The 143657-nt window shown below is 43.0% G+C and overlaps 1 protein-coding gene across 1 annotated transcript; it reads right to left on the bottom strand.

Moving 5' to 3' along the window:
* Nucleotides 1–27344: 27344 nt before the first annotated feature.
* On the bottom strand, nucleotides 27345–119791 carry LOC117354916 (alkylglycerol monooxygenase-like). The gene is made up of 11 exons (XM_033932869.1): nucleotides 119641–119791; nucleotides 107172–107275; nucleotides 102923–103018; nucleotides 93368–93434; nucleotides 92185–92250; nucleotides 92014–92093; nucleotides 79319–79453; nucleotides 69858–69974; nucleotides 56317–56396; nucleotides 48388–48493; nucleotides 27345–28082 (listed from the first exon to the last, which is right to left on the bottom strand). Exons 1-11 carry the CDS (start codon nucleotides 119789–119791, stop codon nucleotides 28002–28004), a joined length of 1083 nt encoding a protein of 360 aa, XP_033788760.1. The 3' UTR covers nucleotides 27345–28001.
* Between the last annotated feature and the right edge of the window lie 23866 nt (nucleotides 119792–143657).

Raw genomic sequence — 143657 nt, forward strand, 5'->3', positions numbered from 1 at the left:
TTGTAGTGGGACCAGAATTCTTCTGGGTTTAGTTGGCCTCTAGTCCATATTGTTCTTTCTTTGGGGATGGTTCTTGGTTGCTTTTTGGTTTGTTTTTTAAGCCAGTGTAATTTGAAATTGCATCGGAGGTGGTCCGACCAAGGGGTGGTGGTCCAGTTTTCTTCTTTAAAGCTTATGCTGGGGATAGTGGAATTGGGGAGGAAAGAGATCAGGTCTAAGTGATGACCTTTAGCATGGGTTTTAGTAGGGGGTGGTTTAGAGAAGCCTAGGGATGTTAGAAAGGAGAGGAAATCTGCTACATTGGAATTCTCTTCCTGTTCAAGGTGTAGATTAACGTCTCCTGCGAGAAGATTGTGAGTGCCCGCAACGGAATTTGTGAGGAGGAATTTGTAGAGATCTTCTTTGACTTGGTTCCATTTGTTTGGGGGGTATAGAATAATGTAATGGTAAGATTATCTTTACAGTCAGCGATGGAGATTTTACAGGAGAGGATTTCTAGGTCATTGGTCAGTTTGGAATCTAGAGTTTGGAACTGGAAGTAATCACGGAGGATTATGGCTAGGCCACCTCCTCTCCTAGAGTTTCTAAATAATGGAATGATTTTGTAGTTAGGAGGAAGTAGGTCTCCAATGATGGTGTCCTGATCAGAAATTAGCCATGTTTCGGTTAGGAGTAGGATGTCGAGGTGGGTTTCTTCAAGCAAGTCCTTGAGCAGTTGGGCTTTGTTTCTAGCTGAACGAATGTTCAGGTAGGCACCCGAAATAGTGAGGTGTGCTGGGAGAGTGATGGGATCTGAACTAGGTAGGTATTTTAGGAGTCTGTTACTTTTTTGCATTGGTCTGGAGAAGTGTCAGATGGCATTGCCCACGGTGATTGGGAATGGACCAGTTTCCTTATAGTTGTGGAGGATACGGGAGAGGAAAGGTGGTTTTCCTGATTTGATGATTCTGTTCCAAGTGAGGTAGGTGGGGATGGGTTCAGATGCTAAGGCTCTGGTGGTCAGGTTTCTCATGCTGAGTAGGTTTCCTGTGAAATTAGGCATATTGGGCCTTACTGTGCTGGAAAAAGAGAGGCGGGCAATTGTGTTAGGGCTGGAAGGGGAATTGGTGAAGTTGGTAGAATATTGAGGAAGATATGAGAAGTTGAGGGAGATTGGTTCTGCAGGCTCCGATGAGAGAGAAACAGTGGTTGATAGGTCTAGCACACACTCCCGGCTCAGCAGTAAGAAGGCAGTCGGAAGAAGCAAAGGTGTCGGTGAAAAACACACTCACTGGAGCAGGCAGGCAATCTCGGCGGGTGCGAGGCAGGGCAGCAGCGGTTACAAGATGGCTCCCTGCAGCGTTCAGTTGAAGCGATTTCAAATCTCCCGGCAAGGGACTAGGGGGCAGAGCAAGCTCACACGCCCGGCCCAGCAGTAAGAAGGTGAAGGTGTCAGTGAAAAACTCACTTACTGGAGTAGGCAGGCAGTCTCAGCGAGTACGAAGCAGGACAGCAGCAGTTACAAGATGGTTTCCTGCAGCGTTCAATAGAAGCGATTTCAGATCTCCTGGCAGGGAGTGGGGGGTGGATCAAGCTCACACGCCTGACCCAGCAGTAAGATGGCAGTCGGGAGAGGCAAAGGTGTCGGTGAAAAAAGCTCACTCACTGGAGCAGTCAGGCAGTCTCGGTGGGTGCTAGGCAGGGCAGTAGCGGTTACCTGTTCAGTTTGAGAAGTCTGAATCGGGCGATACACGCCTCCGGCACTGTTAGAAATTTAAATGCCAGGATCCCCGCTGCCTCTTCACTATCAGACTCCAAAGTGGGTTGGTTCAGCTGTTCAGTATAAGGATTCTGAGCTGAGCGTCATGCAACCCCGACACTGTTTAAATTTAAATGCCAGGTTCCCCGCTGGTCGGAAAAAGGGACAGAGCAGAGCTTCCACACTGCCTCTTCACTGGCAGACTCTAGAGTGAGTTGGTTCAGCTATACAGTTTGAAGAGTCTGTTTAAATTTAAATGCCGGGACCCCCATTGATCGGGAAGAGGGCGGAGCAGAGCCGACTACTTCTTAAAATTAACTCACAGTCCAGCCACCACAGTCAGCACTAAGCCTCTTCTGAATCATCTGATATTAGCCTGCTGCTTCTTCAAGATAATTCACAGTCCAACTGCCACTGTCAGCACTAAGCCTCTTCTGATCTGTCTTTACTATTCAATTTAACAAGCAAAGTCACACCCTCAGATGATCACTGGAAGTATTCACATCGAGTTCTCATTCAGAGAGCTTGGCACTGGAAGAAATACCGCCGAAGATGTAATGGACTGTCTTAAAAAAGAACTTTTTTATGTTAGTCATACACAGAGCTTAAGCTGATGCTGCCATCTTGCAGAGTTCTGGTATATGTGATCGATGAGCTGTCCTAAAATGCAATATTGTGTTATAGAAACAGTAAAATACCAATACTTCACAGGAGCATTATTGACTAAAATGATATAATGTATTTTTCGCTCCATAAGACGCACCCTAGATTTAGAGGAGGAAAAAACAAGAAAAAAATATTCTGAACCAAATTGTGCCTCTGAACCCAGCCCCCTAGAAAAATAGACAAATATATTACAGCAGACAGATTTTGATCACTTAATTGAAATCCTACTTTTGTTGTCTGGTGATTTTTGGTTGCACTAGATAGTTCTTTCTTTCTTTTTCTTTCCTTCCTTCCTTCCTTCCTCAGGCCCAACAATTGTCTCTTTCTATTCCCTCCCTCCCTCCTTCCTTCCTATGTCCCGAGTTCTTTCCCCCTCCCCCTCACTGCCTTCCAGCATTTGTCCTTCCTCCCTCCCGCACAAAAGCCTGACAGCCTTCCTCCCTCCCACACCAAAGCCTGCATGACTTCCTCCCTGCCACTCCGATTCCTCCTCCCTGGTTTGCCGCTCACCCACTGCTGCTGCAACTCCACGAAGCCTGCCTTCCTCCCTGCCACGCTGATTCTTCCTCCATGGTCTGCCAACAGACACTACTACCATTGCAAAATGACCCATCCGAGCTCCCCTGGAACCAGACTTTTTAGCAGGTGCCATAAGGAGCACAAAAACCCCTTCCCCAAATCCTGGTAAACCCCAACCTACAAATCTACCAACCCCAACTACCCCAAATAACCAGAGGCTCACCTCTCAGGCCATACTCCAGTGCCACTAGCATACCCGCATCAAGCTACACCCCCCTGAACTCACACACATCCCTGAACTTGCCACAGGAACGATCCTCAAGGCCCCACCCCAGGAACTGCAGCACTGCCCACATCTCAGGAGCCCGAAGATCCCTCCACAGATCAAAAGCCGACTCCTCTGATCAAAACGAGACTCCTGGACCGCAGCGCACTCAAAACGAGGCTCCTGCACTCCTGGACTGCAACGCACATCCGATGCCACTGCTGATACGGCAATGGATGACTCTTGCTGCTGACAGGGCAAAGCGGCTGCCAACTCCTGCGTGCAACTCCATGAAGGGCCAGCGACGTGCAATTGGGCCCACAAGCCTTCCCCCGACATCAATTCTGACGTTGGAGATAAGGTCTGGGCCAGCGATTGGCTGGCCCGGACCTTCTCTCCGACGTTGGGAATTGGCATTAGGGCAAGACTTGTGGGCCAGATTGCACAACGCCAGCCCATCTCTACCTTTCCTGCAGCGGTGAGCAGGTAAGAGGGTGGCGATGAGCAGCAAAAGAATGCCGGGGACAGGGCCACGAGCAGCAGTAGAATGGGGGGGGGGGGCACGGAGGTGTATTTGCTCTAAGACGTACCCCCTTTTCCACCCCCTCATTGTCCGGGGCTGTGGGGGTGGAGTTCGAACGTCGGGGCTGAGAGTTGTGTCTGGCCCTTGGAAGGCTACAGCGGTCTTGCCTGCCGACGCTGCTGGTGCATTTTGCATTTGCTGCAGGATGTCTTCAATTGTGCCTGTCGGGACACCTCCGGTGCGATGCGAGGCAGCAGGGGCGCTTCGGCCGCGTCTCTTTGGCATGTCAAGTAGGAAACAAACTTCCCTCACTCCCATGAAAAGGTTCTTTTGAATTTTTAGCTGGCTCCCTGGGCATGTTACTCAGCTAAAGCAGGTAGCAGCCATCTTGGATCTCTTTTACTTCCATTTTCAATGGAAGTAAAGCCTGGATGTCTCAATCTGTCCTCCTTTTTATAGAGTGATATGGTAACTCTACCCACAATGAATAACTGCCTTCTCAATAATCCCTCAAACAAAATGAGTATGTTACCTGTTTATTTTCAAGGGCTCTTTTTTAAAAAATTAAATGGTATTCTCACAAAATGTATTTGGCTGGGTAAAAAAGCTAGAATTGCATTAGTATCTTTACAAAAACCAATTGCGGTGGGTGAGATAAATTTTCCAAATTTCTATAGATACTATCAAGCTTTTATTATGCGGTAGGGTATGTATTGGATCATGTTCTGGACTGGTTAATATTAGAATGTTAACTCCTGTCCCCATTGCGATTGTGTCATGTTTTAAGTATCAAGTTACCTAGGATTTATAAGGACAATAGAATTTTATTTTCCTCATGGCAAACATTACAATTTTTTAATAACCTAATACCTATTCCGATTCATCAATCCACGTGTCAGTCCTTATGGTTAAACTCTAAGATTCAAATTGGTGAATCTAAGATCCTCTGGAAGCATTGGCTGCAGGCAGGCATACGCACGCTGATGATGTGTTATCAAATGGGAAAATGCATGATTTTTCACGACTCAACAATCATTCGATATTTCAAAGTCTCAAGCATTTAAATGGTTGCAATTGAAGCAGGCCATTTAGAAGGTGATTCCCTGAATGGCAAAATTTAAAAAATCAGTATAGCTTGCCGGGCCTATGCTTCCAGATAGATTTGCTAGGGTATCAGGCAACCAAGTGGTATAAATTAATATCTGAGAATCTGAATAAAAAAACCAAAAACTAGCCTAAAAGACATTTGGAGCATTGAGATAAAGCAGCCAATTTCTGCTACTCAATGGCCACGGATTTGGACTTGGAGGATGAGACGTACAGCTTCAGCATCTATGAGACAAACTTGTTTTTCTCTGTTACATAGAGTTTTTTGGACCCCTGTTCGTTTCCAAAAGTTAGATAGTTCTAAGTCTAATAGATGTTGGCACTGTAATCTTGATATAGGGACCACTGGATCATCTACTGTTCTATTGTCCCTTGATACTTAAATTTTGGAGATCTATATGGGGTCAAATCACTATGATATTGGAAGTTCCATTGTCATTGTTGTACAATGTGGTGTTGTTTGGAACATTAGTAATGCCCAAGAGTCCAGTCAAAGCAAATAAGAATAAATTGCTTCTCATCATAATTGATAAACTGGAAAAATTGGGATAGGTTAAATTACAACTTTTGGTGGGAAACCCTATGTCAAATTTATAAGTTTGAACATATGAATTCGATACAATTGGGACACTATAATAAATTCAAGGAGGTTTGGGATCCATTAACAAAATTTTGTAAGAGTTGATCATTAGTATTTCCCTTTGATTTCTGAATGAATGTTATACACATCCAGGAAGGGTGGGTGGGAGGGTACGGGAGGGGGGTGTTACGTACTTATTATATCATTTCATTGTAATGAATGCTGTTTATTGTATTGTTTGTTAACCTGTGGCACTTTATGTTGGCTTTTAAAAATGAATAAAGATTTATTTTTAAAAAAATAATCCCTCTTTTTGCTGTCCCAAAGTTTTCTCCTAGTGTTCAGATCTTATAATTCTGATACAGGATTCTCAACACTATCACTTATCTTGAAGCCCATTTTCCTAAAGTTCAGAATCTCTATCTCAGCATGGCACAGTTCAAGTTTAAGACAGAAATAGTTTAAGATAGAAAAAGGGTACAAAAAACCTCCAATTTATCTCTCACCATGAGATCAATCTGCATTTGTTAGTAAACAGATTGGTCAAGATTATACTCGTATTCTTTGAAAGGGTTAGAAAGGCCAGTTTTTAAAATGTTTAGGTGTCTTTGGGAGTTGGGCTCCATATTTTCCCCTTTGATAAATGACTATAACTGAGTGCTTAAGTTTAAGTTTAGGTCTTGACCTGCCCCTTTAATCACCCTAAAATGTGAGTGGTTAGAGTGGTGGGGCAAGACAAGTAAAGCAATTTAGGTTTTCGGAATTGATTCTTGGTTCTTAACTTACGCACCTACATTTAGTAGAATTGACAAGCAGGCCTACAATTATGATGACTATTATAGGCACCAAAGTTTGGGGACAAATTCTGTAAATGGTGTCTAAAAAGGCCCCTATAATGTAGATGTTTATCGTGTCAATCACACTTAGGCACCTTTTACAAAATTGCAGCTTTTGACGCCTAAATTACAGCTTAGGTGCCACCAATGTAGATCTTTAAAACCCTGGCCTACATAACAGGTGCCTAAGTCCTTTAGACAAGCTCGCCTAGTGGCACCTACGTACTTTCTACCATTAAACATTCCTACTTTAGTGTTAGGTGCTGCTAGGTACCATGCAATAGGCGCCTATATTTTATAAACTCGTACATAAGAAGATAGGAGCCTATTGCCCAATTATTTTTCTTTCAATTATGGGCTTGTTAAAGCTCATAATTGAAGCCAATTTACTAATTAATATACTGTATTTTTTTGCTCTATAAGATGTAATTTTTTCCCCCAAAGAAGTGGGTGGAAATAAGGGTGCGTCTAATGGAGCGAATACTAGTCCCTCCCCTACCTTAATTCCTCCAGTGGTCCAGCACTGTAGGGCAGAAGCTTTCAGCCTCCTGCCTTTCCCTCCGGCTTTCTCCCCAGCAGCAGAGGCAGAGTCAGAGCGGCCAGAAGGCAGGTGCGAGTTTTTTGCTTCCTGCCTTGTCCTGCACCACTCTGTGAATGGCTGCCCCTGTTCTTGCGAGAACTGGGGCAGCCATTCACAGAGCGACGAGGGACAAGGCAGGAAGCAAAAAAACTTGCACCTGCCTTCTTGCTGCTCTGACTCTGCCACTGCCGCTCGGGAGAAAGCAGGAGGGAAGGACAGGAGGATGAAAACTCCTGCCTTACAGCGCTGGACCGCCATTCACTGAGTGGTGCGGGACAAGGCAGGAAGCAAAAAACTTGCGCCTGCCTTCTGGACGCTCCAACTCTACTGCTGGGGAGAAAGCCGGAGGGAAGGTCAGGAGGCTGAAAGCTTCTGCCCTATAGCGCTGGACCGCTGGCGGAGTTAAGGTAGGGGGGGGGGGGGCGCTGCCTGCCTGCTTGCCTCTGGGTGTGGGGCCCTGCTGGGGCAGGGGGCCCGCCTTGCCTGCCTGCCTCTAGGCCTGCCTATCTGTCACTAGGCCGCTAGGTCTGCCTGTCACTAGGCACTAGGCCTGCCTGTCACTAGGCCTGCCTATCTGTCACTAGGCCGTTAGGCCTGCCTGTCACTAGGCCACTAGGCCTGCCTGCCCTGTCCTGGTCTGCCCTGTGCCCTATCCCGATCTACCACTAGACCACCAGAGGGGGACTGGTACAGAGCCTGGCAGGGAGGGGGAACAGGATGAAGAGCCTGGCAAGGAGTGTGGGGTTGGGTGCAGAGCCTGGCAGGGAGAATTTGGTTCAGAATAGGTTTTTTTCTTGTTTTCCTCCTCTAAATCTAGGGTGCGTCTTATGGTCAAGTACATCTTATGGAGTGAAAATTAAGGTAGGTGCCTAGCTTTAGGCACCTCTTAGAGAATTTGCCCCTTTCTTCTGAAATATAGGCTCCTACATTTCACCAAATTCTAGCAGCCTAAAATGGCAGTGCTTATGTCAGGCACTTGGCCTTTCAATGTCAGTCTCTTGATTTCAGAAGAGATTCATGGGAAATACATCACATGCACACATCACATGCACAGATTAAGCAAGTGCTGTACTGTATGAACTAATCATTTCTCTGTGAAAACTTGTGGATCCAGCATTGCTTAGAAAATCTCTCATTACCCATTCTGAGATTATATTTGAATTTGATATCGGGAGCTTTTGGAAACATATTTTATAGTGGGCAAAAGAACTACATTTTAATTTTCAGATTTATACTTCTAACTTCTATGCTGATCTATCAGCCTATTTTACTTGCACGTCACTTGCTCAGATACTAGTCACACACCATTTCTACATACTAATGAAATATAAGAAATATGAATTGACCAATAAATCACAAGTGGCAGAAAGGGATGGTATAAGTATTGCTGACAAGACTTAGAAATATAAATAGACTCTAGTTATAGTTAAGGTGACCATACATCTCGTTTTCAACGGGACCGTCCCGTTATTGGATCGACCATCCCGTTGTCCCGAGCCACCGCTTCGGTACACCGAAATGTCCCGTTTTCAGGGACAGAGTCCTGAGGCTGTGCACGGGGACAAGGAGACGGTCCCTCCAGCGCCGATTTAAACCCCTGTAATGTTCTCTGTGCCCGGCTAATCCTGCTGCTGCTGCTGCTGATGCCCCTTCCTGGGCTGACTCCAGCATTTAAATTGAACCCACGCTCTGAGAGGGGGCATAAATGGGAAGTTCTTGGACTGGGAAAATGTGACTAGTGGTGTGCCCCAGGGCTCGGTACTTGGGCCCATCTTATTTAATATCTTCATCAATGACCTAGAGGATGGAACATCCAGTGAGATCATCAAGTTTGCAGATGACACAAAGCTAAGCCAGGCCATCAAATCGCAGAAGGACAGTGAAGAACTCCAGAGTGACTTGAGCTGATTGGAGAATTGGGCAGATAAATGGCAGATGAAGTTTAATGTGGAAAAATGCAAAGTGATGCACTTAGGCAGAAAAATAAGGAACACAAGTATAGTATGTCAGTTGCAACTCTGGGAAAATCTGAACAGGAAAAGGACCTGGGAGTATTAATCGATAGGACACTGAAGCCGTCGGTGCAATGTGCGGCGGCAGCGAAGAACGCAAATAGAATGCTAGGCATGATAAAGAAGGGAATCACGAGTAGATCGGAGAAAGTCATAATGCCGCTTTATAGAGCGATGGTCAGACCACACTTGGAATACTGCGTCCAGCATTGGTCTCCATACCTAAAGAAGGATATCATACTGCTAGAGAGGGTGCAGAGACGAGCAACAAAGCCAGTAAAAGGTATGGAGAACCTGGATTACGAGGAAAGACTTAAGAGACTGTGGTTGTTCTCCCTTGAGAAAAGGAGACTACGAGGGGATATGATCGAGACATTCAAAATACTGAAAGGAATCGACAAAATAGAGCAGGAAAAAATGTTATTTACAATGTCCAATGTGGCACGGACTAGAGGACATGGACTGAAGCTAAGGGGGGACAAGTTCAAGATAAATATCAGGAAGTTCTGCTTCACGCAACGAGTGGTGGATACCTGGAATGCTTTCCCAGAGGAGGTAATTGCGGAATCCACCATTCTAGGATTTAAGGGTAAGTTAGATGTACATCTCCTTATGAGTGGCATGAAGTGACATGGGTAGGGGTAAGCTAGATGCACTTCTCTTTACGAGAAGCTTGGAGCGATATGGGGACCAAAACTATGCCAGGGTACACCTGGCGGGGCCTCCGCGTGTGCGGTTCGCCGGACTTGATGGACCTAGGGTCTGTTCCGGAGATGGCGCTTCTTATGTTCTGGGGCTCTAACTTGTGCGTGCTGGCTTCCCTTCTCTTCCCTCCAAAATCGGAATTTACGTCCAGGGGGGAGGAGAAGAGAAGGGAAGTAGGCACGCACACCTTAAAGCCCCTAAGCATGAGTTCGCTACAGATAGTGACGGAGGAAAGCTAAGGGAGACACAGAGGAAAGCTTACAACTTGCTTCAGGCCTTCCTCGCTACCAGGTCTGACTCCTGCCTCCTTTCTGTTTCCGCGAAGGCAGGACCCGGCAATGAGAAAGGCCCGAAGCAAGATGTAAGCTTCCCTCCGTCGCTGACTTATGGAAGAAGATAGGTCAGTGATGGAGGGAAGCTTGCGACTCTGCCGATGAGAGGGATGGGAAGAGAAATGCTGCTGCACCCAAGGGGGGAGGGGCGAAAAGAAAATCTGCTGCTGCTGCACCCAAGGGGGGAGGGGAAAAGAAAAACTGCTGCTGCTGCACCCAAGGGGGGAAGGGTGAATAGAAAAGCTGCTGCTGCTGCACCCAAGGGGGGAGGGGGAAGAGAAAATCTGCTGCACCCAAGGGGGGAGGGGGAAGAGAAAAGCTGCTGCTGCTGAATCCAAGGGAGAGGGGGAAGAGAAAATCTGCTGCTGAACCCAAGGGGGGAGGGGGAAGAAAAAAGCTGCTGCTGCACCCAAGGGGGAAGAAAAAAGCCGTTGCTACACCCAAGGGGGGAAGAGGGGAAGAGAAAAGCTGCTGCTGCACCCAATGGGGGAAGAGGGGAAGAGAAAAGCTGCTGCTGCACCCAAGGGGGAAGAGGGGAAGAGAAAAGCTGCTGCTGCACCCAATTGGGGAGGGAGAGGGGATAAGGAAGACCAGGGAAAGGAGAGGAGAGGAAAGAGATGCCAAGACTATGGGAGGGAGGGAAAGGAAAGGAGCTACCAGACATGGGGGGGGGAGATGTCAGGGTATATGGGGGAAGGGGGAGGAGACAGATGCCAGAGCAGGAGGAAGGAAGGAGAGAAAGGAAGAAGAGATGCCAGATAATGGAGTGGGAGGGGGAGATGGAAGGAGAGGAGAGAGATTGGACAGAGATAGAGATGGAATGGGAAGGAAGGAAGGAAAGGAGAAGAGACAAATGCCAGAGCATAGGGGAGGGGGTGGAGACAAAGGCTGGGAGGCAGTGAGGGGGGGACAGAGAAAAGAGGCTCCAAGGACATAGGAAGGGGCACTAAGGACATAGGAAGGAGGCACTGGGGGCACTAAGGACACAGGAAGGGGCATTAAGGACAGGAAGGAGGCACTGAGTGCACTGAGGTCATAGGAAGGAAGGCGGGAGGGAATAGAAAGGGACAATTGTTGGGCCTGAGTGCAGAACGAAATGAAAGAAAGGATGCACAGTCAGAAGGAAATGCAACCAGAGACTAATGAATTTACCAGACAGCAAAGGTAGGAAAAATGATTTTATTTTTAATTTAGTGATCAAAATGTGTCAGTTTTGAGAATTTATATTTGCTATCTATATTTTGCACTATATCTGTTTATTTTTCTATAGTTACTGAGGTGACATTGCATATTTTAAAGTCATTTGCCTTGACATCTTTGAAACCCCCCCAAATATAAATGATAATTAACATTTTCTCTGCGTATAGAGTGCTTTGTGGTTTTTTAAAAATTTTATGGTTACCATTATGAATTAATAAGATATTATGTGTACATGAAAAATGAATGGAAGAAATTGGGGCGGAGCTGGGGTGGGGCTAGGGTGGGATTGGCGGTGTGGCAAGGGCGGGGTTGGGGCAGGACTGAATATTAATAGATGTCCCGTTTTGATGAAAAAAATAAATGGTCACATTAATTATAGTTCATTTGGGATGTGAAAGAGTAGGGATGTGTGAATCTTGTTATAAGAGGTTCACAACTTTGCTGAGTCAGTTTGCCATTTTTTGGCAAACCCTAATGTGAATACTAAGAAATTTAAACAGACATGAGAAAATCCACTGTTGATATCCTTGAACGGGAAGGTCTGCTGAGGAGTTTACAGATCTCCTTTGGATTCTTCAGAGATTCACAAAGAAAAGGCTTGTATATTTTTCTCATGGATATCTGGAAAAATCTACAGTTCCTATCAAAGTAACCAGAATTATTTGCACATCACTTGAACCGCAAAATTCCTGAGGAAAGATGCTTTGATATAATATGGTATACTAATTTAAAATACATAAGAGTATCAACAAGATTGCTTCTTTATTTTATAAGTTGTTCAAAGTTGTTAAATTGCAAGAGGATTGTGAAAAATTGCAAGAGGACCTTGTGAGACTGGGCATCAAAATGGCAGATGACGTTTAATGTGAGAAAGTGCAAAATGATGCCTGTGGGAAAGAGGAACCCGAACTATAGCTACATGATGATGGGTTCTATGTTAGAAGTCACTGCCCAGGAAAAGGATCTGGGTTGAAACCCTCAGCTCAATGTGCAGTAGCAGCTAAGAAAGCAAATAGAATGTTAGGAATTATCAGGAAAGAAATGGAAAACAAAGATGAAAATGTTATAATGCTGTTGTATCACTCTATGGTATAGCCGCACCTCAAATTTTGTGCACAATTCTGGTTACCTTATCTCAAAGAAGATATAGCAGAATTAGAAAAGGTACAGAGAAGGGTGACAAAAATGATAAAAAGGATGGGACAACTTCCCTATGAGGAAAGGCTAAAGCAGCTAGGGCTTTGCAGCTTGGAGAAGAGACGGCTCGGGGTGATATGATAGAGGATGAAAACTGGAACAAGCACAAACAACATCAACACAGGTGCCACAAGGCGGTAAAAGGGGCCAAAAGAGACTACGAAGAAAATATAGCCAAGGAGGTGAAGGACTTCAAGCCGTTCTTTCAATATATTAATGGGAAACAACCCGTGAAGGAAGCGGTGGGACCATTGGATGACCATCGAATAAAGGGAGTGCTAAAGGAGGACAAAGCAATCGACGACAAACTGAACACATTTTTTGCGTCTGTATTTACCGAAGAAGATGTGCACATCATACCGGAATCCATCAGGCTATATGCTGGAAATGAAGACGAAAAGCTGACAGGATTGACGGTCAGTCTAGAGGAGGTGTGTAGGCAGATTGATAGGCTTAAGAGCGATAAATCCCAACGACTGGATGGCATTCATCTGAGGGTCATCAAGGAAATGAAAGGGACCATAGCTGAACTGCTTAAACTAATAGCCAATCTGTTGATCAAATCGGGAAAGATTCCAGAACACTGGAAGGTGGCGAATGTTACGCCGATCTTCAAGGAAGGTTCGAGGGGAGATCCGGGAAACTACAGACTGGTGAGTCTGACCTCGGTACCGGGAAAGATGGTAGAGTTGCTGATACAGGAACGTATCATTGATCACCTTGATGAACACGACTTGATGAGGACCAGTCAGCACAGTTTTAGCAAAGGCAGATCATGTTTTACGAACTTGCTGCACTTCTTTGAGGGAGTAAACAGACAGATAGACAAGGGCGACCCGGTCGACATTGTATATCTGGATTTTCAGAAGGCGTTTGACATTCAGAAGGTTCCACATGAACGGCTACTTCGGAAAATACTCACATGGATTAAAAACTGGCTGGAGCATAGGAAACAGAGAGTGGGAGTAAATGGACAATACTAGGAAGAGCGTCACCAGTGGGGTGCCGCAGGGCTCGGTGCTTGGACCCATGCTCTTCAACATCTTTATAAATGATCTAGACATTGGTACGACGAGTGTGGTGATTAAATCTGCGGACAATACAAAGTTATTCAGAGTTGTGAAGACACAGAGGGATTGCAAAGATCTGCAACGTGACATAATCAGGCTTGAGGAATGGGCATCAACATGGCAGATGAGGTTTAACGTGGATAAGTGTAAAGTGATGTATGTAGGTAACAAAAATCTCATGCACAAATGCAGGATGTCCGGGGCGGTACTTGGAGAGATCTCCCAGGAAAGAGACTTGGGAGTTATGATCGACAAGTTGATGAAGCCATCCATGCAATGTGCGGCGGCGGAAAAAAGGGCGAACAGAATGCTAGGAATGATAAAGAAGGGGATCACGAACAGATCGTAGAGTGTTATCATGCCGCTGTGCCGGGCCATGGTGCGCCCTCACTTGGAGTACTTCGTCCAGCACTGGTCGCTGTACATGAAGAAGGAAATGATGCTACTTGAAAGGGTCCATAGAAGGGCAACTAAGATGGTTAAGGGGCTGGAGGAGTTGCCATATAGTGAAAGATTAGAGAAACTGGGCCTTTTCTCCCTAGAACAGAGGAGATTGAGAGGGGACATGATCGTAACATTCAAGGTACTGAAGGGAATAGACTCAGTAAACATAGAAACATAGAAAGATGACGGCAGAAAAGGGCTACAGCCCATCAAGTCTGCCCACTCTATTGACCCACCCCATTAAGTCTGAATGCTAATGACCTAGTTCCTTAACTCGACCCTCGTAGGGATCCCACGTGGATGTCCCATTTAGTCTTAAAGTCGAGCACGCTGGTGGCCTTTATCACCTGCACCGGAAGTCTGTTCCAGTGATCTACCACCCTTTCTGTGAAGAAATACTTCCTGGTGTCACCACTAAATTTCCCTCCTCTGAGTTTGAGCGGGTGCCCTCTTGTGACCGAGGGTCCCCTGGGAAAGAATATATCGTTTTCCACCTCGACACGACCCGTGACGCACTTAAATGTCTCAATCATGTCACCCCTTTCCCTGTGCTCCTCTAGGGTATAGAGCTGCAGTTTGCCCAGTCTTTCTTCGTATGAGAGACCTTTGAGCCCCGCGACCATCCTAGTGGACATCCGCTGGACCGACTCAGCTCGAAGCACATCTTTCCGGTAATGTGGCCTCCAGAATTGCACACAGTATTCCAGATGGGGGTCTCACCATGGTTCTGTAGACACCATGGCATTATGACTTCAGGTTTACGGCTGACGAAGCTTCTATTGATACATCCCATCATTTGCCTTGCCTTTGATGAGGCCTTCTCTACTTGTTTGGCAGCCTTCATGTCTGCACTGATGATTACCCCCAAGTCCCGTTCCTCTGAAATCCTAGCTAGCGTTTCTCCATTCAAGGAGTATGTTCTGCATGGATTTCCGCTGCCGAGATGCATGACCTTACATTTTTTAGCGTTGAAGCCTAGCTGCCATGTCGAGGACCAGTTTTCCAACGTGATCAGATCTTGTGTCATATTATCCTGGAGGTTGCTTTCACTTACTATGTTACACAGTTTGGCATCGTCGGCGAACAGTGCTACTTTACCCTGAAGCCCCCGGGTCAAGTCCCCTATGAATATGTTGAAAAGGGATGGTCCCAGGACTGAGCCCTGCGGCACTCCGCTAGTCACCTCCGATGTCTCAGAGAGGGTGCCGTTGACCACCACCCTCTGAAGTCTTCCACTCAGCCAATTACTGACCCATGCAGTTAGTTTCTCACCCAAACCCAGCGATTTCATCTTGTTTAATAGTCTACGGTGTGGGGCACTGTCGAAAGCTTTACTGAAATCCAAGTACACTATGTCCAGAGACTCTCCCGAGTCTAGCTTTCCTGTCACCCAATCGAAGAAGCTTATAAGATTGGATTGGCATGACCTGCCTCTGGTGAATCCATGTTGACAGGGATCCCTTAGATTCCCTTCATCCATTATCGCGTCTAATTTACCTTTAAGTAGAGTTTCCATGAGTTTACACACTATTGATGTGAGACTCACTGGTCTATAATTTGCAGCCTCTGCTCTGCAACCCTTTTTGTGCAGAGGAACGACGTTGGCTGTTTTCCAGTCCAGGGGGACTCTCCCCGTACTTAGGGAGAGATTGAAGAGCATGGCTAACGGTTCCGCCAGAACATCGCACAGCTCTCTGAGCACTCTTGGGTACAAATTGTCCGGTCCCATGGCTTTGTTCACCTTGAGTCTTGAAAGTTCTCTGTAAACATCAGCTGGTGTGAACTCAAAATTCAGAAAGTAGATAAGGTCAGGTTGGTCACCCTCTTCAAGGTAGGGAGAACGAGAGGGCACTCTCTAAAATTGAAAGGGGATAGATAAGAAAGTTCTTCACTCTGAGAGTGGTAGAAAACTGGAATGCTCTTCCGGAGTCTGTCATAGGGGAAAAAACCCTCCAGGGATTCAAGACAAAATTAGACAAGTTCCTTCTAAACCAGAACGTACGCAGGTAGGGCTAGTCTCAGTTAGGGTGCTGGTCTTTGACCAAGGGCTGCAATGTGAGTTGACTGCTGGGCACGATGGACCACTGGTCTGACCCAACAGTAGCAAATCTTATGTTCTTAGGTCTATAAAATACTGAGTGCAGTGGAAAAGGTAGGTGTGAATCACTTGTTCACTCTTTCCAAAAATACTAGGACTAGGGAGCATGAGATGAAACTACTAAGTAGTAGATTCAAAAAAACAAGAGAAAATATTTCTTCATACAATATGTAATTAAACTCTGGAATAGAGAATGACATGGGGACAAGTTTTTCCCCTTCCCTACAGGAACTCAATTTTCCTGTCCCATCTCCACGAGTTTTTGTCTCTCTCCCTGCCCCATTCCTGTAAGCTCTGCTTTAACTGCACAAACCTCAAACACTTATGATTTTAAAGTGTTTGAGGCTTGTGCAGATGAGGACAGAGCTTGCAGAAATGGGGCAGGGACAGGAAAAGAACTTGCTGGGACAGGATGGGAAAATGAGTTCCCGCTGAGACGGGGAAAAATTTGTCCCTGTGTCATTCTCTACTCTGGAATTCGTTGCCAGAAGAATGTGGTGAAATCAGTTAGCTAAACGGGATTTAAAAAAGGCCCCAATGACAAAATAACGAGAACATCACTTAAAATAAACGACCACGAATATCCGATTTCCAAAACCATAATAATTCTAGGTATCACACTAGACACGCACTTGACCATGGCTGACCACACAAACTTAACAGTGAGGAAATGTTTTTATACACTATGGAAGCTAAAGACTATTAAAAAATACTTTGACATATCATCCTTCAGGTTACTGGTTCAATCGCTGATCCTATCCACCCTAGACTACTACAACTACTACAACTGACGCTGACCCATTCTGCTTCTATTCCTTTCTCTCCTCTCTTCTACCTTCCAAAGTATTTAGATCAATGCTGTCTTGTTAAAATGTTTATTTTATTTTTATTTTTCCTCTAACTCTACTTTTCACTTCTCTATTACCCTCCAGGTACTTTAGTTAGATTGTGAGCCTTCGGGACAGTAAGGGAATTTTCCAAGTACCTTTCTTATTTCTAATCTTAATGTATATTTTCTGTAAACCGCTTAGAACCTAACGGATGTAGCGGTATATAAGAAATAAATTACATTACATTACATTACAACATCGTCTACCTGGGTATCCCACAAAAAACAATAAAGAAACTGAGATTAGTGCAAAACACTGCAGTTCGTTTAATCTTCGGACTGAGAAAAAAAGACCACATTAGCCCATACTACAAAAAACTGCACTGGCTACCAATAGAAGCACAAATACAGTTCAAATTTGCATGCATCTGCTTCAAACAAATCTGAGGCCTAGTACCTTCCTACCTGCAAACACACTTCACTCTACACAACCCCACAGAACAACCAGAAACAAAACCATCTTCACCTATCCTAAAATCACTGGCTGCAAATACAAATCCTTCCTTGACAGAACTTTCATGTTCCAAGCTAACAACAACAATCCTGGCTGGGAAACTACATAAATAAAACCAGACAGACCTACAACGCATTCCGAAAATCAATCAAAACCACTCTGTTTGACAAATTCATCACCTAAACAGACCAACCTTCACTCACCATGCTTTTCCCCATATAAACCCGAAGCAATCTCTCAGGCAACCCCTCTCACTTCCCTCCCCTTACAACCCCTCTTAGTTTTCCTCCCCTTACTACCCTTTTCTTCTGTAACATTCCCCCTCATGCATTTGTAATTCGCTGAATGTCCAGCCTTCTTTTGATGTGAACCGCCTAGAAGTCATCTGACTATGGCGGTATAGAAAAATAAAGTTATTATTATTATTATAGACTATTATTGAGATGGCTTGGGCAAATCCCCTGCTTTATTTATGGATAAGCAGCATAAAATAATTTTTAGTACTTGGGATCTAGCTAGGTACTTGGGATATGGGTTGACCACTGTTGGAAACAGGATACTGGGTTTGATGGACCTTTGGGCTGTCCCAGTTTGACAATTCTTATATTCTTAATTTTTTGGTATGCATGGATGAATAGTATAAAATAATACACAAACAACAGTAAACTATCATTCTGCATAATTGTTTTATTAGCTTAGAAAATTATATTGGCATAAGAATATTTATATGAGAATTTTTATTTTTACCAAATCCAAATTAAAATTTGTATGTTAAATATATTGTCTTATTTTGTATGTAGTTGTGTAACTCACCCTGGATAAGGGTGGGAGATCAATAAACAAACAAAATGACCATTCATGATTAAAACACAACCTGATGATTTAGTTTAAAATGAATAAAACAAGATAACTAGACTTCAGTGGAAGTACTGACGATGGCTTTGCACAGATCAATGCACTTTGAGGGCAATTCTATGAATTGCATCTACTGTAGATTTAGGTCAAATTATGTTGTCTGACCTCCCAATTCCAACCCAGCAAGGGGAGAAAGAAAGCCTCAGATTACTGTAGCAGTATAGGACCAAAAGGTACAGAGAAATAAACTGCTTTCAGTACTTTCACCAGCAAAAAAACTTCCCATACAACAGCTCAGGTTAGGAACAGGACCAGGCCAACCAGAAGCACATTCAAGGACTTATCTGAAAGAGATGACTTGAGCTCCAATGCTGTCAGATCATTATGTGTTATTAATATATGAAAAATGAATGGAAAAAATGGTGTTACAATTAGTACTATTATGGGGGCGGGGTCTGGCAGTCCACAAAATAATTATTTTATTTCAACCGGTCCATAGGTTTCAAAAGGTTGAAGAACATTGCTTTAGAGTACCTAGCTGCCTACTTTGAAGAAATTGACCAAGATCAGGAGCCCTGGCCACCTTTGCTAGCCTGCCAGGACAATAAACCCATTGTTAAACAGAAACCTATACCTTACATGAATGTATTTTTAATGGGTATAACTAATGGACAGATTGAATAGACCACTCAGGTCTTTATCTGCCGTTATTTACCGAAAACCTCTACCTTTCCCATGCAGATTTGGGCGAGGCCCTGACAAACATAAGCAGGGAACACACACTGAAGAGCAAGTAAAGGAGGAGGCCTCACTCTGGAGAGCTCTCAATGCAAGAAGTAATGGAGTATTTTTGTCTACTGTTTCTTGTCTTTTTTGTCAATTGTTATTTGTTTGTTTGTTTTTTTGGGGGGGTTATATTGGATTTATGTAAGATATGTTACCCGATTTTATCTTTATAAACCGCCTTGTATTCTGATTTGGTGGTATATCAAATTTTAATAAAACTTTGATGATGGACTGGGAGGAACCTGAGCAGCCAAGCCAGGTAGAACCTTGGTGTCAAGAGGAACCAATGGAGATGATAGAACCTATTGACAAAGTCTGGGCTTATTGAACTAATGGACATGAGTTAAGCACTGGTTTGAAACTGACTTTTGACTTCTTGTTTTTTCTTCTATTTGGGAAAAGAACTGCTGGGATGTTAAAACCCTGCAAATTTGAAACTATATTATTCAAATGCAAAACACTCTTAGAAATGTTCTGGTCTAAAGACAAAAGGGATAGATTTTGAATTTTTTTAAGGAAAAGAAAAGGAAATTTGCAGAGCCTGTTTGTAGGTGGTGATGAGTGACTGCAGAGGAATGCTCAGAAGACATAGCTTGCCCTATTTTCTGGGAGTGTTTGGTTTTTCTTTTTGTGTTTGCTCAATAAGAGCCACAGTGGGAGTTATATGAAGGGATGCCATTCTGAATCAGGGTGAGGTCAGCACACTGATTTCTAAGCCCCTGTGAAAGAATGCTGAATCATTCCTTCTCTCCCCCTTACCTGTCACAAATTAACCCTTATCTTATTTAATTAGTCCTTATTTGGGAAAGGACATCAGCTGACAGGCATTGAATACGTGCAAAGACACAGGTATACTGTCTAAGTGCAGAGTTGAGGGTGACATGATGTAAATGCATGTGACTTTGTATCCACCAATCATTAGACATGTAATCGAGGGAGTTACTATGATGTCATTAGCATAGAAGCATAATAAAAGGGATTCGGAGCTTGCCACAGCAACGCCTCCGCCTGACTCTTATCCTGTGTGTGTGTGTGTTTTCTATGTTCCATCCCTACAAGTGGCAACCGGAACAGGGACCCTTCGCCCTGCTAGCTCCGTCTGATGATAAGACTTGGTGCACCTCATCCTCTGGGATCCTATCAAGTAAGTATGGGAAATTCCCTGTCAGATTTACAGCATGCTCATATGAAAGAATTGAAGTATATTCTGAGACATACAGATAGAAAGGTATCTGATTCGCAGTTAAAATGTTTAGTACAGGAAATAGGAGAGCATTGCCCTTGGTATCCAGAAGAGGGATCTCTAAAATTAGAAGATTGGATAAGAGTCAGGAAAATTTTGTATGCTGAGCCTAGAGCATCGGCAACCATATTAATGGTATGGCAGAAGTGTAAATGTGCCTTGGAAAAGGTAGGGACTGAGGCTTCCTCCAAGCTGTCAACGGTCTTATTAACCATTCCCCCCCTGACTATTCCAGTCATAACATATATCCAAAAATCATACCTCCCGTACAGTTACCTCCAGTTCCTTTAAGTGCAAAAAAGGAAGAAACATTAGCATACCCTTTAAGTGCATTTCAAGCAATGATAAAAAAAAGGCCAGAGAGGAAGGGTAATTGGAAGCAGAGGATATGAAAGATTTAATTCAATCCTACCCAGTTACATATGCCCGAGATCCTAATGGGCCAGGACAGATAGCTCAGTATCAACCATTATCCTTCACAATGTTGCAATAAATTCATAAATCTATTTCAGAGACAGGTTTACAAAGTAATTTCACAACCGGGTTATTTATACTTTAATACCATAAGATTGGAAAGACATTATGCGCATGGTATTAACTATGGGTCAATATGTTATGTGGGATAGTGAATATCAAAGGGAAGCTCAACGGAGAGCTTTACAGTCTGGAGGGCTTTATATACTAGACTAGTCTTATAGCCCATTACATTAACGGGTGCTAGAATATATGTGTGTGTGTCTGTCTTTAATTCTTTCTCTCTCTCTGTCTCTCCTTTGCGTTTTCTGTCTTTCTTTTTCCTTGACTGTCCACCACCACCCCTTGCCTGCTCCCCCTGTCCATTCTCCCTTCCTTTTACCTACCCTGTCCTGCAGTAGGATGTCTGTCTGGGTATTTTTTTTCTTTGTCTCTCTCTCCTTGCATGCTGCCTGTCTGTCAATTTTTCTGTCTGTGAATCTTCCTGTACCTCCTTCCTATGTCCTTAGTGCCCCTTCCTATGTCCATAGTGCCCCCAGTGCCCCTTCCTATGTCCTTAGTACCCTCAGTGCCTCCTTCCTCCCCCTCTGATGCCAGCCTGCTTTCCATTGAAACCCCCTCTCCATTGCCTCCCAGCCTGCCTGCCTCCCTCCCATCCCCCTGAGCAGCATATTTCCATGGAAACCCCCTCCCCCATGGCATCCTGCGTGCCTGGCTTCCATTGAACCCCCCACCCCCCTCTAATGCCAGCCTGCCTCCCTCCCATCCCCCTGAGCAGCATGTTTCCATGGAACCCCCTCCAGGCCATCCTGCCTGTCTGCCTTCCATTGAACCCCCCACTGATGCCAGCCTGCCTGCCTCCCATTCTAACATGCCGCGATTTCCCCCTGACCCTACCCGGCACAACAGAAACCCCCGTTGACCCTCCCACCGCTACACGTCTGACAAACCCGGCAGGAGCAGCAGCATCCCAGGCACACTAAACGCTGCTTCGGGTCTTCTACTGGCCTAATTTCCTCTGCCGCGTCCCTGATGATGTCATCGGGGATGCGGCAGAGGAAATTAAGCCAGTAGAAGACCCGAAGCAGCGTTTAGTGTGGCTGGGACGCTGCTGCTCCTACAGGGTTTGTCAGCCTTGTAGCGATGGGAGGGTCAACGGGGATTTCAGTGTGCAGATCCAGCATCTCTCTCTATCTCCTTCTCAGAGTCCGGGCAGCTTTTCCGATTGGGGAGAGCTCTTCTTTGGCGGCTCCGGAACGAAGGCGAGTCGCGAGTGTGGGGCCGTTACTGCAGCGGCACGAAGTGGAGAGCAGGGAGGCTGTGGTGACGTACTAAGCGCGCATGCGCACTCTCATGTCTGCGACGGATCAGGGAACACGACTTTAGAGTGCGCATGCGCAGCCTAGCATTTTATTATATTAGATCAGTTATGTGGAACAGGAAATTTCTCCACTATTCCCCAACAAAGTGTACTTCCAACAGAAACACTGATGATAGGAAGTCAGTATGTATTCAGAGCATATCATAAAAGTACCAGCATCAGGAAAACCAGTTAAAAGTTATGCGAGCATCAAACAGGGAGCCACCGAGCCTTATATAGATTTCATAAACAGGTTGCAGGAAGCAATACAAAGACAAGTAGATAATACTGAGGCTCAAAGTGATTTAATGATGAAATTAGCCAAAGACAATACTAATTTAGATTGCCGTAAAGCATTACAAGGCTTAGGCAACAGGGCAGATATTACCTTAGCCGATATGCTACGAACCTGTGCTGATATGGCACTCAAACATATCAAATGGGCCTTCTAGCAGCTGCAGTACAAAAAAGTTCCACCCCAAAAGGCAGTTGTTATAAATGTGGGAAACCAGGACATTTCAAATGAAACTGCCCATATTGAACAGAGGGTGACCCCCTAGTATTTGTCCAGAATGCAAGAAGAGATATCACTGGGCTAACCAATATCGCTCAGAAACAGCGAGACACAACCCTTCGGGAAACTTCCCATTGTGCAGGTCTATGGCCCCGGTACAAACAGAGACTACAATAACATGCCCCTTGAAATTTCAAGCGCAAAGCCAACTGTGTTAAATTCAAAATCTGAAACAACTCAAAGTGTGGGCATAGACATATACTCAAGCAGAACAGGAATTGAAAATAGCAGGAGATGAGGTTAAGGTTTATAGGTGCAGGAATTAGCTTAATAGAACAGAGGATTTAGAGACTGCTTCTGTGTGTGAGAAAGATAGGATTGTCTACCTGCATGAATGTGTGTTTTTCTTGGTTCAGAAAATAACAACAATAAATTATATTTTTGTAAAGTGGTTTTGTAAAGTGATTTTGTAAAGTGGTGACTAAGATGTGGGGTGTGAATTGTCCCTCATAAATTGGAGTCACTGTTAAATTTCTAGATTCACTCTGATACTGTAGCTGGGGTCATTTTCTTCCCTAACTACCTGACCTTAGCACATCTTATCAAGTCTGTTGACAGGCTTAAGAACATAAGAACGTAAGCCATGCCTCTGCTGGGTCAGACCAGAGGTCCATCATGCCCAGCAGTCCGCTCATGCGGCAGTCCATCAGGTCCAGGACCTGTATAGTAGTAGCCCTCTATCTATACCCTTCTATCTTCTTTTCCTTCAGAAAATTGTCCAATTCTTTCTTGAACTCCAATACCGTACTCTGCCCTATCACGCCCTCTGGAAGCGCGTTCCAGGTGTCCACCACCCGTTGGGTGAAGAAGAACTTCCTAACATTGGTTCTGAATCTGTCCCCTTTTAATTTTTCCAAATGCCCTCTCATTCTTGTAGTTGTTGAAAGTTTGAAGAATCTGTCCCTCTCCACTTTCTCTATGCCCTTTGTGATCTTGTAAGTCTCTATCATATCCCCTCTAAGTCTCCGCTTCTCCAGCAAAAAAAGCCCCAGTCTCTCTTATCTTTCAGCGTATGAAAGGCTTTCCACACCTTTTATCAAATGTGTTGCTCTCTTCTGAACCCTCTCGCCATATCCTTCTTTAGGTACGGTGAACAATATTGGACTTCTGCACAGGTCTTTTGTTTGCTACTCTTAAATACTGATAACTTTGATGTAATCTAGGTTTGTCCAAGATCAGATACGGTGGATGTAACCTTCCATAACTTTTGCTCACTCTGGTTAAGCCAACACCATGATAGTAGTTTATTCATGTAAATGGAAAGTTTACTTTTCTCCTTTAGATATTAATGAATTTGTAATTTAATAGTTGTGGTATTTCACATCTTTTATTTGTGAAAAGAAAATTTTTTACAGAAAAAAAGTGGGTAAGTGATTACAATGTCACTGAATGAATTGTCCCCAGATATGGAATGCCTTCCAAGATAATTACAATTAAGGTAAGCTATTTCTGAATCATGTTATTACAAGAATTAATAGACTCCGCATTGGTTGGGCTCAAATTAAAATTTGTATATTAATTGTATTTTGATAACTGAAGAAACTCCAGAGCGACTTGAATAAATTGGAGAAGTGGGCAGATAAATGGCAGATGAATTTTAATGTGGAAAAATGCAAAGTGATGCATTTAGGCAGAAAAAACAAAGATCACAAATATGTCAGGTGTAACTCTGGGAAAGACTGAACAGGAAAAGGACCCGAGTGTACTGATAGATAGGACCTTGAAACCGTCAGCACAATGTGCGGCGGCGGCGAAGAAAGCAAACAGAATGCTAGGCATGATAAAGAAGGGAATTAGATCAGAGAAAGAACAGAGAAAGTAGATCAGAGAAAGTTATAATACAGCTCTACAGAGCCATGGTCATACCGCACCTAGAATACTGCGTCCAGCATTGGTCTCCATACCTAAAGAAGGATATAAAACTGCTAGAAAGGGTGCAGAGACGAGCAATGAAGCTAGTGAAAGGTATGGAGAACCTGAACTACGAGGAATGACTTAGGAGACTGGGGTTGTTCTCCCTTGAGAAGAGGAGACTGCGAGGGGATCTGATCGAGACTTTCAAAATACTGAAAGGATTCAACAAAATGGAGCAGGGAAAGCAGTTATTTACAATGTCCAATGTGACACGGACAAGAGGACATAGACTGAAGCTGAGGGGGGACAGGTCCAGGACGAATATCAGGAAGTTCTGTTTCACGCAGCGAGTGGTGGACACCTGGAATGCTCTCCCAGAGGAAGTAATTGCAGAATCCACCATTCTAGGATTTAAGGGTAAACTAGATGCACATCTCCTCAAGAGTGGCATAGAGTGATACGGGTAAGGGTAAATTAGATGCACATCTCCCTTGAGAAGCATACAGTGATATGGGGACTAAAACTATGCCAGGGTATGCAGTGTGTGCACTAAAACTATGCCGTGTGTGCAGATCATCAGACTTGATGGACCCAGGGTCTGATCCGGAGATGGCAATTCTTATGTATTTATGAAACAACTAATCAAGTAATTAATCATATGTTACAATGTATTGCTGTTATGGGAAAGCCAAAAACTTTAAAAACAGATAATGGTGCTGCATATTCTTCCAATGCTTTTTCTGTGTTTTGCTTACAATGGGATATCCAATTGATTCACGGTTTGCCTTATAATTCTACAGGACAAGCCATTGTAGAACATACAAATCGTACATGAAAATCTTATTTATTAAAACAGAAACCAGTGAAATATGCCGTTCCTAATTTGAGATAGGTTCAAATGTCTTTATCAATTGTTTTATTCACTATTAACCATTTGAACTATTTTTCAGAGTACTCTGCCCATGATAAACACCATAAAAGGGCAGTTCCATTACCACAACCTCTGGTTAAATATAAACTGTCTCCTAATCCTGTCTGGCATGGCCCTGCTCCCTTAATAACCTGGGGAAGGGGTTATGCCGCTGTTTTAACTCCTACAGGTCCTATCTGGGTGCCTAGCACGTGCAGCCGCTGGCCCGCCTCCTGTTCCTATCTCAGAAACTACAGAAGAAGCTGCTGACACGCCTGTTCCTATCTCAGAAACTACAGAAGAAGAAGGGAATGTCCTGGCACCAGCATTTGCAGAACCCCATTCCTGAATTTGATTTCATCTTACGGCGACCACAACAAGTTCCCATACCACAACAAGATGACCAGAAAAGAAAGCATTATTCTAAGACTGATCCTGTGACTTGAGGACACTTTAAAAACTTAAGTGATCAAGCCGTTCTCACACTGAGACAAAATAAAAAGAACATGACTCCTGAAAACTTTACTGCTGCTATTTTTGCACAATTAACTTATAATTCTTTAATGATTGTTATTTGCGTGTTAACTTTTCTTAGTCTTCCTCTTCCTTCTGCTGGAGAATCATAAAACTTTAGCTTGATTAGCTTCTGCATTAGCTAAAAACATTAATCATACCTCACATGCCCTTAGCTTGTTAAATCAGGAACAAAATGAAATACGGACAGTTGTGTTAGACAACAGAGCGGCCTTGATTATCTCTTATTATTACATCATCACGGCTGCGAAACCATTAAAAATATGTGCTGTTTTAATCTAACCGATAATAACAACAGGATAGAAGAACAAATTCAACAACTACATGAATTGGCCTCTAATATTCGTCAAGATATCTTACCAGAGTGGTGGAAAGCATTATGGGTTTAGTTGCCAGCTGGCCAGTGGCTCCGACTCATTTTGCAGTCTCTTCTCCTTGGAATTGGTCTTTTCATTACTCTGTTATTTTATTCAATGCCTGCCTTCTTTGTTTAACTTTTGCATAAGTCCATGTTATGGTCGATATCACAAATTATCCCGATCAGATTTGCCTTACCTCTATAAGGCTCTTAAAAATAGTAAAGTAAGGGGAAATGAAGGGACGCCATTCTGAATCAGGGTGAGGTCAGCACAATGATTTCTAAGCCCCTGTGAAAGAATGCTGAATCATTCCTTCTCTCCCCCTTACCTGTCACAAATTAACCCTTATCTTATTTAATTAGTCCTTATTTGGGAAAGGACATCAGCTGACAGGCATTGATTACGTGCAAAGACACAAGTATATTGCCTAAGTGCAGAGTTGAGGGTGACACGATGTAAACGTGACTTTGTATCCACCAATCATTAGACATGTAATCGAAGGAGTTACTATGATGTCATTAGCATAGAAGCATAATAAAAAGGGTTCAGAGCTTGCCAAGACAACGCCTCCGCCTGACTCTTATTCTGCGTGTGTGTGTTTTCTGTGTTTCATCCCTACAGTTATAAATATTTGGAGAATCCGCCAAATATCTTGCAATGGGTTTTACAGGTGCTTGTTTAAAGCAAATCTCTTTTGTGCAGGTTCAGCAATTCTCCTCCCCAACTCACTGGAGTTGGAAACTGCCTGTTTATAGCAAGGCAGGTAAAGTGGACTCTTTATGAACTGAGTTTTGAACACTGTGAGTTTTTCTATTGGGAAGAGGGGGGCCTGTTGAAGAAACATGGGACTGATTCTGTTCTAAGCCCAGGTGCCTTAGCAGGATGTGGTAGCAGACCCCCACCCATGGAACTGTACAAAACTACTGAGAAGGGTGTTATAGGCCTGTGATAAACTGTTGTGAATCATTTTTGCTGATGAAAGTTTTGTCACATTTTTGGAGCCTGATTACTTTTCCCTTTCTTTTTTAACTAAACTCTTAAGGCTGTTTGGCCTCTGGCATAGTGCCAACAGCACTGTAGGACTTTCCTCTTACTAGGAAGCAGCTTTGTAAAAGGAGCCTTATATGCCATCACATTTAGACATCTGTTTATAGGATAGTATGTAGCCAATTATTAGTACTATTGTATTATTGTGTATTATTATTATTATACAATTTATGTTTGTTATATAACTTATTATACAGCTCAGATAAAACAATAAATCATATGTGCGTACATGCTTGAATTCTGATCATTTATGTGCATTCTTGACACTAAACTGTTAGCATTATCTTTACTGAGTTACCCATTTTGGGCCAGATTCTATAAATGGTGCCTAAATCGGCAGTCACCTACAAAAATGGCACCAGTTGCTATCAAACAGGTGCCATTTAAAGAATCGCGGCTAATGGCGCCTGCCACAAAACCTATGTATCTGCAATGCAGGCGAGGGTTTTACTGGCCTATATTGCAGATACCCATGTTCTTTTAAGAATCGCATCTAATGGCACCATAAGGTCGTCTCTGCTCCTAACCATGCCTACTTTGAGCTTAGGCGCTGTTAGGCGGCTTCGTATGGACGCGATTACAATGCCTTCTCTAGTAGACATCTCCTGCCTCCTACTTTTTTTTTAGCAAGTTTTTATTGTTTTTTAGTGGTGCGATCAATTACCGCACTGATTAAAGCCAATTAAAACAAGTTAGGCAGCTTTTGGATGTCTAACAACGCCTAACTTACACACCATTTACTAAATCAGGCCCTATGTGTGTAAAATCTAAATGAGAGATATATATTCCATCAATGTTGTTTGACTTTGTCTCGAACCACTTGCTTGATGCTTTGTGCTCCCCAAAATGCAATGCAGATCCAAAATAGAATCTAAAAAGAAAAATATGGGCAGAATGAAGCATTTTATACAAATATTAGTCATCAGTTGCACATGTTGAATATTTTATTCTAGCAAGCTGGCATTATGGGCTTGAGAATCATATCCCAGTAGTCCCGGTGTGTTCCTACAAGTTCAGTTTTATTTACCCCAGCTTGAGGATAGCATTACAATACAGCCAAGAGTCCGAGATTCAGGCTCCATCTGGGCAGACCACGAAAGTAGAAGAACGATTACAACTACTTCTATAAATTATCTTAACAAATCTGTTTATTTCAGTCATGAGCCTTAGGCCTGATTTCTGAAACTCACTTTGATACTATAACTAGGCATGAAGAAATCAAGAACAGGTGAATATATTCAGATATATAATATAGAGAAGAAAAGGATGTGAACAGCAGAAACAATTTCTCCCAAACTGTTGTGCCTTCACTTGATCACCTTGTTGCATAACATCTGTACCAGTTTTAGCAAGGTGAACCCCCTACAATGGATGTATGGTAGGAAGGATAAAGAAGCAGCAAAACCCCCCAAAAGATTTTGGTACAGAAGATTGGTTGTACCAGTTTGTAAGCGTCCATATAACTTAAAAACAATCCACAAGTGACCCGCAATATAAAACCCAAGAATGTATAAAATATAAATGACCTAACAGAGGCCATGTTTTGGCAAAATAAAAATGCCTTCTTCAGGGCTCTTATAGGGTCCTTGGCTGTCTTAAATATAAAAAACATACAAGTCATTAAAAATCCAATTAGTTAAGAGGCTACAAACAAACAGCACATATGTACAGACATGACAGAAGATTTTTTTTTCTGGTGAAGTAAGCCATAAGCAGCTTCTTCATGGCCCACTACAGCAGAAGATAAATTATAAGACTGAATGAAAAGGCTGAGAATGATTAAATGGACTCCTAAAGATTGAAAGGAAATCTAGAGGGTATGCTAAGAATGTGCCAAACACGGGAAGAGCAACATATAAAAGGGAGAACTGCAAAAAGCCAGCTGATACAGATTTAAGATTTCTGATTGCACAAAGCATAGAAGTGCCCAACTGATGACACCATAAAATAGTGGAGATATGTTGCCGAAAGAGAAATATATAGAGAAAAATGAGATCTGGAGAGGTGCCAGGACAGCAAAGAAGCATGAGAAAATATCAGAGAGCACTAGCATAAAGGAGTCAAAACAGCCAGAGCAATTATAATGAACTAGTGTTTAAGCCCGTTACATTAACGGGTGCTAGAGTACATGTCTGTCTCGTATTTTTTTTTATTTGTCTCTCTCCTTGGATGCTGTCTGTCATTCTGTCTGTCTGTCTCTCCCTGGCCCCCCTGTCTATCTTTATTTCTAACTGCATCCTCTTCCCTCAATCCTTTTATCTTTCTCCTCCCATTTCCTTCCAACATCTGCTCCCCCTGTCCCTCAGACTTCCATTCAATGTCTATCTCCCTCTCTCTACCCCTTCTATCTACTGTTCACCCTCTGTCTTGCCCCTTCCATTCACTGCCCTCTCTTCTCTTTCCATCCAGTGTCCGCCCTCTCTCTCTCTGTTCCATATGGCATCTCCTCCTTCCTTTCCCCCTTCCTTTTCCCTTGGTCTGGCATACATTCCTCCTTCCCTCCATACCCTGCCATTTCTTCTTCCCTCCAAGCCATTTTCTCCCCCTCTGCTCCCTTTCCTCCTTGAACTTCATCGGGCAACAGCAGCAGCATTCACAATTCATTGCTGTTGCCGGCTTCAGGTCTTCCTCTCTGTCAGGTTGTCTTCCTGAAACAGAAAGTAGGCAGAACCTGCCAGAGAGGAAGGCCTAAAGCCGGCAACAGCAGCGAATTGTAAACGCTGCTGCTGCCCGAAGAAGCCAGGCCTTGAAAAACCCGAGGCAGACCACTTCTCTTCCCTCCCAGCCCAACCCCCGCTGACTTGGCTCCCTTATCCTTTCCGATCCCCGCATGCGTCGCGGAAGCGTGAAGACTGAACGCTGGCAATCGGAGTGGCGAGGACGCGGCTCAGGAGACTGTGAAGGTGTTGGCGTGTGGCGGCGCTCCACGAAGTCCTCCCAGCTGCCGCCGCCAGTACCAATCGGGGCGGCGAGGACGCAGGCAGGGAGAGAGCTTGCCTGCACTTCCTCCAGCGGTTGGTGAGTGAGGGCGGGAGGAGGGGAGTGGCTAGAGTGATCCCTGCCTCCGCATTCTAAACTGGAACGCGGCCACGGATCAGAAATCACAGCGGCAGAAATCACAAAGTTTCAAGAGCGCATGCGCGCTCTAGGGTTTTATTATATAGGATACAATACCCATGATATATTAGTGTGTGTCAATTTTGGAGAAGTCATAATTTTTTAAAATACTGGTGAAAAAATAGTATAACTAGCTTTCAAGTTTATGCATCTACCTGGAATTTTTAGGAAATTATGCAAAAATATAAAAATTACTGAAATATGTTTAAGTGCTCTGATAATAGATTTTACGCATATGTGTTTGCATTGCATATTCATGCCTTATGTTCCTCAATTATCAATTTATCTCACTTATTTACCGTATTTTCACGCATATAACGCGTGCGTTATACACAATTTTTACAAACCGTGCATAACCTTGCGCGTTATACGCGTGAGCGCGTTTTACAATGTTTTTTTTACATAGTTCCCCCCCCCGACGTCCGATTCACCCCGCACGACCGCTCGCACCATCCCCCCTGACGTCTGATTCACCCCCCCACCCCGCAGGACCGATCGCACCCCCACTCCGAAGGACCGCTCGCACCCCCACAGCCTCCCCACCCACCCCCATCATGGAGAAGCTCCTACCGTTCTCCTGCTGCTTCCTCTGCCAGCGGTCCTGGCCCTTTTATGAGCCCTGTGTCTGCGCTGCTTCCTCTTCCGGCGGTCCCGCCCTTTCTCTGACGCAGGGCTCACAGAAGGGCCGGGACCATCGGAAGAGGAAGCATTTCAGAGCAGGGCTCACAGAAGGGCCGGGACCGCCAGAAGAGGATGCATTTTAGAGCAGGGCTCACAGAAGGGCCGGGACTGCCGGAAGAGGATGCATTTTAGAGCAGGGCTCACAGAAGGGCCGGGACCGCCGGCAGAGGAAGCAGCAGGAGAACAGTATGAGCTTCTCCATGATGGAGGGGGGGTGGGGAGGCTGTGGGGGTGCGAGCGGTCCTTCGGGGTGGGGGTGCAATCGGTCCTGCGGGGGGGGGGGGGTGAATCGGACATCAGGGGGGTGGTGCGAGCGGTCCTGCGGGGTGAATCGGACGTCGGGGGGGGCATCAAGTTTTCATGGTGGGGACAGGACTTCAAGGGGGAGAGGAGAGTCGGGGCGGGCCAGAGGAGAGTCGGGGTGGCCAGAGGAGAGTCGGGGCGGGCGAAAGGAGAGTCGGGCGGCGACAGAAGAGTCGGGGCGGCATGCGCGGTTACTCCCACATCCATCAGTTCTGGAAACGCACACATTTCCTCAGCAGGCAGCCGTCCATGTAATTCCATGGGAGTTTCTTCATCCGCTACTGGTAATTCTAGAGGTGTCCTAGCTTCCTCCACCTCCATGGGCACACCGCTATTACCCCTGCTTGTGCTGGGAAGCTCTTCTTTAGGGAGAGACCTGAGCTTCCTCCCTACCCTGCCTAGTAGCTTGATAACATCTACTGGCTTTTCAAGAGGGAAGCCCCACCCTGCTCTAGCTGAGCCTGCTCTCACCTGGGCTTCTCTCTGGCTCCCCTGGTAACTACTAGGGAAATAGCTTTCCTCACTGTTATGCCTAGGGCCAGGGGGTAAATGAACTCAGCATACTACGTGACATGTCTCCTCAAGTCTGCTTATCTGACCTCTTTGACCTGAGTGTTGCCCAAACAACATCAAAGGGACTGGCCAGGGGGGTAACTGAAACTCAGCATACTACTGACATGAATCCACAAGTCTGTTTATCTGACATTCTGACCTCCTTGACCTGAGTGTTGCCCACATCACATCAAAGGGAGAGTGAAACCAGATGAGAAGCCGGTTTTCTGCAACACCTCCTTCTGACATCCTGAACTGGGTGTTGTCAAAACACAGAACAAAAGACCAGCACCTGCGGTTTCAACAAGTATCTGCTATCTTGACCTCCTTGACCTGGGTGTTGCCAAAACAAGGAACAAAAGACCAGCACCTGCTGTTTATGCTTTTGAACTCAGCAGATTTCACCCTTTATAAGGACGGGACGCTGCTCCTAACATGAGAATCCATGACATCTGGAGGGAGAATCCAAGATGTCTAAAGGGACAGTCCTTTGGTCCACCCACCTATCAATTGCCAGGATTCCCAATTGTGAAGATGGTCATTGTATGGGGTCAAGGTGATGCTATTTTTATTCTTATATAATAAAGGGTTATTGTTTATGCTTTTATATTGTCTGTGTGCTTTTCTGAGTGTCACTGATCATCCCATTTGTCAGAAATTAGTGGCGGAACACTCACTATTCCTGGAAGAAGGTTTAAAACCTATGTCCCTAGCCCTGCTGTGTGAATGGTAGTGATTGTGCTGTGCTTCCTCTTCTCCCCATTCTAGGTCGGTGGCATCCTCATGTGGGACAGATTGGTACTGGGAGCTGGTCTTTGCAATCCCCTTTCTGGACTTCTTGCCACCCTTCCTTCTAGCTTTCACCGGGACCTTGGCAGGCTCAGAGCTTGCAGGACTGGTTACAACATGCATCACTTTACACTTATCCACGTTGAACTTCATTTGCCATGTCGATGCCCATTTCTCAAGCTTGATTACGTCACATTGCAGATCTTCACAATCCCCTGTGTCTTCACTAATCTGAATCACTTCGTATCGTCCGCAAATTTAATCACCTCACTCGTCGTACCAATGTCCAGATCGTGACGGCAGTGTTTCATGTTGTGAGTGCGATCTGGGCTGATTCTGCTCCGCAGAGATACATTAATCAGCCCTAACATAACATAATATAACATAACATAACTTTTATTCTTGTATACCGCCCATCCAAAGAGGATCCGGGCAGTTCACAAAGAAGAAGAACTGGACAATCAGTGATGTTTCCATAAAATAAGATTATACATTAGCATAAAACAATGTTACAAAATAGCATTAAAAAGGTAGTACGGTTAAATTAATAAAAATGATTATGTAATAAATTTATCAAACAATTGTGTTTTTAAAACATTTCTAAAAGCAATACTGTATACAAATGATTTTGAAAAATGAAAATCTCGACCAGGAATTCTGTTTGCCTAATTGAAAGGCTATGAAATCTCTTAAAACAACATGACTTAATAGTAGGATACATAAACATGAATTAATTACGAGTGTTCTTTACTGAGCTATAAAACTTGAAATGAGAGAATATTTGGGGGCCAAACCAAAGAGTCTTAAAACAAAATCACCCGAATTTAAAAAGGACCCATGCCTCCAAAGGCAACCAATGTAGTTGTTGGTAAAAATAACTAATATGATCATATTTCTTTAGACCAAAAATTAGGCATACACCCACATTTTATATTAAATGAATACGCTTTACATTTTTTTTGCAAGATGCCAGGTATCCACAGTTTTTGTTTTTGTTTTCATAGGTAAATAATATTGCAATAATCAAGAATTGACAGAATTAAAGACTGTACTAAAAGTCTAAAAGAATCAAAATCAAAATATTTTTTTAATAGCTCGTAATTTCCAAAGCGTCCAAAAACATTACTTAATCATAAGGTCTGTATGTTCTTCAAATGCTAAATGTCTATCTAATATAACTCCCAAAATCCTAATAGAGGAGACAAGTTCAAAAGATTGATGATTATTAATTAAAATTTGCCTATCTGAAATAGTTTCATTTGGACTAGCCAAGAAAAACTTTGTTTTTTCAGCATTTAGTTTAAGTTTAAATCTAGACATCCAGCTTTGTATTAGAGAATGACACGGTGACAAAATTCATCACCGTTCCCGTCCCATCTTCATGTCATTCTTTAAAGAGAGAGGGAAGAATCAGAGTATGAATGGCCACAACCACTGACCCACAAGCTTTGCTTTGAAGAATGCTGGTGTAGAAGGACTGAGGTTGAAATAGACACTAGAAAATGACATGGGATTATTTCCCGCGGTTATCCGTGGGGACGGGAATAGTGATGAATTTTGTGACCGTGTCATTCTCTACTTTGTATATCCGTCAAAATTACAGTAACCTGAGCTATTATCTCTGCTATAAAAGAGGTCAAAGGTAACAAAATAGTGTTGGTTTCTGTGTCTCCTAACAGCACAAGGCTGGTACGGGAGTTGGGCTTGTGACAACATCAAGACCATTTTTTTGTTCCAATCCTTCTGTGGGAAATCTTTCAACAATCGTTGACTGCGGTAACCTTTTAGCAGTACCAAGTTCTTTATCAGAATTTGGTCTTCTGCAGTGAAAACCATTTTGAGACAGAGACTGTTTAGAAACTATTGTCTGCTTCTGCGTGTGTCCCATAGCAACAAATCATTTTCACAAGGTAGTGTTGTGGTGCTGTGGGAAATATTTATAACATTTTACATCAACTTCATTCAGGGCACGAAACACTAAATTTCATAAGAATTGGCCAAGTTATGTGGAAGATATGACCTGAGATACTAAGAATCTGAATTGGGATTCATTTTTATGTTTCTTTTGGAGTGGTATCAAAACAGTTGATCGCAGAGGGAGGTTGATCACTTGCCTTTGAGCTTGGCTATGCAAAATAAAAGCTCAAGGGTAATACAAGTTCTGGGTTTTTATGCATTGCAGAGCTTAAAGAATGGCATAGGATTGATCAGCCTGCTAATTGTCATTTCTTAATGGAGTTTACTGGTCTGGACTAGTTAGAATTGCACCAGACTAACACCTGCCAAAGGGTAGGAACAGTGGAGAGAAAAGAAATGTGGGGGTTTTGTTTGGGGTTTTTTTTCAATTCAAATGTGTTTGATTTGAAAATTGAACTGCTGTCTAGTGTGCCTGTGGACCATATACTAGAAGGTCCTATAATTTTTGGTTCCTGTAAAGCCATTTTGGACAGTTTGAAAATATAGTGTATGCTTCAATAAAAGCACTGGTTCTGGTAGTGATTTTGGAACAGTGGAATTTTTAAAAGGAAAATATCTTGGTGCAGTATCCAAATTTCTAACAACGCTAAAATCTGCTTGGTCAGATCAGTGTGCTCAACACACTCAGGCACGTCCATGCCCGGCCACAATATTCATAAATACCGTATCTATGAATGTATAGCTTAATCCTCCAGTATCTTTGTTTATGGGACCCATATAGTAGTGTCTTATCCATAAAAATTTTAAAAATTGAGGATTAGGGGTGTTCCACTTTTCTTTAATTTGAGTGAATGTTAGGAAATCTTCCTTTCCCAACTTAGAAAACTGATCAACCTCCCAACATTTTTTCTCTGCCCAGCTATCAAACCATGTTCTCCATATCCTGGAATAAAGTCAGGATTTGTTTACTATCTGCAAAAAGGGTGATCATAATGTGACCATACGTCGCGTTTTGAACAGGACTGTCCCATTTTTAGATCCCCTGTCCCGTTGTCCCCACACACAGCTTTGGGACGCCAAAATGTCCCGTTTTCAGAGACAGCATCCCGAAGCTGTGTGTGGGGACAATGGGACAGATGATCGTGGAGCCTGAGCTCTGAGAGGGAAAAACACCCTTAGGAGTCCCTCAGGAGGGGCATTGTGCTGCTGAATCAAACCTACCATAAGGTGTATGAACTGTGCAAAAAGTGCATATTTTCCAGTCAGCACAAATAATATTTTTGCAAGAGGACTTCATTTTTGCCCTAGAAGCTGACAAACAGCTGCTGTCTGTGACAAATTGTGGATGTTCTATTCTGGGACATTCCAAGAAATGCTTGGGTCACAAGAAGAAACAAAACCACATAACTACAGGTCAGGATGACATGACCAAAAGTGATATTAACCACAGGTGAAAATAGCTGACAAATTTACAATCATGCCTAGGAAGGAGGGGGCCCCACTCTCAGGAATTATTGATCTTAGTAGTCAAGGGAAATAGAGACATCATATTTGACACCAAGTGACATCATGCTTCATTATGACTCAATTGCCATATGTAGACCATCCAATCAACAAAAATGACAAGTGACAATCCAATAGAAATTAAGTACGTAATTAGTAACCAGGTAGCACTCGTAACCCTAGGCTACTAAACTAGGGCATACCTGCTGACTTAAGCTTTAGAACAGACTGGATGGCATATGACTTACTGGTACTCTGTACTTTTCTTCTGTTAGCCTAACTGCTGTTTGCTATATCCTATTTAGATGCTGACTTGTTTATTACTATTAAACATATATTATATACAGCAATTGGGTTGTCAGTGTGAGGTCATTTAAAATACACTGGAGGGGCTAGCAGCGGCCTCTCCAGCTCTCTCCCTACTTCCCCACTGCCGACACAGCAACAAGGCCAGGCCAGGAGAGTGCAGCAACTGCACAACAGCCAGCCCACAAGCCTTCCCCTGATGCCAATTCTGACATCAGAGAGGAAGTTCTGGGCCAGCTAGGCAGCGATTAGTTAGCTTGGAACTTCCTCCCTGATGTCAGAGGGAAAGCTTGTGGACCAGGCGTTGCGCAGTTGCTGAACTTGCCTGGCCTGGCACTGTTGCTGCATTGGCAGTGGGGAAGCAGGGAAAAATCGGCAGTGGCATGGGGGAGGCAGGGAGAGAGAAAGAAAGAAATAAAAAGTTAGGGGAGTGTGGTGGCGGTGGCTTGGGGGGATAGGGAGATGGCGGTGGCTTGGCGGGTGACAAGGAGAGAGAAAGAAACAGAAAGAAAGAAGGGTGACAGGGAGAGAGAAAGCTTTCTGGAAACAATATATGACTGAGGCTAGAGAATGACAATAAGATAAGAAAATAACAACCCACTGCATTTTCATTAAAACCACAATGACAGAACCTCTCTGATGTCAGAATTGGTGTCGAGGGAAAGCTTGTGGGCCAGGTTTCGGACGGTGCAGGAGGTAGTAGGCACTGGCGAAGAAAACAGGAGGAGGCAGAGGAAGAGAGGGGAAGCAGAGAAGAAATGGACAGCGTGGGGTAGCGGCGAGAGGAAGCTCTGCCCACCCCCAATGTGTCATCAGCAGCGCGCCCGGACTCCCCCTTAAAAGGAGGAGCCGCGGCACAAGGGCAGCAACTTCGGCCGGTGCAGGAGGTAGTAGGCACCGGCGAAGAAAACAGGACGAAGCAGAGGAAGAGAGGGGAAGCAAAGAAGTGGACAGCGTGGGGTAATGGCAAGAGGAAGCTCCGCCCAGCCCCCAACGCATCATCAGCAGCGGACCCGGACTCCCCCTTAAAAGGGGGGGAGCCAACGGCGCACAGCCGTTTGGCGCACAGCAAAGGCGAGCGGCAAAGGTGCTTGCCTTAGCGAGAGCGCCTTTGCGAAGGAGCCGTAGGAAGGAGCCAGGAAGTTAGGCTGACTCACAGAGAGCCCCAAAAACATAAGTTACAATCTTTTTTTTTTTGGTCTTTACCTAGCCAAACAACACACATCTAGAACAAGCACCGCAGAAAATTCAGCAGCACCAGAACAATTCACAACTAACAGAAGGACAGCGAACAGGAGTCAGGACACACACAGCCGCCCGGGGCAGAAGGTTCACATAAAGCTCAGACAATTCAGAAGAGGAACAGGAGATGATCGTCTACGGAAGCCAGAAGATGAGCTTTCCAGTCTTTCTGCACCGGCTGCAATATGTATGACTATCTCTCCTCGGGGACTAGGGCATAAGTTTGCAGTTGATGCAAGGAGCTGGAAAGCCTGAAACAGCAAGTCCGGCTGCTGGAAGGAACTGTGATGGAACTAGAACTACTCCTCGCCATGAAAGAAGATAACCTCAAGCAGGAGAAGTTGCTAGGAGAGTCCAGTACCAGCGAAGTGATCGAGGAATTGGAGAGATTCATCGAGGAAGCCCACCAGCAACATGTGGAGGTCCCAGGGTTGGAGATAAGGGCCCAACCAACAACCAAGGAAAAGGGCCCGGGTGATATGGAAGGAGGCTTCACTACAATGGACGAGGAGACCAAAGCGGAGGTAGAGGACGACCACACACTTGGCGGAAATGGGAGCCCGTCTGAAGAAGCACCGCAGAAGGAGGAAGTCAGGTCCTACACCAGGGATATGGACCTACGACCCCCAAATAGAGAAGATAGGGATCATCGTTGGAGATTCCATCATACGCAATGTGGACAGTCACATTGCAGGAGGAAGAGAAGATAGACTGGTCACCTGCCTGCCTGGTGCAAGAGTGAAGGATGTGGCCAGCAGGATCACCAGGATCATTGATAACGCAGGAGGAGAGGACACTGCTGTGCTTATCCACGTGGGAACAAACGATGTGAGCGGACGGAAGTATGACAGGGAAGAACCGAAGGATCAACTCCGCTCACTCAGAAGAAAACTGAAGGTCAGGGAGGTGAAAGTGGCCTTCTCTGAGATCCTCCCAGTACTGAGAGCGGATGGAAAGAGACAGGATGAACTGCGAGCAATCAATGCCTGGATGAGACGATGGTGCAATGAGGAGGGGTTCGACTTTGTGCGCAATTGGATGGCATTCTGGGGAAATGGCAGATACTATAGAAGGGACGGCCTACACCTCACCAAGCGAGGAGCAAGAGTCTTGGCTGAAAACATGAAGAAGACCATTGAGAGGGCTTTAAACTAAGGACCAGGGGAGAGCCGACAGTCGACAACCAGTCAATGGCCCGGGCATCAGTAGATCCCAAAGAAGGAACTACAAGCAACTGCTCAGATAAAGGGGAAGAGCATGCTGAAATCAAAAGTAACAGAAAAAAGCGCAAATAGATACAAGAAGGGACGTGAAGACTAAAAAGTTCAGGAAGGTACCACCAAAGGAACTCAATTGTATGCACACGAATGCGCAAAGGGAGCTCAAATGTATGTACACGAATGCCAGAAGCTTGAGAAACAAAATGGGGGAACTGGAGGCACTAGCAAAACGAGAAGAACTGGATATCATCGGAATAACAGAAACATGGTGGAACAAGGAAAACGAATGGGACACAATACTACAGGGATACAAACTATATAGAAGAGATAGAATAGGGCAAAAAGGGGGAAGTATTGCCCTGTATGTCCAAGAAGGAATAGAGTCTATCAGAGAAGAAAAGACGAAAGGAAAAGAAAAACTGGAATCCCTCTGGATAAAGATTCCTAGGCAAAATGAAGCAGACATAAAAATAGGCCTCTACTATCGACCCCCAGGACAGACGGAAGAAACAGACATAGAAATGATAGAGGAAATCAACTATGGCTGTAGAACAGGTAATGTAACGATCATGGGAGACATCAACTTTCCGGGGATAAACTGGAACCGAGGAACCTCAAACTGCAGCAGGGAATCAATGTTCCTGGAAATGATAGGGGACTGCTTCCTAGAACAAATGGTGGGAGAACCGACAAGAGGAACCGCAACCTTGGACTTGGTCCTAAATGGCATAACTGGAAGGACAACAGATGTAGAGGTCACAGTCCTGTTGGGGACGAGCGATCACATCGTGATCAATTTTAAAATTGGCATCGGGAAGGGGAAACGAACCAAGACTCAAACCACAACCTTTAACTACAGAAAAGGGAAATACGACAGCATGAGAGTCATTGTTAAAAAACGGCTCAAAAACAGGACAGCCAAAATCAAAACGGTCGATCAAGCATGGTCCCTACTAAAATACCATCACCGAAGCGTAGAATCTCTACATTCCGCAGATATCCAAAGGAAGGAAAAATAAGAACAAAGGAGAACCAGCTTGGCTAACTAAAGAGGTGAAGGATGCAGTAAGGGAAAAGAAGAACTCGTTTAAAAAATGTAAACGTGAACACACAACGGAGGCCTGGAACAGTCACAAGGTTGACCAGAAGAAGTGTCACAAGGCAGTAAGAGACGCCAAAAAGGCCTATGAGGAAAAGAGAGCGCAAGAAGCCAAAAACTTCAAGCCCTTTTTTAGATACATAAAAGAGAAGAAATCAGCAAATGAGGCAGTAGGCCCTCTCGATGGCCACGGAAGAAAAGGGTGCATCAAGGAAGACAAACAGATTGCAGATAGGCTAAACTCATTCTTTGCATCTGTCTTTACCAAGGAGGACACTGCATCAATACCCGAAACAGGGAAAGTATTCAAGGGAGAAATAGAGGAAAGCCTCACCACTGTGAATGTGGATTTGGACATGATATACTATCAGATCGACAAACTAAAAGTGACAAACCCCTGGACCAGATGGAATTCATCCGAGAGTGCTAAAGGAGCTTAAAGTTGAAATCGGAGAACTATTACAATCTCTAGCTAACTTGTCAATCAGAACCGGGCGAATACCAGACGACTGGAAGATAGGGAATGTCATCCCAATCTTCAAAAAAGGATCGAGAGGAGAACCGGGCAACTATAGACCTGTGAGTCTTACGTCGGTTCCAGGGAAGATGGTTGAAGCACTAATAAAGGATAGCATAGTGCAACACCTGGAAAATCACGACCTGATGAGAGCTAGTCAACACGGCTTCAGGAAGGGGAAGTCATGTTTGACGAATTTACTTCAATTTTTTGAGGAGGTGAACAAACAAATCGATAACGATGAACCGGTGGATATAATATACTTGGACTTCCAGAAAGCATTCGACAAGATTCCACATGCAAGGCTTCTGAAGAAACTACAAAGCCATAGAATAGAAGGGGATATACTAAGATGGATAGGCGGATGGCTGGAAAACAGATTGCAGAGGGTGGGCATAAATGGGAAGTTCTCGGATTGGGAAAAAGTGACAAACAGTGTGCCCCAGGGTTCGGTTCTTGGGCCAATCTTGTTCAATATCTTCATAAATGACTGAGAAGAAGAAACAACAAGTAATTTAATCAAGTTTGCGGACGACACAAAACTGTGTAGGGCAGTTGGGTCACAAAAGGACAGAGAAGAACTCCAGAGAGATTTGAACCAGCTAGAGAAATGGGCGGAAAAGTGGCAGATGAAGTTTAATATAGAACAATGCAAAGTGATGCACCTGGGTAAGAAGAACAAGGAACATGAATACAAAATGTTAGGTGCAGCATTGGGAAAGAGCGAGCAAGATAGGGATGTGGGGGTACTGATAGACAAGACCCTGAAGCTGTCGGCTCAATGCGCAGTGGCGGCAAAGAAAGCAAACAGGATGTTGGGCATGATAAAGAAGGGAATCACGAGTAGATCGGCGGACGTTATAATGCCGCTTTACAGAGCAATGGTCAGACCACATTTGGAATACTGTATCCAACATTGGTCTCCCTAGCTGAACAAAGATATAACCCTGTTGGAGAGGGTGCAGAGGTGAGCCACGAAGCTAGTAAAAGGCATCGAGAATTTGAGCTACAATGAACGCCTCGGAAAACTGGGATTGTTCACCCTCGAGAAGAGAAGGCTGCGAGGGGATATGATAGAGACTTTCAAAATACTAAAAGGATTCAACAAAATAGAGCAAAAAACATCGTTATTCACATTGTCAATTGTGACTTGGACAAGGGGTCATGGACTGAAACTGAGGGGCACCAGGCCCAGGACAAATATCAGAAAGTTCTGTTTCTCACAGCGAGTGGTGGATGCTTGGAATGCTCTCCCGGAGGAGGTTGTGTCAGAGACCACCATTCCAGGATTCAAGGGCAAGTTGGATGCACACCTTCTTGCAAAACACATTGAGGGTTACGGGTAAACAAGGTCTTTAGCAGGGAACACCAGTATTGGCCTCCGTGTGTGCGGGTCACCGGACAGGATGGACCTAGGGTCTGATCCGGTGAAGGTATTTCTTATGTTTTTATGTTCTCTTATTAAAATCTAAACACTCAGTCAAGAAGGCATCTTCTTTTTGGTATCAGTCACTACTAAATCTTTGTAAACTTGATTAACACTGGTGCTGTTTGTACAAAGGCACTAGTGGAACTGGTAATACTGGCACTGTTGTTAATACCTAATTTTGAAACACAAAGAATTTTATTCTTTCAAACACCCAGAGGAAAACGAGTAGGATGCTGACATACTGAATCCAGGCAAACTTAATCATCTCCCAGAAACCTGGCTGGTATGAAATAACTTCCACTGCATATCGAATGACAGTATCAATCACAAATGAAAGAGAAAGAAAGTGGGGAGAGGGGGCAGGGAGAGAGAAAGAAAGAAAGGATGCACAGTCAGAAGGAAGTGCAACCAGACTCACCAGACAACAAAGGTAGGAAAAATGATTTTATTTTCAATTTAGTGATCAAAATGTGTCAGTTTTGAGAATTTATATCTTCTGTCTATATTTCACACTATATTTGTCTATTTTTCTATAGGTGTTACTGAGATGACATTGCATATTTTAAAGTCATCTGTCGACCTCTTTGAAAAAAATCTAAATATAAATGATAATTAACATTTTCTCTGCATACAGCGTGCTGTTATTTTTTTTATTTTATGGTTACCAATATGAATTAATAAGATAAGAACATAACATAAGAACATAAGAACTGCCATATCCGGATCAAACCTTCGGTCCATCAAGTCTGGCGATCCGCACACCCGGAGGCCCAACCAGGTGTACACCTGGCGTAATTTTAGTCACCCATATCCCTCTATGCCTCTTGTAAGGAGATGTGCATCTAATTTGCTTTTAAATCCTAGAACGGTGGATTCTGCAACAACCTCCTCTGGGAGAGCATTCCAGGTGTCCACCACTCGTTGCATGAAGCAGAACTTCCTGATATTTGTCCTGGACTTGTCCCCCCTTAGCTTCAGTCCATGTCCTCTTGTCCGTGTCACATTGGACATTGTAAATCATTTTTTTTTCCTGCTCTATTTTGTCGATTCCTTTCAGTATTTTGAAAGTCTCGATCATATCTCCTCGCAGTCTCCTCTTCTCAAGGGAGAACAATCCCAGTCTCTTAAGTCGTTCCTCATATTCCAAGTTCTCCATACCTTTTATTAGCTTCGTTGCTCATCTCTGCACCCTCTCCAGCAGTTTTATATCCTTCTTTAGGTTGGGAGACCAGTGTTGGACACAGTATTCCAAGTGTGGTCTGACCATTGATCTATAAAGCGGCATTATAACTTTCTCTGATCTACTCATGATTCCTTTCTTTATCATGCCTAACATTCTATTTGCTTTCTTTGCCGCTGCCGCGCATTGTGCTGATGGTTTCAGGGTCCTATCTATCAGTACACCCAGGTCCTTTTCTTGTTCGGTCTTACCCAGAGATGCACCTGACATTCTATACTTGTGTTCCTTGTTATTTCTGCCTAAATGCATTACTTTGCACTTTTCCACATTAAATTTCATCTGCCATTTCTTCGCCCATTTCTCTAACTGACACAAGTCACTCTGGAGTTCCTCGCTATCCTTCTGCGATCTGATTGCCCGGCATAGCTTTGTGTCGTCTGCAAACTTGATGATCTCACTGGATGTTCCTTCTTCTAGGTTATTGATGAAAATATTAAATAAGATGGGCCCAAGTACCAAGCCCTGGAGCACACCGCTAGTCACTTTCTCCCAGTCTGAGAACTTTCCATTTATGCTCACTCTCTGCTTTCTGTTCTCCAGCCATTTGCCTATTCATCTTAGTATATCTCCCTCTATTCCATGGCTTTGTAGTTTCCTGAGAAGTCTTTCATGTGGAACCTTGTCGAACACTTTCTGGAAGTCCAAGTATATTATGTCCACCGGTTCTCCACTATCAATTTGTTTGTTCACAGTCTCAAAAAATTGAAGCAAATTCGTCAAACATGATTTCCCTTTCCTGAAGCCATGTTGACTGGCTCTCATCAGGTCGTGTGTATCCAAGTGCTGGACTATGCTATCTTTAATCAGTGCTTCAACCATCTTTCCAGGGACAGATATAAGACTCACAGGTCTGTAGTTGCCCGGTTCTCCTCTTGATCCTTTTTTGAAAATTGGCGTGACATTCGCTATCTTTCAATTGTCCAGTATTTATCCAGTTCTAATTGACAGGTTGGCAAGTTTTTGCATAAGCTCTCCGATTTCAACCTTCAGTTCTTTTAAGACTCTCGGGTGAATTCCATCAGGTCCAGGGGATTTGTCGCTTTTAAGATTGTCAATCTGGTAGTATATCTGGTCCAAGTCCACTTCTACTGTGGTGAGTCTGTCCTCTATTACTCCTTTGAACACTTTCACTGCTTCTGGTATTGTTGCGGTGTCCTCCTTCATAAAGACAGACACAAAGAAGGAATTTAGTTTGTCTGTAATTTGTTTGTCTTCCATGATGTACCCTTTTCTTCCCTGGTCATCCAGCGGTCCCACCGCCTCTTTTACAGGTTTTTTTCCTTCTACGTATCTAAAGAAGGGCTTGAAATTTTTGGCTTCTTGCGCTATTTTCTCCTCATAGTCCTTTTTGCCATCCCTCACCGCCTTGTGACATTTCTTCTTATCTTCTTTGTGTTTGTTCCAAGCTTCAGTTGTTTTCGTGCATTTCCATTTTTTAAAGGAGTCCTTCTTTTCTTTTATGGCTTCCTTCACCTCTCTAGTAAGCCATGCCAGTTCTTTGCCTTTAGTTTTCCTTTCTTTTGAAATCCACGGAATGTAGAGATTTTGTGCTTCCGTGATAGTATTTTTCAGTAGGGACCATGCCTGATCTACCATTTTAACTTTGTCCATCTTTTTCTTGAGCCGTTGTTTCACCATGGCTCCCATGCTATCGTATCTTCCCTTTTTAAAGTTTAAGGTCATGGTTAAGGTTTTGGTACGTTTCCCTTTCCCAATGTCAAGTTTAAAGTTGATCATGTTGTGATCGCTCGTCCCCAGTGGGACCGTGACTTCTACTTCTTTTGTCGGTCCTGTAATGCCATTTAGAACCAGGTTCAAGGTGGCATTTCCTCTCGTCGGCTCTCCCACCATTTGTTCCAGGAAGCAGTCCCCTAGCGCCTCCAGGAACTTGGTCTCCTTGCCGCAGTTCAAGGTTCCCAGGTTCCAGTCTATCCATGGGAAAATGAAGTCTCCCATGATTATTACATTACCTGTCTTACATTCTTGTTTAATTTCCTCTTTCATTTCTGAGTCTGTCTCCTCCGTCTGTCCTGGGGGTCGATAGTAAAGGCCAATTTTGTGTCTGCACCATTGTGTCTAGGAATCTTGATCCAGAGGGACTCCAGCTTCTCTGTCCTTTCTGTCGTAGCCTCTCTAACAGTTTCTACTCCATCCTGAACATATAGGGCAATACCTCCTCCTTTCTGCCCTAATCTATCTCTTCTGTATAGTATGTATCCCTGTAGTACTGTGTCCCATTTGTTTTCATCATTCCATCATGTTTCTGTTATGTCAATGATTTCCAGTTCATCGTGTCTTGCTATTGTCTCTAATTCTCCCATTTTGTTTCTCAGACTTTTAGCATTCGTATACATACATTTGAGTTCCCTTTATGTTACCTTCTTGGACTTTCTAAGCTTAGCAGTCTCTACTGTTTCTTTCACGGTATCCTTTTCTACTCCTGCGTTGTCTCCCTTATTTGCTTTGTGGTCGTCCCCTCCCATGTCTGAGTAGTTGTCCGTAGTTCCTTCTTCGGGGCATCCTGTCGCCCGGGCCATTGACTGGTGGTCGACTGTTGGCTTTCCCTTGTCCTTTAGTTTAAAGTCTTCTCAATGGCCCTCTTCATGTTGCCTGCCAATACTCTTGCTCCTCCCTTGTTGAGGTGTAGTCCGTCCTTTCTGTAGTACTTGCATTTTCCCCAGAAAGCCATCCAGTTGCGCACAAAGTCAAAGCTTTCCTCTTCGCACCATCGTCTCATCCAGGCATTGATCGCTTGCAATTCCCCTTGTCTCTTTCCATTCGCTCTTGAAACCGGGAGGATCTCAGAGAAATCCACCTTCACCTCCCTGATCTTCAGTTTTCTTCCGAGTGAGCGGAGCTGGCCTTCATCTCTTCCCTGTCATACTTCCATCCGCTTACATCGTTGGTTCCCACGTGGATAAGCACAGCAGTGTCCTCTCCCCCTGCACTGTCTATGATCCTGGAGATCCTGTTGGCCACATCCTTCACTCTTGCTCCGGGCAGGCAGGTGAAGATTCTATCCTCTCTCCCTCCTACGGTGTGGCTGTCCACATGACGTTTAATGGAGTCTCCTATGATGATCCCCATCTTCTTTATTCGGAGGTTCCTTGGGGGTTGTAAATCCATGTCCATGGTGTAGGGCCAATCTTCATCCTCCTGCAATACGCTTGAAGTTGTTTTCGGCTCTTTGTGTGGGGAAACGTCTTCATGACGTCTTCTCTTTCTCCTGGTGTGCGGTCATCCCCTATCTCAGCTTCAGTCTCTTCTGAATTTGTAGGGGTGTTTTCTCTCCTCTCATCCAGGCCATCCACCTGGGTTGCTCGGGTACAGTTCTCCAGCCCTGGGATCTCCACATGTTGCTGGTGAGCTTCCTTGATGAATCTTTCTAGCTCCTTGACCTCTTCGTTTGCATTGAACTCCACTAAAAACTTCTCCTGTGCGCGGATTCTATCTTCAAAGGTGAGGAGTTCTTTTAGTTCCATCACTGTCTCCTCTAGTAGCCGGATTTGCCGTTTCAAACTATCCAGCTCCATGCACCAACTGCAAATGTATGCCCAAATCCCCGAAGGGAGGTAGTCATACATATTGCAGCTGGTATAGAAGACTGGAAAGCTCATCTTATGACTTCCTTGGGCTTCCATTTCTTGCTTCCCTTCTGAGTTGTCCGAGTGATTTGTTGTGAACCTTCTGTCTCTGTTGACTGGATGATTTCTGACTTCCTGTCTGCTGTCTTCCTGTTTGTTGTGAGTGTGGTGGTGTTGCTGTGTTGGTACCTGTGCTTGTTTCCCCTCTAGGTGTGTAGTATGTGAGAATGTGTGCCCTTCTGTATAGCTAGCTAAAACTAGGACTTGTAGCTTTTGTTCTAAGTCGCTCTGCTGGGCGACCGAGTTTCCCGGATCTTTCTTAAGGCTCCTTCGCAAAGGCGAGCTTATGTGTGTGTGTGTTCTCTTCTGTGCTTGCTGCTTGCTACTTCCCTATTAGCTGCTTACTACTTCCCTATTAGTAGTTTGACCAGTGTTGAATAATGTTGTCGTATTCTGTGTTGGTTAGTGCTGGTGTCCGCTGTGTCCTCCTTCTGCTCTCCTTTAGTGGCATATGGTTGTGTGTTCTCTGTACCCTCTGTACCTGCTTTGTCATCTGCGCCTGCTGTGGTCTCCTTCTTACACTCCTTTAAAGTGGCTCGTCCCTTCTCAAGGCCCTTCGCAAAGGCGCTCTCGCTAAGGCGAGCGCCTTCGACGCGCGCCGAATGGCTGAGCGCTGTTGGCCCCCTCCCCTTTTAAGGAGGAGCTTCGATGTCTGATGTCAGGGGTGGGTGGAGCTAACTCTCACCGATTCCCCTAGTCTCCTGCCTCTTCTCTTCTCTTCTCTCCCCTTCTCAAGCTCTTAATTGCCTCCCTTTCCTTTTGCCTTCTAATTTCTCCCTCTGTGCTGATCTCTCCTGCTTGCCTTGCCAAGCTTCAATGTGCTCCGGTCATTGGCCCCTCCCCTTTTAAGGGGGAGCTTCAATGTCTGATGTCAGGGGTGGGCGGAGCTTACTCTCGCCGATTCTCCTAGTCTCCTGCCTCTTCTCTTCCCTTCTCAAGCTCTGAATTGCCTCCCTTTCCTTTTGCCTTCTAATTTCTCCCTCTGTGCTGTTCTCTCCTGCTTGCCTTGCTTGTGTGTATATGAAAAATGGATGGAAGAAATTGGGGCGAGGCTAGGGTGGGATTGGGGGCGGGACTGAAAATTAGCAGAAGTCCCATTTTGATGAAAAAAATAAATGGTCACGTTAGTGATACACCTACACCCTTTCCTTCTCTTTTTCATGAGCTTTCCCTGCATGCTTTATTCTGCCCTTGAGTGAAGGGTATTAATAAATGATGCTGGCTGGCTCCTTTCCTGTAATAAACCCTGTGGACTGAATTTGTACTTACCCATATAGACTTCAGGTAGCCATCAAAGTAGAGCTGCCACATTATTCGATCAAAGATCAAAGTAACTGAACTCCTCTCTTTCACAGTCTAGGGTTAATTTCAAATTGCTTATTCTCACACTCCCCTCCCCCAGATAAAACTAATAATAATGTTTTTGTACTTCATCTTTTTTTTTTTTTTTTTTTTGCTTTATCTAAATAAGTACTATCTGGATGGAGATAATGACAATGGAAAATGTTTTCCACTTCTTTGCGACTTGCAATGATGTAGGTTGTTTTATGAACAATTTATATTATTATTCACACTGATACTGATGGCATAACTGTGTAAGCAATAAATACTTCTTACCTCATAAATCAATACCAAATAAGTGAAATTTGTTGGCAGGTATCCATATTGCTGCAAAATCAGAAAGCTGGAACAACGCGCAGTTTCTAGGATAGCCGCTTTAGGCCTATGGAAAGAACAGATCCTTTGTGTTTAAACTTAAATATGCTAGTCATTATTCTTCTCTTTAATATTTGTGGTTTGAATGGTATCGTATTGTAGCCTTATGTATCATACAGGCCAGACTATTAAAAGGGCTTCATTTTCCCAATCTGTACCTCTTAGTTTATACAAAAATATGCTTGCAGAAACGGGAAAGGAGGAGCTTTGCAGTTGGCAGCAGTAATATTAAAAGTCAAAACTGACAAAATCAAGAAACAACTTACTTCAGGAAAGGGAAAACCATCCACATCCCCAACAATGACATAGCTAAGACTGAATAGGCCCTGATGGAATAATTAAGATAGGCTCCTGTAGCCCCATGTTATCCAAGGAAGGGGGCTTGAGGGAAAGGAGTCCTCCCCAGAGTTTCAGACAGGAAGTGGAAAGGAGGTAATACATGGTGTATGGGTGTAAATTGAGGAGTATCTGGGGTTAGGCTTATGTGGGTGTGGGGATATAGTATGTTGGGCAGGTGGTACACATAAGATGTACTCATATAAGGGGTATCTAAAACAGTACTGTGACCAGATGAAGAGGGCAACCTAAATCAGATGGCTTGACACGTTGAAAACAACCATGGAGATGACCCTGGAGGACCTTACCGAACTGGCACAAAACTGATCTCTTTTTAGATCTGTAATTCATCAAGTTGCTAGGATGTGAACATGAGTCAATAGCACCTAACTAGTGCTGTGTGAGGGTGCCCGCTGTACATCTTTATAAACGATCTGGACATTGGTACGATGAGTGAGGTGATTAAATTTTCGGATGATACAAAGTTATTCAGAGTAGTGAAGACGCAGGGAGATTGTGAAGACTTGCAACGTGACATAATCAGCCTCGAGGAATGGGCATCAACATGGCAGATGAGGTTCAATGTGGATAAGGGTAAAGTGATGCATGTAGGTAACAAAAATCTCATGCACGAATACAGGATGTCCAGGGCGGTACTTGGAGAGACCTCCCAGGAAAGAGACTTGGGAGTTATGATTGACAAGTCGATGAAGCCATCCGCGCAATGTGCGGTGGTGGCAAAAAGGGTGAACAGAATGCTAGGAATGATAAAGAAGGGGATCACGAACAGATCGGAGAAGGTTATCATGCCGCTGTACCGGGCCATGGTGCACCCTCACCTGGAGTACTGCGTCCAGCACTGGTCACCGTACATGAAGAAGGACATAGTACTACTCGAAAGGGTCCAGAGAAGAGCGACTAAGATGGTTAAAAGGCTGGAGAAGTTACCGTACAGCGAAAGATTAGAGAAGCTGAGCCTCTTCTCCCTCGAACAGAGGAGATTGAGAGAAGACATGATCGAAACATTCAAGGTACTGAAGGGAATAGACTCAGTTGATATGGACAGGTTGTTCACCCTCTCCAAGGTAGGGAGAACGAGAAGGCACTCTCTAAAGTTAAAAGGGGATAGATTCAGCACGAATATAAGGAAGTTCTTCTTCACCCAGAGAGTGGTAGAAAACTGGAATGCTCTTTCAGAGTCTGTCATAGGGGAAATTACCCTCCAGGGATTCAAGACCAAGTTAGACAAGTTCCTGCTGAACCAGAATGTACTTCGGTAGCGCTGGTCTCGGTCAGGGCGATGGTCTTTGACCAGTGGGCCGCCGAATGAGCGGACTGCTGGGCACGATGGACCACTGGTCTGACCCAGCAATGGCAATTCTTATGTTAGAAACATAGAAACACAGAAACTGACGGCAGAAAAGGGCAACGGCCCATCTAGTCTGCCCATACCAACGTCTCACCCCCTAACTCCCTCCATGAAGAGATCCCACGTGCCAATCCCATTTTTTCTTAAAATCTGGCCCGCTGCTGGCCTCAATTACCTCTAGTGGAAGACTATTCCAGCGATCAACCACTCTTTTGGTGAAGAAATATTTTCTGGTGTCACCATGAAATTTCCCACCCCTGAGTTTCAACGGATGCCCTCTTTTTGCTGTGGGACCTTTAAGAAAAAAAGATATCTTCCTCCACCTCGATATGGCCCGTGACATATTTGAACGTCTCAATCATGTCTCCCCTCTCTCTGCATTCCTCGAGTGAGTAAAGCTGCAACTTATCCAGCCATTCCTCATACGGGAGATCCTTGAGTCCTGAGACCATCCGGGTGGCCATTCTCTGAATCGACTCAACTTTTCGCATATCTTTGTGGTAATGTGGCCTCCAGAATTGTACACAGTATTCCAGATGGGGTCTCACCATGGATCTGTACAATGGCATTATGACCTCGGGCTTACGGCTGACAAAGCTCCTACGGATACAAACTATGATTTGTCTAGCTTTCGATGAAGCTTTCTCCACTTGATTGGTAGACTTCATGTCTTCACTAATGATCACCCCCAAGTCTCGTTCTGCTACAGTCCTTGCTAGGGTCTCACCATTTAGGGTGTAAGACGTGCATGGATTTTGCATTTTTTGGCATTGAAACTTAGTTAAATCAAACACAAACCCTCACATTCAATGGCATCAATCATTTAAATATGATAAACATTGAAAAGCAAAAAAATATAATTGTCTAAAATAGACTTGTAAACAATTCACAGAACTTTATTCATTTCAAAAATATTATAATGTAGAAAATATCACTATCTAGTAAAACTTACTGTAAAATCAGTATAGAAATAGGTAAAACTCAAACCCCACAAACAAAAAATGTAAGCTTCATGATCATGAAAAAAATCATGATGGGATCCCCCTTTTTTCATGATCATTAAGCTTATATTTTTTGTTTGTGGGGTTTGTGTTTTACCTATTTCTATACTGATTTTACAGTAAGTTTTACTAGATAGTGATATTTTCTACATTATAATATTTTTGAAATGAATAAAGTTTTGTGAATTGTTTACAAGTCTATTTTAGACAATTATATTTTTTTGCTTTTCAACGTTTATCATATTTAAATGATTGATGCCATTGAATGTGAGGGGTTTGTGTTTGATTTGATTAGTTTTGCCCCTCTTTTTGCATATTGATTTTTTCTCTCTTTCTCTTGGTTATTGAAACTTAGTTGCCAGGTCCTGGACCAATGCTCCAGTAGGAGTAGGTCATGTGTCATACTGTCGGGTATTGAGCCTTTGTCAGGCACTGTGCTTTTGTCTGTTGTGCTCTTGCCCACTATGTTGCATAGTTTGGCGTCATCGGCGAATAACGTAATTTTACCTCGAAGACCCTTAGCCAAGTCGCTTACGAAGATGTTGAATAGGATCGGGCACAAGACTGAGCCCTGCAGCACTCCGCTGATCACCTCCGTCGTTTCGGAGGGCGTGCTGTTTACCACCACCCTTTGAAGTCTACCACTAAGCCAGTCCTTATGTTCTTTTGTTCTTATAGGGTGCTCACTGGGGCTATGTCCTCGTTAGGATTTCCTATGCTCACATAGTTGGAATAGAGCATAAACCTAGGTCCGCATAGGTATTCAGGTTTGGAAGGTGTGTGTAGGTTTGATGCGAGATGTGAGTCTCCAAGGGACGTACCTGACTGGGATTGGTCAAATGTTATTGCCACAGATAGGTAGAGCATAAGCAAAGAAGGACTAATGTCCACCACTCCATTCTCACTTTAGCAAATACATTCCTTCCCACCATCTTTAAACTTGCAGTCTTCACTTGAAGTCTGATATTTTATTCCAGGAAAATTCTGTATTTTGACTTCATATGCTTGTGTAAAGTCAAAAAGGTAGCCCCCTTGTTCTAGAGCTTCTCTGCATTCATGTTAAGGAGCATAGGCATTGGAACAAAGGGGGGGGGAAGCCACATGGGCCGGGGCCTCCCCCAAAATTGGCACTCCTGCCATGTCCTGGCCATCCTCTGCTGATCTCTGGTGGTCCAGAGGTGCAGCGGGCAAGAGCGACCTTCCCACATTGCACTCCTGCCGCGCTACTAACCTGGTTATCTGTGACTGCTGGAGTTCTCTTCAGCCGCTGAGGGGCACCGAGCAGGAGCACACTTTGGTGCTGCTGCTCAACAGATTCCTGGTTGGCTCCCATGAATTTTCGCAAATCGCAAGAATTTGCGGAAACCAATCAGGAATCCACTCAGTGCCGAGCAGCAGCGCCAAAGCATGCTCCTGCTCGGTGCCACTCTGCCACTCAGCAGCTGAAGAAAAGAGAACACCAGCAGCCATCTGAGCCATAAATACATACAGCTGAGCCATAAATTAAGAGGGTAAAATTAGTGATTAAAAGAGAGAGAGAGAGAGAATTACAACTACCTCCTAGTATATTGATTTAACTAATTTGCAGCTACTCAACTTGTGTTAGATGTTGGAATTGTTCTGGGGGAGGTGCACAGACAGGGCAGGGAGGGGGAACAGGGCGTAGAGTCTGACAGGGCATTCAGGGAGGGAGGGGGGCTGGGGGGAGGCTGGGTGCAGTGCCTGGCAGGGGAGGAAAGGGGGGCTGGGTGCAGTGCCTGACACGGGAGGGAGGGGACTGGGAAAGATGGTTTGAAAACCAAAATCACCAGACAACAAAGGTAAGGGAAATGATTTTATTTTCAGTTTAGTGATTGAATTGTGTCACGTTTTGAGAAATTACATCTGCTGTCTATATTTTGCATTGTTAAGGAAGAAATGCATTTTTTTTCTATTTCTCTGGGGTTGTACTGCATGTAGAGTCTTGAATCTTAGGGTTTCATTTATATTTATTAGTACTTTTAGTTTGTGGTCCCATATTTGCATAGGGGTTATCTATGTTCTGGTAGGAATTAATTTTGAGAAGCATACAGTGTGCTTTGTATAGTTTAATTTTGTGGTTAACCATTATGTGTTGTTAATAAGATTTTATTTTGTGTATATATGAAAAATGAATGGAAAAATGATATTACAATTAGTACTATTATGGGGCGGGGTCTGGGGCGGAACTTGTGGCCCCCCCAAACAAAAAAGTGTTCCGCTGCCTATGCTAAGGAGGTATTTAAATGTCTCTATCATATCTTCACTCTCACCTTCCTTCCAAAGTATATATAAGCTTTTTGACAAAGACCACCAACCATTTAGTAAAGACTCCATTCAGGTACATCTGTTTATATTTCCAGAAATGTACACAACACTCCAAATGAGGCCTGGCTAGAGGCTTAATAACCATAGCTTAGAGGACATGTGCTAAACAGCATCCTTCATTCCAGACTCCCGAGCCAAGTCTCTCTTTCACAGAAAAAGTGCCAGGTGCTGGGAATACTGGATGAAGTTACAATACCTGAGAATCAGCTGTTATCACTTATGAGGAGGGAGAGAAGGGAGGATGCCACATCCTTCATGGGAGAGAAAGTGCCAGGGTATAGCTTACCAGCAGCATTGAGTCATCATCCTGTGGTGATATGATGGCTGGTTGATATGTTTTGTTATGTATTAATTATGATTTTGTAAATTACTGTGTGCAGTTTTTCTTATTTTATTGTCTACATAGAACTGGAAGGTTTTGCGGAATAAAAATAAGTGTTATATTAAAAAATTATACTGAACTGCCTTTGTATAACTCTTCAATAAATTGCAAATGATTTGCACTTGTGCCTCCTGGTGCTCTCGGGCACATTTCTGTTTATGCTGGCTGTAAAAGTTAAGCCTTAAAACAAATAGGGATAGCAAATGGCTCCCTAGGCTATGACTAACTTCCTGATGGTCTGAAAGGAGAGGGTGTTGCATCACTGCAAACATTTTATAAATCTGGCCCAAATGTAATTATGTGTGTTTACAAGAATTCATATATTTAAAGGGAAAGAAAAACTGTAGAATAATTTTATTTGTAAACATTACTATTTATTACAACATTTTGGACACTATGGGCCTGATATCTCCCGCAATTGGCAGCGAACCCAGAAATTAAATACTTAGTCATGTCCATTGACTGGCATTGAATTGGGAGGGGGGGAGGTGTTACAGCTGCTTTAAACAAGCCAGTTAAGCCAAAATTCATCATTGTAATGGCCAAAGATAGACCTGCTATTTATATAGGTCTATCTGGCCAGTAAACCTAGCCAATCAGCCAATGAATATTGGCGCTAACTGGCTGTGTCGCGTGACATAGTCAGTGACTGGGCTTGCCATTAAGCTCTAATATTCAGCACTACTGCTATTTAACTGGCCAATTTTCAATACCGTTCTCCCAGGGGAGCTCAGAACAGTTTACATGAATTTATTCAGGTACTCAAGCATTTGTCTATCGCACTGGCCTCACACTATCTAATATACCAGGGGCATTGGGGTGGGGGGATTAAGTGACTTGCCCAGGGTCAGGAGGAGCAGCATGGGTTTGAACCAACAACTTCAGAGTACTGAGGCTCTAGCTTCAACCACTGCACCACACTGAATAGAACTGAATGACAGGTGGTATAAGAAATGGGAAAAACAAGCATATTAAGTTTTAACAAACTTCTCCTATAAGGATGGACTCCTGCTCACTTAAATTTCTTGTTACCAGCTATCAGCTGATATTTAGTGTTATTAAATTGATCAGTGCCACTGAATACTGGCACTACCTAGTCATTTCTTAGCTATGCAGGTGCCACCACTAAATTTTGGCTAGCACCTGCATAACCTCTGGGTACCCAGTCTACTGGCTCCCCACTTCATCCCTCCCCATGGTTTCTCTCTCTTGTCTAATCATGCCCCCTTTCTGATTCCCCACCATTTGGGTCTCCCTCCACCCTATTAAGGTTCTGATCCCCCTATCTCGATTACCCTCTCCAAACCTAAATTCCCCCCTACATATCTGAACTCCCAATCCTTCACCAAACTGGAAAGCTCACTACAACCCAAAACTCACACCCTCCCGGTGACCCCCAAATTTCTTCATCGCTCTCTCTTTAGCCTAGAAAATTTTTCCATGGAGATCCCTAGTGGTTAATTTGATGGGGTTAGAGCAATTCTTTTTATGCTCCTGACCTGTCGGTTCTGTCTATCGAAATGGTGGTGTTCTTAGTGGTAGGGACCCCTAGTCACAGTACCAGAAGACTACCACAAGGGGCATGGCCATTTTGATAGCAACAGATGACTGGAGTGAAAAGGGTGCTCTAGGTTCATTCCCCTGGCCACTAGGGATCTTCTCAAAGTAAGTTCCCAGATTAAAAGGGTATGAAGGGAAGTCCAAGGAGGAGTGGGTTTTAGGCAAACTTTCATGTTAAGAGTTGGGGATAGGGCTCAAAACACAGGGTAAAAAGGTTCAGGAATTAGGATTGATGGAAAGGGGACTGGGAGAATCAGACTGGCACTTACTGTTATGCAAGTTCTGGTTGATAGCCAGGGCCTGCTGTTTTATATGGGTATTGGCTATATATTGGCCAGGACCCACATAAGCTCTGGAGCAAACCTTTGGCCAGACAGACTAAGATATTCAGTGCCAGTGCCTAGACTGACTGCTGTTAGCTGAATATTGACTATTCATAGCCATATAAGGGGAAAAGTTATCAACAAGGGTTACTGTACAGATGTGTCATTGTACTGTCAAAATCAGATATTAGTAATTAGATCTCACTGCATAACAAGGGACCTGTGCTAAAATAGCACATTTAGTGGTACAATAACATGTCTTAGTTTCCCATGTGGACTACCATTATGTCTGTGAATTACTGAAAGAAAACCAACAATTATATATTTACAGTTTTCCATTTTAAGTAAATGATCTTTTCACATCGGTTGTACTTTCATAGCAAACATAACTCAGAGAATAAAGTAAATTCAAATTAACAGGTATAAATTCACTGCTGTGAAAAGAACAATTTTTGTCAGAAAAAGACAATTATATTTTTTTTTAAAGGAAAGAGAATGAATTCCATGTCTTGCCTTTGTTCCATAAGGAATCCCATGGAGGTCAAAGTCAGGATAATGTAGGCAATCCTCAGGAGGATGGTAATCTGTGATAACTGTTAAACAAACAAACCAACAGATTATTCCATTAGAAAAAGTCTCTAAAGGGAAACTGAATTCCAGAACAGATACGTGTTATGCAGCTTCATATCTCACTAAAGCCAATGCTACTCAATTCAAAGAGAAACCTTGAAAGGAAGATTGTGTTGGAGATAAAAGTACATAGAAAAAAAACTTTAGGTATATTAGAAGCAAGAATCTGGTAAAAGAATTAGTTGAGCAGCTAGAGAACCGAGGGGTAAAAGGAGTACACAGAGAAAATAAGGCTATAGCAGAATTGTTAAATTAATTCTTTGCTTCGGTTTTCACCGAGGGAGATACCGGTGCCAGATATGGTATTCAGTGCTGACGAGTCAGAGAAACAAATATCTCTGTATACCTACATGCAATGGGACAATTTGACAAACTGAAGAGTAGTAAATCACCTGGAGCAGATTATATTCATCCCAGAGTACTGATAGAATAGAAAAAATGAACTTGCAGAGCTATTGTAATTTATCTTTAAAATCCAGCATGGTACCGGAAGATTAGAGGGTGGTCAAAGTAACGACAATTTTTAAAAAGCATTCTAGAGATGATCTGGGAAATTATAAGCCAGGCCCGTGCAGCCACTGCACAAGTGCCGGGCCCACAAGCCTCCCCCCCCCCCCCTCACCCATCAATTCTGACATCAAAGAGGAAGTTCCGGGCCAGACAATCGCTGCCTGAATGGCCCAGAATTTCCTCTCCTACATCAGAATTGCCGTCGGGAGGGAATGCTTGTGGGCCCTGCGCTTGTGCAGTGGCTGCACGGGCCTGGCTTTTGTGGCGTCGGGGAAGCAGGGAGAAAATCAGCGGCAGTCGCTGGGGAGGGCAGGGAGAGAGAAAGACAGACAGACAGTCAGAAAGAAAGAAAGGGGTCAGGGAGAGAGAGCGAAGGAAAGAAAGGGGAGGGGGCAGAGAGATAGGAAGGAAAAGTTGGGAAGGGAATGGAGTGTGTCTGGTGACAGGGAGCAGGCAGGGAGAGAGGAAGAAAAAGTTAGACTCAAGGAGAGACAGAGAGAGATGTTGGTTGGGGAATGGAATGAGGTCTGGAGGAGAGGAAGCATGCAGGAGGAAAAAAGAAGGGAATATTGGATGTATAGTCAGAAGGAAGTGCATCCAGAGACTCATGAAATCACCAGACAACAAAGGTAGGAAAAATTATTTTATTTTCAATTTAGTAATCAAAATGTGTCCTTTTTGAGAATTTATATTTGATGTCTATATTTTGCACTATGGCCCCTTTTTACTAAACTGCAATAGCGATTTTTAGCACAGGGAGCCTATGAGCGTCGGGAGCAGCGCAGGGCATTCAGCACAGCTCTCTGCGCTAAAACTGCTATCACGATTTAGTAAAAGGGGAGGGGTATATTTGTCTATTTTTTTTTACCAAATTTTTATTGAGAATATAAAATCAATACAAAAAACCATAAAATACAATATCAATTCACAATATATCAGTGCTCTTCCCTTCACAGCTCCCAGCTCAATTGTTGTACAGGAACTCTTCAGTACAATGCGAAAGAACACAAAGATTAAAAAAAAAAAAGGAGGGAAAAGCACCCAACCCCACCCCCCACCCCCACCCAAATTACAAAAAAATTTTGCTATACAGAAGAAGAAGTGCAATGGACAACAAAGCAAAACAAAACTAAGGAGGAAGCTGTCTTCAAAGTATATAAGGATCCCAGGTCTTAGTATAAGAGGCCAACGTATTATGACGTAGAACCGTCAACTTAGACATTAGTTGCAAATAATCCAAACAAGAATAAATAGCTTCTAAACCAGGGATTCGGGGAGAACGCCAGCACTGTGCCAACGCCAAGCGAGCAGCCAACTGTAAGCTGCCAACTTCTGCTCATAATGAGTAAACCCCGGGTCCCCAACATTAAGCAAACAATAGTCTATAAGAATACAACAATGTTTTTGTAACATTTTAACTAACAAACAACCCACCCATTGCCAATATAAACACACAGGTGGACACATCCACCAAATGTGTAAAAAAATCTCCCTTCTGTCCACAGCCACGCCAGCAGTGATCAGTACCCTTAGAAAAAATAGAAAATAGCCTAGAGGGGGTGTAATACCATCTATAATACATTTTATAGCCATTTTCTATAAAGTTAAGAGATAAAGTTAATTTGAATAAATTGCGATAGAATACCTCCCCACTAGGCAAGCTACGCCCAACAGGCATATCTTTTTCCCAGGCCAATTTATAAGGATCAAGAGGGGATTCCCGCTTCAATAAAGCCTTATAGAAATGAGAGACTCCCCCCCCCCCCAACCCCAGCCCACATAGCTAATTCAAGCCAAGTATCACTTAAGGAAAGCTCCCAAAACGCCCACTTATACAGGTAAGTCCGCAAGCGAGTATAGAAAAACAAATCTCGAGCCACCAAACCATATTCCTCCTGTAACATTTCAAAGGGACGCATAGAATGACCCTCCCAAAGCTCATCCAAAGTATGAAGGTCCTTGGGAAGCCACACCCAGCGAACCGCGTCCTCCCGACCCGGAGAACCAGCAGGCAAAGCAACTATTGCCATTTGAGAAAAATATTGACGCTCCGGAAACATACGCTTACGAACTGCATACCAACAAGATAAAACAGTCCGTAGGTAACGGTTAGGTGATCTCAAGGCTATGCGCAAACGAACCCTAGGCAACCACTGTAACATCCAGAGAGAAATCGTAGGGAGAAAGCTCTGTTCCATATGAATCCATGGGCGGTCTTCATAAGTAACCCACATCACCATCTCCTGTAGCAAAGCAGCTTGGTAATATAGCCGAAAATCAGGAATCCCCATACCCCCTTCCAATTTAGGTTTATACAAAATACTCTGGCGCACTCGTGGCGGCTTTTTCCGCCAAATATAAGCAAAAACCTTACGCGACAAAGAGCGAAAAAAAACCTCAGGCAATAGTAAGAGCCAAAAAAACATTGAGCAATTTTGGAAGAAGCATCATTTTAATAGCTGACACTGCCAATCCAGCTAAGATTTAAACCTTCCCAACAATCTAATTCCTCAAACAAAGCATGCAAGCGCGCTGGATAATTATAGCGATACAAATGTGTATGATCAGCAGTAAGGTTTACACCTAAATATGTAATAAAATGAGTGGCCCATATAAAAGAGAAAGCAGATTGCAGGCGTCGAATGGCAGGTTCCTGCAAAGTAAGATTTAGAATTTCCGATTTAGTCATATTGACGCGAAAGCCAGAAAAAAGGCCAAAAGTATCTAATTCCTGAACCACCACCGGCAAAGAGCATTCTGGGTCACACAAAAGGAGTAAAATATCATCAGCATATAAGAAGATTTTATATTGCTGGGTACCCAAAACAATCCCCTTAATCCCCTTAATCTCGTCCCTCTCCCGATTTGTCTATTTTTCTATAGTTGTTACTGAGGTGACATTGCATATTTTAAAATAATCTGCCTTGACCTCTTTGAAAAAAAAACCCCGAATATAAATTATAATTAATATTTTCTCTGCGTACAGTGTGCTTTGTGTTTTTAAAAATGTTATTGTTGGTAGATCATTTTGACTTGATCATTGTAAAAGTAGCTTGCAAGACAAAAAGGTGGGGGCACCCCTGCTGTAGAGGTTCTACTTTTTCATGGTTTGAATAGACTAGGTAGTGGGCTTCGATGACAATTCCAGTAGTTAGGATACAAGGACAGTAACAGGTGGATGTCCCAGAATGCCAAAGAAAGACAATTTAATCATGTTTCTGTCATAATTAGATTGTAAGCTCTTCTGAGCAGGGACCATCTCTTGCATATATAGCTCTGCGTGCACCTGGCAGCACTACATAAATAATTAATTGTTGTTTTTGATGACTGGATGGACCTTTATCTGCTGTCATTTACTATGCTACTATGTTAAAACACAGAGGGACATTTTTGATATGACTTCTAAACCTGAAGTTAGCTGTCACCCAGAAGATGCCCAAATCTAACAGCGTTAATCAAAAAATGTCTAAAATGCTTTGGGAAATCGATGTCTACAGTTGGCATCACTATTCACAGAAAAATGTTGCCATGTATAAAAAATACCCCATGAAAAAAACATCTGCTTTATTACTGGGTATGGAAAACATCAGCAATGTCAATACTAAACTAAACTAAACCTTAGGTTTGTATACCGCACCATCTCCACAAGCGTAGAACTCGGCACGGTTTACAGGGTTAGGTTGAAAAGGAGCTACAATAAAGGGTTATAGGAAAGGAGCTAGGAAGATAAAAAAGGTCAGGGTATCAAAGAGCGGGAGGTGTTAGATTTTTGAAAAGAGCCAAGTTTTCAGGTGTTTGCGGAAGGATTGGAGGGAGCTTGAAATTCTGAGCGGAAATGTGAGGTTGTTCCAGAGTTCTGTGGTTCTAAAGGGGAGGGATGTTCCTAGTTTTCCTACGCGAGATATACCTTTTGCAGAGGGGAATGATAGTTTCAGTTTTTGGGAGGATCTAGTGGAATTAGGGTTAGAGGAGTTCCAGAAGAGTGGGATAACGGGAGGGAGGATGCCATGTAGGATCTTGAAAGCTTAACAGGCACATTTAAAGAGGACTCTGGAGTGAACTGGGAGCCAGTGAAGTTTGGACAGGAGTGGGGAGATGTGGTCGAACTTGCCTTTAGTGAAAATAAGCTTGGCCGCGGCGTTCTGGATTAGCTGAAGTCTATGGAGTTTTTTTTTAGTTAGGCTTAAACAGATGGAGTTGCAATAATCCAGTCTAGAGAGGATAGTGGATTGAACAAGGACGACAAAGTGAGAATGATGAAAGTACGATCTCACTTTCCTCAGCATATGAAGACTAAAGAAGCATTTTTTTACCAAGAAGTTGAGGTGGTCATTGAAGGAGAAAGAGGAGTCTATGATGATGCCAAGGACTTTGCTTAAAAACTCAAGCTGAAGAGTGGAGCCGAAAGATAATGGGATGGAGGTGGGTAAATGACCTAATATTGGGCCGAGCCAAAGTAGTTTTGTTTTGGACTCGTTCAATTTCATTTATACAGAATGTGCCCAGGATTGAAGGTTCATTATACATGCGGATATGTTCTCAGCGAGGTTAGTGAGGTTCGAGTCGGTCTCAAGGAGGTTGAGGATATCATCAGCATAGGTGTAGAGAGTTTCCAGGGGGGATAGATGAAGGAGTTTCAAAGAGGACATGTAAATATTGAAAAGAATAGGAGAGAGAGGTGAGCCTTGCGGGACTCCACATATCGGCTTGCAGGGAGGGGATGAGGTACCGTTTATGTTAACGGTGTAGGAGCGTAAGTGTAGGAATTTCGAGGACTGTGGAACTTATGCCTATTTCAGAGAGTTGGAAGATTAGGATATCATGATGGACAACGTCGAAAGCTGCGGAGAGGTCAAATTGTAGAAGTACAGCGAATTTGTTGCGAGAATGAAGTTGTTATACCTTAGAGATTAGTGAGGCTAATAGGGATTCGGTGCTGAAGTTGAATCTGAAGCCGAATTGGTGGGGTAGGAGAATAGAGAATCTTTCTAGGTAGGATGAGAGTTGAGTGGATATGATGGATTCTAACATCTTGGTTAGGAGAGGGATATTTGCTATTGGACAGTAATTGGAGGGAATAGAGGGGTCAAGGTCGGTCTTTTTCAGTAGAGGGGTTAGTGCAATATGTCCCATTTCGGAGGAGAAAAGGCCCGATGTTAGAGCATCGTTTATAAGTTTGGTGAGGGAAGCGATGGCCTGTGTAGAGATATTCTCGAATAGGTAGGAGGGGAAAGGATCCAGGGTACATTTGCAAGTTTTTAGTTTGAGGCAGAGTTTGGAGACTTGCAATTCGGAAACAAGCTCAAAAATGGTCCAGGATCTGTCGGCTGGAATGGGATTGGAGACAGGTAGGGAAGGGTTGAGGTCAGTAGAGATTAGGGAGTTGTAGGAGACTGTAGGCAGGAAGGAGCATCTTAGGGTGGTAACCTTTTCATTGAAGAATTTTGCAAGGGCATCTGCTGATAGAGATGAGGGGAGTAAGGATGGGTCTTTTTTTGTAGTTAAGGAGCGCCAAATGTTAAACAACGCACTGATCTGGTTGTTGGATCTGGAGATTTTATCTCCGAAGAAATTCTTCCTGGCTTTTTTTAGTAATGAATTGTAAAGTTTAATATTGACCCTCCAGGTTTGTCTATCTGAGGGGGATTTAGATTTTTTCCATTTGCGCTCCAAAGTGTGACATTTCTGTTTCAGCTCTCTAAGGAGCGGTAGATACCAAGGGGCCTTTCGGGGGTAGGAGATGGTTTTTGTGGATATTGGAGCGAGGGAGTGATAGATGGATTCGGAGAGGGAGATCCAATTGCACCAGCAGGATTCAGAGTCTGTAGGCTTAGGATTGGAGGAGAGTTGGTTGAGAAATTTGGACCAGAAAAGATTACTCAAAATTTTCTTGCGGAAGGTTATTGAATGGGAGGAATGGGATGGGGATTCAAGGTGTGACATGAAAATGGGGAGGCAAGTAGCCCCTAAGAAGTGGTCAGACCAAGGGACTTGTTCCCAACGGGTGTCATCGGTTGAAGTTTTGAAGGCAGTAAGGTAGAGGAAAGTGGTGAAGTCTAGTGTATGTCCTTTTTCATTGGTTGGAGAAGAGGTAGGTGAGGGAAAACCTAGAGAGGTAAGGAAGTTGTTAAATTCGATCGTGTCCTTGCTGTTGGTGTCATCAAGGTGGAGATTAATATCACCAACAATCAGTAGTCTTTGAAATTTAAGAAAGGCGTTTGTTATAGCCTCAAAGACGAGATTGGAGGAGTTGTTCCAAGGGGTGGGTGGGCGGTATAGTAATAAGATGCCCAATGGGTGAGTGCGGAGTTCATCATTGACAGAGACAAGCATATATTCTAGAGAGGCGTGAGTGCCCTTCTCGAGGAGCTGGACGTCAAAGAAAGATTTGTAGAGCAGTGCCAGTCCGCCTCTTTTTCGGTTGGATCTGGGGGAGAAGAGGCCTTCATAACCATGGGGGAGGAGTTCGTTTTGTGTAAAAAGATCATCTTTGGCGATCCATGATTCCATGATGCACAGGAATCCAGGGTCGAACTCATCTAGAAAGTCCTTCAAGATTTGAGTCTTATTGCATGCTGATCTGGCATTGCAATAAAGAGTCGGGACTGGGGTGAGAGAGTCAGAGATAGTATTGGGAAGATTGGCTGGGGGCAGGGGCTTTAGTGAGTTTAGGTTGACTTTTTGGAGATTTTTCTTGAAAGGGGGAATTCTGGTGCGTATCAGCGTGGGGATTCTGAGGCCAGGGCAAATGTTATTGGTGTTTGGTGGGTCGAGTAGGTTGGGGGAGGGGGGTTTCAGACAGAGGGAAGAGTAGAGAGGTGAGCAGAATAGGAGGAGAAGGAACCAGAAGAAAGGATTCATGGCGGGGTTAGGGCCGGATGATTGGTGTGTGAAAGTCTGCAGCAGGGGGGGATTAGTGTTAGCTAAGGAAGGGGCAGGGGACTTAATTAGGCTGGCTGAGTACATAATCAAGAGTAGGGAAAAAAGGCGAAACCTTTGGCAGTAATACAATTTGGCACTGAACAAAAGCACAGACAGTAATAAACTTGGGAAACTAAAACAAGAGCATGGACAATAACAAAAAATATGGAGCTAAAACAAGAGTATAGACCAGGGGTCTGCAACCTTTAAGACATAAAGAGCCACTTGGACCCGTTTTCGAAAAGAAAAAAAAACTTGGAGCCGCAAAACCATTATAAAACAAATCTAACACTGCATATATTGTTTCTTATCTTAATGCTATATACAGGATCACTAAATTGAAAATAAAATCATTTTTCCTACCTTTGCTATTTGGTGATTTCATGAGTCTCTGGTTGCACTTTCTTCTTCTGACTGCATCCAATCTTTCTTCCTTTCTTTCAGCCTCCTGTATGTTTCCTCTCCTCCAGACCTCATTCTCTCCCCCAACTTTTTCTTTCTGTCTCCCTGTTCCCCCTTCTTTCTGTCACCGTGCCGTCCCCCAAGCCACTCGGTTTGCTGCCACCGCAATCGGGGAACAGCCCCCAAGCCACCGCCGTCCCAAGCTTTCCCTGCAGAAGTGTTGCGCTGACCAGCATTCCGCTCCCTGACGTCAATTCTGATGTAGGAGAGGAAGTTCCGGGCCAACAAGGCATTTCTCCTCATTCCATCCAGCCTGAGCCCCATCTCTCCTTGATCCAGCATTTCCCTTCTGTGTCTGTCAGAATTACCATTCCACCTATTTTCCAGCATCCCCCTTCTTTGTGTCCATCTCACCTATATCCCTATCTCACCACTTTTTCAGAATCTTCATTTGTCTCTGTCCTTGTCTTTACCCCATGTTCACCATTTGCCCTTTCAATGTCTTTATCTCCCCCCACACACTTTTTCAGCATTACTTCTATGTCTCTATTTCACCTCCTCTTCATGTCCCCTCTGTATCTCTATCCTTATTCAGTAGGTCCTGCTTACCCTTTCTCTTCTTTGTGTCACTATCTCCATTTTCAGCTTTCCCCCCTTTTCCTTTGTTACTGCACCCTGTAGCTAGAATCTTTCCACCCTCCCTCCACTCCGGCCCAGCCCAGTATGAAATATTTCCTTTTGTTTCCCTCCCCTCTCTCTTTCTCTCTCTCTTCTCCTCCCTCACCCACGAGTCCTGCATCTGGCCCTCTCCCTTCTACCTGCACCTGGCAACACCCCCCTGCTCCGCGGCTCTCTTCAGCAACTCGTCAGCAGCAGTGATCAAGACAAGCTGCCGACATCGAGGCCTTCCCTCTACGAGTCCCGCCTTTGTGGAAAAAGGAAGTTGAAACAAGCGGGACTCGCAGAGGGTAGGCCCCGACGTCAGAAGCTTGTGTCGATCGCTGCTGCTGAGTTGCCGAAGAGAGCCGCGGAGCAGGGGATGTGGCCGGAAGCAGGTAGAAGGGAGAGGGAGATAGGAAGGCTGTAGATCTCCGGAGCATGACACCGACCCCGGCCAGGATGATTTCTTTTTCAGACGTGCACCTTACAAGTCCGGCGTCGCGGCGGGAAATAGCCATGCTGAGCAGTGAGCTCAGCACTACACAGATGAAAGCCTTGCTTGCTGATTGGTCCGGCGGCGGGGCGGGGCCGCCGGACCAATCAGCAAGCAAGGCTTTCATCTGTGTGTGCTGAGCTCACTGCTCAGCATGGCTATTTCCCGCCGCGACGCCGGACTTGTAAGCTGCATTCCTGCGTGACACACTACCGGAGCCGCAGCAAAGGTGGAAAAGAGCCGCATGCGGCTCTGGAGCCGCGGGTTGCCGACCCCCGGTATAGACAGTAATAAAATTTGGCCCCCAGTGGATCTCGATAAGTAAAGGAGGGGGAGGGCGGTGAGTTAGTCAGAAAGGAGCCCCGTTGGTTTGAGTGTCAGACTGCAGCTCTCAACTGTCGGCTCTCCCCTGCTGGAACGGGGGAGGGGTGTAGATGATGCTAGATGCCCTGCTGGAAAGGGCTCACGATCTGGCCACTACGATATCACAGTAGTGAAACGGCATTCTCGCTTATGACCAGCATGTATATATATATATATATATATAGCGCTAGATGTGGAGAAATGTTTCTTCATGGGACATGAAGATTTACTATGATGATATTTAAGCTGCTGCAGTGACATAAGTCATGTTCGGGCCCATAAATCATGGTAAAATAAATTCAGCTAAAAGATGGAGTTTGAGCCTCAAGGCCACAATCCGATGCTCTTTCTGGCAGAACAGCCACCCCAGCTTAAGCTTCATCCCCCACAAAGCTCAAACCCCCATACTAGTCCCATCTCCTAAAGGATCCTAAACCCCAAAATGGCCTATTATATTAAGCATTGGTGGTCCAGGGGCTCTTTGGATAGAAGTGATAGCCAGTAGCTCCTGCTCAGTCTAGCACTGTCTTCAAAATGGCAGCCCTAGCTATGGTCTTGCATGATTACTACTAGGGGTTATGTTTCCATCTATGACTACCACTGGGGAGACCATCTTGAGGGTGGTGTTGAACTGGGCATATGTTTATTGCTAAGCTCAAAATCCCCTGGACCACCATTGCTTGATATAGTAGACTCTTTGGGGGATGGTTGAGCTCAAACATTGGGGGAAGGGAGGGGGAGTGCGGCTTGAGCCATTGGCAGAGTGGGGGCTTAAGGCAGAGGAGAAGGGCCTGCTCTGCTGGCCCAGGAGCTTTGGGTCATAGCTTTGTGGCCTGATACTCCCAAGCCTCTAAAATAATGCTCACAAGCAGTGTTATTCTTTTAGCACTGGATTTAGCAACCTGTGGGACTGAGATATCACAGGTTTCTGAGAGTATAATCGATACACTAAAAGACTACCTTTTACCACACCTTGACAATTTCCCTCCTTTCAGAGTTTCTTAACCGAGGACTGATCTAATTTATTGAAATAACTTCATTATTATTTTATATTATATTCTTTTAAACTTTGTTAACCGGCTCGAGTCTGTGCTGGAATGATCCGGTATATAAAATAGAAATTAGATTAGAATTAGATTAGATTAGAAAAAGAAATTATGTCCTTACCTTGATAATATCTTTTCCAGTAAATAGGTGAAACGTTCTAGACAAGTGGGTTGTATCCCAATGGCCACTCCGGATTTTTTTCTGTATTTCACTGGGAGCTATAGCATCACCTGTAGTTAGTATCCAAGTACCGAGAGCTCCCACATCAATGTGAAGTAGAGACATGAAAGGGAAAATTCCACAAAACAACTGTTCTGCTCAACGTGTAAACTCAAATTGAAACAGCAAACAAAAGTATCAATGGAGCTCAGGAAACAGACCCCTGTATGCATCGGAAATATATATACAGAATTATTCCCAGCCCAAAGGGCTGACTAGCAATCTAGAATCAACTTGGAGAAGTATAAACAGAACGAGACAGTAAGCAGGTACAGGATACACAGGGTGGGAGTTTAGAATGTCTCACCTATCTATGGAAAATATATTATCAAGGTAAGGACATAATATATTTTTCCAGTGAAATAGGTAAGACATTCTAGATAAGTGGGACGTGCAAAAGCAGCCTCCAAAAATGAGGGCGGGTTGACTGCGCCAACCCTCAAGACTGAGGACACAAAGGCAGAGTCCTGTCTTACTGCCACATCAACTCTAGAATTTGGCAAACATGTGCAGAGTGGACTGGGTAGCCACTCTACAAATCTCCACAGAGGAGATTGCCTTAGCCTTGGCCCATGATGAGGCTCCTGGAGAATGTAAATTAACAGAAACAGGAAACTGTTTACCGCATAAAATAGAGGTTTCCAACATGCGATACGCATACCCCAGAAGGTACACGCACCATTCTCAGGGGGTACAAGGCACGGTGATGTAAGTCTCCTACCCTCCTTCTGTCGTCACATTTTACCACCATCAGCTTCTCTTCCCAGCCCTCTTGGATTTGCAGGGGCAGCTCACTGTGCTTTTAACTGTCCCACACAGCTGCTGCTAGCATTATTTTATTGATTTCCATCAGGCAGCCTTGGGGTCTTTGCTAGGCCAGCTGCCTCCAAGGAAAGAGGAAATTGCATCATTGGAGGCAGATTGGCCTAGCTAAAATCTTGAGGCTGCCTTATGGAATTGCTCTCCAAACCTGGCACTTTAATCTCCCCCCCCCCAAAAAACCCCAATCCCCACTGGGCCTACGAGGTACCTGGTGGTGCCTTCATGGCAGGACCATGGTATTCTCACTCCTGCCTCCTCATGGCTGGCTTCTAAAATAGCTGCTGTGACCTCTTACAGCTGGTTGGGAGGGAGATTAAATGGTCAGGGCCCAGAGAGGGGAGAAAACCTTGGTTATGGGTTGGGGGAGGGGCTGTTGTTATATATGTATAATGAATTTTGTTTCTTAACTATGAGCACAATTTTCATAGCACATTTTTGTTCTTAGGCACTGCACACTGCAAATAAAATCAATATAAAAAGCTTATCCTTCCAGCTTCCTGATGTAGCGTAACGAAACACAGTCTGTGTTGGAGCCATGAACTGACCTTTTCAGATAAGTGGTCTACTGTTAAACAACTTTTGTAGAGCTATAAGATTTGCCACTCCAGTAGAAGCAAGAATCCTTGCTCCATACAATGTGTTGTGATTAAAATTCAAGCACCTTTCCAGCGACATTGTACCGCTGCTGTGGCGCCTTGCTGAAGAGCTTATGAGCACATTTAAATATTTAAACCTTTAAATGTTATATGAAGATATTACTTGAGAAACTTGCCCAGTATTGATGAGAAGGGTTTTTTTGTGTTTTGTTCAACAATGAATGTAGGGCAGAAAAGGAAGGAGAGAAAAACAACAAATGGATAAGAAGGCCTTGGAAATACAAGAGCACAGACAGAAAGAAGTGCAACCAGAGACTGGGAAATGATGATTAGATTACCAGACAATAAAAATAGGGAATATGATTTTATTTTCAATTTACTGATTGAAATGTGTCAGTTTTGAGAATTCATATTTGCTACCTATATTTTGCACTGTTCAAGAAGAAATTAATTTCTATTTCTCAGGTGTTATAATCCATGTAGAGTCTGGTATCTTAGGGTTTCGTTTGTATATATTAGTACTTTTAGTTTGTGGTCCTATGTTAGCATAGGGATTATTATCTGTGTTCTCCATGTGTGACCAAGGCCAAGTGTTCAGGTAGGAATGAATGTTGAGAAGCATACAGTGTGCTTTGTGTAGTTTAATTTTATGATTAACCATTATATGTTGTTAATAACATTATACTGTGTGTATATTTGAAAAATAAATGGAAAAAATGGTATTACAATTAATCATTATTATGGGGTGTGGTCAGGGGGCGCAGCTTTTAGGCCCCTACCAAAAAAAAAATGTGTTCCGCTGCCTATGGCTCCAACCATCATTGGAGTAATATGTGCTTTTATAAAATTAAGGTCTCAATTATCCTCAATGGTGCATAAACATTCTCACACAAATTAACAGCTATGCATGTACCATTTGGGAGGAGAGGGTGTAATTCTATAATTTTAGTTAGCAAGAACACAAATGCTTTTCTAATCATTTACGTACATGCAAGTATAAGGACACAACATGCATATACCTTTCCACTACACACTTGCATTACGCAAACTATACCTTCATGCATACTTATGAGTAGATTATGTAAAAGCAGGCACAATCTTTTGGTGCAGCTACTTTGTATTATTATATAGTATTCCTGTGCAATTTTATAATGGTCAGTTTCCATATACTTTACAAAGAAATCTTTATAAAATCACTGCTATGCAATGTACATAGTGATGCTCTAGCTTAGAGAAGGCATACAAAAAATCAAGCACGGGAGAGAAAACACTAGTTTCATTAAGCGCTTTGATAAATATTTGACAGAAAGATTACCACCATCATGGAAATGGATGGCCATAGAGAAAGGAAATTATCTGCAATATTAAGAGATGTGGGATAATGTACTTACCATCTTATTAAAAAACAGGTCCATGAAACATTCCATTATAATGAAAACATGTAGCACAGTATAAACTTGAAGACACACAGGCATTTTTGGGTTATATGGAAGCTCATTTCCAGTTACCTAAAACAAAGCACACTCATTATGAGTTTCAGTTTTCTCTGGTAAATTCTTCTGGTCCACCATTTTCCATCATGAAGATCAGCAAAATTTCACAATAAAGAATGTTAGATGCAAGTTTAACAGTACAAAAAATATTCATTTAGGCCTGATTTTCTAAGTTCTGGGCCTGATCTGTATACTTTGAAGGAAAGGCAGGAGATGGGAGATATGATAGAGACGTTTAAATACCTATGTAATGTAAATGTGCATGAGTTGAGTCTCTTTAATTTGAAAGGAAACTGCAATGAGAGGGCATAGGATGAAGTTAAGAGGTAATAGGCTCTGGAGTAATCTAAGGAAATATTTTTTTTCAGAAAGGGTGGTAGATGCATGGAACAGTCTCCCAGAAGAGGTGGTGGAGACAGAGACTGTCTGAATTCAAAAGGGTCTGGGATAGGCACCTGGGATCTATGATTTTCGCCAACCCAAGTCCCAAGATGGCACATTTTTGAAGCCTATTTTATAAAGACAGCACAGATTTCAATGTGCTTTACAAAATGAAAGGGTCAAACCCAGGTTGCCCAAAGTCAATTTAATAGCAGAAGTCGAGGAAAGGTATAACTTTAATCTGTATCAGTGAAGGAGTAGCCTAACGTTTAGTGCAGTGACCTGAAAACCAGGGGAACTGGATTCAATTCCCACTGTAGCACCTTGTTACTGGACAAGTTACTTAATCATCCATTGCTCCAGTACTAATGAATACCTATAGAGGCAGTCCCCGGTTTAAGAACGTTTTTAAAACTCTTCTTAAGTTGGATTTGTATGTAAGTCAGAACTAGTAGATTTTAAGATTCTTGCTGCTTACCTCTGCTTCCAAATGACAAAAGGGCCAACTGTCCTTACCAGTGTTCCCTCTAAGGTACAACTTGCACAACCACATACTGTTCTTAATGTGGTGTGCATCATTTTTGAATCTGCTACAGAAGTGTAGGAGTCTATGCCCCTGGAAACATTGCTCAGTGAAATCAAATGAAGCTGCAACCGCGTTCTTAAGTACAATTTGTACTTAAGTCAGGCATCTGTAACTCGGGGAAAGCCTGTATATAATAAGCAAACTGCTTTGTTTTTAACCACAGAAAGGTGGTATATCAAATACCATCACCTTTTCCTTTATCTCCCTACTATCATTTTCTGCCCTGCCAGATGTAAGTAACACTCTCCCTCCAATCAAGTGCTGCCTTCAGTGATCTGAGTGAAGTTCATTGTGATGTAGTCTCAAGCTCTGATCCAACTGCTCCCTTTCCTTGCCCTCTAGGCTTCTGGGTGCTTCTTCTTGCCACTTCACTCTCTCTGCAGGCAGACATTTCCAGAATATGCTGCTGCTCTAAACTTCTCCTCCTAGCAGACTCCCTTTTTTATACATTAATGCATATAACATCCTCAACACTCTCCTTTTAAACCTTAGCGACTCTCTTCAAGCATTTTTCAGTCAAGCTTCCCATTCTACAGTACAATAAACCATTTCTTTCTTCAGACTCTCTAGACCAGTGGTCTCCAACCTGCAGCTCAGTCCCCAAAATCATCCATAGTGGCCCTCAAACAATTGGCTGAAATGCTCAAGGTCCTGCAAATGCATGGTGTTCAATCCTGCCTGCACTGATTCTAAAAACGGCACCTAGTGGCGGCTATCTCCTAGGCACCCCTCAGCACAATTGACAATCAACCACTAGGCCCTGTTTACAGAATTGCGCCTAACTTGACTTAGGCACCAGTAAGCACCCTAGTATTAGGCACTGGTTTATTAGGCCACGATGCCTAACACAGGTGCTACTAGCACCTAAGTCTTACCACACCTATTCCCCCCCCATATTCACCTATTTTTCAAGTAAGCATCGTTAAGGCCAAGTAGGTGCCTTGACTTAGGTGCTGAATTTAACATAGAACTTCAATTAAAGTTATTGTTTTTTAAAAAAAATCGACTTTTAAAAAGGTGTTTTCAATTAAAATGTCAATTAAGAATTGCCATACTTGGACAGACCAAATTTCTATCAAACCCAGTTTCCTGTTTCCAGTAGTGGCCAATTAACAAATTTGGAGGTGCGCACGGAATTCGGCTAGGCGCCACAAGGCACTGTTGATGTTGGCGCCTAGCAGAGTCTAACCTAGGCGCCATTTATAGAATTCCCTCCCCTAAAAGTTTGAAAAAAAATTATTGCCTTCAGCCAGGCAAGGACAGATCAAGGTATAGGGCAGGAGTAAGACCTACTATGCCTGTGCTGTTCATACATACATATAGGCACAGGACAGGAGAAAGATCAGCACTCATATTTAGGTGCACGTGAACTGTAGCAGTATTACAAAGGGTATTTAACTAGTATAAGCTTATATATGTAAGCAGGAGAGGGTGGTGTAGTGGTTAGAGCCACAGCCTCGGCACCCTGATGTTGTGGGTTTAAACCCCGTGATGCTCTTTGTAAACCTGGCCAAATCACTTAATCCTCCACTGCCCCAGGTACATTAGATAGAATGTGAGTCCACCTGAACAGATAGGGAAAATGCTTTAAGTACCTGTATGTAAATTGTTTTCGGTGTTGTTGTATACTACCTTTTGTAGTTTTACAAGTCCCAATTCCTTTCCCCTTAAATATTTTGGTGGCCCTCTGAGATTTCTTGTACTCACATTGTGGCCTTTTATATGAAAAAGATTGGAGACCAATGCTCTAGTCCCACCATTCAGTGTCAGTGAATGTCCAAGTCAAAGACTCTTGCTCCGTTAGCTCTATAAACTGTGACTAGATTACTTATGTTTATCTTATACTAAGCAGCTAAAATTAAGAAAATCAGAGGGGTTCTTTTCGGATGGCGGGCCAGTGATATAGGTCAGGGGTAGGCAATTCCGGTCCTCGAGAGCCAGGTCAGGTTTTCAGGATATCCACAATGAATATGTATGAGATGGATTTACATGCACTGCCTTCTTCAGATGCAAATTTATCTCATGCATATTTATTGTGGATATCCTGAAAACCTGACCTGGCTCTGGCTCTCGAGGACCGGAATTGCCTACCCCTGGTATAGATTAACATTCTAGATATCAAAGTTTGCAAACACTTGTAGTGGCCTGAATTAATTTCTTTAAATGAGCTGCAACTTGCTGGAAGGAGAGAATATGTTAGAAGACAGAGTGCAGGATTCAACTCAAATGTTTCATTAAAAATGCCTGTACACAGCTCTATAAAGTAAAATGTCATTTTCTTCGTGGTAAATAGAGTAACTGATGAAAAGCCATTTATAGGAGTACTTATAAGCTGTGTCAGAGTCCTTGTAATGATGTATTATGCTGTTTTATTTCTTGTATGATGTATTTTGTTGTTTTATCCTGGATTTGTGTTTGTGAATATTGTAAGCTGCTTAAGCTAAATAAATAAAATAAATAACTGATATTATTTGCCTCTTAATGAGTGTTAAAGGACTCTAATGTAGGTTGAGACCTTAATGCAGCATAATTGAGGTTATCTTATGGTGCATAGTAATAAGATGCAAAGCTATGTAATTCTATAATGCAAATTGAAAGACAGGGTAACAGCCTTAGGAGGAATTCTTTTCCTCCAGTTTCCCTATAAATATGTGATAACATTGAATTCTATGAGATATATTTACTTCGAACCTACCCAGTTTGAAAGATTGAAAAAGAAGCTTCTGTTGAGAGGTAAAGTGGATACATTGAAATTAGAAAATTGTCTAGTGATAATGGGGGAGAGTTTTAAACTGTTGAATTTATGTTTCATTAATTTTTATTGAGTTTTAATAATAAAATATACATATCAAAAATCTTACAATGAATATTATATCAATTCTGTTAATACCATATTAATTTATAAATTTCAAGATATCAACAATCAATACCATCACAATATAAACACGTTACATAATCCCTATTCCTATCAAAATCACCTCCCCATACTCCCTCCCCCCTTCCCATCCTCCCCCTCCCAAATATTACTAATTAATAGTGCTTTTCTTTCTGGTTACAAATGTAATGAGATCAATACAAAACTGCGTGCTCTGGCTGATAATTGCTGTATATAAGGTTCCCAGATCATCTAAAATTTATGCTACTTTTTATAAGATGGAGAGGTCGCCCTAGCTTCCATAATCATAACAGCATGAATGATGGTGGACTTTCTTCCAACCAATGTTGTAGAATACATTTCTGACCCACATAAAAGATTTACGTAATAATCCCCTAATCCCTTTCTTAAAATTCCTTTCCCATTGAAGAAATAATACCATCTGGGAGGAAGGAATCACATTCCTAGAAATAATTGATCCAATAAATGCACAAATAAGATTTAAAAAATTCCTAATTCTGGGACATAACCAAAAAACATGACCAACACTATGGCCCAACACAATGGAGCAGGACCTACTTTTACTGGAACAATGGTCCAGTACTTGGCAACTGAACTTTAATGCCAAAAAATGTAAAGTAATGCATCTTGGAAGCGGAAATCCATGCAAAACATACACCTTGAATGGTGAAAACTTAATAAAAACTATTGCAGAAAGGGACTTGGGAGTAATCATCCGGGAAGATATGAAGGCTGCCAATCAGGTGGAGAAAGCTTCAGCAAAGGCTAGACAAATGCTGGGTTGCATCAGAAGGAGCTTTATCAGCCGAAAGCCTGAAGTCATACTGCCGTTATACAGATCCATGGTGAGACCTCATCTCGAGTACTGTGTCCAGTTTTGGAGGCCACATTATCAAAAGGATGTGAAGAGAATGAAGTCAATCCAGAGAATGGCCACTAGAATGGGCTCAGGACTTAAAGATATCCCATATGAAGAATGTCTGACCAGACTGCGCTTATATTCTCTCGAGGAGCGCAGAGAAAGGTGAGACATGATAGAAACATTCAAATACATCACGGGCCACATTGAAGTGGAGGAAGAAATCTATTTTCTTAAGGGTTCCACGGCGACAAGAGGGCATCCACTAAAAATTAAGGGGGGAAGATTTCATAGTGACACCAGGAAATACTTTTTCACCGAAAGGGTGATTGATCGATTGAATGGTCTTCCACGCCAGGTGGTCGAGGCCAGTAGCGTGCTCAACTTTAAGAGTCGATGGGACAGGCAGGTGGGGTTGTTACAGAGTTATGCTTAAAAGATGGTTTCTCAAGGGAGGGAGGGTTCTTGAGTGGGCAGACTTGTTGGGCCGCCGGCCCTATTCTGCCATCATACTCTATGTTTCTATGTTTCTAAATGTATTATACGTTTGACATTTTAGGCATATTCTTGACTCAACACAACCAAAGTGAAAAGCCTTAACTTGAGAAACAAGCTCTCATAACCATTCGAAATAGACTCTCTATAATAAGTATTGCAAATTGAAGAAATTCCTAATTGAAGAGCCTTTTCTATTATTACCTCACTAATTTCTATTCCCAATTCCTCAGTCCACTTATCTGCTAGCCCTTTATAGCTCATATGTGGTTATATAAAATCAAGGGATTTCTTAAAGTATGAAATTGAGGGTAGAGCTTCCAGCTGTTCAAATAACATTCCCAATCTATATTCCACTCCCAATGTCAAACCTTCCTTTTTCAATGTGTTAATATAATGAATTAATTGCACATAAGCATATATTTCAGTGTATCTCACTCCCAGTTTAGTTAATAATTCTTCAAATGAGAGTATATTGTTTTCCTCTCCCACAAAGGAAAATATATGTTCTATCAAAGAATCTGCACATCTACGAATAGGACCTTGAACCATACCAGGAGGAAAGGTTGAATTCCCCACTATTGGAAGAGAGTCAATATGTGGACCCTTAATTTTTCAAACCTTCATCAAAGCAATTTTTTTTTTATTTTATTTTGGTTGCTTTTTCCCCATTGGTGTAGACTATGGGGTTCATAATCAAAAAAAAAAAAAAACCACGTCTAAAAAGTGTCCTAAGTGGCTACTTGGACGATCAAAAAGCCTGATCGTCCAAGTACCCATAACCAAATCTGGTTTTTAGACGTATCTAAAACCAACTTAGGCCTTTCCCCTGCCTCTAAACGCAGAGAGAGAAAAGAGGTGTGTTTAGAGGAGGGGAAAGGGCGGGCAGTGGGCGGGAAGTGGGCTGACCTACACCTAGCCATTCAACAGGTATAACCAATACAGTTTAGTCGGCACTTAGACCTTTTTCACTTAGATGAAATAAAACCAGGTCTAAGTGCCGAAAAACGGGCCGCTGAGCTGATGGCCGCTGGCGCCATCAGTTCAGTGGCCCGGCAACCTAACCATCGCGGCAGGAGAGATGCCTCATCTCCCCTACCGCGATGCCATCACTCTTCTACCCGAACTGCTGCGACCCGCGGCAGTTCGGGTAGAGGAGTGATGGCATCGTGGTAGGGGAGATGAGGCATCTCTCCTGCCGCGATACATCACTCCCCCCCCACACACACAACATCGGGGCAAGAGGGAGCTCAAGCCCTCTTGCCCCAGCCAACCGCGGCACCACCGACACGATCAGGGCAAGAGGGAGCCCAAGACCTCCTGCCCTCGACGCACCTCCCCTCCCCCTAAATGTCCGTCCCCCCCAAGAACCCCCAATCGGTCCCCCAGCCGACCCGCAACCCCCCCACCCCCCCTTTCCCGTACCTATTTTAGGTTGGCCGGACAGACTGGGGAAGAATGGGGCTGGATTGGCCCAGGGGCACCAAAGCCCCGCCTCCTGGTGGGGCCTAAGGTGCCTGGGCCAATCAGAATAGGCCCAGGAGCCTTAGGCCCCTCCTGTGGGTGGGGCCTTAGGCACATGGGCCCACCCTTGTTGGAATAATTGCTGCTTGTCTTCACCACAGCGCTGTGGATTAGTTGAGACGTGATTTCAACATGAACAGCTGTGGGCCCGATTGCAACGGTCTGTGAGCAAGGATACCAGCTAGTGAAGCTAAGTTAAGCATTTTTCCTGTTCTTTTTGCTGTTCTTCTGTTGTTTTCTTGTGCACAGTGGTGTGGGTTAACCCATTTTTGAAAACAGCATTTTCTACTTGATGGCGTTTTTTGTCTATGAGACAGAATTTGACTGGCTTATAACCCGTTGGGTTGCCATCTGATATTGAAAGCATTTTTTAAAGCAGTTGAGGCTTTTTCTCCACTATTAGTAAATGTGCTTCAGTAGGTATCTTCACCACTAGGCTAATAACATTGATATATTTTTTGAGCTTAGATTTAAATGTCTTTCAAGAATCAAAATTGGATTTAAATGTCTCTAACATGACTGTTGGGCAGACTGGATGGACCATGCAGGTCTTTATCTGCCTATGTTATTTGATATCTCCCTTCTCCCACTTTTCCTCCAAAGTATACAGACTGAGATCTTTAAATCTGTCTCCATACACCTCATATATTATCCTTTCAGTCTAGCTGGGGTTCAGGCAATAGTGATCCCCAGTCACTTCTGCTCTTATGTGTGCTGGGTACAAAGTGGTATTGGCATTCTCTAGTGACAGTATTGTGAAACTACCTATAGGGCAGTGTTCTTCAACCACCGGTCCATGGACCAGTGCCGGTCCATAGAAATTTCCAGCTGGTCCACAGGGCCAGCATGTGCATCAGGCCCAAAACAGTGTTCTTCAACCGCCGGTCCACGGTGCGATCGATGCGGCGTTATCTTTGAGCCAGCTCCCTCTTCCTAACTGATTCAATGCACAAAGCCACGCACAGTGGCTCCTACGGGCATCCTGCGCCTGAACCGGAAGCCTTCTCTCTAACGTTGCAACGTCAGAGGGAAGGCTTCCAGATGAGGCACGGGATTTGCAAGGTGCAATAAGTACTATTATGGGGGCGGGGTCTGGGGTGGAGATTGGGTAGAGATGGGCGGGTTCTGGCCAACGACTTAGCCCAGTGTTCTTCAACCGCCGGTCCACGGACAGATGCCGGTCCACAGAATAATTCTTTTATTTCTGCCGGTCCATAGGTGTAAAAAGGCTAAAAAACACTGCTCTAGGGCATGTTGGCACCATTGTGTACCATGTGCTGATTTTACCACAGCTTTATAGCTTCTGCAACATTGTTTGAAATCAATAATCAATATTTAATATGTATTATTATATTAAGAATGAAGATGAGGATGGGAGAAAATGATTGTATAGTGAATAGTGTGTTTTGTGCAGTTTTTCTGATTTACCATTTATATTGCAGTATCGAAGTTTGAAAATCAATAAAGATTTTAAAAAAATACTTAAGAGAGTCTTTTTATGAACTTTCCAATAAATACTCATTGATTTTCATCTCTGGTTGATGTGCACAAGTTCCATCCCCACTCCTTTATTGCTTGCTTATTTATCGTGGGGCTTTGTTCCTTTGCTTTTTGCTTTGTCGTTTGCCTAAAGATAGGTGCCAGGATGATGTGTGCTAAACACGGATTCTATAACGGCAATTGTATACATAATCACTATTATAGAATACGTGCCTAAGTCCATAAGTCCACATCTAATTTTAGGTGCGAGCACTTATGCCACCTTAATGGCTGGTATAAAGGCTTGTGCCTAACTGCTGGCAGGTGTATAACTAATAATATTCTACGTGTGCAGGCTGACATGCACGCTACGAATTTTCAATGCACAAATTCTAGAATCCCGACTACGAGAATGAAAGTTACGAGTATAACTATTAATTAGTGCCCAAACAGCAATTACAGGCAATACTTGCTCATTAACATCAATTATCATCTCATTATTATAGGGGTCTCGAGACCCCTATAACAAGTTTATCTTTATAAGATAAGTGCATCATCAAAAATCCAATGAGATTTATTATATTTCATATCTCAAAAAATTTTTGAACCTGGACTGTGTTTAGAAATTTCAAGATTTAAATTAGCTTTTATTACTTTCACTAGTTCTCAGAGAGTGATTTTTTGAATCAATTATGCAATGACTGGACGGTAAACTCTTACCCCAAGAGAGGGTTGTCACTCTCTCTTCAGAGTTTCACTTTTCTGAGCATATTCTTTATAAATCCTTTCCACTCTCTGTGCACTAGTTTTCAATACAGTCAGTTCCTATTTTGGCTATACTACTACTCTTCTAAGCATAGCTAAGCATAACTTTATAGAATCAGGGGGTAAATATACTAAACCTGTGTGCCATTCAGGATGGCAATAAAAGATCTGCTTTGGAGAACACAGCTGAACCGCAGTTTCCATTCGCTTGCTTTAAGATTCTCTCTGCCTAAAGCCTCCTGTTGCGTTTGCTGCTTCATGATGGCATCACGGAAAAATCATAATTCTAAACAAATATTACTACAGAAATGATGTAAGAAGCAAAACCCAAACACACACTAGAAAAATAGAGACATCGTTTAAGCTCTGTTTACCGGAGGGATGTCCTCACGAAGGCCAAGTCGTGGTTTGCCTGGACTCCATCTTGGTCCTTTGAACAGGACTGAAAGCTTATTGCAGACACCAGGTGAGTTCCGCAATGAGTTCCACATATGGCCGTAATAATGAAACTGTGGATAAACAGAAAATCATCACGGTGGTTATTTTAGAAGCTCTCTTTGTGATTTACACATGTATACAATGTCATTTTTATATGCAGGATACACATGAGAAATACTAATTTTAGAGAGCTGGCATGTATACACGCAAAGCTGCACTTCATGCAGATGGCAGGGAGATGAGGCTTGAAAGGGACCAAAATCTACACTTGCATTCTCTATTTCAGAAAAGGAAAACACATGGATGTCTTAATTTTTCAACTTCTGATTTACAGCTGCTGCAGGGCACATGCGTTGTTTTTTTAAACACTTGTTTTTGGACAGACGTAATTAAGAGAGGCCTCCCTCTTAATCTCCCATTGATTTTCCCTCTGTGCTTAAATACGAGCATTAACATGTGCAGGATTCTAAAATGGGAGATATGCACACATATTCTGAAATACCCTTTTACATGTGCCATTGGTGGCACTTATATATTTAAGTTGCTGATGTCTTTCTATTGATGTTTTCTATGTTGACAGCTGTAAAATGGATGCTACCAACATTTGCAGCTACATTTCATATTCTTTCTTTTTTTTTTTTTTTTTTAAGTATTCTTTGCAATATATTCACTATACAAAATAAAAAAATAAATTAGAATAATGCAAAATCAAATACAAAGAATTCAAAAATCTTTTCCATTTAGTCCACATCTAGGAAGCCAATAAAATTAGCATCTAAGAATTTTTTTTTTTTTTTACCAAGAATAATTATAATTCACATTGGCCAGGAAATAAACTATATAAGCCTCCCTCTTCATTTATCATACCTGGAAAATTTCCTCCAGATATTAGGCACTTTCTCCTTGAAGTATAGGCTTGTCCACTAGAAATGTTTCCAAATGGAAAGGATCAACAAAAAAAAATATTTGTTATTCCCATCCATGGCCAGTCGCTTTAGGCTTCAGCTGTAGGAACTGCTTCTTCTGAAGCAAAAAGGCAAAACACAAAAGGTTTGGTTTTCACAATGGAAAAATAAAAAAATTTTATTGCACAAGTCTTTTTGTGCTCAAAAATAATTGCATAAAATAAGACGTGAAAAACCACAATAAACAATGTGCAGCAGAAATAACAGATGGTGAAACACGCACTCTTCAATGGGGAGAGAATCCTCAGTGGCTGCAGGGCTACAAGATGGCTGCTGTGGTTGTGAGTTTGAAGCAGGACCACGCCCAATCCTCAGCTTGTAGTATGAAACAGGGTTTTCACTCAAAACAAGACCAGTAAATACTTGAAAAATAGACAACACAATTTTATAAATCACTAAACTTCTTAGATCTAAATTAGATTACTGTATAGATTACAGATTCATCTTTTTTTTTCTCTTCCTTTCTCCTTTCTTTTTTTTTTCCTTTTTATGTTACCTACCAAATGTGTTTCCCACTAAATGTTTTCTTTCTCTCGTTAAAAATTGTAGTTCATCCCTTTCACCTTTCATACCAGTAATGTATTAGAATGGATAGAATTTATTTGTAATTATGTAAAACAGTTTTGTTATGCCCATTTTTAAACTGTTATACGCTTTGAAGCCTTTGATATTGCGTACATAACAAAATACTTAATAAACTTGAAACTTGAGTGCATTCATTAGCAGGAGGCTTTTTCTTTTGTTTGTGGGACTGACTTGGTGCACAGCTGTTTTAGTGAGTGAGTTTTTTTGCTTTTTGATTATTTTCCCTCCATTCCCTAATTTTTGGTCCAGAACATCCCGCACAGATGACTCTTTCCAATTTTATTTGCACTCATACTCTTCTTTTCTTCCCCATAGTGCTAAAGATAGATTTATGTTCCTGCTCCTTTGGACTCTGAAGAGGCTCCAAAGAGGTATGGACTACCTTTTTGGTTACTCCCCATCAAGCACATGTCCTTGTGCCACATTCCATGCAAGGGCCCAGCTTTTATTTTGCCTCAGGCCCTGGATGATGTCACTATTGGGGACTCCACTACAGTACCTGCCTGATTGCTAAACAGTGTGCACTCAGATGCCAGTCAGATGGTAGCTCTGGTATCCTGTGAAAGTCCCAGCTTTTATTCAGCCTTAGGTCTTGGATGATATCACCAAAGGGGAATCTGCTACAGTGCCTGCCCAACTGCTGAACAGTGTGCACTAAGATGCTGGTCAGATGGGAGCTCCTTCAATTACAATTTCTATGTTCTGTCTAAAAATGGGCTTTGACATATTAAAATATAAGGGCCTTTTTACTAAAGTGTGGCATAGGTTTGCACTTCCTAGATATGAAGGAGTCCTGGACTGATTTTCCCGAGTTCTGGACTAAGCTCTCCCTTTTCCAAGGATGCTAGCTTGTGTTTAAATACAGATCTGACCTATCTCTCATATTAGCTTGCCTGTACTGTGTGCCTTAGCTTCTTATACTGTACTTATAATGTATACTGACATAAGCATAATGTACTTTGCCCTCCTGGACATGTAACAATGAAACTGCAAAGCTTAGGAAAGTAGAGTTGCTCCCTATAGGACTATAAGGTTAAGCCCTGAACCAATAGTAAGAGCAGGCTTAGGACTAATGTTTGCTAAGGAAATATAGCAAAATTAGCAAATGAAGAATTGTATCTAGCATCCAGCTGTCTAGCCAGGAAATGTATAAATGTCACTGTAGTTCCTGTTTTCTGCACTTCTGAGGCAGCATGTTTACTGTCCAGGAGTCCTGCATATGCTGAATAGAGATAATTTTGTACTTTCTTCACGTCTCTGGTTTTGTGACTGCACAAGTGACCTTTCATTTGGCGCACGGACAGGGACTTAAGGTCATTTGACCACCGGTCACTCGATCAGTCACTTGTGTCCCGTCTAAGAGCCGACACGTCTGCCTAGCCAGCTGGTCCCCTATTTGGGATCGGCAGACTTCGGTGGCTTCGACTGGCTCAATTGATTTATCCAGTCCTGGTTTAAAAGTACAGAACCTGATACCTGTCTGAATCTGGGGTGGCCACCATTTCTGTCCTGTCTTCTTCCTCTGCCTAGTAGAGCTACTTGATCTGTCACTGAAGTTGCGGGGAGGGATTCTAGGAACTGTTACTTTCTGATTGGGTAACTAAGCTGAAGTCATCTATGTTTTTGTTTGAGAGTGTCTGAGTGCCCATCCCATTGACCTGTTAGTACTGTGTTTCCTTAGTCCAGAGATGGGTGGGGCCAGGATACATGTGGTGTGCTTCAAGGATCTCTACTATCACCTACATTATTTAATGTCTACCTTTCATCACTAGGTTCATGCCTAAGCAATCTGGATATAAGACTGTTCAGTTATGCCGATAACATCACAATAGTTTTACCTTGTAATTTGGTTCTATCTCAGATTACTACTCAAATTGAGACTGTAATGGAAAGGATGAATCTTTGGATGCAATTCAAACTTAAGCTTAATTCTGATTAAACAAAATTCTTTGTAGCATCTCCTACCAAAATTTTTCATGAACTTTCCATCAATATACTTTCAACATCTTATACAATCCATCCAATGATTAAAATTTTAGGAATCGTATTAGATCAACATCTTACTATGAAAACCCAGTTAGATGCTGTTGTACGCAAAAGTTATTTTACTTTATGGAGACTACAAACAATTAGACCCTATTTTGAATTTTCAGCCTTTAAATTATTGGTCCTATCATTACTGTTGAATATCCTTGACTATTGCAATGTTGCTTATTTATCAATTACTGAGAAGGAATTATTGAGATTATTATTCAGAACACAGCAGTTAGATTGATTTACAGATTAAAGAAATATGATCATGTTACATTATTTTATTGCAAATTGCATTGATTGTCTGTGGAAGCTCATTGATGTTGCATTGATGTTGAAAGTATTGTTCAAGCAGGGCTGTTTTTGTTACAAGGTTTTATATGGTGCCGCCCCTACTTATCTGGCTAATAGTGTTTCCATAGCTATGCACAAATGCAGTAGAAAAACCAATGCTCTGTTTAATTTCCCTTCTGTAAAAGGTTGTAAAAGCAAGAAATTCCTAAATTATGCTTTAGCATCTCAGGCAGCTTCTCATGAAAAAGAGTTTCGATCATTGTTGCTCACAGCTGTTTATTACATATATTTTTGAAACAGCTAAAAACCTATCTTTTCTCCAAATACCTGACTAGCTGACTCATTCAAATATACAATTATGTTTAATGTTTATAATCTTTTGTAAACCGCATAGAAATTTTTGGTAACGCGGTCTATAATTATAATGTTATTTTATGTTATGTTTTTGTCCTCCATTGCATGATGGGGGGAAGTCCGTTTACCCATGGGGAACCCCTTGATACAATGTTAGTCAATTTTAAAAAGGGATTTGGCTCTGATTATGGGGCCACACTTAAACGATCAACCCTTATTTGTCTGTGCCAGTTAGAACGGCCGATGTTCGATGTGGGCTGGCCCCCGTCTGGCTCCCTGTATGAGGACATAACTGGTCAGGTTTTCATCGTAATAACCCACCCTAAGACTGGCCACCCTAATCAACTCCCTTCTATAGATAGTTGGTTAGACCTGGTCCATTGCAAGCCTTCTTGGCTTTTCCCTCCTGTACTCACAAACTCCAGTCTCAGGTCCTCGCCCTTAGGAAAACCACCAATGACCGCTATTGTGCTACTCCTGTTCTTGGGTCTGACCCTTCAACTGACATACTTGAAATACCCACCGCTCTGCCTTCTTATTCGGAGGCCACAGCCTACACTAAGCCCCAATCTTCTCAGGAACAGACTTGGGCCCGCACTCTCTCGGGCCATCTGTCCTGAAAGGGGGGTGGATACAGATGTGTGTGGATACAGATATACACCAATTCAGACTCAGACATCGACACACCGAACGCGAATGCAGTGGGTACCCTCATATTCATTCCTTAACACCTGGCCCTCATGATTGCCAAGAAATGCATTGACCTGGCACACTCTGGAGAACCTGCTATGAAAATGACCCTCAAGAGACATTTTTTATCAATCACCTTGATCAGTTAGTCCGAAATACAGTCGGACAGTGCATAATCTGTTCTAAAACAAATCCCCCTAACCCGTTGAGATACATCTGATGCAGGTCCTATCTGTAGATTTCACCCACATGCCCATTTCTCGCTCCCTTAGCCACCTCCTGGTCTTCACAGACACCCTAACCAGATAGGTCAAAGCCTTTCTGACTCGCACTGAATGCGCCAGGGAGGTAACCAAACACCTCCTGAATGACATAATCCTGCGCTTCGGTCTTCCCATTTCTATAGGCAGCGACAACCGCCCCGCCTTTATCGCTGAGGTCATTCAACAACCTGCTCAGGCCCTCCAAATTAAGTGGAAGTTATACGCTGCATATCATCCTGAAAGCTCTGGTCAGGTAGAAAGGATGAACAGAACCTTTAAGACCCTTCTCACAAAATGAATTGAAGGAACCAATCTGTCCTGGCCTGTCCTGTTGCCCACTGTCCTATTTCAGATCAGGTGCACCCCATCCAAACCCACTGGATTATCCCCATTTGAGCTCATGTTCGGCCGCCCATCGCCCATCATGAACCCAGACCCTGGTTCATTTGCTACTCTGGGATCGGATATCCTCGAGTTGGGTCCAATCTTTAGCCAAGGCCCTCCAAGAGCTCCACAAATGGTTCATGGAAAGGGCCCCATTACCGATAGCCACACAAGTTCATGATTATGTCCCTGGAAATACATTATGGCTGAAAACATGGAAGGCAGATCCCCTTAAGCCTAGGTGGATAGGTCCTTTTACTGTTCTCATTTCTTCCCCCACCACTGTCAAGGTGTCTAGACACGAAACTTGATTTAACTACAGCACAGTCAAGCCAGCTGCCATGTGGCAAGCCACCCCAGGCAACACAGATCTCCAGTGGAAGATCTCTAAAAAACCTCAAAAGTGTTTTGAACATTTACCACTGTGCTTAGCAGGTGTTTTGAGTATAACCCTTTCACAAGTGTTTTGAGTTTAACTGACTGCCTGTGGTTCACCACTGCCTCTAGCAGGTGTCTTGAGTATAACGTCTTTGGTTTCTAACTATTTCTGACGATGAGCTTCCTATGTCAGCACTGTCAGCACCTTCTGTATTATATATCTGATTTTTGCTTTGCCCTCACTGTCCTGTGTTTCTTTCTTCTGTATTTCTTCCCTATTGTACTAGGGGACCAGTCACAGTCTCTTAGCACCTGCAAGCTGTGCCTCTCCCAGGTCCGTAATGGGAATAGGGAAGAAACAGCCCTTCTGCACCGTACCCAATTTAAGTGCCCCACTTCCCTTTTGCCTGATGTTTGCCAGCATGAAGGGGTTAAGTACGGAAAGTGTCAAACATCATAGGGTATCATCTGTTTCCAACCTACCGACAATGAGGTTGAAAAGTGGGCTGAGATCCGCATTGATAATGCTCAAGGCCCACTCCTCAACCAGACCCTTATCGTTGACCCCACGCATCCTGTATCTTTGTATTTTGATGCATGTGTGTTGTCTGATATCGCCCAAGGCCATGGTACAGCCCCTAATATGGTTTTGTGTGGCTCTCTAGAGTGGCAGCGCTATTATACCTCGTGTGATAAATATATGTGTCTGTATAACCAACTACCCTTAAAGCTGCCCCCAGGATGAACACTTCCTTACAGGTGGAGCATGCCCCGTGTGGCACTGTGTCACGTGGGCTACCTACGCATACCCAGCTAAGGTCCCCTCTGCTTCACTTGTCAAAGGTCCTAATCCCGGCCCCTCTTGTTCTGTGGGCCACTGTAACCCTATGGTCTTTACTATCCACAACCTCCAGACCTGGAATGCCCATATCCAATCCACCGCCAGCCGCATGGGATTCTACATTGATGGTAAAGGGCTGGACCCAGGAATTGTCATGTATGTCCGTGTTGTATCCAGCCCTCGTGCCCCTGTACATCACTCCGTTGTGTTTCCCCAGTTTTATAAAAATATGAAAGTGGATATAGACATACCTGTGATTACTAGAAATCTGTTTGTGCAATTTGCTGAAACCATAGGCCAGACTCAATGTTAGCAATTGCTTTGTCTGTGGCAGGACTGGTATGGGAGAACAGTGGCCATGGGAGGCAAAGCATACCTTGATATGAAATTCATTCACACAATTGTTAGTACATCATTTCCTTGATGTGATTTACTTAGGGCTCCTTTTATGAAGGTGCGCTAAGCGTTTTAGCACACGCTATAACGAAAATCTACTGCCTGCTCAAAAGGAGGTGGTAACGGCTAGCAAGCGCAGCAATTTAGTGCGCGTTATTCTGCGTGTTAAGGCCCTAACGCGCCTTCGTAAAAGGAGCCCTTAGTTTATTTGGTGATCAATTTGTTTTTTTGTTGTATTAGATTTCATTCATTCTTTCCTTATATTCTTTACTAATTTATGCATCAATTTATCATTTATTTAACATAAAATAATGATAGACTTAAACAGAATGCATTTATATTATACAACACTTTTGCTTCAGATGTATTGTAAACAAAAATTCCTTTTTTTCTCTTTCTTTTTTCTCTCTTCTTCTTTTTCTTCATGTTTTCTGGGGGTCTTATTTATTCTCTTTTTCTGTTTTTTTGTTTCAGTGTTTTTATTGCAATATTGGAACATTTGGATTGATACGTCATAGGTTTTATTACTCAATACCAAAGTATATTGTCTTTGTATAGTTTTTGAAATTTAAAGCACATTTTAGTGAATTCATTGTTTTTAAATTGTATGTTATTTTCATTAAAGTTTACTTGTTATGTCCATTTTAATTTTAGAGGGTCCCACCAGACTTGACTGGTGGGATCATAATATTAGCTGAGCCAGTCACTGTGTGGTTATAATTTATGGGAAGGTGTGTGTGTGTGGGGAGGAAGTTATTGTTGGGGGAAAAGTGTGCTAAGAACGGTGAGGAATAGTGTGATAGGTTGGAAGTGAAGGCTGAGGATTGGTTGGAATGTGTATGGATTCTGGCAGGTTAAGGTTAATTCTGGTGTGGGAGGTTTGGAAGGAGGTGTGCGAATGTGTTTAGAGGGAGGTTACGGTGATATGTGACAAATTCGGGGGGGGGGGGGTTTGGGGCGAAGAAGACAGATTATTGGTTTGGGCTGCTTTGTAGTTGCCATTTTTTTGTTGTATTGCAGCGCTAATTTCGGGTGCTGGTGGAGGGGCGATATTAAAATTTCTTCTCGGCCAATTCGGCGCTGCAGTCAGGAGCTGTGATGCTGTACGTGAGTACATTATTCAGTGCAGTATCGGGTGTCTGGGAAATCTGCGGGAGGAGCCTCCATTGCCGACGCAGGTGCGTTGGTAGACGCAGGAAGTTGGTGTCATTTAGTGTGGGCGGCCCTTTCAGGTATTGGAGGTTTGGCTGCTTCTGGCATTGAAAGTGGTGCGGGGAAGACTAGATTCTGTTTAGCCATTAAGGGTGTTGATTGCTACGGGATAGCAAGTGTGGGTGGGGAATGGTAATAATTCAGTTTTTCGGTAGGGTTTTTTGCTGAGTGATATTTGCTTCTGGTAAATATTTTGGTGGGTTGATTCTGGAAATTTGAGGTATGTGACATGATTTGTTGAAGTTGGAAGTTGTAGGGAGTTGTTTGGTTGTTGGGGTTTATGGAGATTGTATTGGATTAAAAAAAAAAAAAACTAACTAAGCTAACAATTTTACTTTATTGGGACGTGGTTTGTTTGGATTGTTGAATTTTCATTCAAGGGGTCTGGTGATGGCTCCTAAGAAGACAATGTCGTAGGGTGGCGACAAGTCAAGGGGACGTGGTTGGACTTCAGTTTGTGGGGTTGGAAGAGGTCAAGCATATGCTGGTGGTCTAGTATTAGTTGGAGCTCAAGCGAAAGTTGCTGCCTGACAGGTAGAGGAAAAGGGAAGGATCGGGTGGGGGCACGAGGTGCTTCCCGATGAGGTGGTGGCTGAAGATCCAAAAGTTTCAGAAGTCATGGCTAGTGGTTCTCATAATTCAGGAACACATGCACCAGATGGTGAGTTATTATCTGATTTGCTTAATGTTTTTGGGAATGTGCTGGATAAGAGGGATTGGGGGTTCAGAGGTGGTGAGAGGGTAGGTGTGGTGTTGCGGGTAAACAAAAAAAATATTTGTCTGCAAGTGGATTTTTGTTACAGTAGGCGTTAGCAACTAGTACTTGGAAGGCATATTGTACTGGTTGGCTACGTTTTAGACATTTTCTAGATCAGTTTGGATGGCAGTGTGCTTTTCCTTTATCTGAAGAGTGCATAATTCAATTTTTGTTATTTTCTTTGGAGCAGAGCTGGTCATATGGAATGGTGACCCAGTCGATAGCTTGTGTGGGATTCCTAGCTAAAATTTGGGGTTGGCAGGATCCCACATGAACATTTTATGTGCACAAGCTATTGATTGGATATTCAAGGCATGGGGTTTTAACTCGCCCCCGTTTGGTACATTTGCCTATTGATTATGACAAGTTGGTAAAATTATTTTCAGCCTTACCTGCTGTTTGTGCTTCCCCATATGAAGTGGTGTTATTTAAAGTAGCTTTTGTAGTGGCATTCTTTGCTGCTTGTAGAATTGGGGAATTAGTTGCGCCCTCATGATTGGCTCAGGGAGCAACTAGTTTGCTTTGGAGGGATTTTGTATTGGAGCAGCAGAGGCTTAGTTTATGTATCCGCCGGTCTAAAACTGATCAGGCAGGTAAAGGAGCATGGGTGCAATTGCATCAGGGATTGCAGGTTGAGTCCTGCCCTGTGCGTTGAGCATATGAATATGCATCAATTCGACCAATGGATGGTCTGTTTTGGTTGGTGCATGCTAATACGGCGCCTTTGACCAGATTTAAATTTAAGGCAGTATTGAAAAATGTTTGGCGGTGGCTGGGTTTAACCCCAGGGAGTATGGTACTCATTTATTTCATATTGGGGCGGCCACTTATGCTGCTCGTCAAGGGGGATCTGAGGCTTTGATTTGTAAAATAGGGAGATGGAGATCTACTCGCTTTAGGAGATATGTGTGTGGTGCTGATAAGGTATGCACTTCTTATTGTTAATTCTTTTTCTTTCAGATCAGCTTCTCGATTGGATTCCAGCTCCCCCACTTCCTGACATTTGTGTGTGGATCTGTTGACACTCTTATGTATTTTGGGCACATAAGTATGCAGTAGAGTTACATTGGAGTACAAATCTGGGACTAGTGGAAAAAGGGATTCGAATTTGATGGCTGGGCATTCAAGGAATGTTGTGGGATCAACTATTACCGACTGTACATCAAGCGAGTCAGTTTTCTTCTCCTGTATTGATTGTTATCCATCTGGGGAGTAATGATTTATGTTCAGTTAAAGAGGCGGAGTTGATCAAGTGTATGAAAAGAGATTTATGTTTTGTAATTTGTTATTTCCCGAATGCTAGGGTTGTATGGTCTAAGGTTATCCCTCGGAGAGAATGGAAAGGTATTTGGAAGGTGAGGGCAATTGAAAAGTTGCGCCGTAGAGTGAATGCTGAAGTGTCCAAGTTTGTGTCAGTGACGGGGGGGGGAGTAGTATTAGCGCATGAGTTGTTAACAGCTGATTGCGTTGGTTTATATCGACAGGATGGAACCCATAGACATCATTTACCTCGATTTTCAAAAGGCTTTCGACAAGGTGCCACATGAAAGGCTGCTTAGGAACTTATCAGTGTTTTTTAGAATGGGAACAAAAATGGAAGAGAATTAATGTGTGTGGAATGGTGGGGGGGGTTACTAATTTTTTCAGCTAAATAATTAAATCCACCTCAACCAGACATAGGAGAACTCACGCACCATTCACACACCCTCCATCCAAAATCGTCAAAAGAAAAAAAAACTGTTCGACAACCTCCTAACACTCGACCCCTAACTCTACAACCTATTGACCTCGACCACAAACTACAAAACCTTCAAAAAAGAAATAAAAACCCTTCTATTCAAAAAACACATAAAACTGAACTAACACAATCAGAACTGTCCCAAGCATCATCTGCAACTACTCCATATGTACTTCTGATGTCATGACAATTCAGACATAATTTATGTTATGTTTGGAATAATGGTTACATATATGAGGTTCAATAAAAGAAAATTTTCAGTGCCTGTTTCTATTATGACCATTTATTTTTCATGGTTGTTACAAAAAAAAATTTTTACATGGGGAGGGGGTGTCAAAAAATGATGGGCCCCGGGTGCTACATACCCCAGGTACGCCACTGTTGTTACCCTAGGGAAGTTCACTAGTCTCAGGTTATTATTTCTTGAAACATTCTCTAGAAATTCTACTTTCCTTCTGAGATTTATGCTGTCTTTGATAATAGTTTCTTGAACTTGTTTAGTAGTTTTAACGTCCCGTCTGATATTGTCCATGACTGATTTAGAGCCAGTCAATTCAGTTTTTAATTTCTCAATTTCACTTGTCTGAATCTTTATTTTCTCTTCTATCTGCTGGAAATGTGGGTTTATCGATTTAGGAAGATTGGTAACTAGTCTCAAATCGCATCTAAATTAACCTCCTGGGGTTTCTGTAATTGAGAAATACAAAGTTTAAAACTTTCCTCACCAACTGGCTCAGTCTCTCATCGTTTGCCCTCCTGGATTCTGCCATCTCCTTCTAGTGCTTCTTCCTCGGTATCCAGACTTGGACTCTCCTCAAAATGCAGGGAGTCTAGCTCCAAGCTCCCCTCAGTAATCTTTCCGACCTCCAGTGCAAGGTGAGCTCCTACTTCCGGAAGCTCTTCCGCCCATGGGGAGCTGGCAATCCGGGAACAGGAGGTGGCGCCCTGGTATCAGGGCCGAGGGTGGTTTCAAGGCCCAAGGTGATCCCTTCCGTGCCATTCCCACGGAGTGTCTCCACTTTGCTGTGAGTCCCGATTTGCTGTGAGGTTCCCTGCTTCCGCCGCAGGAGCTCCTTGATATTACCCAAAGCCGCCGCTCCAGAGTTCTGCGAGGTCGTAGCAGAACTCCTTCCTCTTCGCTTAGGCATTTTAGCTTCAAGGTAAGTAAAGAAAAAAAAAAACGTATATGGAGGTGCTCCAAATCGTGGCGTTCAACCAGGCTAATCAGCAGCCATCTTGGATCCCGAGTCTCCTCCACATTTTTTAATTTTAATTTCATTTTCAATACTTGTTTTATTTCTTAGACTCCTGAGGCAGGCCCTTGTGGGCCGAAACACGATCATGTCGAGTCTGTTTAATAAATAGGATTGAGCACCACCTGGTCTCCTCCGTTGTTGTTTTTGTGCGCATGTGAAACAATGGGCTCCTTTTATCAAGGCGCGCTACGGGGGTTAGCGCGTTTGCCATTTCATCATGCGCTAACCCCCGAGGCAGCCTAAAATCCTAACGCCTCATCAATGGAGGCGTTAGGTACTAGCACAGCAGGCGGTTTAACGCGCGGTATTCTGCGCAATAAACTGCTACCGTGCCTTTGTAAAAGGACCCCTATAATATCTTAGGTCATTTATAACAATACTTTATGATTTGTTTCTAGTATGTCCAAAAAATGTCATCTCATTAGGCTCAGACTGTAGGTCACATGAAAGAATTTCATAATATTATGTAATATAAATCAATAACTACCTGGACCTTGAAAAGTTCAAATGTATTTATAGGGTGTATTAGCCCAAATATAACTGTCTCTTTTTCTGGGACAAATGTTCCTAGAACAATAGAGAGAAAATGTAAAGTTAATGGGACACAAACAGCTATGTTTCTACCACAAAACTGAATAGCAAAATATATTCCACTTACCAAAAAGCTTATCCCAAATAATGAGGATGCCACCGAAATTTGAGTCAACATAATAAGGATTTCTGCCTATGAAATGCAATTTTAAGAAGTGATTAATTCATGGAATACAAAACGGAGGCATGTACATTATCACCATTGAAAGACTGCACTTTCTTTAGGAAAACAATATTTGAACTAAATTTGGAATGGAAAAGTAAAGCATTTCTAGTTCTTACTCATGTTTTTCTACTGCCACAGAGAACATGGAAAGTATTAACTATTAAAACAGCTTGTCATTTCTTTGTGCTAATAGAAAGGGATTTCAGCTGTTATATACATCCATTTTAAAGCAAATGAAGCACAAACTCTGGCATACATTTAGCAGAGAGGCATGGAAATGATAAGTAGATATGTCTCAAGTAAAGATGGAAGAGTTAAGGTGACAAAAAAGTTGAGTTAGGATTGGTTTATGATTATATCTATCTATATCTATATATACAGTATATAGGTTGGAGAACAGTTCAGTAGTTAGACAAATGCAGTATTCCATGGACTAATAATAAATATATTCATTCATTCATTCATTCTCTATAGATAGATAGAATATATTTATTATTAGTCCAAGGAAAACTACCTTTATCTAACTACTGAACTGTTCTCCAACATAGCAAAACTTCTGACAAATTCCCAATTCTTGGGTCTTTTCATTATCTCACTTTCCCCACCCATTCCCCTCTACCCAACTTTCATAGTCATATATTCTGTTTTATTTTAAATTCAGAGAGTAAGCACAATCAGTATCACATAATCTATTTATAAGAGAATTAATGTCATATAAGAAGAAGTTAAGAAATGTATTGGGATTGATGCATACATCCCTAGCGATAATGAAAGTTTGAATCACTATTGGGTAACATCACTGAGATCCCAGAAGATTGACAAGTAGATTCTTTAGTCGTATGAGATATTGAGTTGGTGTGCTTTCTGAATTAGATCATTTTAGAGCTAATTCTTAGATCAGGTTTATTAAATAGCCACTATAATTAGATTTCTGTTTTATTTTAATGGCATATCATCAGTCTACTTTCGAGTGATGTGCCTTCAATCATGACTCTTAAGTGTTTTATATTTCAGTAGAGTCAGGAAAAACAGAGCATAAGGAAAGTAAATAGTACGAAAGAGATTGATACTAATATTGATTTACCATGGTGAACTCGGTGGTGACTGGGAGTATTGAGAATTAGTTCCAGAGGACCCAAGTTATCAATTATCTAGAAAAATAATAATAATAATAAATTAATTACAATTTACTTAAGACGAAAGAGCATAAAAACAGCAATGAAAATGAGGCTGTTATAAAGGAAAGAAAGAAATGGTGGCTGAGGGCTGGGAATTACTGGAGACCAAGTAAACTCAAGTGATAGGACAACAGAACACATTGAATAGATCAGAGTTTCTCAACTTCAAGTCAAGTACCCCCTAAGTCTAACAAATATCAACTGAGTATCCCCCACCCAAACTCTGCCCCAGACCCCACCCCCATAATAATAGTACTAATTGTAATGCAATTTCTTCCAACCATTTTTCATATACACACAATGTAATCTTATTAATACAAACTGGTAACCACAAAATTAAAAAAAAACACAAAGCACACTGTACACAGAGAAAATGTTAATTGTCATTTATATTTGTTTTGGGTTTTTTTCCAAAAAGGTCAAGGCAGATGACTTTAAAATATGCAATGTCACCTCAGTAACAACTACAGAAAAATAGACAAATACTTGTATAGTGCTAAATATAAACAGCAGATATAAATTCTCAAAAATGACACATTTCAATCACTAAATTGAAAATAAAATCATTTTTCCTACCTTTGTTGTCTGGTGATTTCATCAGTCTCTGGTTGCACTTCCTTCTGACTGTGCAATATTTCTTTCTTTCTGCCTCCTGCATGCTTCCTCTCCTCCGGACCTCATTCCCTTCCCCAACAAACATCTTTCTCTGTCCCTCCACGAGTCCAACTTTTCTTCCTCTCTCCTCCACCCCCATTGGCAATATGTCTCCCTCTCTCTCACTGTCTTTCTCTTATTCCCTCCCTTGCTGCAAAGGGAATGGGGGAAAGAGAGAGGGAGATATCCAGGGTGCAGCTCTCCCACTCCCTCTGCTACCACATCCAACATTTCTTTCTCTCTGCCTCTTGCATGCTTCCTCTCCTCGGTCCTCATTCCCTCCTCCAACCAACTTTTCTCTCTCTCTCTCTCCCCATGAGTCCAACTTTGTATTCTCTGCCTTCTTCCCCTTCCCCTGAGTGTGACATTTCTCCATCCTTCCTTTCTACCCTCCCCATCCATCTCTCCCTCTCTCCCAATGATTCCCGCTTTCTGCCTCCTGCATGCTTTCTCTCTTTCGCCTCATCCCTTTCCTCAAGTGTGACATTCCTCCTTCCCACTCCCAGTCCATCTCTTCCCAACCCCACTCACAACATACTCTCCCCATGCACCATTTCTCCCTCTCCTCCATACCATGCCCATTTCTTCCTCTCTCATCACTCTCACTCATCCTGCAACAATTTTCCTTCCTTCCCTCCCCCCTAACTGCACTCACAACTAATATGCTCTCTCTCCATGCACCATCTCATTTTCCTCTCCAGCATGCAGCACCTCTTTTCCCTTCCCTTTCCCTCCCCCTTGTTCAGTACCCTTCTCCTTCTCCAGTCCTTCCCCATGTCCAGCAGTACCTCTTCTCTGTCCAGCAGTACCTCTCCTCTCCCTAGTGGCAGCTCACTGTGTGCTTTTAACTTTCCCACATAGCTGCTGCTAGTGTTAGTTTAGCCGCGGTTCCATCAGGCAGCCTTGGGGCCTTTGCTAATTGGATCACCTACAATAAAAGAGGAAGATGCATCATCAGAGGTGGGCTGGCCTAGCAAAGGCCAGAGGCTGCCTGATGGAATCGCCGGCTCAGCAGTACCTCTCCTCTTCCTAGCAGCAGCTTACTGTGTGCTTTTAACTTCCCCACACAGCTGCTGCTAGCATTAGTTTAGCTGCAGTTCAATCAGGCAACCTCAGGACCTTTACTAGGCTGGCCCACCTCCGATGATACAAATTACTTTTTTGTCAGAGGCGGGCCAGCCTAGAAAAGATCCAAGGCTACCTGATGGAATCACAGGCTAAACTAATGCTAGCGGCAGCTGTGTAGGGAATTTAAAAGCACACTGTGAGCTGCTGCTGCTGGTCTGGGGGGGGGGAGGGAGGCTGAGGAGAGAAGGCGAGAACGGTGGGAGATACGTGATGGCAGAAGGAAGTTGGTAGACATACAGCACTGATGCCGTGCACCCTATAATAATGGTGTACGTATCCCCTGGGGTATGCATACCGCATGTTGAGAACCTCTGGAATAGACCAAAAGGTCCCTATCTTATGAAAAGTATTGCGCTATTTAGAAAATGGGGAAAACACAAATCAAATCAAGAATAAAAATAAATAATTTCCCTAGTTTATATATTGAACAGCTTGTTAATTTATGTAGGTAAAGCAGGCATCTACTTTTATTCCAGGTTATGAAGGCACATAGGTGTCTATGTCACATATTTTTGAAAGTACTGTATCATCTATCAAATCACAGCTCTTGTTAATTAAATAAATACTTAAATCATAATAAAGTTCACAGACCAATAACCAATAGTTTAGTGATAACACCAAACTGTGGTTGTAATAGGGACCATCATTGCCTTTACTGTCCCTGACCCAACCATAGAGAGTCTGACAATTCTCCTGTTTTTTTTCCAAATTCTTTCCAGTCGGCTTACTAGTTGTTTCATTTTTAGAAGTTCAGTGTCAAACCATTTGTTATATTTATTTGCGCAGCTTTTGCTATTTCGTTTAGGGGCAATTTTATCTAAAATGGATGTGCTAGTTTTCATCCAGTGATCCCAGAAATCGACTCCATCTCCTATTTCCGCTTGTAGTTCATATTGTGACCAGTATTCCTCTGGATTGATATAACCCCTTGTGTGATGTTCTCTTTTTATCCTTGGATGTGTTTTAGATTTTAAATGAGTCCAGATTAATTTGAAATAATAAGTAAAATGGTCAGACCAGATAGCGTGACACCAGGTGCCATCAGGTAGAGAGATGGCAGGGTCTAAAATTTCCTTTGTGGACATAGCTACCACATTTAAGTGATGACCTTTTTCATGTGTTTGTGTGGGTAAAGGGAGATTGTAATTGAGTAGAGATAGAAAGTTTTTAAAGTCTTTCATATCTGGATTGTCCTCTTCATCTAGGTGTATGTTTATGTCACCTGCGATTAAATTGTAAGAAGGAATAATTGAATTATGTAGAAAAAATTCACAAAAGTCCTCTTTGGCTTTTGGCCAGCTTTTCGGTGGGACATAGAATAATATGCAAGATAGGGATTCTTCTAGTTCCTTATTGCTAATTTTACAGGCTAATATTTCTAACTGATTGGTCATTTTGGAATCCAATAGTTCAAACTCAAATCCTTCCTTAAGAATAATTGCTAATCCTCCCCCTTTTCTTCCCTCACGGTTTAGTGTAAGGATTTTAAAATTATCTGGTAGAAGATCAATTATTATTGGATCTTCTTCAGACAATAGCCATGTTTCGGTTAGAAAAAGACAAGCTATTAGCTTGCTGATGATCCAATCTTTAATTAGGAAAGCTTTATTCCTGACAGATCTAGTATTAAGATATGCACAGGGAACAGAGGCAGATGTGATAGGCTTGATGGAAGTAGTGGTTCTGATATGTTTTATTTTCCTTATTCTTTTTGTAGGGGTTCGTTGATGTCTTCCTTTATTTGAGATTACATTAATATGATTTACCCTGTCTTCTAATGGGTTATTTATGTGCTTGATCGATAGGTCAGGGTAATGGACTGAACGCAATTGTGGACATAGTGAGTTAACATCTTTGATGCTACTGCTTATTAGATAGATAAGTAAAATCAATAGGAAATTCATGTTTGCAGGATAATATATCACTTCCTGTCGCAATAGCTATATTGGTTTTACTAACACTCCCAATTTCTAGTTTGTTTAGTTGATAGCAAACAGATTGATTTAGCTCTTAAGATGTAGCCAGGAACTGATAGTAGTGGTTGTGTTGGGTGAGCTAGCTCTCCCAACCTAAGTCATGCAAGCATTTAATACATGCGTTTAACATATGCGTTGAATACATGCGTCTAATTCATGCATCTAATGCATGCGTTTGATGTGTCTAATATATGCATCCCATGTGTTTAATAAATGTGTTTAGCAATCACATATGTGTCTAATACATGCATCTAATGCGTCTAGTACATGCGACCTAGGAATCTAATACCAACGACTTATGTAAATCCACATATATTAGAATTCCTGACCTCAATCTTATTAAATAAGTAAGTTCATATATGCTATTAGTCTGATACAATTATACTTTATTACACTGAATCCTTTCTCATTACCATTCACCCTTATACTCTGTGTTCTGAATCATAGGAGGTTCCCACTCTCCGTCCATTACCTCATTCCAGTCCTCTGGTTTCACAGCAACAGGATCAGGAATGTGCTCAGGCTTGTCCTAGTCCTCTGGCTTTGTGTTGATTAGCACGCGCTAAATCAGTTAGCACACGCTAAAACACTTAGAGCGCCTTTTTAAAAGAGGGGGTTAGTTATTTACAGGCTAGCAGATTCAAAGGTAAAAACCAAATGGGGAACAATTCTTTTCTATGGTCATGTGCTGGCTAAAATTGGAGAGCATCAATTAGTAGGAAGTCAGTTCAGAAAACAACAATTGGTAGGGCAAAAACTGGTAGGATGACAATTGGTAGGATGCAGGAAGTCTCTACCAATTGTCATTTTATAAATTGACTTCCAGGTGGCAGCCTGATTTGTCTGGATGAAATATCCAAGTGAAGATTACCTGTTATATGTGCCGCCACCACCTCCCAGGGCACCACTTCTTCCAGCCTTCTCCTGATCAACAGTGCCCATCACGGAGTCATACTACCTAATCTGTCTCGCTCATCTCCCGCAATTTGTTCTATACTCCATTCTTGTATCCAGCCAAGGTAAAGGGTGGAAGGTCCTGCAGGAATATGGCCACTGATGGGAGTCCTGCAGAATCCACTGCAGGCAGCCACAACTCACCCAGAAGCCTTCTCTCTGACATCACAGGGAAGTTCCCTCCAACATCTTCAATGTCAGAGGGATGAATCCCATGGAACCATAAAAATTGTCATAGGAACAGAACCATTGACAGGAGTCCCGCAGATTCCATCATGCTTTTTCACAAAGCCACCGGCAACAGAGGCTGACCCATAAGTCTACCCTTTGTCACAGGGAAGCTCTCTCTGACATTAGAGGGAAGGCCAATGTGGATGTCTTACAGATGGCCAGAGGTACACACTGAACAGGTCTTTCAGGAAAAGAGGCAGTCTACGTTGATGTCTTACAGCCTGCCACAGGTACACACCTGTGAGAGGGGGGCTTGAACTTGGGATACAGGAGGAAGTGAGTTGGGACAGAAGGAGGGAGGAAGGATGGGAGGGAGGGGGCATGAACTTGGGATAGAGAAAGAAGGAAAGAAAGAAGGGAGCGTGAACTTGGGACAAAGGAAGAAAGGAGGGATGGGCACAAACTTGGGACACAGAAGGGAGGGAGGAAGGGATGCAGAATATTGGATCCCAGTTCTGTAGACTTGGACATTTTTTTGTTCATTTGTTGGATTCCCTTTTCTTGCATTGTCATTATAGATTCAGTACTGCCATTCATTTGCCTAGATTTATGAGCCCAGTACTAAAAAATCAGTGCTAAACTCCTGAGCAAAATCTGACTCTGTTGCTGTCCATTTTATTTAAATGCGTCTAAATTTAGGAGTATAGTAAAATTGTGAGTAAAATGATAGGTACTTAGCCCAAGTAAATTATCAAAAATGCTAGTTTATAAGCATAAATGCATTAAAAATATGATTACCACATTTTAATGTGGGACTTTCCCATGCAATAAACCCATTTTTAATGTGATAATTTGTAAAATAGGGCTTTTTTCAGGTCCTGAACTATCCTCCCCTTTTACTAAACCACACTCCATGCTGCTCCTCATGCTTATAGGAACTCTATGAGAATTGGGAGCTGCACGGAGCATTCAGCACGGCTCCCTGCACTATGTTTATGTTTATTTATGATTTGATATACCACTCCAGCATTTTATTGACCTAAGTGGTTTACAAATTAAAATGAAATCTGCTATCATGGTTTAGTAAAAGGGGGAGGGGTATGTTTTGCATTAGAATGCAGAACTTGCAAAAAATTAAGGCATGAACATTTGGGCCCTGATTCTATAAATAGCACCTATCAATAGGCACCTAACATAATATTTTTTAATTGTTTAATTGGCGCTGACAATTGAAAGTATTATTATAAACCTATTTAAAAAAAACAATTTAAAAAATTGCTGGTAGGCGCCTACACCAAGGTGCCTACCCAAAAGGTAAGCATGGTTAGGGACAGAATTTGGGTATGTATTAAGATAGGCACAGGTATTTTAGGCCAAAAAACCCGGGCCTAATATGTACACACGGAGCCTAACTTTGAATGACATACAGTAAGTGCTGTTTTCCTAGGTGCCTACTGATATTGTTTATTGAAAGCTCTTCCTCTGATGTTACGTCCGGGGTCTCGTGCCTGGGAAGTGTTGTCAGAGGGAGAGCCGACGCTCACGCTAGGAAAATTAAAAAGGTACGGGGGAAAGGGGGGGGGAGAAGATGGGGAGGGGGGAGAGGCACCACCGGTCCCGGCACCCCTCACTATGCCACTGGCTAGGTGGATGATGCTGAAATGCCCATTTACAATCCATGACATGGCCCCAGTAAAAAAACAAAACCAAAACAAAGGCATAGTGTGCGATTAGCATACATAAACAGATAAATTGTCTGATAAAAAAAACCTGGATGCAATATTTTGCACGTCAAGAGGTTAACTCTTGAACTGAGCCACAACTGACCTGTGATGATCCAAAAATGCTCCTGCTACATATTGAACATTACGGTTCATAGACAAAACCACCGAAGACAAAGGCGCGCGCCGACAACTGAGCGCAAGACAGAAGCGCACGCCGAAGAAAAAGAATGTTTTTAGGGGCTCCGACGGGGGGTTTTGTTGTGGAACCCCCCCTTCTTTACTTAATACAGATCGCGGCAGCGTTGTGGGGAGTTTGGGGGGTTGTAACCCCCCTCATTATACTGGAAACTTAACTGTTTCCCTGTTTTTAGGGAAAAAGTGAAGTTTTCAGTAAAATGTGGGGAGTTACAACCCCCCAAACCCCTCACAACGCCTCCACAACGCTGCACGATCTGTATAAAGTAAAGGGGGGGGTTCGCCCCCACACTCCCCGTCGGACCCCTTTAAAACAGTCATTTTCTTCGGCGCGCAGCTCCGCATTGCACTGTTGTCTGCGCGCGCCTTTGTCCCGGCGCGCTTTTGACCTGACACCGAACATTACAATGCTTTTCATCTCAGAAACTCTATCTAACCCAGGGATCTCAAAGTCCCTCCTTGAGGGTCGCAATCCAGTCGGGTTTTCAGGATTTCCCCAATGAATATGCATTAAAAGCAGTGCATGCACATAGATCTCATGTATATTTATTGGGGAAATCCTGAAAACCTGACTGGATTGCGGCCCTCAAGGAGAGACTTTGAGACCCCTGATCTAACCCATCATTACCGTATTTTCGCGGATATAACGCGCGCGTTATACGTGTTTTTACGTACCGCGCATACCCCTCGCGCGTTATATGGCTGAGCGCGGTATACAAAAGTTTTAAAACATAGTTCCCACCCCGCCCGACGCCCGATTCACCCCCCCAGCAGGACCGCTCGCACCCCCACCCCGAACGACCGCTCGCACGCGCTCCCACCCGCACCCGCATCCACGATCGGAGCAAGAGGGAGCCCAAGCCCTCTTGCCCGGCCGACTCCCCGACGTCCGATACATCCCCCCCCCGGCAGGACCACTCGCACCCCCACCCCGAAGGACCGCCGACTTCCCGACAATATCGGGCCAGAAGGGAGCCCAAACCCTCCTGGCCACGGCGACCCCCTAACCCCACCCCGCACTACATTACGGGCAGGAGGGATCCCAGGCCCTCCTGCCCTCGACGCCAACCCCCCCCCCCCCCCAACGACCGCCCCCCCCCAAGAACCTCCGACCGCCCCCCAGCCGACCCGCGATCCCCCTGGCGACCCCCACGACCCCCCCACCCCCCTTCCCCGTACCTTTGGTAGTTGGCCGGACAGACGGGAGCCAAACCCGCCTGTCCGGCAGGCAGCCAACGAAGGAATGAGGCCGGATTGGCCCATCCGTCCTAAAGCTCCGCCTACTGGTGGGGCCTAAGGCGCGTGGGCCAATCAGAATAGGCCCTGGAGCCTTAGGTCCCACCTGGGGGCGCGGCCTGAGGCACATGGGCCCAACCCGACCATGTGCCTCAGGCCGCGCCCCCAGGTGGGACCTAAGGCTCCAGGGCCTATTCTGATTGGCCCACGCGCCTTAGGCCCCACCAGTAGGCGGAGCTTTAGGATGGATGGGCCAATCCGGCCTCATTCCTTCGTTGGCTGCCTGCCGGACAGGCGGGTTTGGCTCCCGTCTGTCCGGCCAACTATCAAAGGTACGGGGAAGGGGGGTGGGGGGGTCGCCAGGGGGGTCGCGGGTCGGCTGGGGGGGCGGTCGGAGGTTCTTGGGGGGGGCGGTCGTTGGGGGGAGGGGGGTTTGCGTCGAGGGCAGGAGGGCCTGGGATCCCTCCTGCCCGTAATGTAGTGCGGGGTGGGGTTAGGGGGTCGCCGTGGCCAGGAGGATTTGGGCTCCCTCCTGGCCCGATATTGTTGGGGAGTCGGCGGTCCTTCGGGAGGAGGGATGTATCGGACGTCGGGGGGGGGGCATCAGGCTTTCAGGATGGGGACAGACCTTCAAGGGGGGACAGTGCACGGAAGTCAGGGGGGGTAAACGGAGAGTCGGGACAGCGCACAGAAAGTCAGGGCGGGCGAAAGGAGCGTCGGGCAGCATGCGCGGTATACCCGTGAGCGCGGTATACCAAAGTTTTTGTACATAGCATCGTGATTTCTGCGCGCTATACCCGTGTGCGCGTTTTACACGGGTGCGCGTTATATCCGTGAAAATACGGTACTTTACCAGCAAGGTTTAATAAACTACAAGATACAGAAATGTAGCAGAACAGTCAGATTAGGGTTACCAGACGTCCGGATTTCCCTGGACATGTACTCCTTTTGAGGACATGTCTGGGGATCCAGACGGCTTTTCAAAACCTGGCACTTTGGCGGGTTTTGAAATGCTTCCTCCAAATTGTGTTGGGCAGGAGGGCATCCGCGTTTGCACGGATGCCCTCCTGCCCGACCAGATCATGCTGTTGGGAGGGGCTAGAGCAGGATTAGGGGCATGACTGGAGCATAATGGATGGGGATGAGTGGGCTAGGGGCGGGTCTAGGGGTCCAGATTTTATGAATGTAAAATCTGGCAACCCTAAGTCAGATGATTCATATGGTGGAGGCTTTTTTGAGTTGAGTTATCTAATTGGGACCAAGTGGTCTTATTGTTTCACATAAACTTGGCAATATATATTCAGTTAAAAAGAATAAACTTATTTTTTCTTAAAGGATTCAGAAAAAAAAAAGCTTCTGTAAGTAGATTGTTGGAATACTGCATGAGGATCACTTTGAAAGTATAGCTCAAGCCCTGATTTACCTCTGTGTGTATCCCAAACTGGTAAAGAAGGTTGAACTGAAAACAAGCAAAAAACACTGGGACCGGTATAAAGAGAGCCAAGGGAAGGTAAAAAACCTGAAAAATGAAAAAGACACATGCATTGTCATTCGTTTCCAGGTCACTTACATTGTACATTAAGTTTTACATAAAAGAGTATCAATTCTTCTATATGTCTTGCACTTATTAAAACATGGCTTTTCCAGAGAACAATTTGCATTTTTTTCATCTGGACTGACAGAAACACAGAATTAGAAAAGTTTTTTTCCATACATAAATTCATGTCATCCTAATGTCAAGTTTATCCAGACACATGACACCTCTAAAGTGTCCTTTCTGGATGTCAGCATTGTTTGGCAAAATAATGAATTCTACACTAAGGTGTTTAGAAAGGAGACAGATAGAAATTCTGCACTGCATTTCTCCAGTTTCCACCCCACGGCTTTCAAGAAAAGCCTCTCGTACTCTCAATTTTTAAGATTGAGAAGATTATGCTCTTCAGCGGAAGAATTCAAGGACCAGGCTAAAGAAATGAAGAACAGATTTCTTAGGAGGGGTTAGGAGATTATTAACACAGCTTTTAAAAGAGCCTTATATAAAAATAGAGATCTGTTGTTGACTTCAAAATGACAGGACAATGCATATAGCCAGGAGGAGAACCTGACGTGTACTTACTTATGCTCAAAACAGTCATACTGTCTCCAAAATAATAAGAAAACACTAGCAGATATTGAAAATTACTGGAAGATTTAAAGATCAGGACTGGAGAATAGCTTATCACAGAACAAAAAACTTGAAAGAGATATTATGTCCAGCAATGCTACCGACAACTGTGATTGAGCAGAGTACAAGTACTATTGGTCATTCCATATGTGGGACTTGACAGATGTGCAAGATCATGGATTTCACTAGGGTATTTTGCAATCCTTTGGATAAAAAGGAATATGTTTTAAAACATGCTTCAAATTGAAAAACAATAGGGGTAGTATATGTGATCAGATGCCCCTGTAATTTAATCTACGTCGGGCAAACCTCCAGACAATTTAATTTATGTCTTAATGAACATAAAAGCAACATCAATAGAGAGATATTAATGGTGCCTTTGGCAAGACATTTTGAAAACAAAAAGCATGATTTTTTTTTTTTTCTTAAGAGCAATTGTCATCAATGTATAATACAGAGAGGGAGGAGAGGTGGGGATTTTAAAAGATCTCTAGCTCAAAAAGAGCAGATATGGATCTTTAGATTAAATGCCGATGTGTCTTAATAAGGCTATGGAATGGCAACATTAAAAAAAACAAACATTCATGCATCAACTTCAGCTTAATTCTAAATCTATTAAAAACTTATGAATGTAGAACAGTTTCGTTTACAGCATAAGCAGTTTCTCTGAAAGCAGTCCTATAAATATATCTTTGCTCCTCCTCATTAAGTTGTCTCAGATCTCCCTCCCCCTCAACTTCAATGGTCTTGTAAATAATCCGCCATCTCAATTCTTCCACAGAATGTTTGTACTTAGTCCAGTGTTCCACTAAGGGAGCCTGGACTACCCCATTTATTATACGGGACTTGTGTTCGTTGAGGCGTAACTTGATCTTACGGTTGGTATGACCGATGTATATAAGGTCGCAGGGGCAAATTATTGCATATACAACCCCCTGTGAGTTGCAATCAGTAACCATTCTGGATCTTAAAATTAGGTCTCTCCCTGGAACCGGCCAGTTGTCCCCCTGAATGGTGAGTGGACACCACTGGCATTTTCCACAACTGCCGTGGTGTCCACCCGTCATTCTCCGTCTCATCCCGTATCTTTGGAAATTACACCGTTGAATCTGGGGCAACGGTGTAATTTCCAAAGATACGGGATGAGACGGAGAATGACGGGTGGACACCACAGCAGTTGTGGAAAATGCCAGTGGTGTCCACTCACCATTCAGGGGGACAACTGGCCGGTTCCAGGGAGAGACCTAATTTTAAGATCCAGAATGGTTACTGATTGCAACTCACAGGGGGTTCTATATGCAATAATTTGCCCCTGCGACCTTATATACATCGGTCATACCAACCGTAAGATCAAGTTACGCCTCAACGAACACAAGTCCCGTATAATAAATGGGGTAGTCCAGGCTCCCTTAGTGGAACACTGGACTAAGTACAAACATTCTGTGGAAGAATTGAGATGGCGGATTATTTACAAGACCATTGAAGTTGAGGGGGAGGGAGATCTGAGACAACTTAATGAGGAGGAGCAAAGATATATTTTTAAGATCGATACAGTGGAACCCCACGGGTTAAACAGCATGATTGAGTGGAGTTCTCTGATGTGAATAGGTTCTCGAGTTTGGCCAATGAGCTGCAGGGGGGCGGGAACCAAAATGGGGGTAAGTAGCATTTAAATTGAAGTCCGAGGGTGCCGGCGCCATCTTTTGCTAATTAAACTTTTGGAGTCGGATGACGGCGGCGACCTCGGTAAGCTGGAGCATATTACACTGGTTTTTAATGTTGCAACTTTTGTGTAGGGAGGGGGCTGCTCACAATTGTATGTTACGGCTCCGTTTCTATATTTTCCAGGGAGACCCTTGAGAAAGCACGATTTATGTGCGAAACATGTCGGGTCTGGCTCCCCAGGTTTGGCTGAGATAAGTATCATTTAAAATCTGGGATTATTATTAACAAATGCAACAGAATAATGAAGCACTTGTAGAAAATTGAAAAAAACATAAAAACAAAATAACAACACTAAAATCGGAAAAGACAGCCAATGATGAAGCACCACACTATGCTTCCCGCGATTTAAGTTTCTTTTTGCGGTGGAGTGGTGGGGCTGAGGCGTCCTTTCTAATATCACATACGGTTGAACTAACAGCACAATATCCAGACCATTTAAGTAGTTGTGGTTTCATTGATATTTGTAAGGCTGGATTAACATTAACACGACAAGTGGCCACTGTAGTAGTTGCTTTAAGTGAACCATTTTTAACAATGGCATCAGTTTCACTTGAGTTTATTACCTGGAAAATGGTTTTTCCTTCTGTCTCTCACCCATTCCAGGGGGGATTGGTGAGTTTCATGCCCTGTCAGCAGCTTCATCCTTATCAGAATTTTATCAAGCCAAGCTGATTCTGTGTTCATGTTCACAGTATCTTCTACTATTTTCATTTCGCTCAGTCAGTTCTTCTGTCTGTGTTGTTTCCTGCACTTCATTTTTCCTACGAGAATCCTGGCTTTATATGTTTTGTCCTATAAACGGTTTTTTCTCCTCCTTGTTACTCAGGTCGGAGCCACAGTGATTTTATCCCAACCTTTTGTTTTGATTCAACTCAGTTTGGATATCCTATATTCATGGGAACAATTTTCTCTTGGCTGATTGCCTCCTTTACTCAGACTGGCCTGGCACGGGGATATCGTGTCCTAGTCCCTACGTTCGAGGTCTGGCAGCTTTTGTTGTTTTCCTTATAGTTACATTACTGAGGAACTCTGAACAGCTGCCACCTGGTCCTCAGTTCATTCCTTCACTTCTCACTATTGTCTTTTTCCCTCCAGACGGGATGGGCATTTCAGCCATTATGTTTTCCAATTGTATTTCTTTGGCCAACTCTCCCACCATCCCATCTCTGTTAGCTTGGAGGTCACCCATCAGTGAGAATATGCTGCTGCTTGTCCTGGGATAAAGCAGAGTTACTTACCGTTACTCTGCAAAAATCGATGCGATAATCGAACTCGGACCAGACTTTCCAAAGCATATCTGTCATGATCACATTTATAGCGTCAGTGATGAGTTCCTGCAAATCATCTATAGTTGAGAGTAGTGTAGGTGTGTACACTCTGTCTTTCATGTACACCCAAAGGAAAAAGTCACAAACAGTAATGTCCGGTGATCTTGGGGGCCACATGAGGAACACCTGGTCATTTTGTTGCGTTTCATTGTCTGAAGATTGTAACTTTTGCACCAATTGCAGCTTATAAGGGTGAAAGTGCAAGCAATTGTGTAAGATCTTGCTAACCGTGCTCTTTGGGACTTGTATTTGCTGTCATCTTATTTATAAACATATTCCATAAAGTTTTGATTTTGTAACCATTTAAAATCAAGGAGTGTTTTTGTGGGCACCCTGTACATTAATATTATATCTCTTATTTCAAACTAATAATATAAAATGCAATATGACTATATCTGTTCCTTTTTAAGGACAATTACCTTTAGATTACTTTCCTATTATGACAAGTCACTTACCCAAAGTATATACCTCTGCAATATAGGTAGTCTTAGTGCTATGGATAAGTTATAATTTTCTGCACCGTGATGTACTTGGTGTGTCGCCCATATAAAATTAACCTCTACAAAAAAAGAAAAAATTCAAATAAGAAAGGATTGCCAAGCTGATATAGTCATATTTGTAGATTTGTTTGTCAGTAATCAAACCCGTTCCTCCTCATTCTACAATCGTACATGCACAATTTCACATTCAGCCTAAACATTCTATAACCTGCATAGGCACAACTGCGGTTTTAACCTGCTGGTTTAAAGTGTGATCTATTCCATAATCTGGCTGCACAAAAATTGAAATCATTCCTTTTAAAATGTCCACTCCTAGGGCCAGCAAGTAAACTGCAGCCACCACTCCCACTTTATTTTGAGCTTGCTTGTGCTAAGAGCAAGCGAATGCACAAATTGCATCTACAACCAACAAAGATAATCTGCACATGTGGCTCGATAACTCTATAGTGATCTGCGGGATCGCTGTAGGGCATGCCTCCGATCAGATCATTTACATGCAGAATCTGTAGTGAATCGGTCGCTCGGCAAAACTCGGCCAGGGACCGCCCAACTACGATCCAGATTGGTCAGTTTAGTGAATCTAGGCCATGAATAGGTTAGGGGTGTGCCCAACACTTATGTACTACGATTACAGAATACTGTAGACCACATGTGTCAAACACAAGGTCCGTGGGGCATATCTGGCCCACCTGGCCTTTTTATGTGGCCCGCGGCAATGATCCTGAACTTCCCCTTCTCAGAGCCCAGCGTGCCCTCCCTCCTGTGCCAGTCCGACAACGCTGTTATGCTGGAAAGTCTGCTGGCTTTGGCAGCGATTCGGCAGTGCTGTCCGTGGTTCCCTCTCCTACCTTCCGTCCGTTGCGGTCCACGCAGGCGGAAACAGGAAGTTTTGCGTCATTGGAGACAGAACGCGGCAGGCAAAAAGCAGGAGAAGGAGCCACATACAATGTTCCCAAATCACTGAGGCCGGCAGATTCCTCAGCTTGGCGGTGACATCGAACCGGCACTGGAGGGAAAGGCATGCTGGGATGCAAGGAGAGAGGGACTGGCACTGGAGGGAAAGGCAAGCTGGACTGTTAGGAGAGTGAGATAAGGGAGAGAGGTTGGACCTGAGGTAGTGTGGAGAAAGAGGGAAAAAGATACTTGAAGGGAGAACCATTGGGAAGAGAAAAGGAGAAATGGTGGACCAGGAGGAGGGAGGGAGGCAGACACGGGGAGAGATTGGATGGGGGGCAGTTGGGAAGAACAACAGAAAAGAAAGGGAGAAAAATGTTGGACCAAGAGGAGTGAGGAGGAGAGATAGAAGGAAATAGGAGACTGGGAAAGGAGTGAGATGGGAAATGGGAAAGCTACAGAATAAGAGAAGATGAAAAATTGATAGGTAGCTGAAAATTTAAAATGAAGAAGGATGAGAAAGAAGTCAAGATTTGAGTGGACAGAGGCAAAAAAGAAAAATGGAGAAAAGTTGAAAGGGAAAAATCAATATATTGGAGACATGAACTAGAGCAAGAGAGAAGAGGAGAAAAAAAATGGACAGCAAACACTGGAAATAAATTGAGAAGATAGACAAAACCAGAAAGAGAAACTGGGACTAAAAGCAAAATGACCAGACAACAAAAGGTAGAAAAAATTTTATTTTCTATGTTGTGATTGCAATATGTCAGATTTGAAATATGTAGCCTGCCAGAGCTGGTGTTAGACAGCAAGTGTGAACTAGGAGCTAAAAGAGAGGAAAAGTCTTTTTTATTTATTTTGTAGCCAGAGTGGGATTGGAGAGGTTGTATCCCTATACTTCTACTAAGTCTAATCGCCTCCTTTGCTGGCACGCAGCAAGAGTTTTGGCAGTGGCGGCGGCGGTGATTGATCTGACGCTCACAGAAATCCTGTGAGCATCGGAGCCACCACCAGCACTGGGGCCCACGCTGTGTATCAGCAAAGGAGGGGGTAACTATCTTAATAAAAAATCTGGCCCATGACTTAGCCTGTGTTTTAGATTTTGTCCCCTTATGTGATTTGAGTTTGACACCCCTATTGTAGACTATTAAGTGAATATATTAACCAATTAACCAGAACTCTCAAGCACCCAGCAAAAAATAAATCAAATAAATACTGTAATACTTTAAATAAAAATGAAAATAAAATCAATTTCTGGCAGAAATTTAAGTGTAAACTCAGCATGCCACACTTGAGTACGCCCACACCTTGACTACCACTTGTCCTGTAGTTTGTCTGGAACAGTTTATGGTGTGGCATATTATGGGGTATAGTATTAGTTAGGCCTATTTTTATAGTAACTCTCAAGCAACCAGAAACTACATTTATCCAGCATCTATCAATCTCCATGGGTGCCGGTTAACTAAGGGCTCCTTTTATCAAGGTGCGCTACGGGGGTTAGCGCGTCTGACATTTCATCACACGCTAACCCCCGCAGTAAGCCAAAATACTAACTCCTCGTTAATGGAGGAGTTAGCGGCTAGCGCGGCAGGCGGTTTAACGCGTGGTATTCCGTGCTTTAAATCCCTACCACACCTTGATAAAAAGGAGCCCTAAGAGTCTACTGTACAAATAAAACATTTAGGCATAGATAGTTAAATCATTCATTGACATGATATAAGCAACCGAGTCTAAATGCACTAGTGTCAACTTACAACTAGTATTCTATAACAGCAATTATATGCAGTGGCACAGTAAGGGGGGGTGGACTATCCCGGGCATCATCTTGGTAGGGGTGCCGGCAACTCTCCACCCCCCATGATAAGCTCATGCCCTCCCTTCCCTGCCCCCACCATACCCCTTTAAAATCTTCACCAATACGAACAACTACTCAAACCTGCAGCTCGTGCTGGCCTGGCTCCCTCTGAAATCACTTCTGAGTTGTGGAGCCAGGAAGTGACATCAGAGGGAAAGTCAGTGTAAGCAGCTCATGCTGATGAAGATTTAAAGAGGTACGGGGGTGGAAAGGGAGGGTGCTAGTGTGGCCTGGGGGTGCGGATGGAGTGGGGGGGGGGGCAAGAGAGGATTGCTCATAGCTAGGACTTACAGCATTTACAAGAACAGCATTTTTCTAACCTGCCATCCCCCCCCCCTTTTTTGTGTGTGTTTGTTGGAAAAAAACAAAAGCATGATGGTAAAATAAGGAAGTGTTATGCTATAAGTTATCTGGCCAGCAGTGATACTTTATAGTTCATATTTTTTTAATTTATACTCTGCCATTAACAAGGCAGATCACCAAATCACATACATAATAAATATAACAAACACATATCAAATTAACTTGTAAAACACTTTATCCTTAGACCATAATGTCTATTCTACTAAATAACTAATTTTTCCAACACCCATGTTTCAGTTTACAAAATAAGTGTTGTTTCAGTAGACTTTAAAGGTACACAAATCCCCTTGCTGCCTTATATAGGCCAGAAGTATATTCCATTCTTCTGGGCCTGAGTATGAGAAAATGCCTGCTCTAGTTGTTGGTAATCTTAAGTCTTTCCTTGGTGGTATAGTTAAATTGCAGCATCCCAAAAAACACAACTTTTGAAGCAGGACATAAGGCAAAATACCATCAATCAAATATTTTGGTGCCAACTGATGTATACATGGATAAATTAGTAACAGCGATTTATATTGCACTTTATATTCTATTTTAAGCCAACAGAATGCCACATAATATTCCAACATCAATATCAAATGGCTTTAATATATACTATTTACGAGTGAAGGATATAGTCAATCAGTAGTCAATATAAATCATGCCACACACTGTTCTATTTTAGTTATTATCAGTACCACCTTTGAATTTACAGAAATTTTTATTCATCTTATATAATGTTTCATCTTTCCATAGTCATCGTAAAGTCATGTCATCAGACTTCTACGGCCTCAGCGGCTACACTCTAGTGTTCTATTTCATGTAACACTAGAGCTTATCAGTAGCCCGCCTCTTCATCGGCCTGAAGATCAATTTTCTTGGCTTCAATTATAATTTAAATAAATATATAAGCTAGATTTAATGCAAAACTTATCTCATCTTTGAGAAGATACACTGAATGGGGCTCCGACGTGAATTCAGCATTTCGCATTCTGTGCTGTTTCAAGGATAGTTCCCCATTTAAGAAAGTACACCACGTCTCCTGTCCCAGCCAGAGGGAGGGGGTGGGGGCTGGGAGCAGCCTTACTTACCAGAGAGAGACCCAGCACCTGACCAAGGAGGAAGGAAACAGCCCAGAAAGGTAAACGTAGAGTTGCTAAGAAAACTGCTGGAGAGAAAACATGAGCAGATAGAAGTGCCTGATATTGAAATGCAGGAATTGAATTTAGAAGAGGCTGTTTGTGACCCACAAGGGAAAGAAATGGATTGGCAGCCTGCTTCTGAAATGCTGGGTAATGCTGAGGAAAGCATGGACTTTTGAACAGGGTCATAATATGGAGGAACTGTGAGTAACTTTTGGGGGGGGGAAAGGACTGAAGCTGATAGGATTTTTTTCTTGTTGCTTTATTGTCTGGAAGGATTACTTAAAGCTAACTGATTGCTAATGATAAAGCCCAGGGTGGGAAAATGTGTGCTCCCTGTGAACTTTTTGCCAAATGTTTTTTTTTCTTCTTCTCTGAAGAAAGCTGTGCTCTGTTTGAAAGCTACCAACAAGGAATTTGGAGGGCTGGAAGCTGTATATTTTTGGGGAGGGTGGAAACACCAGCGGGTATTAGCTCCACCACCATGAGAGGATTTCTGTTATTTGACCTGGAACAAAGCACTGCTTTGCTAAGGTCAGAGCTAAAAAAGAAAAACAAGCATTTTTGTGAAACTTTTTTTTTTTTTTTTTTACTGTGAGTGTTAGCAGCTGGATGTCCCCTGAGAAGGGGAGAGCCTTGTGTTCCATTTGAAACTAAGAAAAAGAACAGAACTAAAATGAACTTACTGATTTAAAACTTTGTATGGTGTTCAAAACCAGAAGAATCCTAAATAGGACCTTTTTCTTTCTTTATTCATTTTTATACATACAATAAGTGTTGTCGCGCTGCCGGTATCGGGTTCTGAGTTAGATACCGGGCAGAGCGCAAATCACTGACTCTGGCGTGCCTTCAAAAGTTGAAAGCCCTGCTGGGATAACAATGTTCTGACAGAATAATAGTCAGAATGGTCACAGATCTCTCAACACAATAAGGCTCACGTTCAGTCTCTGTTACAAAAAGGAAGGCTTTATTTAGTAGTGTAGCCAATGTTCAAAATATATCCAAAATAAGAAGAAAACAAACTCAAACAGTATACTTGTCCTGGCTATTAGCCTTGCAGTCCTCCTGACTGCCAAGTCAGCACATGGCTGATCACACCCATGCCTCAGGGTAAGTATTAGAAGTTCCTCACTGGCTTCTTGCAAGCAAACAAAAAAAATCCAAAAATGGGCAAGTATTTCACAGTCCTGCAAACACCAACTTGTCCTTGTAAAGCACACTGTGCCTGCCTAAGCTTAGTCAGGCTTCCCCCCTACCAACCATAGTAAGTTGGTGGGGGTGGGGAATTGCTGAATCCACTCTCAAAAATAGCCTAATTGGCCCCGCAATCCCTACCCTGTGGATCTTATGTGGATTCTGCCCCACAACCCCACTGTAGCCACCAGTGACTTTACATTCTCAAAACAGGAAAAAAAAAAACCACAATACAAAATCCTTTCCTGATAGGACAGCCTTTCCCTACAATGGGCTTTAACAATCTCAAACAGCCAGCAAACATATAGCTCTTTCCTTCCACAACTCAGTGCAGTGAAAAATCTTTTCAAGCAAAAGAAAAAAAAAAAAAAAAAAAAAAGACTTAACTTTTGTCCATGGCTTCCTCTAGCCTCAGTCAGTCTGGCTGATTTTCCAGACAAGGTTCCTCTGAATCTTGCATTTCCACTTCATTACCTTGCCTACCCTCTGGAGCACCCAGCCATTAGTCTGCTTCCTCTGCTGGCTCAGCTCTCTCTCCCCCTGGCTTGCACTGCTCCACCTGACTTGCTCTGTGAGAGCCACGCCCCAGCTTGTGTGGGGGATGGGCAGGCTTCTGCTTTCCCTGAGCTCTCTCCTATTCTTCAATCAGTTTCAGCAGGTGTGTGCCTAAGGGACTTGGAGCCTGTTTCCTAAGCTGTATCTTACCAGTGCCTAGTCTAGGTTTAAAGGAGTGTTTGTCTTCATCCTGCTCCCACTCCTCCCAGGGCTCCTGCTCTTGGGAAATCCCTCCAGAAACAGGGTCTTGCTCCATGTTAGTTGGAGAGCTGCTGCATTGATCGGCTCTCCTCAGCTTCAGAGTTAAGTTTCTCTGCTTTCTGGCTGGAACAAGGCTAGCTGTAGTGCTGGGCATGTGACATACCCTCACCTTTAAATGCTGGCTGTCCTTGAGTTTTGAACCTGACTCTGCATTTTCTTGCATTCGGGACAGACTATCAACATCGCTTACGTGTTCTGTTATTTTTTTTTTTTCCTAAGGGAATGGGTTGTGGCCTCGGGGTCCTCAAAATCATCGGGCCACTGCAACACAGGGGTCCCGTATTTAGCTTCCAGAATTACCTTATCATTACTCTCATCGCTCTCTAAACTGTTTCACTAGGGCAATCATGACATTCGCAATTTCTTCCAGTTCTTCTCTCATTTTATTTACTTGCTCCTTCATTTCACTCATTCCTCTCTCCACTTCCTTGAAAGGTTCTATAACCTTTCCAAACTGTTGTTTATGTTGTTCAAGCTGGTCCTTCTGAGCCTGCTGCTGCTTAGCCCATTCTTCCATTTCCCCGTGTTTGTCTACTAGCTTTTTGCATAATGTCTTTACTTCCCCAAATAGATACACCTTCGTAATGTTTTATTAAACGTTTCACTAGCCTCGGTGGTGCCTACTGCATGAAACAAACTTTCTTTCATACAGACCAATGGCTCACAGAGATTAGTAGTAAAGATTTTTATTTTAAATTATTTCATACAGAATAGATAATAATACTCATCTCAGTCTACGCGGGTGGGGACAACACTCCCGACATAGAAACTATGTTTCGCCCAAACTGGGCTTTATCAAGGAAAGTCCCCCTATAAAATACAAACAATGAGCAAGCCATAATATTGAGAGATCGCTTTTATGCAAGAGGGTATCCTACGAAAGCATTTCGTAAAGCTTACCTAAGGGCAAAATATGCCCAAAGATCATTGTTATTAAAAGAGAAGAATACGACTGTTCAAGAGGACATTTTAGTGTGTCCTCCCATTTACAGCTATTAGTACCCTTTTTTTGCTAAAATTAAACACCACTGGCCAGTGCTCCAAATAGATATTCAGTTACAGAAGTCCCCTATTATCTCTTACAGGAGAGGGAGGACGATTGGAGAGTTATTATCTAATCATCGCTTTGAGATTAACAGAAGTGTAATAGATGAGACTTATGGTCATGTGAGTTGTGGGACTTGCCAATGGTGTGATTCAACTATGGTGGGCCCTACACGGATGTATTTTAGTACTAATAAGATTTATCAGGTGACCTTGAATACCTCTTGTACTAGTGACCATGTAATCTACATGATTGAATGCCCATGTAAACTGGTTTATGTTGGTAGAACTAGTCGGAGAATTAACATCAGACTTACCGAGCATAAATTTCAGATTAATACGGTTGCCCTTGTCCAGCATTGGCGATGAAACATAAAATCATTGGAGGGGAAACATAAAATCTCTGACATAAGATGGAGAGTTATAGATCAGGTGCAGATGGGAGGGAGGTTACTTTCAAGAAAAACTAAATTTTAAAGAACAGAAGTGGATATATAGTTTAAACTGTGTAAAACCTTGGGGTCTTAACTCAGAAGAGGAGTGGATGACGTTAATTTGATAGGTCTTTACAGATAAGCCAGGAACGGAGCGTATACGTATTACATCATCATCATGTGATTCTTTTTGAAATAAATTGGTAGAACACCGCGGCCATGTTACCTAGCTGACTGAACAACTGAGCGCGGGGAGCATGAGTTGGGTGGCGTAAGGTACAACTTATTTATCTATTTATTTGTTGCTGATATTGTGAAAAACTGTTTAAAGAAACTAAATTAAGCTATTTAAAAGTTAAACTATTTATGCTTTATGATAATAGTCTGAACTCATTGTTTGTATTTTATAGGGGGACTTTCCTTGATAAAGCCCAGTTTGGGCGAAACATAGTTTCTATGTCGGAGTGTTGTCCCTACCCGCGTAGACTGAGATGAGTATTACTATCTATTCTGTATGAGATAATTTAAAATAAAAATCTCTACTAATCTCTGTGAGCCATTGGTCTGTATGAAAGAAAGTTTGATTCATGCAGTAGGCACCACCGAGGCTAGTGAAACATTTAATAAAACATTACAAAGATGTATCTATAGAGACCATATATACAAGAACATTTGTTGGAATAACAGGTCTTTGGACATACAATTTTGAGTAATTTGGCTTTTACTTCCCCAACACATTGATTTACTCCCTGTTGTTGGGCTTGACATTCTGCAACTTGCATTTTAACCTGCTGTATTTGTGTGTCCATCTGGGCTATCAGCTTTTTAAGATTTCCCCTCCAACTTTCTCGCTGAATTGTTTCGATAGATCTTTCATAGAGGGGGAGCTAGCTTCTGCTTGTGACCTTTGTATCAGCTCCCACTTTTGCTGAGCTGCTTCCAGCTCTCCCTTTAAGGCCAATATTTCCGCCTGGAGAGCCATTAGGGTTCCCTCCACTGGACCTTCACTGTCCCCACCCATGGCTTTAGGTGGTTACGGGATCCCTTGGGAGCTGGCTCCCGTTGACCCAAATCCTTTCTGTCCCCTTTTCGTGTCCAGAAGCCGTACCTGTTGTTCCAACTTGGCATACCAAATTCACTCGCACAGTATTTGGGCGATACGGTCTCCAGACTGGACCCTGTACTCAGTATCCCCCTGGTTAACCAGCAACACGGCCACATTCCCTCTAATGACAGGGTGTATTACTCCTGCAGCTACATCCAAGGAGTGTTTCAGCGCTAACCCTGACCGAGGAGCTATCTGTAAATAGGAGCCTGGTGGGGAAGATACTTGTATATCTGTAAATACCAGAGCTCTTCCTTTGGCCGGGATGATTTGCGGCTGAGCTGCCTACAAGTCAAATCCTGCTGCCCTAGCATAAGCTTGCGTCGGCGTATAGGCTGTCGCACCCCCGGTACCGAGTAGTCAGAATGGCTACCGGGCGGTGCGCAAAAACACAGTCCCTGGCATGCCTTCACGGGTTGAAGGCCCTGCTGGTGCTAATATGAGGAGCCAAAATAAAGTTCAGAACAGCCTGGTTCTCCTCAAAATAATAAGTCTTTAATGCACAAAAGTTTAAGGCAAAAACACAAGAAACAAATATAACAAAACTTGGTCTTGCCCAAGATTACACTCAGCCTTTCCTCAGGTAAGTATAACAGTCCTTAGTCAGCTTGTTTCCACCGGAAAAGGATAACTGCAAAAACAGGAGTGGATCCAATAGCACAGTCCTTATAGCAGTCAATCCTAAAAGTTCATTGCTCTCAATAAAGCACACTGTAATTGCCTAGCTTCAATCAGGCCTCTCCAACCAGCTTCAATTAACTGGTGGAGATGGGGAATTGCTGAATCCACAATTAAACGCTGCCAATACTGGCCCCACAATCCCAGCCCAAGGATCTTCTGTGGATTCTCCCCACAATTCCCACTAACATTCAGTGGCACAGTTCTCCAAACAGAGGAAAGAAAAATAAAACATACTTCCTCTGAAAGCTTGCACAGTCCCTAAGTAGTGAGCTTGGTAATGCTCACTCTCCCAGCACAAGTCTCAGCATTCAAAAACAAAACACAGTCAGTAATCCAAAAAGCCAAAATCAAACTTAGCTTAGTTCCATGGGCGCTTCCTCAGGTTCCAGGTAAGTGTCCATCTCTTCCTCAGACTGAGAGCAGACCGGCTGGTTCACCAAGGGGACAGCTTCCAAGTCTTCCATCTCAATCTCATTTGTTGGCCAAGAGTCTCCTTCCACTGCTGGATCCAGACTGACTCTTCCAAGCTTGCTCTGCTGGCTTTTACCAGACCTGAGAAAGCCACGCCCTAACCTGAGTGGGGGATGGGCTGGCTTTTGCTGAGCCTTCTGTTGCTGCTCAATTAGCCTCAGCAGCTGAGTGCTAGCCTGATTAAGAGCCTGCCTACTAGGGTGCATTTTGCTAGGGGCTGCTTTAGACTTAGGGAAGTTACTAACCTCATCCTGCTTCCCCTCCCCCCAGGGCTCCTGCTCTTGGGCACTCTCATAAGGGCTAGAGTCTTGCTGTCTGCTGTTAGAAGGGCTGCCACATTGATCAGCTCTCCTAAAGTTTAGGGGTTTTTGTCTTTTTCCTGGCACAAACCTAACTCTGGTGCCGGGTTTGTGACATACCCCCACCTTTAAATGCTGCCTGTCTTTTACTTTTACATCTATCTCTGGGTTGTCCTGCATCCTAGGCGGCTATCAATATCGCCTACGTGTTTTATTATACTTCTTTCCTGGCGGGCCAGGCGGTGGTTCAAGGTCTACAAAATCATCAGGCCATTGTAATATCAGGGTCTCGTATTTGATCCCTGAGACTACTTCCTGATCAATTTCTCCATTTTCCAACCCTTCCACACGCTTCACCAGGGCAGTCATCACATTTGCCATTCCCCCTAATTCCTCTTCTTTCATTCGAGCGACTTGCTGTCTCATTTCACTTATTCCCTTCTCTACTTCTTTGAAGGTTTCTATAACATGCCCAAATTGCTGGCTATGTTGTTCCAGTTGGTCCTTCTGGGCCTGTTGTTGCTTAACCCATCCTTCTGTCTTCCCATGTTTGTTGGCTAATTCCTCACATAATGACTTTACCTCCCCAACACTCTGTTTTACTCCCTGCTGTTGGGCTTGGTTTTCCGCCATTTGAATTTTCACAAATTTTATTTGTGAGTTCATCTGGGCCAACAGTTTTCTCAGATTTCCTGACTCCTGTTGGCATTGTGCCAAAATTTCCTCTCCAAACTTTTCCCCAGAACGTTCAGGAGGATCTTTTAAGGATAGGGAACTAGCATCTGCCTGCAACTTCAGCTTTAGTTCCCACTTTTGCTGCGCTGCTTCTAGTTCCCTCCTAAGGGCCAGCATCTCCGCCCGAAGTGCGGCTAGGGTCTCCTCCACAGGATCCCCTTTTCCCCCACCCAAGGTTTTCGGTGTTAGCGGGGTCTCCTGAGAGTTAACTCCTGATGACCCAAATCCTTCCTGTCCTCTTTTTGTGTCTGGGAGCCGCATCCGTTGCTCCAACCTGGTGTGCCAAATTCGCTCGCACACCATCTGGGCGATGCGGTCTCCGGGCTGGACACTATACTCAGTATCCCCTTGGTTAACCAATAACACTGCTAAGTTTCCTCTAAAGTCAGGGTCGATTACTCCTGCGGCAACATCCACGGAGTGCTTCAGCGCTAACCCTGACCGAGGAGCTATCCTTAAATAGGAACCTGGCGGGGGAGCTACTTGGATGTCTGTAAATACTAAAGCCCTTCCCTTGGCTGGGATGCTCTGCGGCTGAGCTGCATACAGGTCAAACCCTGCTGCTCTAGCATAGGCTTGCGTCGGTGAATGGGCTTTGCCAGAGAGAGGAACCCAGCAAATCATCGGGTACCACTTCTTCTGACCCGGCCCTCTAGATTAACGCCTCCTCTCTGAAGGGAGGCTAACCTTCCCTTCTACCTTGGCTCCCAACATCCATCTGCCCTGGATCCCCGGGCTGCCGTTCCTTTCACTACCCAGGCCTTCCCCCTGAGTCCATACCCGAGCCCGGCTTAACCAGTCCCTCCCCAGGATAACGGGATAAAGGGCCGAGTTTAACACCGCCACTTTGATGTGCATACTCTCCCCTTTATATTCGATGTTTATGGGCCAAAGCGGGTACTCCTTGGATACCCCTTGAACACACATAATAGGGACCTTCTCCACACTCTTCCCTAAGCCCTTGACTCCCACCACCTGGGTCCAAAACTGTCGGGATACTGCAGACTGTTCAGCCCCTGTGTCAACCAGGGCTAATACCTTCCTCCCTGCCACAGAAACTGACACCCGATATACCCTAGGGTGCTTGTCCGCTAGTCCCCGGGCGTACACAAAATCTCTTTTCTTTTTACAGAGTCGTTGTGTATGCCCCTCTTTCCCACAGCGGAAACAACGTAGCCCCTCCCATGAGACCTCCCTGGGCTTGGACCACCCCGTTTTGTGGGTCTGACTTTGGGATCCCATATTCTTATCCCCCCGGGCCTGTTCCTTACTTTCTTCAGGGGCCTGTAAGGAGGTATCCTTCCCTGACCCGGCAAGGTCCAGATATGTTCCCGCTACCAGTCCCGGTGGCCCACCAGCTGCGCTTGTAGATGAGCGCTGTAGCAGCTGAGTTAGCAGCTTGGTCTGCTCACCCATCGCCATGACCAGTTCGTCATGCTGTTGTCTGGCCTGTTTCTGGCTGCGGTCCCATAAGTCCTGGTTTGCTTTTAGAACCGCCTGCAGGTTCTCGCCTTGCTTCTGCCGCTCCTTCACGAGGAACCCCAATAGTTGCTCCTGGTTCATCGTCCCGGAGACTGGAACAAAGCAAACACAAAAGAAAACCAAGTGTGGCACCACAGGGCAGCCCAGACAATACTGCAGTTCCCCCTCACCAGCCCCTTAGCTTAGGTACTCTTACCAACGGTACTGGTGAGTCTGCGCCTTTGGGTATTAGGCCTCCTTGGCCCCCAGTCGTTTGGTCTGCGTTTCTGTCCTCTCTGGAACTCGGTCTGGCACTTGTCGGTCTCCTTGTAGGACAGCTCATGGCAAGTACGTCCCGGTTCCTCTGGCTCCAGCTCCCGCCGGCTTCCACGAATGTTCCGGATATCCTTTGCTGAAGCTGCGGCTCTCCCAACGATCACCAGTAGTAGGGTCTTGCTGTACCAGTCACTCCAGAGCAGGAACAAACACAACAAACTAAAAAAACAAAAAAAACTGAAACTTTTTTTTTTTTTCCCAAAAGTTCCAAAACGTTTTTTTTTTTTTTTTTTTAAATTCTCAAATGTCACCAGCAGGAGGCACTATATCCCACTTCTGACACCACTTGTGAGCCTGCCGGTGCCGGGTTTTGCAAATGGCCACCGACCAGTGCTCAGCAATTACCGAACTTGTCGTGCCTTCAAAGGAAGTTGAAGGTCCTGCTGGTTCTTATGAGTATAATGAAAAATAAATGTCAGGAACAATAAAGCTTTGCAAAAGAACTTGTGTCCAACTTTATTTCTTAGGTAGCAAACGGCTACGGTTTAGGCTATGCACACAAAACATGAACATAAAATTTGGGCTTACAAAAATACAGCCCACACCTTTCTGGCAGGTAAGAGTCCAAATGGTTCTAGTGTAGCCTTGCCCTGTCAGTTCCACAGTCAAAAGGGCAAACTATGGCTACAAGAATTACCCAGCCTTTATACTGGTCATTCACTATGGTTTGCAAACACTCTCAGAACGTGCTGCCTAGGCCTGGTCTTTAGCAGGCCTACCCAGCCAACTTCACAGGCTTTTGGTGGGGGAGGGGAGTAGCTGAATCCACTTTATTTAAAGCTTGCCAAAAATTGGCCCCACAATCCCAGCCCAAGGATCTTCTGTGGATTCTCCCCACAATTCCCACTAACATTCAGTGGCACAGTTCTCCAAACAGAGGAAAGAAAAATAAAACGTACTTCCTCTGAAAGCTTGCACAGTCCCTCAGTAGTGAGCTTGGTAATGCTCACTCTCCCAGCACAAGTCTCAGCATTCAAAAACAAAACACAGTCAGTAATCCAAAAAGCCAAAATCAAACTTAGCTTAGTTCCATGGGCACTTCCTCAGGTTCCAGGTAAGTGTCCATCTCTTCCTCAGACTGAGAGCAGACCGGCTGGTTCACCAAGGGGACAGCTTCCAAGTCTTCCATCTCAATCTCATTTGTTGGCCAAGAGTCTCCTTCCACTGCTGGATCCAGACTGACTCTTCCAAGCTTGCTCTGCTGGCTTTTACCAGACCTGAGAAAGCCACGCCCTAACCTGAGTGGGGGATGGGCTGGCTTTTGCTGAGCCTTCTGTTGCTGCTCAATTAGCTTCAGCAGCTGAGTGCTAGCCTGATTAAGAGCCTGCCTACTAGGGTGCATTTTGCTAGGGGCTGCTTTAGACTTAGGGAAGTTACTAACCTCATCCTGCTTCCCCTCCCCCCAGGGCTCCTGCTCTTGGGCACTCTCATAAGGGCTAGAGTCTTGCTGTCTGCTATTAGAAGGGCTGCCACATTGATCAGCTCTCCTAAAGTTTAGGGGTTTTTGTCTTTTTCCTGGCAAAAACCTAACTCTGGTGCCGGGTTTGTGACAAGGCTTTATCTGAAAGGGGAACCCAGCGAATAGTCGGGTACCACTTCTTTTGACCCGGCCCTCTGGATTGGCGCCTCCACCCTGAAGGGGGTCTTGTCTGTCTTTCCTTCCCTTCTACCTTGGCTCCTAATATCCGTCTGCCCTTGTTCCCAGGGGTGCCTTTCTTTTCGCTCTGCAGAATTTCCTCCTGAGCCCCTGTATGAGTCCGGCATAACCAGTCCCTCCCAAGGACTAAGGGATAAGGGGTTGAGTTCAACACTGCCACCTTAATGTGCGCTTTCTCCCCTTTATACTCAATGGTAATGGGACAGAGCGGATACTCTTTGGACACCCCATGTATGCACAAAATGGGAACCTTCTCAGCACACTTCCCTAAGCCCTTTGCTCCCCACACCTGGGTCCAGAACTGGCGGGATACCACCGAATGTTCGTCCCCCGTATCTACCAGGGCCATTACTTTCTTCCTGGTTATGGAGACTGACACCTGATACTCTTTAGGGTTGGGCTTGACTGGTCCTCGAGAAACTACAAAATCCCTTTTCTCCTTACAAAATGTTGGGTATGCCCACTTTTCCCACAGCGAAAGCAACGGGGACCCTCCTTCTGTGAGCCCTCCCTAGGTTTGGACCATCCTGTGGTTTTGTGGGACTGACCCTGAGATCGTGTAGCCTTATCCACCCGGGACTGTTCCTTACTTCCTTCTGGGTTATGTGTGGGGGTAGCTTTCTCTTCCTCGAATGAACTCTGTGCGTCTAAATACGCTTCAGCTACCTCCAGTACCTGAGCTAGATTTCTGCACCCTTGCCTCCTGACCCAGCCCCTCAGATTCTTAGGGACTGACTCCAGGAATTGTTCCTTCACAATCTCTGTGAAGAGAGCTCTAGAGTCACCAGGCAAGGCTGGAGCCACCTCTCAGCTAACTTCGAGAATCTCTGCACTAGGGCCTTAGGTCTTTCTTTGCCCTGCATTAGTGTGGCTCTAAACTTCTGCCTGTAATACTCTGGTGTGAATCCTAAATACTCAAGGATGTGTATTTTCACAGCCTGATAATTATTAGCAAGGTCTGGGCTAAGGGTTTGAAATGCTGCCAGAGTCTCGCTTGCCAGGCAAGGTAAAAGTCTCACTGCCCACTGTCCTTTTGGCCAACCAGCTAAGGTGGCTACTCTCTCAAATGCGCTAAGGAATTCATCCGGGGCATCACTAGGAGTTATTTTACATAAGTTCAGCATAGATAAAGCATTGGATCCTACCGCTGGCTAAGGCACAAGATTCTGCATTGGTTCACCGGCGGGACTCGTAGATGGTCCTTGTAGTAGTGTGGTACTTTAGGGTAGACCACCTCCCTTCCCAGGAAGAATCCGTTAGGCCCTTTGAACAGTACATCCCTAAATCCTCACCAGCCCATTAGTTTGGGTACTCTTACCAGAGTAATTGCTCCTTGGACCCATTCCCCTCCTACCTATACGAGAACATTCCCGCTCAGGCTATTTCTTCTATCACCATTCTCATAAACTCTGCCCTTCAGTCGGGCCATTTCTCCCCAGAAATGGGTCATATCGCCTTGACCCCACTACTGAAAAAATCTGACCTTGACCCTTCCATACCATCCAGCTATCGCCCAATTGCAAATATCCCTCTCCTAACCAAGATGCTAGAGTCTATCATTTCTTCCCAACTCTCATCATACTTAGAGAGATTCTCTATTCTTTTACCCTATCAATATGGCTTTCGTCCTAACTTCAGCACCGAATCCCTACTGTCTTCCCTGATTTCAAGGGTTCAACAACTTCACTCTCGAAACAAGTTCGCCGTCCTCCTACAATTTGACCTTTCTGCTGCTTTCGATGTTGTTCACCATGATATTCTTGTTTACCAACTCTCTGAGATAGGTATCAACTCCACAGTCCTAGGTTGGTTCTCTAAATTCCTCCGCTCTCGTTCTTACATTGTTAACATGAATGGCACCTCATCCTCCCCCTGGAAACCGAATTGTGGAGTCCCTCAAGGCTCTCCACTATCCCCTATCCTTTTCAACATCTATATGTCCTCCCTAAAACTCCTTCACCTATCCCCCCTTGAAACAATTTACACTTATGCAGACGACATCCTCGTCCTCCTTGAGACCGATTTGAACCTCACCAACCTGTCTAAGAACATATCCTCTTGTATAATGAACCTACAATCCTGGGCCTACACTGTGCAAATGAAATTGAATGAGTCCAAAACAAGACTTCTTTGGCTCGGTCCAAAACAAGATCACCTACCCACCTCTATCCCACTACCCTCTGGCTCCTCTCTGCAGCTTGAGTTCTCGAGCAAGGTCTTGGGCATCATCATTGATTCCACATTGTCCTTCAATGACCACCTCCAATCCTTGGTAAAAAAATGCTTTTTCAGCCTTCACATGCTGAGGAAAGTTAGATCCTGCTTCCATCAAAAACATTTTACCTTCCTTGTCCAATCCATCATCCTCTCCAGATTGGACTATTGCAACTCTATCTACTTAAGCCTAACTAAGAAAAACCTCCACAGACTCCAACAGATTCAGAATGCCGCGGCCAAGCTCATCTTCGCTAAAAGTAAATTTGACCATGTCTCCCCGCTCCTGGCCAAGCTCCACTGGCTTCCGATAATCGCCAGGGTCCACTATAAATGCGCCTGTTTAACTTTCAAAATCCTATATGGTATCCTCCCTCCCTTTATCCCTCTTTCTTGGAATTCCTCAAACCCTAATACCACCAGATCCTCCCACAAATTAAAACTATCCTTCCCCTCGCTAAAAGGCATTTCCCACACAGGAAAGCTAGGGACCTCCCTCCACTTCAAAATCACTGAGCTCTGGAACAACCTTACCTCCCCTCTTCGGAACTTGAGCTCTCTCCAAGTTTTCCGCAAACATCTGAAAACCTGGCTTTTCTCAAAAAATGTAAGTCTCCCTTCAACTTAGGAATCAAGAAAACTCTTATATCTTGGCATCCCAAGTCCTCTAAATTTTCTTCACACTTCTACCTCTAACCCTCTGTTGTAGTTCCTTCCTATTTCTCCTACTGTAAACCGCGTCGAGCTCTACGAACATGGAGATGATGCAGTATACAAACCTAAGGATTAGATTAGATTAGATTAGATACTGATGAGTCTGCGCCTCGTACAGCCCAGGTGTCTGCAACACATGGCCTCTGGTCTGGTCCCTGTAGTCCACCTTCTGGATCAGGTTCCTCTAAGCTCTCCAGTCTCCAGTAGGTGAGATAAAGTCCCTCTGGCTCTGGTTTCTGGTTCCTCATTATGACTGCTTATGGCTGCTTGTCTGGACACACTCCAAGCTGTACTTGTCTTTTTTGGCAATCCACAGACAAAAAGAGTCCCAAAACAGTCACTTTAACAAAAAAACCTTTTTTTCCCCCCAAATTTCTCAAAGTCACAATCAGGGGGCGCTATATTCCACCCTGATACCACTTGTCGCGCTGCCGGTATCGGGTTCTAAGTTAGATACCGGGCAGAGCGTAAATCACTGACTCTGGTGTGCCTTCAAAAGTTGAAAGCCCTGCTGGGATGACAATGTTCTGACAGAATAATAGTCAGAATGGTCACAGATCTCTCAACACAATAAGGCTCACGTTCAGTCTCTGTTACAAAAAGGAAGGCTTTATTTAGTAGTGTAGCTAATGTTCAAAATATATCCAAAATAAGAAGAAAACAAACTCAAATAGTATACTTGTCCTGGCTATTAGCCCTGCAGTCCTCCTGACTACCAAGTCAACACATGGCTGATCACACCCTTGCCTCAGGGCAAGTATTAGAAGTTCCTCACTGGCTTCTTACAAGCAAACAAAAAAACATCCAAAAATGGGCAAGTTTTGCACAGTCCTGCAAACACCAACTTGTCCTTGTAAAGCACACTGTGCCTGCCTAAGCTTAGTCAGGCTTCCCCCCTACCAACCCTAGTAAGATGGTGGAGGTGGGGAATTGCTGAATCCACTCTCAAAAATAGCCTAATTGGACCCGCAATCCCAATCCTGTGGATCTTATGTGAATTCTGCCCCACAATCCCAACTGTAGCTCCCAGTGACTTTACCTTCTCAAAACAGGAAAAAAAAAAAACACAATACAAAGTCCTTTCCTGATAGGGCAGCCTTTCCCTACAATGGGCTTTAACAATCTCAAACAGCCAGCAAACATATAGCTCTTTCCTTCCACAACTCAGTGCAGTGAAAAGTATTTTCAAGCAAAAGAAATTAAAAAAAAAAAGACTTAACTTTTGTCCATGGCTTCCTCTAGCCTCAGTCAGTCTGTCTGATTTTCCAGACAAGGTTCCTCTTAATCTTGCATTTCCACTTCATTACCTTGTCTATCCTCTGGAGTACCCAGCCATTAGTCTGCTTCCTCTGCTGGCTCAGCTCTCTCTCCCCCTGGCTTGCACTGCTCCACCTGACTTGCTCTGTGAGAGCCACGCCCCAGCCTGTGTGGGGGATGGGCAGGCTTCTGCTTTCCCTGAGCTCTCTCCTGTTCTTCAATCAGTTTCAGCAGGTGTGCGCCTTGTCACCTGCCGGGCCCGCGGAAACTGCGGGGAAACCACCAACAGTTGGCAGCACGACCCTAGCGCGGCTTCCAAAGGGGAGACCCTAAATTCCTTGGCTTCACAATAATAATAAGCCAACATAAGCTCAGACAAATGCAACAGGTTTAATTCACCAAAAAAAAAACCACACCAAACTATTTCACTGGCTTTTCTTCTTCCAACAAATAGTTCATGGAAACTAATTGTAGTCCAGTGAAAGAACTTAAGTTTAGTCCCAGGTAAGTAACTATAAGTTCCAGGTAATCTTCTGGCAGCTTCACACAGCTTCAAACCAGAAAACAGAAAATAAAGCAAGCACTTTTCCAAGTCTTCCTGGAATCCTGGGCTTTTAGTAATCCAGTCCTGTTATTCACCAGGCTCCTATACAATACACCAGAAAATAAACTTTAAAGAAATGCTGTTTGTAGCCTTTGCCTCTCTAGGCTGCAGCAACTCTCCAGCCTCTGAAGACTGGGAACAGAATTGCTGGGTCCCCTTTCAATAATGGCTTTTTCAAGCACCCGCAAAATCCCAACCCTTGGTCTTCGGGTAACCCTCCCCAATCCTGTAAATCACTGAGTTACAATGTAGCAAAACAAAGCACAAACAGAAAACCACACCAGCTTTCTCCTGGCTCAGTCACAGCTGGTGTGTAGCAGCTTAAATAGGGTTGTGCACAAATCCAGCACTTCTTTCAGCCCAGCCCCCACTGCTGTGCAACACAAAACACTTTTCCAAAAACAAACAGTTCCTTGGTAAATTGTCCCAACAAAAATATTCAAAAAGAGTAAATTAAATCATTGGCAAGAAACTGCCAAACTCACGTCCATTGGTTCCAAGGTTTCAGCTTCAGGCATTTCAAATTCTGCTGTGTCCATGCTTTCCTCTGGAACTGCCAGCTCTATAGTCTCCTGAGGTGTGGAGCCTTCCCACTCCATAGGTTCCTGGATTGTGCCTTGCCTCTGCCTGGACAGAAGAGCCCTATCTGCCAAGTCCTCATGTGCTGCCTGCTTCACAGCCTTTGAGAGCTGTTTTAGGGAGTTAAAGCCACTCCCTAGCTTATGTGGCTGGGGTACAGGTTTTAGTGCTCTCTGTCTCCCTCCCAGTTCACTAGGAATATTGCTTCTAAGGGAGCTTATTCTCTTAACAGGCTCTGGCTTCAGAATGGGTTCTAGATCATGGTCATGCTCATAATCCTCAGAATAGGCAGCCCTGTCCTCAACAACTTCTGGGGCTCTACTCTCAACCGGATTCCTTCCTCGGGGAATGGATTTAGTACAGGACTTAACCCTGACAGGTTCCTCCTTAGGAATGGAAATGTCACAGCCTAAAGGACTTGGAGCCTGTTTCCTAAGCTGTGTCTTACCAGTGCCTAGTCTAAGTTTAAAGGAGTGTTTGTCTTCATCCTGCTCCCACTCCTCCCAGGGCTCCTGCTCTTGGGAAATCCCTCCAGAAACAGGGTCTTGCTCCATGTTAGTTGGAGAGCTGATGCATTGATCGGCTCTCCTCAGCTTCAGAGTTAAGTTTCTCTGCTTTCTGGCTGTCACAAGGCTAGCTGTAGTGCTGGGCTTGTGACAGTGTGACAATCAACAAACATATTTGAACATTGAAAATATCACTAAATAGTCATCAATAATCTATAATAATAAAATGGTAAGCGCGCTTGCGCACTCTAAAGCCGTGTTCCCTGATCCGTCGCGATGTGGCCACAAGAGTGCGCATGCACGCTTATACGTCACCTTACAACAGACGGACTGCACCTAACCGTAAATCTCCTCCTCCTTTTCTGGCCCGGCCCGCTGAGAGGGAGAGCGGCGCTGGCACGACCGCTCTGTCTCTGCGGGGCTAACAGCAGCAGCCTCTGAAGCTCCTCAGCAGCCTGTCTCGCCCCCTTGAGAAGGGCTCGCCTCCCTGCTCGCGCAGACTTCCATCAAGGAAAAACAGCACTACCAGCCGAAGTTTATTTTAAAGTGTAAAGCCGCTGCGGCGGCTCCTCTCATGAGCCACACCTGCGTCGGAGAAGGCTTCCGACGCAGGCAGCGATAGTGCAACGAGCCGCCGCAGCGTCTTTAAACTTTAAAATAAACTTTGGCCGGTAGTGCTGTTTTTCCGTGATGGAGGTCTGCGCGAACTCTCCCAGAGCCTGGCCCGCACCAAGACGCGCTCCTATGGCAGTACGGCTAGCGTGACTGTGCCTCTGGCCAAGAGCTACATGGAGCACCAGGTGGGCGATGGCAATACGCTGCACGGCATCGTGCTCAAGTACGGAGTGACGGTAAGGCGCGTTAGGCCAAATACCCCACCCGGAGGCACTTCCCCTGCGGTGAGGGAGCCCTGTGGAGGTCCTGGACAGCCCACCTTCAAATTATTGACAGCGGTATTTTGAAGGGCTACAGAGGCTTCCTAGCGCTCTACAAAGACACCGAAGTGGCCTGTTAACAGAGAGAGATGCTGGGGGGTTTTAGTTTATTTAAGATGCTTATAAACAGTCTTCCAGGGTAACTACAAAGGTAGAAGTAGACTTGGTTACCCAAGTGATCCCCTCCCCCCCAACCTCCCCCTCCTCACAAAAAGGCTGGTGTCAACTTTTGTCAGATCAATCTGTTTCTTGAAACATAGCCTTTCAATGGCAGGAGTCATATGCCTCAGATGCAGGAATGTCAGAGCTAATTTGCTTTAGTTAAGTTGGGAGAAGAAAAACAGACCAGTGACTGGATAACTGGGGGCAAAACTATTCTCTGAAAATGTAATGGAAAGGTACCAAATTTGATGTGGTTATGGCTGCTGCCTCAGCACTATGAGGTTCTAGAGAATGACACGGTGACAGAATTTGTCCCCATCCCTACGGATAACCGCAATAAACCATCTGCATTCTTTCAGGAGAGAGGGAAGAATCAAGAGTATGAATGGACACAACCACTGACCCTCAAGCCTTGCATTGAAGAATGTTGGTGTAAAAGGACTGAGGCTGAGATAAACACTAAAGAATGGCATGGGATGGTTTCCCACGGTTATGTGTGGGGACGGTGGCAGTGATGGATTCTGTCACAGTGTCATTCTCTAGAACCTCACAATGCTGAGGCAGAGAGAAAGAATGACAGACGGGGCCAGAGAGACAGACAGAAAGAAAGAAAGACAGACATCTATTCTAGCACCCGTTAATGTAACGGGCTTCAAGACTAGTACAATCATAAAATCTTATCTCCCACCCTTCCCACCCTTCATAACAAGTAATTAAATTACTTTATATAAGATGTTATACTAACCCCCCCCCCCTCTCACTGAAAAATGAGCTTGAAGAATTAAGGGAAAAGAACATCTAACCATTACAAAATTTTGTTAATGGCTCCCACACATCATGAAATTTCCTAATATACCCTTGCTGTGTTGCTATTATTCTTTCCATTTTATACATATGACATAATGAATTCCACCAAAAATTATAATTTAGTCTACTCCAGTTCTTCCAATTATAAGTAATTTGTTGAATGGCAACCCCAGTCATTATGAGTATCTTGTTATTATTTGATGAAATCTGACTCTTTGCTCTCATTGCCATCCCGAATAATACAGTATCATATGATAATGCCACTGGATTTTCTAATAAACAATTAATTTGGTCCCAAATTGATTTCCAAAAAGTCATAATAAATGGACAATAGAATAATAAATGATCTAAAGTCCCTGCTTTGAGATGACATTTATTAGTCCCTGCTTCGAGTGCCAACATTTATTAGACTTAGAGCTGTCCAATTTTAGTAACCGAACAGGGGTCCATACTGCCCTATGTAACAGAAAAAAACATGTTTGTCTCATAGATGCCGACACTGTGCATCTCATCCTCCAAGTCCAAATTTGTGGCCATTGAGACGCAGAAATTTGATACTTGATCTCAATGCTCCAAATGTCTCTCAGACCAGTGTTTGGTTTCTTTTTAATAAATACAGGCCAAATTTATGTTGTAACTGTGAAAACTCAAGCATTTTACCATTAGAAATAACATCATCTAATAAACGTATTCCTGCTATCATCCAATGCTTCCAGGCGAGCCTTTCTCCGCCAATTTGAATCTTGGAGTTCAGCCATATAGATTGATTTGTAGATTTGTGAACTGGAATAGTTGTTAAATTACTTACATATCGCAATGTTTTCCATGTATCAACTAATATTCTGTTATCTTTACAGGCCTAGGCATTTTGATACTGAGAACAGGGACAAAGTGTGAGATAATAAAATTTGCGGACGACACCAAACTTTTTAGTGGAGCTCAGACCAAAGAGCACTGCGAAGAATTGCAAAGGGACTTGAACAAACTAGGGGAATGGGCGACGAGATGGCAGAATAAGTTCAACATTGAGAAATGTAAAGTATTGCATGTGGGAAGCAGAAACCCAAGGTACAACTATACAATGTGAGGGATGTTATTAAATGAGAGTACCCAAGAAAGGGACTTGGAGGTAATGGTGGACATGACAATGAAGCAGACGGCACAGTGCGCAGTGGCCGCTAAGAGAGCGAATAGAATGCTAGGTATAATCAAGAAGGGTATTACAACCAGGATGAAAGAAGTTATCTTGCCGCTGTATCGGGCAATGGTGCACCCGCATCTGGAATACTGCATCCAATATTTGTCGCCGTACCTTAAGAAGGACATGGCGTTACTCAAGAGGGTTCAAAGGAGAGTGACACGTCTGATAAAAGGGATGGAAAACCTTTCATATGTTGAGAGATTGGAGAAACTGGGTCTCTTTTCCCTGGAGAAGAGGAGACTTAGAGGGGATATGATAGAGACTTACAAGATCATGAAGGGCATAGAAAGAGTAGAGAGGGACAGATTCTTCAAACTTTTGAAAAAAAAAAGTACAAGGGGGCATTCGGAAAAGTTGAAAGGGGACAGATTCAAAACAAATGCTAGGAAGTTCTTCTTTACCCAACGTGTGGTGGACACCTGGAATGTGCTTCCAGAGGACGTAATAGGGCAGAGTACGGTACTGGGGTTTAAGAAAGGACTGGACAATTTCCTGCTGGAAAAGGGGATAAAAGGGTATTAATAGAGGATTACTGCACAGGTCCTGGACCTGTTGGGCCGCCGCGTGAGTGGACTGCTGGGCACGATGGACCTCAGGTCTGACACAGCAGAGGCATTGCTTATGTTCTTATGTAACATGGCATAGACGTATAGGAGACATGAGTTGCTTTCTAACCACAACCAATCTGGGAGTTTTTCCATGAGCTCTGGTAGGACCCAATACATACTCTGGCACAAAATATAGGCTTGATGGTACCTATAAAAATTGGGAAAATTTACCCCTACCTCTGAAATCGGCTTTTGTAAAGATACCAAAGCAACTCTAGGAGATTTACTCAGCTAAACAAATTTTGTAAGAATGCTATTTAATTTTTTATAAAAGGACCCTTGAAAAAAACCCGGCAACATACCCAACTGATAACAAACCACAAGTAAAATCATCATTTTAACAGTTTGGATTCTCCCCCACCACGAAAGATGTAAAGGATTCCATTGCTCACACATTTCTGTTACCTTTTGTAATAAAAATTTTTCATTTATTTTCATTGTTTCTTCCAGCGTATTTTTAATCCAAATGCCTATGTATTTTATTCCATCCTCTTTCCAAAGAAAGGGAAATGAATCAAACAAACCTTTTGCACAGTGCACATTAAGCGGAAGAATTTTTGATTTACTCCAATTTATCTTGTATCTTGAAAATTTTCCAAATATGTCTATCATTTCAAGTAAGCAAGGAATGGTTGTCTCAGGATTTCTCAAATAGAGCAGTATATCATCTGCTTAAGCAGAAACTTTATATTCTCGATCTTTACAAGGAATAGCCTGTATCTCCTTCGCTTGCTGAATGGCTAATAACAAGGGTTCTAATACAATATCAAAAAGCAGAGGAGACAAGGGACAACCTTGTCTAACTCCCCTCTGTAACCTAAAACATTCTGAAAAATTATTATCTAATATAATAAAATGGTAGGCCGCGCATGCGCACTAAAAAAAACGTGTTCCCTGATCCGTTGCGAAAACACGATTGCGCATGCGCGGGTTTTATGTCACCACTTGCTCGCGGCGGCTTTCAAATAAAATTAAAAAATTACACAGCTGCGGCGGCCTTCCTCACCCCCGCCTCTCACTGTGAATGGTACCGGCTCCTCTCTCGAACTGCACCAGGATCGAGAGAGGAGCTGCAGCGCCGGCTTTCAACTTAAAACAAAAAAAATTAAAAAACCCCAACTGGAGATCGCCGCTCTCACCCGGCTCCCACTGTGCAAACTCCCCCCCCCAAACTGGAGATCACCGCTCTCACCCCCCCCAACTGGAGATCGGCGCTCTCACCCGCTCCCACTGTGCAAACCCCCCCCCAACTGGAGATCGGCGCTCTCACCCGCTCCCACTGTGCAAACCCCCCCCAACTGGAGATCGCCACTCCCCCCCTCCCCCCAACTGGAGATCGGCGCTCTCACCTGCTCCCACTGTGCAAACCCCCCCCATGGGAGGATGCGCCGCAGCAAAGTGCTGCACAGGTACTGCAGGGGGAGAGACATATCGCTTCTGCACTGGTACAAACATCCCTCCAGCGTTGGCAGTCACTGCACGTTAAACAGGCTGCTTCGGGCTTTCTCCTGCAGTTGAGTCCCTTTGCCGCGTCACTGATTACGTCATCAATGACGCAACAGAGAGACTCAAAGGCAGAAGAAAGCCGAAGCAGCCTGTTTAACGTGCAGCGACTGCCAACGCTGGAGGGAGGTTTGATATTAAAGTCATCTTGCTGGGAGGGTCGCAGAGTCAGTGTGGGTTGGGCTGGGAGGGGAGAGAAGCGTCTGCCTCGGGTGCTTCAGGAATCAGCAGCAGCGTTTACAATTCGCTGCTGTTGCTGGCTTCAGGCCTTCCTCTCTGGCCTGTCCTGCCTACTTCCTGTTTTCATGAAGACAGGACCGGCCAGAGAGAAAGACCTGAAGCCAGCAACAGCAATGAATTGTGAATGCTGCTGCTGACCAATGAAGTAGTTAAATGAGGAAAGGGAGCAGAGGGGGAGAGAATGGCTTGGAGGGAAGGAGGAAGGTATGCCAGACCAAGGCAAAAGGAAGGAGGAGATGGAGAGAGGCCATATGGGAGAGAAAGAGAGAGATGGAAAGAGAAGAGAGGGCAGTGAATGAAAGGGGCAACATAGAGGGTGAACAGTATTCTAGCACCCGTTAATGTAACGGGCTTAAAGACTAGTTAATACATAATCTAGCAGCAGGGGAGCTATACATTGTTTGAACCATTTGTATAAATCCTGAACCTATACCAAACCATTCCAATACTTGATACATGAAGGTCCATTCAACTCGTTCAAAGGCCTTCTCTGCATCCAAGAATACAAAAAAAGCTGGATTATTTAAGGCTTTTGATAAATTCAACATATGTAAGGTCAGCCTAGTGTTGTTAGAAGAATGTCTCTGAGCAGCGAATCCAGTTTGGTGCATTCCAAACTTTAGCCAAACGTATAGCCAATGATTTAGCTAAAAGTTTTCCATCTACATTAATTAAGGAAATAGGCCTGTAATTTGATACCAGAGTAGGATCTTTATTTGGCTTTGGTAAAACTATAGTTAATGATTCTGCCATGGTACCTGTAATACAACCTATACTTAGTTGACTCTGATATAAATTTAACAAATATGGTAATAGGGTAATTTGGAATGATTTATAAAACTCTACCGTAAAACTATCTCCACCTGGAGCGGATCCAACTCTATGGGACTTCAATGCTGCTTGCAATTCATTTATTGATATTGGCTTTTCTAAACTTTCTTTTACATGGTCAGGAATTTTAGGTCCCTTAATTAATTTAAAAAATTATAAACCATCCTGTACTTTATCTATATAAGGCTCAGAAGAATATAGATCTTTATAAAAATGTAAAAATTGTTTTAGAATAGGACCAATTTGAGAATAAGTATTCCCTTTTTCATCCTTTACCGCCACTATTTTTGTTTTCTGTTTTTTTGCTTTTAGATAATTTGCCAGTAATCTTCCTGCCTTATTTGAGTTTCCATAATACAACACCTGATGAGAAAATAAGTCTTTCCTTATCAGTTTAGAAAGAAATTTCATTATATTTCCCTTTAGCTTTCAAGAGATCATATAGTGTAGAGTATTCCCATTTATCAATCAATTTTGATTCTAAAATCTTAATGTCTTGTTTCAAACTGGAAAATTGTTTTTTAATTTGTTTTTTAATATAAGCCGAAAATAAATAATTTGACCTCTCGTGGTTGCCTTAAAAGCATCCCACAACGTTTCCATTAAGATATCTTCTGTATTATTAATCTGAAAATAATCATTTATTTATTTATTTTTTATAATTATCTTTATTAAACTTTCACAACAAATCACAAGAATAATCTTGTTCCATGTAACACAGGAAGGAAACCATTTTACTATTCAAACCAAAAATCAAATACAGAAATATTATTTATCCCTTTCTTAGACCACAATAATAGGGGGCATGGAAATCTTTTAAAGTTTGGAGATATTAAAGTGGTATTAAATTCTAAAGAAAAGGCTTAAAGTGAAACCGGTTACTATCTTTACTCATAATCCATCATATAATCAGTCCTTGATGATATTTTTGACTTTCAGGAACTCCCTCAAGTGGTCTGGAGAAAAAAAAGTATACTTAATTCCCAAATACCTCACCAAACACTTGCAGGGATAAGCTAATAGAAACGTAGCCCCCAACTTAAGAGTTTATTTATGCAGAGATAGGAAATCCTTTCTTCGTTCTTGTGTGACTTTAGAGACATCTGGGTACATCCAAATCCGTTGTTCTCCATATAATTTATGAGAATTCTTAAAATATAATCTTAACACCATATTTAAGTCTTGCTCAAAAACAAAGGAAATTAGAAGAGTTGCTCTTTCTGTCTCTGCATTCAAAGTTTGTTCCAATAACGCAGTCACATTCCCAAAATCAATCTGATTCTCTCCTTCATTTTGTTTATCCAATTCTTTTTGAGGCATCTTTTTATTTGGAAGATAATATATTTTGTTTACTGGAGGAATTTTGTCAGAGGGAATATTCAAATTTTCAGTTAAATATCTATTCAAATAGACTATAGGAGAAGTTCCAGGGGAGAATGGAAAGTTCAAAATACGAAGGTTCAATCTCCTATTATAGTTTTCAATTTGTTCTAATTTCCTATGAATAAAGGAGTTATCTTTAATAGCTGCGTTCTTAAATGTTTGCAATTGTTTTATATCGTCCTGCATTTGTATAGTTTGGGTTGAGAATTCCAATTTCATTGAGTCTGAACTTAAAAAAAAAAGATTGTCCATCTTGGTATTAATGTTAATTACCTCCTCAGTTGTTTTGCTCGACGAAATCTCCAGCCGCTGAAGGAGTGATCAAATGTCTCCCAAGGAAGCCTCCGTGGGAGAGGAGTGAATTCTCTCTCTCTCTGTAGATGTTGTTAAAGTCTTCAGCTGCCCTGCCATTACCGGCTTGTCGCCCTTTCCAGGAAGCCCCGTAGAATCCCTTCCGGGATCGTAGTCCTCCTGCAACAAAGCCCCGACAGACGCTGGACACGCAGGTTTTGATGGAGCCGGAGGGGATAAGGATGTTTCAAACCCCGAAAGGGGGAGAGGTTCTCCTACGTCTTCCCCCAATGCCGGGACACTTCCTCCGGCTTGTGGAGCAACCGGGGATTGAACCGCAAAGAAGCGATCGACGGTCTGCTAGACGGGCGTTGAAAATAGGGCCGGCGAGGGAAAGGCCCTTAACACCCCCTTCTTTTTAGAATGCGGCATAGTAAAATAGATATACAAGGTAAGATATCTACAAAGGAGGCACCAGCTTCGTCGGATTCCAGATCAGCCTCTCACTAGCGGTTCTCACACCGCCGCCATCTTACCACGCCCCTTGAACCCATAATCATTTATTTTTAACTGAATTTCCTCAATGAAATTTGGTTCCGCAAGCAATGTATTATCAAATCTCCATACAGGTCAACTATTATCTTGATCGCTTATTTTAATTTTAATCCACACCCCTCCATGATCAGACAAAATAATTGGATCTATGGAGGCTTGTGTTACTTGTTGAACTAAGATGTTTGAAACAAATATATAATCTATTCTTGAAAAAGATTTGTGAACATGGGAGCAAAATGAAAATTCCCGATCATTAAAATGAAATATTCACCATATATCTTTCAAATCACAATTTTGTACCAAATTATCTAATCCTAATGATTTCATTATTTTACTAGGTTTTTTGTCCATTAAAGGATCTATAACAGCATTAAAATCCCCTGCCACAACTAAATTAGAAGCAGCCAGTGGAAGTAATAATTGTTGTAGAGATTTTAAAAATTCAATTTGATTCAAATTAGGTACATATACATTGAAAAGTGCCATTGTAGTATTTCACAGATTCATGTCTACATGCAACCATCTTCCTGAAGCATTAGCAGCAATCAACTTAAACATAGCATTCACCAATATTGCTACTCTTGCTTTTTCTTCACAGCTGGGGCATAAAAGCAATGTTTTACCCAATCTCCTTTTAGTTTTTCAGTCTCTAAGGCCGATAAATGAGTCTCCTGTATATAGCATATGTCTACATTTTGTTGTTTTAAAACAACAATGTTTTCTTCTTCTTTATTGGATGGTTGAGGCCATTAACATTTAACGAGAAAATTTTAAGCTCCATGAAAGAATTTATGTACAGAACACATGAATCTCATCAAATATTTCAAGCATTGATTTTCCTGCATATATCTCATTTCTCTTAAAATAATATGTGGAATATAATATCTATTTCTCTTAAACATCCCCTGTTCAAATCCCCCTCCCTCTCTTAAACTCTTACACATTATATTTTTAAAATCCCAAAAATCCTTAACTATTCCCTCCCATATCCCTCCCCTTCTCTTATTGCGATAATTTGAAGACATAAAATCAGACTGGTAGCCCCTCCCCTCCCCCACATATCTTATATCACTATTTCCTCTAGCCCATAAAAATTAATTAACCTTTGTGAATATAAGACTTATCACTAAATATATAATCTTACTTAAGAAGAATAATCCGTTTAATTTCCCTTTCAATGTAACAATTTATCCATTTTTGAGACTTACTAAATAGAATAATTCATAAATCTAAGAAATATGTTTACCCCAATCATGAAAAATAATTAAATATCCCTTATATAATAATATGTCATATATATTTTAGTTTATCAATTCAAATTTGAAGATAAATATTTACTAGAGTATATAGATCCCATAAAGAATTGACATAAATTTCCTGAAAAATTCATTCAAATCATAAATTCATTACCATATCAAATTGATTTCTTATTTATTAATGAATTAATAGGAATAATAGGAATCTCCATATCATTTTATATATTTTCTTGTATTATTATTTTCCCTTTTTTCTTTTTCTCTTTCCTCTTTCTTCCCTTTTATGATAACTGTACTGAACTATATTTACTTACTTAGTATTATTACTTATTATTGGGGGGGGGGGTTTCTTTATCTCTTTTCTCTTTCCCAATTCACCTGCAATTCAAACCAAAGACCCATGAATATGAGGGATCATTGTACCATGACCATTACATCTCAATTTACTAGCATCTGTAAATTTTGGTCTTTATTTTTCTTCTTGGTGTAAATACGTGTCAGCACACAATATTCCCAGAGTAACTAGAGCAAAAAGACCAAGTTTAACTACATCCCATAGCTAATCCCCACATTAATATGCCTCCTAGACAGGTGGCCTATTTACTCCACAAAGAACTAATTAATTTTATTATTAACTTAGAGACATGTTTACGCAGCTCCCTACATTCATAACCATAAAGTCCTCAGGACTGCAGTCATTCAAACAGAACTGTAACATTAAACATTATGGGGTTCATAATAAAAAAAAAAAAAACGTCTAAAAAGTGTCCTAAATGGCTACTTGGACGATCAAAAAGCCTGATCGTCCAAGTACCCATAACCAAAGCTGGTTTTTAGACATATCTAAAAACAGCTTAGGCCTTTCCCCTGCCACAAAACGCACAGAGAGAAAAGAGGTGTGTTTAGAGGAGGGCAAAGGGCGGGCAGTGGGCGGGAGGTGGGCCGACCTACACCTAGGCGTTCAAGTAGCCATTTAGGACACTTTTTAGACTTTTTTTTTATTATTATTACCCCCTTAGCTTTTTTATTTACTCAGCATTGTTATGGCTGACCGAGTGATGTCATCACACATACGTCCTCACGTTTGATTTTTGTGTTCCTCCCTCATTCTCCATTTTTCTATTGGCATTTTATTTTAGTGATATCAGCATGTTTACGTGCAGTCCCTTTATAAGCCCCGTATTTTGTCGGCCCTTTTTCATTAGCAGCAAGGCCGTGGCATTTTTTCAGTGCTTTAACAAGGTTGGTAAGTCCTGCTCATTCATGGGCAATTACTCTGGTTTTATTGCCTGCTTTTATTCTCGTTTTGTTTTCAGATTTTTTATTTATTTTTCTTTCTTTGGTGCTTAGCGGGTTCCTCTTCTCTTATTTTCTGTTTGTTTTATGGCCACAAGCTTTGGGCGTTGCACACTTCACCACGGGTTTCTATTTTATTTTTGCTGGTTCTCTCACTCTTGTTTTAGACCTTCCAGTTTTTCTTTCTATTGACGTTTTATTTTAGTGATGTCAGCACGTTCACGTGCAGTTCCCTTATAAGCCCCGTATTTTGTCGGCCCCTTTTTCACTAGCAGCAAGTCCGTGGCGTTTTTCAGTACTTTAATAAGGTTGGTTAGTCCTGCTCTTTCATGGTCTTCTCCATTCCAATCACTCTGGTTTTATTGCCTCCTTTACTTCTTGTTTTGTTTTCAGATTTTTTTATTTTTTCTTTCTTTGGTGTTTAGAGGGTTCTTCTTCTCTTTTTTTCTGTTTGTTTTATGGCCACAAGCTCTGGGCGTTGCTCACCTCACCACGGGTTTTTATTTTATTTTTGCTGGTTCTCTTGTTCTTGTTTCAGACCGTTCGGTTTTTTTCATACGTTCACACGTTTTTTATTGGTTTTACGTCATTTTGCCACCTTGTATTTTGTTTCATTTTAGTATTTTTTATCCATATAGAAACAGCATTTAACTTGGGTTGTGAATTTCTGGTTCATTTTATTGCACACCCGAAGACTCACAAGGTACTTCTTTTATAAACTATTTTTTTGTAATTTCACCTTTGGTTTTTAAACTTCTTTTATAACTATTTCTTTGCAATGTCCTTTTTGTTTTTTGTTTTTAATTTTCTTAATATGATAATATACCCTTTAATGTATTTTCTATTTGGTTCTTAAATTTGGTTTATATTAACTTCTTATATCTTTTGATCTTAAGATGATAATATATCCTTTTATACATTAATTCATGTCCTCCTTTTGAATTTTGGTTTTTAAGTTTGGTTTACATGAATTTTTAATATTATAGTTTTGTAACATGTTTTACTCTATCATTCTTACTTTATATAAATTTTTTTTAAAAAAAGGATATGTATAGATTCATCTTGATTAATATTTTTATATTGGTTTTATTCTACCATTCTTATTCTATAAATAAATTTTTTTAAAAGGGATATATATATATTCATATTGATTAATTTTTTTATATTGATTGCTTGCCAAGTTGTTTTATGTATGAATTAAGTAATAACATTTTTTCATCATTGTTTTTAAATAGCCCCCATGAATTATATCTGGTTTTAAAGACCTAGTTGCCGCCAAAGCAAACATGAACCGGTCCATCTTTAGTGAGACCGATTGGCAAACATTTAACAAATTCTACAACAAATACGTCAAATCATACTGCAGATTGGACACTTGCCCCCCAGATATAGTGAAAGCAGCCCCAATCATCTTCAAAGCCAAACTACTCAACTGGGTCAACCTACAACTAACCGCAGGAATATTTCCAAAAAACTTAGGTCAAATTGTAATAACATCCATTAAAAAGAACAACAAAGAACCACCCAACAACCTAACCAATTTCAGACCTATCGCACACATCCCTCTTGCAGTCAAAATAATGGAAGGGATAGTAAATGCTGATCTAAACTCATATTTAGACAAATTCAACTTACTGCACAACAACCAGTCAGGCTTCAGACCTGGTCATAGCACCGAAACAATCATAGCCTCACTACTTAACCACCTTTACGCCCTCCTCACCCAAGGTACCAGCGCCATGATCCTACAACTGGACCTAAGTAGCGCCTTTGACCTAGTAGATCACACCATTCTTTTGAACTGTCTAGAAACCACAGGCATCACAGGCTACACTCACAATTGGTTCCAGGGATTCCTCAGGAACAGATCCTACCAGGTATTCAAAGATGACAAACTTTCCCATAGCTGGAATAACAACTGCGGATTACCTCAGGGTTCCCCCCTATCCCCAACACTCTTTAATATCTACCTCAGCTCATTAGGAAACCTGCTACAAAGCCTAGGGCTCACCTTCTACATCTACGCAGATGACATTACTGTAGTGATTCCGCTAACCACCCTAACGTCACAATTCTCCAACTCCTTAACCAACATCCTAAATCAAATAGAGCGCTGGATGATGGCCTTCAAACTGAAACTCAACACAGAAAAATCCAAATTCTTTCTGGCATCACCCAATGAAAAGATAAAAGAAAATTCAATTCAACTACAGAGCCGAGAATACAAAATTGACCAAACCATAAAGATTCTGGGGGTAACACTTGACAAACACCTAACTCTGGAAAACCACACAAACCTACTGTTTAAAAAATGTATTTCGGTCCTCTGGAAACTTCGCACTATTAAAATATTTTTTGATGAAAAGTCCTTCCGTTTACTAGTACAATCATCCATCTTAAGCACCCTAGATTATTATAACATCATATACCTAGGAGTTTATAAAAAGAACCTCAACAAGCTGAGATTAATTCAGAACACCGCGATCCGACTAATCCACAGTTTAAAAAAATGGGAACACATTTCCCCTTATTATCAGAAACTCCACTGGTTACCCGCAGAATCCAGAGTCCTCTTCAAGTTTGCTTGTTTTTGCTACAAAGCTGTCTTTGGGATTCTTCCAGTTTACCTAATCTCCCAGTTCTCCCCCAACGAGTCCAAGAGCACTCGCAGAACAAACCTATTTAATTACCCCTCCTTGAAATCTTACCAATACAAAAAGTTTCTAGATAGAATGTTATCATTCCAGGCAGCTAGGCTGAACGCATGGCTTGGAAAGCCCATACTTGAGGCCACTACATACATGGACTTTAGAAAATCCCTGAAAACTCGACTATTTAACAAATTCTAAATTCCTATAACCAACTCTTCCTCGCCATGACCCTTCCACCTCGCCCCCTAATTGCAAGGCCCAAAACTAATTATACTTTCCACCTTGAATCTCATGTACTGACATAATGTATCTTTATTGCAACCCACCTGCACCCCATGTACTGACAAAACGTATCTTTATTGTAACCCATGTACTGACTAAATGTATCTTTATGGTAACCCACCTGTATCCCTTACACTGACAAAATGCACCTTGATATTATTGTAACCCACTTGCATCCCATGTACTGACAAAATATATCTTTACTGTAACCCACTTGTATCCCATGTACTGACAAAATATATATTTACTGTAACCCACTTGTATCCCATGTACTGACAAAATGAATCTTTAATGTAAACCACTTGCATCCCATGTACTGACTAAATGTATCTTTATTGTAAACCATTTCTATCCCATGTACTGGCAAATGTATCTTTATTGTTAACCGCTTCGAACTTCACGGTATAGCGGTAAATAAGAAATAAATTATTATTATTATTAAAGTGTCTTATATATTTATATATTGTTGTTTTTAAGATCAAATTTATTTTTGATGTCTTTCTCAACATTGCCTTCTGTAATTTTAATTTTATACACATACATACATTTACATATGAAATTTTTAAAGGGGATATATATATATATATATATATATATATATATCTCCATATTGATAAATATATTTTTGTACTGGTTGTGTGCTAAGGTGTTTTAGCAATGAATTAAGCATTGTTAACATTTACTCATTATTGCTTCAATTATCCTCCATGCATTATATACGTTTTTATATATGTTGTTGTTTTCAAGACCGCATTTAATTTTTGATATACTTTTATAACTTTTATAACTTTTATATATTCTATTATATTTATTATATTTTAGATGACCTATTGTTCTCATTAGAGTATTTGTCTATTGTTTATTAAATTATTTCTGTGAACATTGTTTGATATGTATACATTCTATGGATTTTTTAGTTCAGCTTTTTCAACAACATTTCTATCCATTTTATATATGAGTTAAAAAATTTTTTTAGCAATGATGTGTATATTTATGCATGGTATGATTATATTTTTATTTCACTTTTTATTTTACAGTTTCTTTGCTGGTATTTAAAAGTTTAGTTTTCTTTTGTTAATTTATATGTATATTGACTTATTTATGTTTATATGTATAACCATAGACTCCTGATGCAGGCCGGGTAGGCCGAAATATGTGCATATCGGGTCATTGAGTCATTGTATGGATTGACGGAACTTTGGATGAATAAAGGCATTTGGATCTATCAGATGAGTTGAAAGATACTTTTTTTGTGCACCATTCTGATTGGGACAATTCCACTTTGTCTTTGTGTTTTGATTTTTGTGGTTTTGTTTCCCCTGTTCTCTTGTATCATTGTACCATGACCATTACATCTCAATTTACTTGCATCTGTAAATTTTGGTCTTTATTTTTCTTCTTGGTGTAAATACATTTCAGCACACAACATTCCCAGAGTAACTAGAGCAAAAAGACCAAGTTTAACTACATCCCATAGCTAATCCCCACATTAATATGCCTCCTAGACAAGTGGCCTATTTACTCCACAAAGAACTAATTAATTTTATTATTAACTTAGAGATATGTATACGTAGCTCCCTACATTCATAACCATAAAGTCCTCAGGACTGCAGTCATTCAAACAGAACTGTAACATTAAACATTATGGGGTTCATAATAAAAAATTTTTAAAAAAACATCTAAAAAGTGGCCTAAATAGCTACTTGGACGATCAAAAAGCCTGATCATCCAAGTACCCATAACCAAAACTGGTTTTTAGACGTATCTAAAAACAGCTTAGGCCTTTCCCCTGCCTCTAAACGCACAGAGAGAAAAGAGGCGTGTTTAGAAGAGGGGAAAGGGTGGGCAGTGGGCGGGAGGTGGGCCGACCTAGACTTAGGTATAACCAAAACCGTAGGCAGGTTGCCTAGTCGGCATTTAGACCTTTTTGACTTAGACGAAGTCAAACCAAGTCTAAGTGCCGAAAAAGGGGCCGCTGAGCTAATTGTGGCTGCTGCAATCAGCTCAGTGGCCCCAGCAACCTACCTACCCCTCCACCGCAAGCATCGCAGCAAGAGAGAGGCCTCATCTCCCCTACCGCGATGCCATCACTCCTCTACC

This window comes from Geotrypetes seraphini, chromosome 2, assembly GCF_902459505.1.
Source record: "Geotrypetes seraphini chromosome 2, aGeoSer1.1, whole genome shotgun sequence".
NCBI lineage: Eukaryota > Metazoa > Chordata > Amphibia > Gymnophiona > Dermophiidae > Geotrypetes > Geotrypetes seraphini.

Excerpts from the sequence above, each read along its gene's own strand:
- LOC117354916 (XM_033932869.1), bottom strand. The coding sequence starts at position 119,791 with ATGAACCAGGAGCAACTATTGGGGTTCCTCGTGAAGGAGCGGCAGAAG. Across the intron at positions 69,975-79,318 it reads TTCGTGAGGACATCCCTCCG|GTAACTGGAAATGAGCTTCC; the intron begins GTAAACAGAGCT and ends GCTTTGTTTTAG. Across the intron at positions 28,083-48,387 it reads ATTTGGTATTGATTTATGAG|ATTCTATTTTGGATCTGCAT; the intron begins GTAAGAAGTATT and ends TTTTCTTTTTAG.